At 35.1% G+C, this 144,179-nt stretch overlaps 2 protein-coding genes and 1 long non-coding RNA gene across 4 annotated transcripts in view; 2 read left to right on the top strand and 1 right to left on the bottom strand.

Annotated features, from left to right (window-relative positions):
• Positions 1 to 24,672: 24,672 nt before the first annotated feature.
• LOC126814875 (uncharacterized) lies at positions 24,673 to 30,340 on the bottom strand. 2 transcript variants are annotated; one of them, XR_007677784.2, is made up of 3 exons: positions 28,024 to 30,340; positions 27,463 to 27,705; positions 24,673 to 26,720 (listed from the first exon to the last, which is right to left on the bottom strand). It is a non-coding gene; the product is annotated as an uncharacterized LOC126814875 (long non-coding RNA). The 2 variants fall into 2 exon arrangements; XR_008787551.1 differs by having other exon boundaries at positions 27,463 to 30,340.
• A 21,610-nt stretch (positions 30,341 to 51,950) lies between these two features.
• On the top strand, positions 51,951 to 122,987 carry LOC126814851 (inositol 1,4,5-trisphosphate receptor type 1). Its single transcript, XM_050540256.1, has 35 exons — positions 51,951 to 52,079; positions 66,190 to 66,299; positions 102,026 to 102,099; positions 103,258 to 103,382; positions 105,236 to 105,322; positions 105,441 to 105,518; positions 108,254 to 108,334; positions 108,508 to 108,605; positions 109,926 to 110,013; positions 110,141 to 110,228; positions 110,416 to 110,523; positions 110,880 to 111,025; positions 111,149 to 111,227; positions 111,450 to 111,538; positions 111,672 to 111,797; positions 112,069 to 112,119; positions 112,295 to 112,375; positions 112,894 to 113,079; positions 114,141 to 114,263; positions 114,810 to 114,914; positions 115,242 to 115,352; positions 115,659 to 115,736; positions 115,945 to 116,077; positions 116,236 to 116,345; positions 117,795 to 117,827; positions 118,391 to 118,507; positions 118,830 to 118,965; positions 119,439 to 119,538; positions 120,380 to 120,434; positions 120,640 to 120,749; positions 121,007 to 121,106; positions 121,433 to 121,540; positions 121,651 to 121,787; positions 121,954 to 122,021; positions 122,851 to 122,987. Exons 1-35 carry the CDS (start codon positions 52,062 to 52,064, stop codon positions 122,859 to 122,861), a joined length of 3,348 nt encoding a protein of 1,115 aa, XP_050396213.1. The 5' UTR covers positions 51,951 to 52,061; the 3' UTR covers positions 122,862 to 122,987.
• Positions 122,988 to 141,733: 18,746 nt separating this feature from the next.
• LOC126814869 (inositol 1,4,5-trisphosphate receptor type 2) overlaps positions 141,734 to 144,179 on the top strand; it is a 5,783-nt gene continuing 3,337 nt past the window's right edge. The window contains exons 1-5 of the mRNA XM_050540299.2: positions 141,734 to 141,744; positions 142,370 to 142,493; positions 142,834 to 143,009; positions 143,306 to 143,458; positions 144,150 to 144,179. The exon at positions 144,150 to 144,179 is cut by the window's right edge and continues 48 nt beyond it. Of these exons, the coding sequence (XP_050396256.1) occupies positions 142,382 to 142,493; positions 142,834 to 143,009; positions 143,306 to 143,458; positions 144,150 to 144,179 (471 nt within the window). The 5' untranslated portion in view covers positions 141,734 to 141,744; positions 142,370 to 142,381. The remainder of the gene's footprint in view (positions 141,745 to 142,369; positions 142,494 to 142,833; positions 143,010 to 143,305; positions 143,459 to 144,149) is intronic.

Below are 144,179 nucleotides of genomic sequence, written 5' to 3'. Positions count from 1 at the left end.
TAATTTTCAAGAGTTCGCCAGGCGCAGCATTGTTTTGGGTTATAATTGGAATTAACTGATCATTTTCCTGTTTCCATCCCTATTCAGTTGGTTTCATTTCATTTGCCATCCCCGTCCATACCACAATTTGAAAGTACACACGTTGGCTATGAAATCTTGTTGCAGGTGATGTTGGGGGAAGCCGTTAAGGAATGGCAGATGCTTCAGCAGTTGCCACTTTCTTGGTGAAAATGATATGGCACGGTGATGATAGCGTATCATTCGAGTTGCCACCAAAGAGATCAACCATCAGGTCTGTGCAAAGATCTGAAATGTCCTCTTGAGATTTGTTTTGAATGGTGAATGCACTAGCACAGGACTTCATGACAGGATCAGATTTCACTAATTTCCGGAAGGCGAACTCTTTTCCGATGCCTAAAATCCTTAAAGTTGAATCACAGTCTGAGTAAACATGTTCAATTTCGTAATGATTGAACAGCTCAGTGACATCCAAAATTCTCTTAATGTGTTCCTTGTCCCAAAAAACCTGGGGATAGACATCAAGATCATCAAATTTGAGTCAATATATAGTTATGGACTTGTGGTCATTTGGAGTTGTTGGCGGCCATTTTTGATCTTAAGGTGTTCTTTGCCCCCTCCCCACCAACCTAGGGAAAGACACCAAGATCATCAAATTTGAGTTGATAGTTACATAGTTATGATCATTAAGACGTTTCGGTGGGCCATCTTTGACGCCATCTTTTAAAAAAAAAAAACACTTTTTCGGGGGTCCTACTTTGGAAAACATTTAGTATGTTATAAAGTACACTAAACCCTACCAGCATCAGTTGAGAAACCTTTTGTGGCAATTTGTGGGGGGTTGAGGGGGTATTTTCCATATATTGACCTGACTAATATAAAATCTATACGATGATTTTATGTAGCTATTGATCTTAATGTTACTCGAATTGACACTATCATTCGAATATGAAATTCAAATCGACGCTTGAATTTTGTTTTGCAAGGATGGGGGGGGGGGGGCTTGATGTGGCGGGGGTATGGGCCCATCTACATCCGCCCTTGTTTATTGGTGAAGTTTCTTGTTAAATGTTCCGCCAGCCATTAAAATCCCTGAATTTAACTTTCAAATTTATATCTTTCAACAGGACTCGCATAATCAATTTTATATCCCAACTCACCTAGATTATTTTAGTAATATATACTACAAGTAATTACGAAGCTATTTTAAGCCCGGATCACCATAAGAACTCAATTCTATCCTAATAACTATATATTGAAAGTGAACGGTTTATCAATGTGAAGATAACTACTCCCATGTGAAAACAATTTACAGTCCAGTTTTATAGTTATACATTTTATCTGGTAATACACAACACAAAGTAGATGAATCTTTGGGTACACAGAAGTCATCCATGCTACATGAACAGCATAAATACAAGATTTTCTTCACATAAACATTAAAATTCACCACCATGCAATGTTCTTGCGGCGGCATTATACAGAAGTGCGTCAATTTTGTTTAACAGTTTTTATCAGGTGTTTGTAGTTAAATGGAACAATAGTTTTGATTTAGATTTTAGAAGCCAACACTACTGAGTTGAAGACAAATTCCAACTCTACTGAGTTGAAGCTAGGTGTCCATTATATTATCTCCGTCTTGATATTGAATAAAATGACGACTGTTTAAAAATACAATGCTTGAATCAAAGCATATAGAGATGCAAAGTGCATTTTTTAAATCTCTATTTAACAAATAGAACAATTATAAAAGGTGGGATGCCCTTTATAAACCATGTCCTGCTAAACACAGACAGCAACACACCGGTGCGGTTTTTCTTTTGTCAATGGCGTAGAGATTATTCCAAAAGGTGGCCAACAATGAAATATGCATACTCCACATAAAAATGATAACATTATGGAAAACTGAAATTTTGAAAAAGCAATGTTGCTTATTATACTGCATAAACAATTTATAAAACCCAGAGACGAGCATAAATCTATGACAGATATTATGTCATCTAACTCATATAAAACAATTCAGTTCAATTGAATGTGATTTAGGAAAGATGTATGGGGTGTCTCAATAAAGCATACAATCACAAACTGCCACAGGGACTAAGACACGAAATTAAGAGACATTTATAGACACATGATTGTATAATGCTTCTTATCATATCCATGTTATAGTGTACACGGTATATCAAAAATCTTATAGTTCCATGTACGACATGAAACTAACACTGAAATCCATCAAGAACAATGTAGTGGCCTAAACCTTTTTGATAAGCCGAGTTATCTCCCATTTTCCATTTGCGCTTGTTTGTAGCTGAATACATGTATATATTTTATTCTATAACTGATAACTACCAATCTTTGATATGAAATCAAAAAGTACAAACAAAAACCCCTGTAAATCTACAACTGTGAATATACACAGCACCTGACCGTTGACTATAATTACCACAAACATGATAACACTATACACGAATCATAACGGTTCCAAAGTGACCCCTTTGTATTGACAAAGACAACTGCTGTATTTCGGGAAATTGTTATGCTAATGTCACTGGGTCGGAAAGCTATTATTAAAACTTGTATCTAGCTATTCATTAGCTATGCATATTGCAAAAGCTAAATCTGCCTATATGGGGCCTTTTTCTGGCTCCCAATGTTATATAAATTAATATTAAACCCTACTAGACTATCGGATGGCTGCGGTATTAATTGGATCAGAACACTTACGTCATTCAATAGGTTAACGCTAAAGTGGAAAATTGAGACTTCGTTTGTTTTCGTAGCAAAAACAATCGAGACTATTTTTGTCAAAACATTAAACCTCAATAACTTCGCTTAGAATAAAGTAATTTGATTGAAATTTTCAACATATGCATTTTTCGCTACCTATTTTAATTTTAAACTGTTATAGCGAAAACGGCCAGCTCTGTATCTAAATCTTATACAATGCATCTTTAACCAGTCATCACACGGAACAAAAAATTATATTGAGTTTTAATATTTATATAGTTTGGTCTTCTACACCACCCACTGCACTTGTTGACAATTAAATTTATCTACTTTCGTTTTGCAGCGGCAAAGGCAGCAGCTAACAGCAAACCACCCCAAGATGACCTAATGCGCCAACTTTCTCAAGCGGCGACCACAGCTAAACCCGAGGTAAGACAGTGTATAATTTATATAATGAATAGACATATACTAAACAGAGAGGCACTTTAATCAAATCATTCTAGAAAACGACTTACTAAATGGATCAAAACCATTTTTGTGAACAGTATGTTGACACATTAGTGATTAATTCATCACAAGGTTTAGAGTCTGTACACAGTCTATACATCAGTATCTGGTGTGTCCACGACGAGTGTCAATAACAGCAGCGCAGCGTCTGTACATGGAGTGTACCAGACGATTGATGAACGCCATTGGCACATGGAACCACACTCTCAGAAAAGCCTAGCGCAATCCATCGGCTGTGTTTGGTCTCGATACGACGTTATTAAGTCTCCTCTGAATTCCATCCCAAAGATGTTCAATCGGGTTAAATCCAGTGTATAACGTTGACACCGTTCTGCTGTAGAAAGTCCCGGGTAACTCTAGCGGTGTGGGCACGGGCATTGTCATGCTGGAAAACATTGTTTCGATGACGTGCGAAATGTGGTATGACGTGGGGTCTGAGAGTTCCGAAGATTTGGGAACACCACAGGACCCACTCTCTGGTTCATGCCGATTCCACCCCATACCATTATGCTTGGACCTCCACATGAGTCTCGTTCCATGACACTTTGGTCAGAATAACGCTGGCCACGTCGACGCCATCTGCAGTTGATACTCAATACCGACTCTTATCTGTGAACGGAACAGTTTTCCATTGCCTGTGTCGCCAGTACTGGTGTTGTTGGGCAAACTGTAGACGTTCACGTCGATGGCGAGGGGTGAGGGTCGGTCCGCGGTAAGGTCTAGGGCAATGGATGTTCTCTCTGGTGAGACATCGGCGCACTGTATCGGTACAGATGGGTCTTCCGTGTGTTCCCACTGTCTGACGTTCTGTCTCATATGCCTGTGTGAAGGGATTCTGCACGTGCTGTCGCACAACAGGGCGGTCTTGTCGCCTTGTGCTAAACCTTGGTTTACCAGTTCGGGGGCGATCATCCGTGGTGTTGGTGGCCCGAAAGCGTTGCTGAAGTCTGTAGATGGTCCGAACATTGACCTGGAAGTGATTACCATCTCAGAACATTTCCTGGGTTCAATTCTGTGTTTGGGAAGGAGCCTTATTGCTCAGGTAAAGTTGGAGATGTGGTCACAAATATACAATAAAAGCATTTGGTAAGTTGTATGCAATGCGTCTATTCAGAGTAACATACCAACCTGACGTTTCTATTGCGGCGTAGTATATATATCGAGATATCCACCCCAATATTCGCTTATCAATGTATTAGAGCACATTACTGTACGGGTTTTAATAATACCATCAGCCCCAGGATACTTATCGTTTAAAACACTTATTATCCCTGGTAATCTTTGTAATAACATGGTAAAACAGAGGTGATGCTAAGATATTCCCGCGGCCAAATACGCCATTTGCACAAATGTCCTTTAAAACATATTTCATATTTCCCTTAATCAGTCAGAGGCTACAGACCTGTCAATTATTGGACCATTCGAAAAATCAAACTAACGAGAGAGAGAGAGAGAGAGAGAGAGCACGAGCACGCACGCACGCACTAACCATTCGCCCCCCCCCCCCCCCCAACAAACAAACAGGTGAAATGTAGATATGAGTGGTTCAACAAAGAAATTGAAGAAATTGGATTTTCTGGGACTATTTGTCAAGCAAGGGATTTTTTTTCTATTTTAATTCAAGAGGGTAACGTAAAAAAAAATCCGACGGCCATGCAATTTTCCGACAGGCTGTGCTACCGGGTCTATTCTTTATTTTGTCTAATTTTAGAAATCGATTGATCTAATATCAATATCCGAGTACATTTTCGACTATCTGTGAACTCCATTAACGATTCTGAATAACGTGCGATTTAGTTCTGACTGAATTAATATACGCGTTAAAAAAGGTATTCAACAGTGCAGTAAACTTATCCATTATACAACAGTCATTTGTAATAGCTATTAATGATTTGTCATAAAGTACCACATGGGAATATTATACATTTGTTCAAACAATAGTGTTCAGTACTATATATAATGCAATCAACTATAATAGTATAGTCATTAGAAGTGGGTACCATATTATTAAGTGGATTAAAATAAAGGAATTACAAAGAAAAATATTTATAAGTATCATTTATAAACCAATAAACACTAGTACACATATTTTTTTTTTAGTCAAATGCACATAAACAAATAACCAGATTTAGCAACAATAATAATAAATCAACAACGATTTACCATAAATACCTGGAAAAATCAATATGTTAACAGTGTCAACATATGCATGTATCGGTTTTTGATTTTTCAGTAAGCATTGATCGCGATGCACACAGGTAAACCATCCAATAGCAATCACAGTCTAACACTCTAAATCAAAGTTCATGGCAGTAAGAACAGGCGCCTGTAACGTGGAAAATCTCTTTCAAAAATAACATTAAGCTGTGACTAAGGGTTATGTCTCAAGTCTATTTAAATCATTTCATAAAAAGTCGACAAAATTAATGGACCCCATTATACGTGGTTTAAACACCATTCCTTAAAATTAGTAGTCCTTGAAACCAAATAAACCTGGATGCCAGCTTCCAAATACAACATTTAAAACATTGCTTGACGTTTCGTTCAACCACCACACTAAATTAGCTATTGTGTTATCACTTGAGCGAGGCAACTTGAATTTTTCTAAAAGTTGATCCGAGTACCTGTTATCAATATTTATCAAAAAGGGATTTTTAAAAAGTTTAGCTATAAAATAAAGTGATATAACGGTACCCAAAACCCTACCCCAACGTCGACCAAAACTATGGAGAAAAGACGCCCAAATTGGGAGGTATATTTTAAAACAAACCGCTACTTACTTTTGATGGGCTATCTGAAAAAAACTGTGACCAAACTGCCTCAGCAGATCATCTTCATGTTGTTATGAGATTAAGTACCAAAACATTCTGCACTCTGAATCTCTTGTGCTTTATATTTCAGTGAATGACATACTATATTTTATTACGAACAGTAACTTTGTAAACATTACTTGTCTTTGATCAGATTATAAATAGTACTAAATTTAATGTAGATTTTTTTAGTTTCAAAAATCCAATCAATCCATCCATAGACAGAACTAATGGAACACATCGTATCGTTCATGGTTTCACGAGTTATTACTTTTAATAAAGTCGTTAAACCGCTCTATTAGTGTTTTAAACTATATCATATCCTTTGATTCATTGTCTGTACTGATAATAGAATGATTGATAATTTTCGCTTCAATTACCAACTGAAGATATTTATATAGTGAGCCCGTCATCATTTATAAATTATACCTAACCCGATGTTCACGAGGTTTTATACATATAAAAATATAGGCGGAACCCAGGCCTCTTTGTGTGTCTTCATTTAAAATTGTCGGAGACTTGTAGAAAATTGAGTGTTATGGGTGGTTTGGACTTTTCGCTATAAAGTCATTTTGAGCCTAGTTTTATGTGATCTTGTTTGATTGATATATTAGTAACCTTACGCATAATGCTTCTTCTCCGTTAGAATTAGTAAACCGCTTCTTCATTTGGATTGCGGAGCAAAACAGTAGGACGTTAAACCCCATTTCATTTGGATTGGTGCAGAAGAAGATCATTTTAAGCTACACCTAGAATTCATTGACATGACTAATATAAAAAGAAAAACATTTAAAGAAGTATCGTTCTTTTTGTAATATATACTAGAGGTTATTTTCATGTGCTTGTTTCATTATCTTCAGTTGATTTCATAAGCTATTACACCACAAGTCTGTATATTACCTTTGACATATAATTAAAGACGGTATTTATGTTGTGGTACTAATGGAGAGTAAACATGGTTTATTACGAGAATGAAAACCAACTGTAAGTTCATTAGATCACCCCACGTTAAACCCTTGCTTACATTCTTCCAATTTTCATAAAATAAAGGAATTTTTTGCCAGAATCATTAAACGCTGTGACTGGTATCTTTGAGGTTTGTTTATAATCAAACTATGCCGTGAGTTCCTTTCGTCTCGATCATTAGGCACGTGTAAGAATATTAAATCATTAACACAGATAATTCCCGAAAACCGAAAAGTTTTTATGTTAAACCAATTTTCAGTAAAAAGAAATCACTTATTAATTAGGCTCATACTCCCCGATTTTTCCAAGTTATCTACAATTGAATACCCCAGCTATTATAGACTTTTCAAATGCACGAGGCATGGTAATAGATTTTGTAAAATATTGAGCATAATATCCTTCCTCCCATGCCCAATGCCAATCAAAAATTTCCCGCAATAATGCAAAATGGGTGCAGTGGTCACCAGGAAGTCACAGCACAAGAAACACTACTTTCAATCTATTGCCGGCAGATGGATAGTGATTAATTATCAGTTGATTGATAAACCTCAATAAGTTTTCAAAACATTGCCGTGAATCATAAATCAAGTGTTCATTAGCTCCAAGTCGAATGCGTGTTTGCAACCATTATTACTTTCTTTTAATCTACGTGGAACCAAACGTATCGTCGAAACAGGCTTTAACCCTCTGATTGAGTAACTAATACTCAAACGACCGACTGAATACTTTGGACATAATTAGTTGTAAAATTATAATCTGTTTATGTCATATTTTTTAAAAACATTTAAACAAGATATTAATTAACTAACTTGTGTTATTAATTTTGGAATCTTACGACAGATTGTGTTCAACTACAGTATTTCCCGTTGTCGCTCTGATTAAGCATCGCTCTTACGTTAAAACGTTAAAGGTGGGGTGGGGTGGGGGGTGTAGGACAATTTTGTTATACGCCCACATTTTCATGTGGATATATCTTGTCGTCTCCCCTGTCCGTCCGTCCACAATTGTTTGTGAACACTCTACAGGTCACAATTTTTATCCGATTTGGTTTAAACTTGAAATGTATGTTTATAACCCACAGATCTCAGTTCCTTTCGATATTCGCGCATATCGGACCATTTTTATTCGATTTAAAAAACCGTTTGAATATATCACCGTTACACCCTAAGGATGGTTGAGTTCGAATTTCGTAAAAATCGGACTGAAACTGACGGACAAAATGGCCGCCCCTCGTTAGCAAACAGTGTCTAAATATTGTTTATCAGAGTTGTTGACCCTCTGGAGGTCAAAATCTTCATCTGATTTTGATGAAACTTGAAATGCATGTTTATAACCCAAATATCTTGGTTTCTGTCGATTTTCGTACATACCGAATCGTAACTTCCTGAATTATGGCCCCTGATTGTACGAAAATTAAAAAAACGTTCGAATATGTCACCGTTACACCGTAATTTTGTCTGAGGTTAAATTTTATGAAAATCAGACCAAAACTGCCGGACAAACTGGCCGCCCTTCGTACGCAAATAGTGTAAACATCTGGCATATCAAAGTTGTGGACCTCTAGAGGCCACAATTTTGATCCGATGTTGATGAAACTTGAAATGCATATCGCGCATATCGGATCATAACTTCCTAAATTATGGCCTCTGATTGTACGACCAAATCGCGTTTTTAGCTTGTGGTCCCTCTAGAGGTCACAATTATTATCCGATTTAAAAACAAAACGTTCGAATATATCACCGTAACACCGTAATTGTTGTTGAGTTCGAATTTCGTAAAAATCGGGCCAAAACTGTCGGACAAAATGACCGCCCCTCGTACGCAAATAGTGTAAACATCTGGTAAATCAATGTTGAGGACCCTCTAGGTTGATCCGATTTCGATGAAACTTGAAATACATGTTTATAACCCAAAGATATTGGTTCCTTTGATATTCGCGCATATCGGATCGTAACTTCCTGAATTATGGCCCTTGATTGAACAAAAGATCAAGTCTTTAGCTTGTGGTACCTGTAGAGGTCTCAATTTTTATCCGATTTTAAAAAAAGGTGTTAATATATCACCATTACACACACAGATCTTGTTTCCTTTTGATAATTGCAGATACATGAACTTAACTTCCTGGATTATGGCCCCTAATTGTTCGAAAAATCGCATTTTTAGCTTGCGGATTCTCTAGAGGTCACAATTTTTTCCGATTTTAAAAACCGTTTAAATACATCATCATTCCACCATAATGAAGGTTGAATTCGAATTTCGGGATTGTCCGATAAAATGGCCGCTCTTTGTACGCAAATTGTGTAAAATGTGGGCATATCCTGCCTGGCAGCTGCTGGTTAGAAACTGGTGTAACACATAAGGCTTCAATCTGAATAATTTCAATTATAATTTGGCATTTATTTACATATTTTTTAATTTCGGACTTGTTCATATATATGTGAAATTATCTCCCCCCCCCCTCCCAACCACAAGTTATGCAAAGGAGAATCAGTGACTATAATATTTAACTACCTAAACACGTAGCAACTATACAAATAAGTTCTAAGAATATATTACTGGCGTACAACTCAGGTTTCTAACATGTGCTAGATAAACATTACATAACAAATACATTATAAAAATGGCGGTAATCTGTCTTTAGAAATTCAAGTACACGAACGTTTCTTATGCGAACACCATTACACCGTATCCGGCAATTTATAAAGTAAAAGTGCTACTTTGTGAAGTCCAATGAATGGATTGATTAGATATATTTCTCATTAGGTATTCATAATGATTATTTCATTGATAAATCAGAGTGATAGAAAGTGAAATAATTGGTTAGTCAGCACGGCTCGCTATTGGTTCAAAGCTGGCCCGTACGTCAAATGTGTTCCAAGTCACCTCGTCATTCAATTATTATATGCCCATGGAACCCTATTCACGCATCAACCAATTATAATAGTTGTAGCATTTGCTAATTCTCAGATATATATTTTTTGAGTTTTTGCTTTGCAATTATCATTCCGGAGAATGTCAGCATTTTGACAACACTTGGATAATGTAATTGTAAAGAAAAAGTATGGTACATTGTAATTGCACTCCATTTATATTCACATTACGAGGTAACATATTATATGGGATGTCTTATACTATTTGCTATACATCTTAATATCACAGAAATTGTCTCCCTGTACCTTCTAAACATGTACAAGGGCGAGGCATTGTTAGCTTGTCACCTTTGTACAACACTCGACTTCCACCCTTGTATAACACTTGACTTGGGTATTTATCATTAACCATTGTATAACACTTTACTTTTGTATCTATCTTTCGCCATTGTATAACACGGATATTTATCCTTCACCATTGTATAACACGGATATTTATCCTTCACCGTTGTATAACACTTTACGTTGGTATTTATTTTCATCATTATATAACCCCTGCATTTATCCTCCATCATTGTATAACAATGACACTCGACTTGATTATTTATCTTTCAACTTAACTTGGGTATTTATCTTTCACTATTGCATAACACTTGACTTGGGTATTCATATTTTTCCAGGTCCATTGTATTTTTCTTTATTCCATCACAGCAAATTTGGGTAGTTAGGCTAGTTACTTTATCATTATTTCTTCACTGTTTATTTATTTTACAAATGAGGTGCTCGACATTCTATAGCAAGTGTTTACTAGTATAACAGTTTCATAGTTTATATAAAATTGTTAGAAAATAACCCCAACATTTGGAACCTGCTGGGATACCAAATAACTTAGCTTATTATAAAGTACAGTCACGCCTATATCCGTATTTACTATTTAGTATATTATTATTATTAAAATACTGTATACCGAAATACCGAATGATTAATGAATATGAAAGTGTTGAAGAAAACGGAAGAGGCCGTCAAAATTGTTGATCAAATTTGATTGTCTCCATATTGCTGGCAGGAACAAGCTAAAAATAGGTTGATAAGTTTTAAAACTTAATATAATACTAAGAGACTATCACTACTAATGTACATCTGCTTATGATACGACTATGAGACAATGAAAGTTAAATTCTAAGTAAGGATTTAATAAATCTTCAGTGAACTATTTGGATATTAACCATTATTTGTGTGAATGATCTGAAAAAATAAAATTAACCAGCCAAACACATTTTCCAGGTAATATTTAGTTTATTTAGAAAATAAATTGTTTGAGCTGTAACTTAGGAACGAGATATAAGTAAATTTTAACGTTCTTCTTAGGTTATCAAATTTATATGGTGTTCTCGGCTTACTAATTCATGACGCGACAAATGTTTTATTACCAGTAGATAAGTTGTCGTTCTTGAATTGTTAAATTTTTTTCATGATTTTTCATAAATACAAAAGTGCAACTGTATATTTCTCGCTATCAAATATTGACAAGCACAGTTTTATTTACACGGTCAACAGAAATACCTGTACAGTTGATGACAATTCTTTGATCACAGAAAGGAGCCTGAAAGAAATCTCACATATAAAATATGTCGATATAATTGAAAACCTTTCATGAAGAAACATTCGTGGTACTAGCGCAAGAACAAAAGCAAAGCTAGAAAGAGATTTAAAACCCCTTTGCGTATTTGGTTCTAACTATTGACTACATATTCGTTTGTGGCTATATAAGGCAGTTTCCATACACAAAACATATAGGTTCTAGTCGTATAGACATCTATATATTATAGAATATATTGGTCTTTTATTGAGATTATAACAGAATATTTAGCCTGTGGGTCGACACAATCATAGACAAACGTTTTCCCTTTGGATATATTGGTACCCTTTAAAGTTTCTATTTAGCCGAGTATTCACTAGAATGGAATAATTAATCACCATCCTATTGCGTGACTTAAGTGTTTCTTCTTATATCGATATATAAGAATGCATACATCAGCTAGCATCTCCGTTGATTACGACAAAAGCCACATTCCTGAAATCATGATGACGAGTATTATCAGCTCTTTGATTTAAGACGAGACACAAGGAATGGTGGTGCGAGTAATTGTGATCTTTTATACTATGGGTGTAGTCACAAACTTCATTAATGAAACTATATTTCGTAAAGTTTACTTCTTTACCGGTGTCAAGAAGGAGTAAGATATTTCCATATTGGTCTAATCGTATTATGTGTGTTACGATAAACGGCTATTCACGAACAGTGGCGGATGAGGCAATGTTTACTTCTTGGACACCTAGTACCACTTTCCATTGAAATATGGATTTTACTCGTTTGACTTAATATGTGGGTCATATTGACGATGTAGGAATGTTACACTATTTTAATAATATGAATGCATAGACTTATTCAATACGTCAACTACATGTATACTGCTTTGGGTGTAGGAGGTTACATTGTTTCCACGCCGTTCTTATCACTAGTTATAGTGTAAAACTATTGCACTATTTCGCCAATGTTCATAATTATGAAAGCTGTATATTATATTACATTCACCATGCTCATAATACTATATCGGTGGTGGTGTAGAAAGTTGCATTATTTCATGATATCCTTAACACTATAATCCCGGTGTTCTCAACACCATTGGTGGTGTAGAAAGTTGCATTATTTCGAAGATGACTTTAAGACGGTGTTCTTGATTCTCTGAACACTGTTGATGGTGAAACGTTTTATTGTTTCCACCATGTCATTAACACCAATATGACTGATGCCGTGCAGTTTATAGTATTTATATCTAGAATATTTCAGATAGTATTTTAATGATTTAGAAAGTCAAAGTCTTTAAATTCTGCATTAATTTAAAAATCAATGCAGAATTTAAAGAGTTTAAAAACTCTTAGGGTAGAGCCATGCGATACCGGAAATAGTAGAACTCCGAAAGGGGAAGTGGTAGTACAACGCCACCAAGCCTATGTCAACAAGCTGCCCTCATACCTCACATTTCAGCCTCGGGGTGACCTCCAGCCCAGAACATACAAACGACAGTCTATCTGTAACTATATGTGTTTAAGTAATTGTGAATACATGTATAAATTTCCAGTATTAAAGACTTGAAAAATCATTTCAGATTCTCGTAATATCTGAATGACGCCCACGGTCACATCAGGATGTTGCAACTGTGGTTTTCCGCGTTAATGGGGCGATATTTTGTTTTTTGTTAGAGCCGCATCTATTACAGGTCGTTCCTTTTTTTTTTGGGGGGGGGGGGGCTGTATTTGGAGAGATTGATAAAGTTTTAAACGCTGACCCATTTTGACACTTCGAAGTGTGTGAAGTGTTGAATTGTTAGTATAGTGTTATGTTCAGCCGTTGGACGGCACTAAATGTTGAAAAGAACAGAGTTATACTTCAACACCAGGGCCCTGTTTCTCGAAATATTGATTAAAGATAAAATCCAAATTTTAGTGGATACTTCAATTTTAATTGGCTAAATCACTCTTATATTCATATTCCTGAAGCAATGGCCCGAGAAATCCCTCCCTGGCCATTGCTGGATTGACTTATGATACTTGACCTTTGAGGGAGTGTGTCTATTCTTCCCGTTAAACCAAATCTATCCCAAGTTCAAAAACATGACAGCCCTTCGTTTAATTTAAGGTATTAAAAACGGTGAAAGTACATTGTTCGTCTCTAAACAGTATTGTTAACATTGTAACCGTTGATAGCCTCGTTTGTCACGCAATTAGTCTTTCTGCAATATTCTGCTATGCACTGGTTAATCGTGCGTAAATATTTCGTGAGTCATGACGTAACGTTATGTAACGTTATGTGGCACTCTGTTTAAAGTTACAATTTCATATTTTCTAAGAAAGTCAAAACATAAATATTTCTATCTTTTGCTCAATAGGTTGTCAACTCATTATTTTACGATCATAGGTGTCATTCTCACACTTAAAACTCGTTTACGCCGGGAATAATAACACAATTACCTCCCAATTACCTCCCTTGTTTTCTATTCTCCACCATGGAGTAGCGATATTCAAACGTTTGAATTTGAAGGGGAAAATGATATTTTTGCCAATTTCTCAACTGGCAATAGTGAAATATAGGATTAATATGATTATTCTTTAACAAGGTAGGACTGTTTATAGATACCATCTATTTTAAGGCTTTATTTTAATAAATTTTAAAAATATAACTTAAAAATATGAAATTGCAACTTTAAACCGAATGACATCGTTACGCAGTTAGGCATTGGTTGTTAATTGGACTAGTGATCATAATTTGGAGTATGTCTAATATTATCCAATCAAATTACTGAAATTTGGATTTTATCTTAGGTAAAATTTCGTGAAAAAGGCCCCAGTTTTGTAAATTGCAACACCAGTAGAATATTTAAGCATCGCATGTCGTAACTTAACAGCAGTCTATATGAACACGGAATATAATACTTATATCACGGCTCATTAACCATGTAAGAAATGCCTTAGTAGGCACGTGCTATTAATTGGGCTATTATAAATTTATAAATGCCACTTAGGGAATTCATCTCAAATATGATATAATTTGCGTTGTATATTCAGGAGTGCTAATATATACCCAATTGAATTAAGAGAAGTTATTTACTTCTTGGTATTCAATCACGTGACTTAATTCAAATAAACTGAATGTAGCCTAGTAAGAAAATTGAGAAGAAATAAGACATGACTGACAGAACGTGCTGGCATACTACCAGACGTAATAATGTCTGTTAATATAGCCTATATAATCATGATTACACGTTTAATAATTTGACTTTTTATTATAAAAATGTGACTTTATTAAGAACATCCAAAACATGTAATGACCATCTGTCTAGAACGTTTTAGATTGTTTTCTTCATTTTATATCCAGATGTTTAAATGGTCGACTATATATTTCAGTGCTATTGATAACGACTATGTGATTTGCTCCTTATCACAATCATCATCTTTGATGGTTTGAGAATCACTTTTTTCGTTTTTTTAAACAAAAAGTGTGTTCTAGTACAGACTAATTTAGTGATGTCAACGTTTCAAATTACATGCAAATGTTGGTGGTTGAACTACAGGACAAATGATGGACATTCCAAGTGAGTAAATCAATGAAGAAATTGTGATGATTTTATTATTTTTAAGTCGAAGACAACATCCGGTATAAGACTTCATTGCTAATGTTGAGCTACCTCCCTGGATAAAAGTGACTACTGTACCTGACCTTCCTAGCTTAAATGGCCGATTTTAATAAATTCAGGACAACTGTGTTCTTTTATTACACGTTTGATGTAATAACGTTTTTTGTTTGATGTATAAGATGCAGAGGAATAGAATAAAAAACACTTCAAGACCCGGATCTTGTCATTTTATGATAATTTTAGATCTATTATAGCTCTTTACATCTTGTGTACATGCTAAATTGAATATCACCTGGATTAGACTGGAAGAAATTCGGGAAAACTTGGTCAGTTAATGGATTCGCTTCAATTTATATCTTCCATTTAAAATAAAACTCAATTTATGTTGTTCCACTTTCATTATACAAACATGTGCATTTGTTATTAGTCATGGACGTCTCTAGGCGGCGTGAATTCTTCTATACTCGACCAGATCTGTTTAATTTCAATTTCTTATGAATTAGAAAGAAAACAAAATATTTAGGCGAATTTTCAAATTATCTTCAATCTTAATCATTTCTGCCCGGAACCAAGTGCAATCTTACTGATCAAAATTAATTATATAATCACATATCTCTGGTTTTGATTTGTTTGTTGGTTGTTAAGCCATGACTAACCCACATATTGGATGATGATCTGTTCTCTTCACAGGAAACTTCAACCCGTGGCTTGGTAAAATGGATCACAGACCCGGTCATAATCTAAAAACAAACAACATAAATAGATAACGGCTGGACATAGAAACAAATGAACTCGAATCCGGATATTTTCTTCCTGAAAGACAACGTGAATTTATTGAGGTGTAGACTAAGATTCGACATCAGGTGGCAGTGATTGGTTTTGTCAATACTCCACCTTGTTACTATAAATACCTTATTCCAAATTGGCGCCAAATCACCAGGGACGATGCATATATTTTAAAGTTATGATTATATATCAATGTTGGATAATCTTGTTTTCTTTGATGTGGTACATGAAGTTTTTATTCCTTTGTGCTAATGCTTTTGCAGTCAGATCTTGGGAATTATTTAGCATGGTGGCTACTGTTTGTGCTTTGATCGTCTGGTCTCGTTTGGTGGGATGGAGAAGGATTAGGTGCACCTTGTGGGGGTTGTAATAAAAACATATTCATAACATATGTCTATTTTATTATATTTACACCTACCATCATATGTTCTATAAGCTTTGATTAACACGCATCTTACTGTTCTTGATTAGGCAATTTAGGACTAGAGTTTATAGTTTCCGGACTGATTTATGGGACCAATGAATTACCGTAAACCAAAGAATTCCTCAGCAGTTTGTTGAACTAATGGAAAAGTATGTAATATATATGTTGTTTATCTGACAATGACTCTTTATATTCTACATAATATCTGTGAGGAGTTAGAAATCGACGAATTCTCAACAATTAAATGGTGGTTGTGGAAAAGTGTAAGTAAAATATATTAAGATCTGTTTTCATAGAAATCCTTCAGAACATGTATAACATTGTAATGATGTACCAGAAAGTTTTTAATTGTATCTTTCTATTATTTTTTTGTGTGAATTCCCTCAATGAGGCATTTTGACCCATATTCCAATTTGAGAGCTTTATGAGCATGTAAAAGACCGGGGCTCTTGCAATCAAGGTAAAACATCCACTATGTAATTAATGATTATTAAATGTGTCACATTATCACTGTTGAATCACTAAAATGATCTCATTTGTATTGATTCACACACCTATATATATCACTTTTAGACAAATATAGTAATAATAATTGTGCCATCTTTTTTGGAAAGGCCCTCCAATTCTCCTTAAAGTGTTTCGCATACTCAGATGTGCTTAAAGGATGTATAGCTCTAAATAAAGATGATCCATATTATTTTGCATTAATAACGAAAGAATCAATGCTCCAGTTGTCCATTTTGAATATTACAAAGTCACGCTACATAGGTGTGTGCAATCTTATTGTTTGTTTTTTTCTCTCGTTCAAGTAAACCAAGAAACAATTCAATATATTAGAAAACGTGTAAACGAAACTAGCGACTCCTTGTTGAACATAACCCTTTTTCGTTAAATTTGGCTTGTTTTTATTAAAATACCCTCGTTTGAAAAACAAGTGTTTTTATATTTGAGTTCAGTGGCATTTTCTGGGGTTGCAATAATTATCGATTGAACTGACAGAGACTTATTCAGTCTGCGAAGTAGTAAAAGAATCTGCGTCTAAACTTTTGCAATAACCCGTGCATGTATTGGATGATTATTCCTTGGCTGTTGAATATCAAATGAAAGTAGAAAACAACGCCCTTCTTCGGACGACACGCCAAATCATAGAAACTTCACAACATGTTAGTCTAAATTAGTGTCGGTATAGACTTAGTGTCGATGCGTTTAACCCTTGTTCTTTAATCGATTAGTTAGGCACAACAAATAGTCATATTTGGTTTATGTTTTTGAATCGCAAGATTCCACTTGAAAATAGTGTTATTATTATTAACGCGTGTCAGGTGTGGCGGGAAATGTTTCGATGTGGCGATCAATAAAGAAATATGGTGACAAATATAAGACAAGGACTCCAAAATGGGTGTAGAACAGTGGTGGGGGTAGAGAGTTATTTTCGTTAATATAATATTGCTTGTTAATAGTAACTTCATTGGCCGAGAAAGTTCATCCAGATTTTCCGACGCGGTTTCACCTTGTCAGTGGTGCAGAACGGAGGGCCTGACAAGGACAGCTGTCTAGTCCTTCGGATGAGACGAAAAACCGAGGTCTCGTGTATATATTGGAATGCACGTAAAAGATCCCCTGGCAGTTGGAATTCGATATAAGAGTAGGCGATAGTGCCGCTGCCCGGTCAAAATTTCCCTCATAGCACACTGTATGGCGTATGCCCGTCTTGATTAGCCCAGCATAGGAGCAGGACAATAAGACGTTAAACCCCATTTCATTTCATTTCATTCTGTTAATAGTAACGGACAGGAACGTCCAGACGACTTCTCCCGTTCAGGCCATTCCGAAAGAAACTAGATAAAATGTAGTGCTAAATCTCAAAAGTTTTTTGGGGTTTTGCATTACTGCATATTATAACGCTTAAAGGTCAGGGGGTTTGGGTAGTCTAGTGGTTTAACGTGTGCGCGTGAAATCATAAGGTCTATCATTTAGGTTGGGGTGGCCAAATGGTTAGCGCCTGCGCGTTGCATCATAAGGTCTGTCATTGAGTCAACTGACGTGGTTTCGATTCCCCGGTTGTACGTGACAAGGAGTAGGGTCACCGTCCAGCCATGCGTTACTCTCTCTCTCTCTTTTCTCTCTCTCTCTCTCATTTAATTTCCCGCTTAAAGGTCAAGCCATTAGAACACAGGTGTTTATTTGCAGGAACTATAATTCCATTCTGCATCTATTCTAATGCTTAATTAAAGACCCTGTCATTAGAACAAGCTTTTTATTTTTATAAAATGCTAAACCTTGTCGAATGTTTCTTCTCCGTGTGTGTTCATTGTGTTTAATCATATAATATTTCTATAATTTATTGTTAAGGAACATTAGAGCCTGCTTTTATGCATAATTCATATCTGTGTGTATTTTAAATGGACCATGCTTACATGTGAAGTAAACGAAATCGCCGTAATATTGAATATTTAGAGCAATGTGTGCAATATATCGCTGGATTAATTTAATAATATTCATGTAATACAGAACAGAGATTTCAGATGGTAAGCAATTGTTTTAGTCCATGTTTTCATTATTACCAATCATTTATAAATATCAATCTGCATCTTGTCGATACTATAGGCGCCAACTTGATTAACTGTGGCATCCAGTATATAAATCTTATTGTCTGATTTTTTTTAAAGACAAAATAAATGCCGAAGATACTGGGCGTTTCAGTTGTATAGGTTACTTTTGTAGTCAATATGGAGTGAAAACCATCTAAAATATAAGCCTTTATTTGAGGTCAAAATAGAAAGGGAAACTAATCGGAATTTATTTGATACCACATAATTCCAATAGTCATTCGGGCATGCCTATTATACAATCACATTTTGATCACAAATGATATCGGCATTTCTTTACTCGTTTTGGGGGTAGTATGTACAAGTTTTCTAAGATGTGTAATGAATGTTATTGGTTCAACCATTGCTGATCTTCACACGTAAAGGTCTTGATCTCTCTGATAATCAGAATCTAGTGCCGGTCATTATTAATATCAGAGGAGATTGTTAGATCTGATTCCTGGAAAATGTTATTTACCATGGTAGAATGTGTTCAACTGTAGAAACTGGTATTACAACTCTCTGAATAACGTACTGGAGTTGATGGTTCTCTGGCCACCGGTTATGTTTTTCACTTTTCTCGCTGCATTTATTATTAAAACCAGCTCAGTGTTTCTTCAGCCAACTACATAAAACATAAGACACTGTTGATAGTTGTGTAAATTTGAAGACATATTAATTAAAAGCCTTTTAACAGGACCCTTATGTTTGCTGTAAACGGGTGTATTTTTGTACAAGGTGAGACAGGCTGATTGTTCTTGGGTACACGTTATGACTTCTTTTTAATTGGTGAAATTCACACGACTTATGATGTGTATTGACGTTGTAGATGTCAGTTAGAGCTGATGTTACTTGCTATCTACTATTCCATAATTTGATTATGTATATCTATATATTTAAGTATTACCTTGGCATGTTCGGGTTTTAAGAAAATAAGTTATCCTATTTGGACTAGTTCGATGTAAATAACTTATGTTTTATGCATATATTCCCTTGTTTTTGAACAAAAATACCCAATAAATTAATTAAAATATCTAATTCCATGATCAAATGTACTGCTATCAGTTCTGGTACAAAAAATATTACAATCGTTTAATATTATTTGAAGTTATAGTATAGTAATAGGGTAATAGACAACCCATTCTTCGTGAATTTTTTTTTTTAGTTTTTGATACCCAGGTTTGCTCAATTAAATAACAATCGTTACATTAAAGCAACATACATCCCACATAACAATATGATGTTAATTTTACGTTACATTTACGTAAAAATGGTCAGTCAGTTTACCATCATTTTGCTCATCTTTTTAACGATAATTTTACGTCAGGAAATGACGTTAATCTAACGTAAACTTTACGTCATTTTTACGTTATATTTACGTCATTTTCTGACGTAAATCTAACGTAAACTTTACGTCATTTTCTGACGTAAATCTAACGTAAAATTTGCGTAAAGTTTACGTCATTTTCGTTAGATTTACGTCAGAAAATGACGTAAACTTTACGTTAGATTTACGTCAGAAAATGATGTAAATATAACGTAAAAATGACGTAAACTTTACGCTAGATTAACGTCATTTCCTGACGTTAAATTGTCGTTAAAAGGATGAGCAAAATGATGGATATCTAACCGATCATTATACCGTAAATCTAACATTAAATTAACATCATTTACGGATGCAATTCTAAAGTCAAATTTTGATGAGCATTAAAACCTTCAAAATTATTCATTATTTGCGGCAGTAAATGGGAAGTACATTCAACCAATAATCAAATTTTCCTGACCCGTGGGTGAGGCTAAAAGTTGAGTGGTCCAACGTGTGCGCTTTAGATCATAAGGTCTGTCATTGAGTCAAGTGGTTTGTTTCCACACCCAACTTGAACATGGGTTTTCTCTGGGTCCTCCTACTACTAAAGATTTCTGGTGCGGATGAATTATTCAACTTGAATTGAATCACTTAGTCCCAAAGGACAGTTTATGTCTATTGGATGTTTTACCCCATTGCTCTCTATCTACCCATAACCAGTCAGAATTCTAAATGTATTGCACAGAAAAGTTAAAAATCTAGCAGAATTATATGACAAAATATACTACAAGTATGTATACATATACTTTATTTAAAAGACAAAAATATAATGTTATAAAATACAAAATACACATTTAAATATTAACAGTTTTTATCCACAGCTGTTTGAGAAATGAAGACGGGCATATGCCACACAGTGTGCAGAGCTATGGCGTACTCTTATATAAAATTCCAACTGCCAAGGGATCTTTCACACACACACACACTTGAGTTTACACTGTACCTTGGTTTTTTTGTCCCTTCCGTATGACTAGTCAGCCATCCATGTCAGGTCCTCTGTCCGGCATCACTGACACGGGAAAATGTTCAAGAAAAAGGTCTACATTAGCGCTATGAAAGTGTTGATATGCATATAAGAAAGAAAAAACTGGGATATTGACCAAATTGGGCCAAAACCTATAGCCTCTATCTTATTTGCTCAAGGTATTGATGGAATAGAAGTTAACTTTGGAATGAGTGAAATGAAATGGGTTTAATGTCCTATTCCGACAGGGCTAATGACATGGAAATATGCTATACAGTGTCCTATTATGGAATTTTATCCAGACAGCGGCGCTAAAGCCTACTCTTATATCGAATTCAAACTGCCAAGGGATCTTTCACGTGCACACCAATGTGTGCACAGGACCTCGATCATTCGTACCATCCAAACGACTAGACTAGGGAGAATTAACCAAGGAAAGCAAAGTCCTGAAAAGCTGTATATTGATAATGCTTGTCCTCTCACAATCGGAATGATTCACATTTCACACCCAGTGTACGGACAAACAGGGCCAAAATTGATATGTGGGTGTATAAACAAAGATATATACTACACCAATATTACATGTGTTGCAGAATTGGTTTAACACATTTCAAATATAATTGTAACACGGATATTTGCAATGGTTGATCCATGACAAAAGATTTGAAATATTTTGAAGAGACGCAAAAGGTTACGCCATACAGTGTGCTATGAGATAATTTTGCCCGGGCAGCAGCGCTATGGCCTACTCTTGTATCGAATTCCAACTGCCAGGGGATCTTTTATGTGCACGCCAATGTGTACACTGGACCTTGTTTTTTTTTTTGTCCCATCCAAACGACTAGACAGCTGTCTTCGTCAGGCCCTCCGTCCTGCATCACTGACAATGGGAAACCACACCGGAAAATCAGGATGAACTTTCTCGGCCAATACAGGGATCGAACACCCGACCTCAAGGCTAGCGAGTCAGCGTCTTACCCACTTAGCCACATGATCCCCCCTTGGCCTCTGTACATGTAGAGATGAATTTTGAGCTACCTTTATATATATATTTCTATTTTTAAAACCCGCGACAAGTATATTTATATCAAGGATGTAACCCTCTATCAGTTAACCCGTCACGGATTGGTTGCATTGGTGAACCGGTTCAAAATATTCGTTTCATATCATACCTGACCTTCAAATCCAGGAATTGTAGCCACAACGGGGATCACGTTGGTTGAGTCGGTAAGACACTGGCTATCTAGTCTGGAGGTCGGGTGTTCGATCCCTGCATTGGCCGAGAAAGTTACTCCAGATTTTCGGGCGTGGTTCTCCCTTGTCAGTGATGCAGGACAGAGGGCTAGACAAGACAGCTGTCTAGTCATTAAAATGGGACAAAAAAATGAGGTCCCATGTACACATTGGCGTGCACGTACAAGAGCCCTTGAAGTTAGAATTCGATATAAGAGAAGGCCGTAGTGCCACTGTCCGGGCAAAATTTCCCACATAGCACACTGTATGGCGTATGCCCATCTTCATTAGCCCAGTTCAGAGCAAAACAGTAGGACGTTAAACTTTCATTTCACTAGCCACAGCTCTGTTTTCTTTCAACAAAGGGGGGGGGGGGTGGGTGGATGGCTGAATGGTTAGCGTGCGCACGCTGTATCATAAAGTCTGTCATTGAGTCGAATGGCGTGGTTTCGAAACCCCGGTTGTACGTGGCAAGGAGTAGGGTCGCCTGTCCAACCTCGTGGGTTTTCTCCGGGTCCTTCGGTTTCCTCCCACTGCTAAAGACCCCTACGCGCAAGCGAATTATGTAAATAAAAAATTAAACCATATGTTAGTCCCGAAATGACCTAGTTTGTGTCGAGTGGACGGTAAACCCCATTTCTCTCTCTCTCTCTCTTTCACCAAAGGGGGGGATCAAGTGGCTAAGTGGGTAAGACGCTGGCTCGCTAGCCTGGAGATCGGGTGTTCGATCCCTGTATTGGCCGAGAAAGTTCATCCTGATTTTCCGGCGTGGTTTCCCTTGTCAGTGATGCAGGACGGAGGAACTGACAGACGGACAGCTGTCTAGTCGTTATGGGACGAAAAACCGAGGTCCCGTGTAGACATTGGCATGCACGTAAAAGATCCCTTGGCAGTTGGAATTCGATATAAGAGTAGGCCGTAGCCCCGCTGCCCAGGCAAAATTTCCCTCATAGTACACTGTATGGCATATGCTCGTCTTCATTAGCCCAGATTTAGATAAAGAGCTGACCATTCTTGCTATGATTGTTCAAAAATAAATAATATACATGTAAAATGAAAATTTCATTCAAATTACTTCATTCTGAGCCAAGTTATCACAGTTTCTAGTTTCGACATGATGTGTGCATTGTGGTAATGAGGGCACAGGTATATTCGAGACTTGGCCTCACTTTCCCATTTTTTAATTAAATTTTTAAATTGCAGGCCAGTTAAAATCTTGAGTATCCAATGCCTTCATATTGCATACTTTTACACATTTTGTCAGGCAGTTTCATTTTGATTTTCCCTTAATTCGAATTCAACCTTGATTATGCGATTTTTCGAACAATCAGGAGCCATAATCGAGGAAGTTACGTTCGGATATGCGCGATTATGAAAAGGAACCAAGATCTTAGTGTGTAATGGTTATATATTCCCATTGTTTTTTTTTTATAAATCGAATAAAAATTGTGACCTCTACAGGGACCACAAGCTAAAAACGGATGGACGTCTGGACGGACAGGGGCTACGACAATATACGTCCACATGAAAATGTGGGCGTATAAAAATTGTGACCTCTATAGGGACCACAAGCTAAAAACGGATGGACGTCCAGACGGACAAGGGCTACGACAATATACGTCCACATGAAAATGTGGGCGTATAAAAATTGTGACCTCTATAGGGTCCACAAGCTAAAAACTTGATTTTTCGTACAATCAGGGACCATAATCCAAGAAGTTACGGTCAGATACATGCCAATATCGAAAGCAACCAAGATCTTTTGGAGATAAACCTATATTTCAAGTTTCGTCAAAATCGGATAAGAATTGTGACCTGTAGAGTGTCCACAAACAATTGTGTACAGACATCCGGACGGACCGGGGCTACCACAATATACGTCCACATGAAAATGTGGGCATATAAAAATTTTGACCTCTATAGGGTCCACAAGCTAAAAACATGACTTTCAGTACAATCAGGGGCCATAATCCATGAAGTTACGGTCCCACAAACAATTGTGGACGGACCGATGGACGTTCGGACGGACAGGGGCTACAAAAATATACGTCTACATGAAAATGTTAGCGTATAAAAAACTGTCACCTTCACAATCACAAACTAATTTGGACAAACAAACAGTCAGGGCAACGATATAATACCCCAGTATTGAAATAAGGTATATACTAAATTACACCAATATTACATGTGTGATAGAATTTGTTAAACACATTACAAATATAATTTTAACACAGATTTTTGCTATTATTGATCTATCACAAAAATTTGAAGAATTTGTAAGGGTTTAAAAAGTTTCCCCGTATACTATGGCGGTATATTAGATTCAAAATTCTAACATGCTATCGTCTAATTTCTTACTTCTACTCTTGTAATTTCTAACTTCCATTCATGTAATTTCTAAATTAAGACAATGTATAATTCAACTTCTTTTTTTGTTCAGTGTAAATTTTAATTGTTTCATCTTATTTCTATTATTAAGGCGAAAAATGTCTAGTCACTTTACATGTTAAGCATGAATGGTAAACAAATTTAGAATTTTGATTTCTACCTAGCAACCATCATTATGACGTCGTTTGGTGTCGCCACCGTTCGCTCAATTTGGCGATTGAGCACCTGATCGGGACCATTCTGTTGATACAAATGACTCGCTCTTAGTCCAGTTGAATGGTTTGGTGGAGTGCTAAAATTGAAAACAACTTCGAGAGAGAGAGCGAGAGAGAGAGAGTCTGATGGGGTTAAACGTCCACTCAACACAAACTACATGTAGGTTCGGTATTAACATGGTTCAATTTTATTTCAATAATTCGCTTGCGCGTAGGGGTGTTTAGCAATGGGAGGAAACCGGAGGACCCGGAGAAAACCCACTAGGTTGGAAAGGCGACCCTATTCCTTGTCACGTACAACCGGGGAATCGAAACCACACCAGTTGACTCAATGACATACCTTATGGTACAGCGCGCACGTGCTAACCTTTCGGCCGTCCAACCCCACAAACAACATTGAACGTGATATCTATGTATGGTTTGCAAATACGATTTCAAATATGGTCGGTAAGACGCTGGCTCACTAGCCTAGCGGTAGGGTGTTCGATCCCTGCATTGGTCAAGAAAGTTCATCCAGATTTTCCGGCATGGTTCCTCCTTGTCAGTGATGCAGGATGGAGGGCCTAACAAGTACAGCTGTCTAATCGTTCCGTAGTGCCGCTGTCCGGGCAAAGTTTCCTTCGTAGCACACTGTATGGCGTATTAGCCAAGTTCGGAGTAGAATAGTAGGATGTTAAACCCCATTATATTTCATTTTCTATTTCAAATACAAGCTAAACAGCATTTGTTCATTTTTTTTAAGACAAGTTGAGCCAATTAATATTTATATACTGTTGGTCTACATTAACACAGGGTACAATTTTATAGATAACTCTTACTGAGTTTAATATAAAGCAACGTTTCGACGAGGACACTCTCGTCTTTATCAAGAATGTGTCGTTTATATCAACACAATGGTCCCGACCAGGTGCGCAATCACCAAAAATGAGCACGCAGTGGCGACACCAAATGACTTCATAATGATGGTTGCTAGGCAGAAGTGTAAAAATTAAGAAGACGTTTTTCGTCTAAATAATAGAAATAAGATGGAATAGAATTAAAATTTACACTGAACAAATAAAGAAGTTGGATTATACATTGTCTTAATTTAACAAAATACATGAATAGAAGTTAGAAATTACATGAATAGAAGTTAAAAAATACATGAACAGAAGTTAGAAGTTAGACGAAAGCTCGTTAGAATTTTGAATCTAATATACATGTACTGGCTGCAGTAGATTTTCAACTCACTGATACAACTCAGTTCAAGCCAAAGAGCGGTTATATGATACTGTGACACAGTGACAGGATATCTGCTTGAGGCAAACTATTCATAAACAATTGACTCTTACAAGATCAGACGGAAAATATTTTAAGCCTACTGCTTGTAAAGTAAAGCTTTGGCCTACATTCTGGTGAATTTTGTGCTACCATAGATACATATATGAGTTCGGTACATAATTAAAAAGTCTTTATTTCTTTGCCATCTGGGTGGTTTCATAGACGAGTGTTATTGAGGAATGTTATTGAGTTCAGTCGCTTGGTTTCAATCCCAAGTCGGTATGTGACAAATAGTTGTGTATGATAAGTAGTAATGTCATCTAGCTTCCATATACAAAGCCCTTATCAGCCTTTTTATAACTTCCTCGACATGACTGCCATGAATGGTGCTCAAATATAGGGTCTGTAAAAAAAAAAACAAAAAAAAATTCAATTAAAGCAACTTTTATACTCCAAAATCAAAATGAAATTAGGTTTAAATTATCATTCAATGTGTGCAATATACCTTGGTTTTTTGTCCCATTCGAAAGACTGTACATTGGCCCCAGCCTGCAGAGACTGGCGTTGGCCCTCTCCAGACTCTCTGTCGTGCGCTCAAAAGTCAACTTTAGTTATGCACAGCAGGTAGATTTTTGATGAAAAGCAATAGCAGCCGGGGTCCAAGGGGGAGACGTCAAGTTTGGAATTACGTTCTGGTTGATTACAGTGTTACAGAAGAATTTGCTATATTTCTGCTATTTAGAATCAGAGAAGATTGAGATTAAAGTGTTGCCAATGCTATGAAAGTAAAAATGTCATGTGCCAAAGCCTGCAGCGTTGAGTAGTGAGGACATATTTTTTTTTAGTCCAAAAGGTCTAAGTAATTATTAATTAAGTAAAAATGAAAATGTGTACAGTAATAACCTGATAGTAATTTTTTTTTTTTCACAAAAGCAAACTGTTTCGTAACCTGGCGTCTTACAGAAGTAAGAATTACGGTGAAAAATTAGAAAAATAAGGACAGAAATAATTTTACATCTGTGTGAATAGTATTTATTAGTATTTTTACTACTATTACATTGTATTGTAAGTTCTTTTCATATCGCTGAATTTGTAGTCTCAGTATACGTGTATATCAGCAGTCGGGGATATAAGAAAAAACTTACTTTCAAATAAAACCTCTCAATTTAACTGGTATAATCTATCTTTCTCTGTTTGTGTAATCCAAGTAGCTGTATATTGAACATTTCTCATGCACTCCACGAATAAATTCCAAAACGCCCGCCATCTTTAAAATAACCTTCCCAGAATACCTCGCTTCCGGGTTCAGAGTTGTAAAAAAGTACGTACAAATATAGAAGAATCAAAATGATTTTAATAATGATAGTTTAATCAATGTGGACAATATACTGAAAAAGACAACAAACATAGACCACCTAACATTGAAATCAGTTAATAGAAATTACATTTAATAATCTATCGATGTAGTTATTCATTTGTATTGACTGTAATTTATCTTGACCTTGACCCAAAATGGCGGCATATATCATATACGTAGATAACGGAGTCTATGCGACTATCAACTGTAGGCCTACGCACTTCAATATTTTATATATAGTCTATAACTACGTAATATTTTAGGCTTATGAATAGTAAAATTGAAGAAATTATTATATGATTCAGAGGCCTTTTTTTAAGCATGCACATGATATAATATACATACGTACAGCTTTATTCGGATCACGACGGATGCAGTACTGCACTGGCAGTTGCCCAACTCGTATATTTGGTTGATGTTTTTTTAAATAGATCGACTAGAGCCATTTTATTCAGTTGTATCAAATTAAATAATCCCGATTTTTAAAATAATATTTCCATTGCGAATATAGGTATCTACTTTTAAGATGTCGGAATTTTTTTTATATTTATTTTCCCAGTCTTATATTTATCTAGGTCAAACTACAACATATTTATTCGACCGTTGGACAACTTTCAAACGTGTGATAGAATCTACTATAAGGACTAAATTAAATATATTTTTTGTGGTAACAGAGCTTAGACACATAACAAATTGTACACACATGCAATAAAATAATATCTAAATTTCTACAAATTTTGACCGAATTTAAATTGGTTTGAAAGGCCACTAACTTGTCTGAGTTGGGGTATTAAGATAATTTATATTTACTTATTGTGCAAAAGTTAGTCAATTTAATAAATTCAATTACCACCCATGCAGTTAAACGCTGCCCCAAAATTAACATTCAGGCTGTAAAGGTGTTTTGGGCAATGAAATAAAAAAAAGTATTGTAATATTTTGGAGCAGATTTTATTTTGTTTAACTTCTAATTGGTTAATTCTTGTATGCATGGAAAACAGGCCACATGAAGCCAAGTCTAGAAAATATGCCAGAGTGTCCTAAATCTAATTAGCCATCAAATTTCCAAACATTCAACCAAAATGAGACGGAGGAGTCCACTAGGCCTACTATATTATTATTATGGTTCAATTATAGCACTTCATTACACATGAGTATTTCTAAGCGCATTCACAAAAACACCCATTTCAACACCATTTTTGGGGGGTTGGATGGCCGAATGGTGACGACCTGTCATTTAGTCAACTGGCGTGGTTTCGAATCCCCGGTTATACGTGACAAGGAGTAGGGTCGCCTGTCCAACCTCATGGGTTTTCTCCGGGTCCTCCCACTGCCAAAGACCCCTACGCGCAAGCAAATTATTGAAATAAAATTAAACTATATGTTAGTCCCGAATGACCTAGTTTGTGTCAAGTGGACGTTAAACCCCATTTCTCTCTCTCTCTCTGTCTCTCTCTCTCTTGTTAAACCCCATTTCTCTCTCTCTCTCTCAACACCATTTTTGAAATAATTTTTTTTTAAGTTTTGGATGGAAGAGGACTCACAAAGAGTTTTTGGAAGACAATTTCACCTTTTAGCTGCTCTGACAGAGAAAGAATATTGACAAGCATATTCAATATGTTCCTTTTCTTACGATGGTTTAACAAAATAAAATTTACAGTTCGCACTACTTTCGAGTAGTTGTTGTAGTCACAGAGACTCGAATAGTAAGGAGAATGTGTTTGTGAACTGCACAGGTTTTTTTGTGGAATTATATTTATGACCCCTTTGCCACAGTGGCTAAGTGAATAAGACACTGGCTGGCTTGCTTGGAGGTCACAGGTTCGCTCACAGTGTTGCCTGAGAAAGCTCATCAGAATTTTCCGATGTGGTTTCCGCTTGTCAGTGGTGCAGGACGGAGGGCTTGACAAGGACAGCTGTCTAGTCGTTTGGATGGGACGAAAAACTGAGGTCTTATGTACACATTGGCATGTACATAAAAGATCCCCTGGCAGTTGGAATTCAATATAAGAGTAGGCCTGAGCACTGCTGTCCAAACAAAACTCCCTTGTAGCACACTGGCGCGAGGTTGGATGGCCAAATGGTTAGCGTGTGCGCGTTGTATCATAAGGTATGATTGAGTCAACTGGCGTGGTTTCGATTTCCTGGTTGTACATGACAAGGAGTAAGGTCGCCTGTCAAACTTCATGGGTTTCTCTGGGTCCTCCAGTTTCCTCCCACTGCTAAAGACCCCTACGGGCACGCGAATTATTGAAATAAAATTAAACTATATATGTTAGTCCAGAAATGACCTAGTTTGTGTCGAGTTGATGATAAATGCCATTTCATTCTCTCTGAGGTCCCATGTACACATTGGCATGCACTTAAAGATCCCCTTGCAGTTGGAATTCAATATAAGAGTAGGCCTTAGCACTCCTGTCCAGACAAAACTCCCTGGTAACGCACTGGCGGAGGGTCGGATGGACAAATGGTTAGGCGGTGGACACACTAGCCGAATGATTCGGTGTCCACTGTCATTCGGCCGAATAATTCGCCCGAATCAATTATATTCGCCTGGTGTGTTCGCTTCGCCGAAGCATTCGGCCGAATATAGAATTCATTAGCCAATCACCACTCATATCGAGAAGTCACATGATAGATTAAAGACACAGACGCCGCCATGTTTAATCATGTGATGTGAAAGGTGATGCAACCGACAGGTTGAATCGGGCGAAGCATTCAGCTAGTGTGTCCACCCATTCAGCCGAACGATTCGGCTAGTGTGTCCATCGATTTAGCGCATGCGTGTTGTATCATAAGGTATGTCATTGATTCAACTGGCATGGGTTCCATTCCCGGGTTGAATATGACAAGGAGTAGGGACGTCTGTCCAACCCCGTGGATTTTCTCTGGGTGCTCCGGTTTCCTCCCACTGCTAAAGACCCCTACGGTTAGTCCTGAAATAACCTAGTTTGTGTCGAGTGAATGTTAAACCCCATTTCATTCTCACTCTCCCTTTGGATGGTGCCACACTTTTTCATGTATTATCATTATTTGTTTTCCCTCTCAGGTTTGATTTCGATTGCAAAACCACATAAAAAAGGCTATTAATTGGACTACTTTCAAGTTGCTGTCGTCACAGACTCAAATAGTAAGGAGAATGTGTTTGTGAACTGCAAATTTTTTTTTTGTGGCACTACATTTATGACCCCGGAGCCACTGACTGGCTAGTGTTCATCAGGATTTTCCGATGTGGTTTCTGCTTGGCAGTGTTGCAGGACAGAGGGCCTGACAAGGACAGCTGTCTAGTCGTTCGGATGGGACGAAAATCTGAGGTCCCATGTACACAAAATGAAATGAAATGGGGTTTAACATCCTACTGTTCTGCTCCTAATCCGGGCTAATGAAGATGGGCCTACACCATACAGTGTGCTATGAGGGAAATTTTGCCCGGGCAGCGGCACAACAGAATACTCTTATATCGAATTCCAACTACCAAGGGATCGTTTACGTGCACTCCAATGTGTACAATATCAAGTTACTGTAGTCACAGACAGGAATAATAAGGAGAATGTGTTTGTGCACTGCACAGGTTTCTAGTCTTTCGGATGGGACGAAAAACTGAGGTCCCATGTACACATCGGCATGCACGTTAAAGATCCCCTGACAGTTGGAACTCAATATATGAGTAGGCCTAAGCACAGCTGTCCGGATAAAACTCCCTTGTAGCACACTGGCGTGGTTGAATGGCTAATGGTTAACTTTCAAGTTAACACACTGGCTAACTAACGAGGGGTCCGATCCTGGTATAGAATTTTCCCCTTGTTTGTAATGTAGGACAGTGTCTAGTCCTTCAAATAGGACAAAAAATCAAGATCTTGTGCTCATGTTGCATGTGCATGTAAACGAAACCTTGACAGCTGGAATTCGAAATGAGAGTAGGTCATTCATTCATTCCTTTTTCTCTTTATGTGTCGCTTACAGGCTGAAATTCTTAAAGGAGTTAAAAGGTTCGATCCCTGCATTGGCCGAGAAAGTGATGCGTGACGTAGGGCCTGATAAGGACACCTGTCTAGTTGTTCGGATCCGATGAAAAACTGAGGTCCTGTTGACACATTAGTGTGCACGTAAAAGATCCCTTGACAGTTGGAATTCGATATAAGAGTAGGTCGTAGTGCCGCTGTACGGGCAAAATGTCCCTCATAGGACACTGTATGGCACATGCCCGTCTTCATTAGCCCAGTTCGGAGCAGAACAGTAGGACGTTAAACCCCATTTCATTTCTATTGTTGGGCACCTGGAAATGGACAAAAATGGGTAGCAAGGCATATAATAATATAACATGAATGTATATTATTCAAAAAAAGTAGGGGATATTTGATTTTGGGGGCATAATACTAAAATATGCAAATGACTACGAAAAAAGTCACTATAGAACCTAACAGAAGAAACATTTCCAGTTACATGTGACGCCCAAACGCACCAATAGCTACCGCATGGAATGCAGGTGATGCTTGGGATCATCATGGGGGTCCAACCCAAGATTTGCACGACTCTGACTTTGAATGTTACAGTCATTGTGGCAATGAATTCCAGGGTGGAAACATCAGTTTAATTGTTTTAGTGACCAGAAAACAAATTTTGATATGCGTCGGCTTACCCAAAATGAAAGGTTACGTGCCCTTGGCATGCTACAGATCGGCACAACACAGGCGGTTGTGGCGCGGACGATGAATGTTTCTCAGTCTGTCATAAGCAGGCTATGGTCCAGATACCGTGATACACAATCTGTACAGGACAGACCACGCTCAGGTCGACCAAGGGCGACAACTCAAGCCCAGGATCGATTTATCCGTACCTTGGCCTTGAGAAATCGTGTCATCACAGCAAATCAGATCAGCGCTCGTCTTCAAACAGACACTGGTGTGAGAGTGAGTGGCCAGACGATTCGGAATCGACTGCATAGGGGTCACCTTCGCGCCCGACGTCCTCGCGTGATCCCTTGTTTGAGAGATCATCACATTCAGGCAAGACGTCGTTGGTGTAGGGATCGTCAACACTGGGATAATCGACGCTGGAGCAATGTGATGTTTTCAGATGAGTCAAGGTTCACTGTTGTTTTTTTGGACAGACGTAGGAGGGTGTGGCGTCGTCGAAACGAGCGCTTCCAAGACGTTAACGTCATCAGACATGATCGATTTGGGGGTGGTTCTGTTATGGTGTGTGGAGGCATCACTGTTGCTGGAAGAACGGCTTTACATGTTGTTGCAGGGCGTGTTACAGGCCAGTACTACCGGGACAACATCTTGACAGTCCATGTTGTGCCGTTCGCACGACGTCATGGCCGCCGTTTCATCTTCCAGGATGACAACGCAAGATGTCACAGGGCCAGGATCGTTACAGGTTACCTCCAACAACAGAACATCACCACATTACCTTGGCCAGCACTGAGTCCCGACCTCTCCCCCATCGAGCATGTCTGGGACATGCTTGGACAGAGGTTACGTCAACGTCAACAACGTCCTGCCAATGTCCAAGAACTTGCTGCTTATTGTAGTCCACACCAGTATTCTCCTGTGGGATATGGTTAGCCTTCTTCATCGAGTCGCTTCATTACAAATGGTGCTCATGTTTTTAAACTGACATTTGTTTACGTAAGAAAACTAAGGATAAAAAATGACAGTAATTTAATTGTTAGTATCATGAAATTAAACTGACATTTGTTTTACTTTATACAACTAATATCAGGTTTATGTTAGAAAACTAACATTAGATTTATGTTATAAAATTAACGTTAGATTTACGTTAGAAAACTAACGTTAGATTTACGTTAGAAAACTAACGTTAAATTAACGGTTAAAATTATGACATAAAAGTAACGTTATATTAACGTTAGAAAACTAACGTTAGATTAACGTTAGAAAACTAACGTTAGATTTACGTCAGAAAACTAACCATAAACTAACGGTTAGAAACCTGATGTAAAATTTACGTTAGAATAACGTTAGAATTATAACCAATAATACATATATAATTATTATGTCTGAATTCCAACTATTTATCAATTGTTAGAATGTGCACACACTTGTAATTTTATTTAATCAAGAAGTATTTAAAGCGAAAAAAATTGGTTAGTAATCCGTCATAAAGTTTACGTTACATTTACGTCATTTTCTGACGTAAAAGTAACCATAACCATTATGACGTAAAAGTAACGTAAATTTAACCAAAGAATTTTACCATTATTGGACGCTAACCAAAATCTAACCATAATGACGTAAACTTTACGTAAATCTAACCATCAATGTTAACTGGGATTTTTGACACTGGAGATATACATGTATGTGAATGATATGTCTTCCTGTGCATTTAACGAAACCCTCACGTATATTATAGGCTAAAGATGATTTACTTTATTTTTCAATTGATTTAGAATATGATACCACAAGGGTGCAAATTTGATTGCTGAAACAATATGTCAAATTACGCCCTTAGTATTTACATCCTGCATTGTCTACAGACCATACTTAACGTTCTGCTGTTATTATGGCGATCATGATGTAACTCGAACGGATAAATTGACTTAAACACAACCAATCTCTAGTACGATAGGCGGTGAGAGTTTTCTTTGGTTTCGTGAGTATTATTGTAATGACAGCATAACTCTCGTTTTAAACATACCTTTGACCCGTTTAAAATATCATATTTATTTTATGTGGCATATATTGCCAAGAAATACTACTGCTACGGTAAGGACATGATAGGCTGACTGGCATTGAATTTGATGTTATATAGTTTTTATTTCTTCTACCAGAACTACAATTCGTGGGAGTAAATGTTATATAGTTTTTATTTCTTTTACCAGAACTACAATTCGTGGGAGTAAATGTTATATAGTTTTTATTTCTTCTACCAGAAATGCAATTCGGGGGAGTAAATTGACGTGTAACAGTACACATGACTGTAGGCTACCCACGGGACTAACAATTACCTGTTGAAATATTCGGTCAAAATCCCACGCTGATGTTATGTATCAAGTACTCAAACATTCTTACTATATCTCTATCAGTGCAGTTCTTTCTAACATAGGAATGGGTCTGAAAAATATCGTAATATACAATTAATATCTATCAATATCTAAAATTAAGCGTAGGAGAACTGCGCCGCTCGCTTTGGAATTCGATAAAAGTAATGTAGATCTGCAATGATTCCGCCATTTGGGGTACTTAAACATAGAAAAGACAAATCTACCATGAGATAAAATATCTTTTTGGTCAAAAGTTGTACATGTATATGCTCAATATATAATTTCTTCAATAAGACAATCATAAAAATTGTTGTGCACAATAAAAGCAAAAGATGAGGACTAGATTTATGTTAAAGCTTTAGACATTCTTTGAAAATAAAGTATATTTTCTATTTATTGGCTTACCTACTTCAAGGTTAATTTATTTCGCACAAGTTCTATTGCATGCTTCTACTTGGTCCACAGCAATCTTAAACAAACATAGTCTCCAGGTATGTAAATGGATATTTTCCAACATGTCGTTCATTTTATCTAATGGATTATGGATTATGTTTGACATCCGTTATACTATGGTCCTATGGTTGATTCGTTTGGCTGCTAGCTCATCGCACAACTCCAGAAAGGAACCTATTTCCCCCAAAATATATAAAGTCTTAGGAAAGAGATTATTCTAAAATTCAAAAATTGTGAGATATCATCACACGTGTGTGGAAAACTGTTTTAGAATACAAACTGTCATTGGCCAGAATATTAGAATACTGTATATTACAAGGCAAAAGGTAGAAATTTATTTGCACTTCAGGTTTTTATAACAGGCTCCATTCCTCGGAAAAGATTGTCTTTAATGCTGGCAGTAGATCACGCCAATAAAACATCGCAATAGATGAAAAGGAAAGAAAACTAAGAAGTTACGGAATTAGAACTACAATGGGAAACAGATGATCGTAGAGCTTCGTCTTAATGCCGTCGTTTTGTTTGTAGAGTGCTGCATCCCGCCAGTATTTTTCATAATAAGAATACAACCTCCTGCACATAAATATGCCGTGTTACCATGCATCTCAGGTTTATTGCTCATCAAATAGCCAAGGGGTTATTTGAAGTAATTGAAATCTGGGAGTTGATATGTCTAGGTAGAGTAAGTTGATGTCTTACAGATAAATGATTCAAAGGTGTTCTGTGTCTGGAAAAGTTTTCCGGTTGGCTTTTTATGTGCTATTACATACCCGATTCGTTAGCAAAGGTGAACCACCAGGCAAGGGTGAATTCATACGTCATGAACTGTAAATTTTAAAACTAAATAAAATAACACCGCTGTATGAAAATTTTACATTATTTGACATACGTTGAAATTTGACTCATTTATTGTTGCAGGTTGTTAAACATACACTATACAAGAGCTAAATCTGCCTATTGTAGGTCTTTGTTTAGGCCTGAAATGTTATCTGAATTATTAAGTAGACATTGATTAACTTATCCAGACCGCTAGCCTGCGATATTTATTGGATTAGAATCCGATCTGCTGCTCAACGCTCATTGATGATTAAATAAAAAAATTGAAAAATCGAGACTATGTTTTTATTGTACCGACTTTAGTAATGATGATCGAGGCTAGGTCTTAAATTCAATCGCTAAATTCTCGTTTCAGAATGGATCAATTTGTCTGAAATTTTAAGCAAATTCCCTTTACATTATCTAGTTTTTAACTATTATAGTGAAAACTGCCAGTTCTTTATCAGTCCCCCATAAAGTATCTTTAATGGTACATAATTTTTGTTAGATCTCCAACTTGGCCAATGATTGTGATGGTGCATAGGTTTATCTTCTACAAAGTCGTTCCAATCCTAGTTAACTCTGCCATCCCATTTAGCTCTACGTAATGACGACCGCCGTGCACGAAGCAGTGTATTTTTTCAAAACGATATACGTGATTCCACTTTTCATTTTCAAATAGGTAAGAATTAGCGTTGTATTTATATATCGCATATGTAGTCCACCTCTCCTTAACTATAACGGGGTGTTGTATTAATTCCGTGTACCATGGTACACTTTAAATGTAGAAGAACCATTGGTAAATATCAAACATATCAATAATAATAGACATGGCATGAATACCATCATTTATTCAATATTTATATATATGGTGGGTGTAAGATAAGTAAGATGTCTATGATTTAGACAGTATGCTACTTAACATACCATACCGTTAGTATTCCAGAGATGTCTTCCAAGTTTTATAACACTTTACTCGAATAACGTGAAATATGTCCAGTTATTTAGAATTTTGACGCATAATAATGGTTGAATAACATACAAATATTCGACCAATGCTTACGATAGTTTGTAGATATAAAGATATTTAGTAATTTGACTTGTAAATCAGAGGCATGTTGGACGAGTAGGCAGTGTATGAAACCTCAGAAAAACTCTATAAGCATGTGCTTGACGAATTGTGTATGGTTTATCATTAAAGCAACTGGCCCTGGACCAAAAAGTGTCGGAGTTTGGTACAAATTGTTGGAGAAAACGACGTGGGCTAATATTTTGAGAGGTTATTTTATTTCATTTTGAGATCCAACATCCTATCCATTCCGCCAAGCCCGGATTAAACGGGGTGCTGACTGGGCTGCGGCCAGAGGCCCCAATGTTAAAGGGGACCCAAATTATAGTTCTAATATGCCAAATAAATCTAACTATCAACCATACTGACATATAAATTGCATTTGTGTGTGTGACAGACAATGACCAAAATAGGCCCGTTTTTCACTGTGGATGTAAGGACCCCATGTAAGCCCAATCCGGGCGACGGGAATGTTTTCAGCTGTTAGCATACTCAAGGCCATAACGCTAACTTCACCAGTAACGTCCAGTGTCTAAATCGTGATCGTCTTCTCATTCTTGCCGATCCTGTAGTTGTGTCAGTTTACTCTTAAGTGCTACCTCTCCTTTATTAGCGAACAGAACCGAATGCAACTTGGAAGGTACCCTTTGTAAGGAATACCAGTCACTTTTACATGCTTGTTTTTCTTTGCTCGTTTTTTGATTCTTAGCTATAATCCCTCAACCAAGTCTCAATGTATGGTATGTCATGGTTCAGATAAACGACAAATCCAATCTAACATCTGCTACAGAACCAAATATTTCCCGGCGCTGCAACCCCCCTCCCATATAAAGTGCCCCAAGTTTGGTCTGCCTACCGTCCCGCGGAGGCCCCAGCACGCCTCTGTAAAATACTTGCAAAGAGCGGGGATGCGCTACGCGTATTAAACTATAACCTGGGTGCATTTGCACTGATCACCAGATCTGACCCCATATACCATTTGAAGCCTATATTGTTGGTAATTCATATTGACAGATATTTTTGTGCGACTAACTTGTAGCGATTTAAATGTTTACTGGAAAGCTACAGGTAATTTTGACAGCAGCTTCAATGCTTGATTATAAAATATATTTCAAGCAAAGCGTTTGTTAGTCCAGAATATGTAATCGAATCGAATATTGGATTTCTTTAAAGATTTAGTCAGGCATGAAACCGTGAAAATGTCTTAATTTTCCAAAGAATGAACCTGATAATGAGTTCTATGGTACAAATTAATCCCTAAACACGGTTTATCAGGTAATAAACTGGTATAACCGAGCATTTGGTTCATTCAATATCTCTCAGTTATTTGAACGTACGTAGATAACTTCGCCGATACAACTAGAAACACGTTTATATAATATTTGCTTTTACAGCAAAAACATAGTTCTGCAATTATGTTTAATTAAATGAACAATATATACTTGATGTAATAGAGTTGTTCTTTCATTATTTCTACATCAATTATAAACCTAGTTACTTATTTCTTAATTGTATAAAGAATTGTTCAATCGCGGTTTATGTTTTTACCGAATCTGAATCAGGGATGATTATTGTAATGGTCTCATTTTATAACAAATAATGCAAGAAGATCTATTATAGACTTTTATCATCAATAACCAGAATATTAGTTATCGCAATAAAACCTTTTACTCCCGGGGCAGGTACCTCCCCGGCTGTTTTCCGCGACAAAACGTCAGGAACGCATCGTGAAAAATTTTCAATGAAAGAATTGAAATTTTTTCTCATTCCTACCGAGGTCTCCCGATGATTCCACATGGCTAGTGACGCCCCGAAGCTTCCCTTGGACGCCCTGGAACTGTTCCTGAAACCCCCGTCCCCCATCCCGAGGCTCATCATTTTCCATCGGTAGTACATCTCGAGGCAAAAACTGCCCAGTGGGACTTAGCATTAGGCATATGTGGACATTTTGGAAATTTTCACTGCAAGACATTTCTTCAAAACTCGAAGTTGTAAATAACCACTATTTTGAATAAATGTAATTTGTGGAGTTGAGCAAAGGAGATGCCTGACTCTGAATTTGGAGAAAAACTATTTAGCATCCAGTGCTGAAAAAGTCATTTGAATTTGCAAATGGAATTCCTTTCAACGCACCACATATTTCGTTATTAAGTCATCAATGATAAATTAATGAGTTTCTGACAAATTTACAAGGAATGAAAGTGGGCGTGTTTGATTGAATATAATGCATTCATCATTTATATTATTGCTGTTGGGTCGATACTGTGAAAGTCATGCCTGTTTCAAAAATAGGTCATTTTAAAATATATTAAACGACTAATCTGGTATTATTTTCCTCGAGAAATCTTTGAATCATTTCTGTCATATCCACATACTTATTTCATCGGCTAAACTTTTTGAAAATCTTTAGATTTGAAAGTATCCACCACAATGCAGTATACATGCAGGACAGCAAATGGAGGAGTGAGCAACCTGTGAGTAATGCAGATACTAGGATATCAATAAGTGTATTCTGTACTTTAACGAAGTGACATTGGTATTGTGGAGCAATGGAAATTGCAAATTGTAAAACTTAAATACACATTTTGAACTGCTGACATATGCAGTTTGTACAGTGAAATTTGAAATAATATTGGCAACGTTATCCTTCCATAAAGTTACGCCAGCCAACAGACTTGAATCGTAAGCTCAGGAGATGTGACTAAAACGCAGTCCCACAAATCACATAATTTGTCCTGTGGATGCAATATTCTGTGTTTATCAATGAGGTGTAAATGAAATATCTAAACGTCATTTCCGTTTCTCCTTACCGTCCTACTTCTGTATCAACCCAACCTTCTTTACGGCTTTTATTCATGACGTTTTGTTGTTACCCCGACCCTTGGTGTTTGATTCGTAACAATACCGGAAGTTGAAACAGAAAAAGGCATGGCAAAACGGAAACGAAATACACCCCATTGACTTCTTGTATGTATATTTCAACCTCGATTACCCAATGTTTTCATTAACGATAATTGACAAAAAAAGGTAATAGGTTCATTTCTGAAAATGATCTCTAATACCAGCTAATCAAAATATTTAGAAAATTGTGCTGTTCATCTGATGAGGCTAGAGTCTTATTAAATAAAGATCTCATTTTGATGAACCAACCATGATCAGGATTGTTTGTATCATTTATTGGTTGATATTTGGCCCTAATGATTGAAAACACTTGTTAGTTGCTTCTTTAGAGACTATATGTTTAATTTTACAACTTTGGCGCCAGAGTTAGTGCACCTCTGGACATTGTTCTGGAACATGATCTGGCGTATGGGTAGCTGTAACGTATATCTTTATTAACGGAATTAAATGAGAATATACAAGAGATGATTGTGTTTACATTTGTTTGACTTGTGGAGACATTTGTGGAAACATATAGTTCAAGTGCTTAAGTGCTTTTACTTAAGTTGTAGTAATTAAGTCGCAGCTGTGGTAGATAATTCCTAAAACACAAAAACAAACAAGTAGCTGTTTTCACTTAATTGTTCTAATAAAAGATGGGGATGATAATGGAGGAACACCCTAGGTGGGTATTGTAACTATTTTTATGTGTTAAAAAGAAATTTTCCTTTGTTAGAGAAACAAATCAATATTTGATATATTGTAAAAAAATAATCGTAAATCCATTGTTTTGTTTTTATGGTCACAATGTGTTATTAACAGGTCATCCATTGAAAGGTGAAACGAAACTTTAATGGCACTGTGTAAGGTGGTTATACTATACGGTCAGTTGGTAAAAATACTAATGAAGCATATGTAAGATCCAAATTTATTCTAGTTTAAGCAAATATAATAACCATTCTAAAATATCCCAAGGAGCGAATGCAATATACCAAGCATTGAATGCAAAAATTAAATAACAATTTTGTTAGCTATATGAGTTTTTCTGAAAATAGTTCACCTTTTGAAATATATAAATTTATAACTATATATGTATATTAAAACTAACAATCTCCTTGAAAGAAAAATTAAAAGAAAAACGGTTACATAGACCGAACCTAAATCGCGAAAGAAAAAGAGCCCGGACGTCCCGTTCTTCATAGTTATTCACATTATTCACAGAATACCCAGGATTTATTAAATATTTAGTGTTTATATTTTATCTAAAATAACGTTTTTGTTTATAGTATAATCTAAACATCGTTATTAATAGTAAATGGGTATGCAAATATTTAAACAAGGGATTGGGTTACAATTTTTTATCCCCGCATTCAAATGAGCGCTATTAGAACAAGCAGTATGGTCGACTGGTCAGTTACCATTGCTATCGAGGTTTCGAGGGAACGCCGTGACCAGATATAGGATTTCCTAACGGCCATAAGAGAGAGAGAGAGAGAGAGAGAGAAAGAGAGAGAGAGACTAACACATGGTACAGTTTTATTTCAATAATTCGCTTGCGCATAGGGGGGGGGGGGGGTCTTTAGCAGTGGGAGGAAACCGGAGAAAATTCACGAGGTTGGACAGGCGACCCTACTCCTTGTCACGTATAAGCGAGGATTCGAAACCACGTCACTCGACTCAATGACAGACCTAAAGATCCAACGCACACGCGTTAACCAATCGGCCTCCAAATCCCCCTCAGCGTTCATAAGCTTAATATTAAACGATTTAACAGCAACGTACTCCAGGTTTAACAGGCTAAATATTACACGAATTAAGAGCTACGTGTAACAAGTTTAAACATACATTATGCAAGAGCTAAATCTGTCTATTGGTGGTCTTTATTTAGGCCCGAAATGTTATCTAAATTATTAATTAGACATTAATTAACTTATCCAGACCATAATCAACTCTCGGTGTCATCGCTAGACTGTGATATTTACTGCACTGGAATCTGATCTGCTGCTCAACGCGCATTGATGATTAAATTTAAAACAATGAAAAATCGAGACTATGTTTTTTATCGTTACCGACTTTAGTATTGATAATCGAGGCTAGGCCCAAAATTCAATTGCTAAATTCTTGGTTCAGAATGGATCAATTTGACTGAAATTGTCAGCAAATTCCCTTTACATTACATATTATGGTGAGAACTGCCAGCTATTCATCTAATCTCCCATAAAGTATATTTAATATTACACAAATTCAGAGCTATGGGGACATGCTTAATATTACACGAATTCAGAGCCACGTGCACAAGCTAAATATAACACGAATTAAGAACAAAGTGTACATTTCTTGTCCCAGATATATTATATTATCAGCCAATTTGGATCCACACAGTTCATGTTACAGGTAATAGTGAAGACCTCAGGTTAGGTCTTTACCGATCGTGTCGACTACACATATATCTGACTAGGTTCTGTGGTGATTAGTATTAAATTTTAATTATTCAAGTGGTAAATAAAATAGAACAAACACGTCAACGGGGGTTGTAATAAAATGGGTTATCGTTCCTAATCCAATTTGATTCAAGTACCTTTAAAAGTTACAATCTTACACCATCACGCAATAATAAATTTGTTGTAAATAAAGCAATAGATTATTCAAACAAGGCTTCTTTCTGTCGGATGTGCAGGTTTCTTCATCGTCAGTGTTGAAAAGGATACGAACATTAGAACACTGGGTTTAAATTTTAGGAACGAACTTTTATGTAAGTAGATTTGTTAAATTTATAATTGACTTGCTATTTGTTTTAGGCTTTATTTCGTTTTGTTGGTTGTTGAAATATAAACTAGATATATGTTGATAAAAGATTCAGTTGTTTTTGTTATCGCCCCAAAAAATTGTTTCACTCACTAACAGAATCCAGATATATAGCACAAATTAACACTGTGAAAATGAATCAGTTTCTTAAACAAGTAAGAAACAGATACTGAGATTTTAACTTTGAATTTTTATTGTAGGGTCTATTGTAGCTAACAGGTTGTTTCGCATTGATATTTTGGGTTTTAGTGCCGATTGTATTGTCAATGGCTTCGGATGCTTGGCTGTGATATATCTTACAAGGTATATTTGATGTTTCCTAAAGGTAGAGAATATATGCTAGACTCGTGTATATTCTAGACATTCTAGCCTATACATCTTCATATTTGTTTATACTGATACCTGATAGTCTGTATATATGACAATATACTTAATAACTGACCATTGTGTAGACTTGACCTCATGACCTGGTATTTATAAGTCGGCTTTAACTCGGGCACTAGATGACGACTTACTTACTTTTTACGCATATCGTTTAACCCAGCATTCTAAAAATCCACCGAACTTAAAAAATGTGTCCAGCCTTTTGATTATTAGAGAGGAATTATGCTAGATGCAAAATGTTTTTTTTTTTTACAAAGATTCAATAGTTTGTTCATTTAGTGGTATGGTGGCTGATTGGTATCACGTCCAGGCGTCGTGATATCGCCTTTCATATAATGCGACAACCCGACACCACGACATTTTAACCCGAGGTGTATTTACATGTATATATATATACATATACATTTTGTTACTGAACTGTCTTTGAGAGAATTAGTATGTTCAAACGACGGCTGAATTGTATTGTACGTGGAACAAATTGCAACAAAAGTTTTTTTTTTGATTTCGATTGACTCATTATGATGTCCTAAGTAAGGAAAAGAAAGTTTACCAAAATCGGAGTCCAAACAAGGATAGGGGGCGGGGCCAAATCCAAGATGGCGGCTGTTGATAAGAAATCGCAAATATCTCGTCATGACGATTCTGTGGCGTCACAGTGGCATACCAGACGTCGCATTTCTTCCAAAATTGGTCCATTTACTCATGCTAATAGTAGAAACGAATGCTGATGCAGCGAAGAAAGTATGAAAATTATGTTGGATTGATAAAGAAGAAGAATGAGGCTAAAAGTATAACTACTGCTGCATTGTTGATAGGTGATACTATTATAGTAGCCGCAGGAACACGGATTCATTTCAATTGTTGAAGAAATTAAATAAAATTTGGGTTATGCATCCTATTGTTCTTCTCTCTCAGTGTGCTATGAGGGATTCATTTTAATTGTTGACAAAAATAGTTGACATCAATAAAAAAAAATTCCGACTGGGTTCCATCAGTGTGCTGTGTGGGGCGGGAATTTGTCCTGCAGTGACACAACGGGCTACTCTTATATTAAATTCCAACTGCCAAGGGTTCTTTTACCGGAGAAGTATGTTAACGGTTGAATGGACGACCAATTTTAACATTTGGCTCAAAAATCATCAGAAAGGTTTATATTTTGACACAGGTTTCGTAGATGTAGGCCGAGATGTGTTACAAAACCAATTTTGGCGGTATTGCGAACAGCACCCCCTGGTGATGTCCCCAAATGCATTACTTAAATATTGTGTTTTGGGGGTCCAGATCATATGTGGACATATGGGAATTCAACACCAGAGAGTCCAAAAAGGCGAAAATTGGTCGCCCTGTCCATGTAACATTTAATGCACTTTTCCGGTACAAGCACAAAATGGATGTCAAACATGGACTCCTTAATGTCGCTTGTTTTTATCTTTTTGGCTACTGCATCATCGCTCTCATTCGACTTCATCCTCAAAATTAATTTATACTTTATACTAGTTATTTTCGGCCACACTTTTAAGCAGTTCTAATATTTGTCCTCATACATTTTCTGGTTATACAAGTCCCTTATATAGGTTTTCGTAGTCCCCTATCAGGTATTAATATAAAATATGTTCTGCCGAAAGGTATTCCATTATGACCACTATATTCACATCATACCATCATATCGCTAACATCGAAATTTTCCGCCAAATGTGGCCTATTTTGAATAAAACCGTCATATTGGAATACTAATTTGTATTGGCATCATCCGGATTCTGAATCTACACATATTAAAGATATATAATCCATCAAAAAACATAAGATGGGACAAGCAACTCAGCAGAACGTTTAAAAAGATACATAGTCTCTAGCGTGACTTGACGTCTATCTGGGGTAACTAGAGATCACCTTTCTAAAGCACATTGGTCGGTAAAGTTCCACAATTGGCAAAACTATCGAAACACATTGAGATTTTTTTTAGCGTTCTTTAGGCCACTGGGTACCTACATTCAGAACAGTTACCGATTTTCTTCTACTTTACGATCAAGTAACAATGTATTTTTTATTACTTTATACCAACAAATGTTTTTTAAAACTTTACTCGGCATACCTCCTGGAATCTGGACAAGTGTTCCAGCTGCCCCCCCCCCTCCATGTGCCCTGCTTTATTTCCATTGCAAGGCTTAACCCGGTGTTTGACTACCGGTACCATTACCCTTGCTCAACAGCTAGAGCCAGTGGCAAAATGTAAAAGAAGGGTAGACAAATTTTCACCTTTTTGAACTCTCCGGTAGGGTCCACATGATCGAGACCCCAGAACATAGCCTTTAGGGGCACTACCATGAGGGGGCGCTCTTCACATCTCGAGTAGACCTGTGTCAAAATATAACTCTTTCTGATGATTTTTGGAATTAACCTTCTTCTGAGTGGGCCAAAATGTCAAAATTGGTCGGTCCCGTCCATTCAACCTTTAATGGACTTCTCCAGTAAAAGAACCCTTGGCAGTTGGAATTCGATATAAGAGTAGACCGTTGCGTCACTGCGGGGCAACATTCCCGTCATAGCACACTACGGCTACTGTAATAGTATCACCTATCGACAATGCATCAGTATTTATATACTTTTAGTCCCCTTCTCCGTAATTGTCACACATTGTTCTTCTTTATCAACCCATAATGGACATACACTCTTCTCTGCATCAGCATTCATTTCTGCTGTTAACATGCGTAAATGGACCAATTTTGGGAGAAATTCCACGTCTGATATGCCGTTGTGACGGCACAGAAACACAATGACGTCATAGAGACATACCGTCGTCAATTTTGGACTCGCTCTACCGATCTCCTATCTGTCCGCTATACATTTATGATGTCTAAATCCAACGGTTTTAGAGATATTCACGATTTTTGATCGACAGCCGCCATATTGTATTTGGCCCCGCCCCCTGTCCTTATTTGGACTCCGATTTTAGTAAACTTTCTTTTCCTTACTTAGGGCATCATAATGAGTCAATAGAAATAAAAAAAAAACAACTTTTGTTGCAATTATTTCTACGTCAAATGTTAGTTTGACCAGTCTAAACACTGTTCGAAACGTCGCCTAATTAAATTACAATGTATAGTAATTATTCTTCCATAAATATTTGCTATAGAGCATTACTCAATTACTAAATGCTTCTAAAATAATATTGTTTACATTGTTCTTAATCTTTGCGCCAGTTTAAGCGATATCAGAATATCTCTCCTAAAGAAATCAGACTTTAGTTCACATTAGGTAGAATTCATTAGTTACAATTGTTGATGTCTTCCAGATTTCTTTTTTTTATAGGTTATCGCCCTTATAGCATTCAAGAGTCGGACGCTGACAAGAGAATTGGCCGCCGTTGAATCTATGGGCACAAATCTGTTCTCAAACCACCAAACCGACGTTTACTCGAAGTGTAGTAGAGGACAGTCTAGTATACTGCTAATAAAGAAGAAATATTTATTTAAATATCCACATTTGATCCGAATATCACCATATCGTAAATCGGTTAATTTCATTCTTGTTTTATTTAATTGTACTTCTTATTTACACTGAAGCTTACCTAATCATGTATACGGCTATTCAACTATCTGTTGACTGTGAGTGTGCATATACTGGTATTCAGACTATATCCACAACATCCAATCTTCGCAGATGTACGTCAAAAGTGAAGGCATTTTGTAGAGTTGCTATGCACCATTTATTTTTAAACGAGTTTATAATTATTTGTATTTCATTAGTATCTACATTCCTTCTGTTTCAAATTAGGACTGTATTCTAGAAATGTGGGTCTAAATAAAACTATATAATTGTATACAGTAAGTGCACATGATCAGTAACTAACAAAATGGTGCACTAAAAAGGGATCATGGCACCTGTCATTTATTTTCGAAACATACAGAGTGTTTTTGTTGGAAGCAGCTAGAGCAGATTGTTCTAGACGTATGTAAACATACTCAAATTATCCCTGTACTTTTGTATTTAAAAGATAACCAGGTGGTCAGAGTACCTCGAATTCTTATTGCAACTTTCGAGCTTCTTTGTGTTACCTATGTTTACAATGTTCCTAAATATATATAATCGCATGCATGTAACATGTACAATATATATTTACTAAGACTGCTAGTAAATACAACGTATTAGTTGAAAATAAACACGGGCGTGTTAAGTCATTAAAATCTTCAAGTTTAGCGAAAATAAGATTTTAATTAGTAAATTTTGAATCGATATGGAGTAACAACTATTTGTACTTGGAATTCAGAAACCACAATAACCAGATCAAAGGTGACAGCATTGACAATTAATGTTTGAAAGATGTGTTTCTTTCATAAATTCAATAGCTGAAATATAGAAAGTATTTCAATTTCGAGCTCACTGTTTTAAACCCCATCCGTAATTTGTATTTTTCAAATAGTGTGCAGACACTACATCACAAATTATAACATATTCTTTGATGTTAACCATGCTACTATATGTTTAATGTAGCATATTAGGTCTGTTGACATCATATCTAACATGTTTAAAGCTGTTTCGTGAAAGTCAGCTCGGTGTATTTTTAGGGTTTAATTTATCATATATATATATATATATATTGTTTTGGTATTATCATAGACGAGGCTCAAAGACCTTTTTAATTATAAACCAAGTGGAATACCAGTTCATCCGGAAAAGCGAATCAGTACCAATAAAAGTAATAAAAACCAAACTCTTTATTTCCAGTATCTCTACCAATTGTTTATATTATAGTTAGTTCTTGGTATTATAATTGCATTCAGGTGTAGTATTTTTTATTGGAATAGGTAGTTTATTATATGCTTGGTAAAAGTCAATATAAAAAAGTTTGTTATGTTCAAACAGTAAACACTCTGTACACAGCAATTCAATTATAGATGTCTCTGTTATAGTTAATTAACGTCCACGTCAGTTATTGGTTAGTAAGCATATATTTTATAATCAGTCGCTCATGTGTTAATACATTAGAAATAACGTGCATGGGTCATTGGTTATCTAAAACATATTCAGCAAAGATAAACGTGTATAATATTGGTTCCTGGAATACAAAACGCGCTTTGTTCCAATGGTGGCACCACTATTTATTTCGCTCGATTGGTTTCGCTAATAGATGGCTTTGATGAATGGTCTGTAGACTGGAGTGTTATCGCAATGTTTAGATATATATGAAGTGTTTTGGCATTGGTTCTAACTATACTTATGTGTCGGTATATCTACTTAAGTCGATTGCTTAATAATTGGTAAATTAGGGTATTCCATCAATGTTTGTAAAACACGCCCAGACAATTGTTGTCCGATTGCATTGATGATACAATATATCGCGAAATCCTAATATAGCAACTTAATAATCTAATGTAACTTAGTCACCGTTATCAAACCTTGCATCTCTTTGGACTATGACAATACAAGTCTTTTTGTGTGTAGTACAATCAGAAGGAAGTAACTGTAATAAGGACTGATCACGACAAGATAAAAATATTCATTGAATTAAGCAATCGATTAAATACAAGGTATAGCTTGAATTTATGAACGAAACAAATGTCATTTTGTATCGTTAAAATACTTAAAAGTTCGGTTATATTTAGACGAAATGATGAAAAGGCGAACAATGTTTTAGTTATAGTAGTTTTAGATTAAGAATCAGTGTATTTACACTCATCGGCAATGTTATTAACCGATTGTCTTTCTGTTGGTGCATCGAAACTGCTTGTAACTGTGACACGATCCCAAAAGCTTACCACTTTGAGTATTTTTTGTCATTTGAGTAAATTGTTTCATTAGTTCATTGAATAGGTAGACATGATCTTTCAGTTATATTATATCATATTCCTTTTCAAACGTTTATTAATTATTCTTTCTTGAGCTATGAAATATATTTGGCATGTGGCAAGGAGAAGTCATCCCCTATCTGCGATTTTGGTGAACTCCGAAAATGATTTGAAAGAAAATAAATTAACTTTGAAGTGGTATTTTTGTTTACATGAAAAATAATATATAGAAAGTTTTACTAATAGAATATTCTAAAACACCCCCTCGATTCGAAAATTTCTTAAATTCTTCTTGGGTGTCAAAATCAAAATAGCTTTTAATTTTGTTTACAAAACCAAAAATCCAGATATAAGTAAAAAATATAATTCGGTTAAAGATAATTGCCTAAAGCAGAAACTGAAATCAACCAGCAAAGATCGTGATATATTAAATTCTGACTATAAAGTTAGAGGAAAATTCGACCAATAACATTGTATGATGAGTGATTTCTGGAGCGCATGATACTATTTACAATTGATGGTCAGCCACATAAAGAAGCTCGTAAAAGTCCCTGTGTATCACAACAAATTAAGTTAGTATAATGATCTGAACTTGGCTTTTAAGTACGCTAGCCCTACAGTTAAAGAGGTACTCCAAGATTTAAATATGTCTATTGCAGATCTTTTTACGGGCTTCAAATGTTATACAAATTATTATATAAACATTTATTCACATGCCAAACCCATGATCAAAACTCTGGAACTTCGAATGGCAAAGATATTGTGTGGATTAGACCCCCGCTAAATGTACGTTTAACAATAAGGTGGTACTCACGGTGACGACCGAGTGTAAATTGGGAATTCGTTTATTATCGTGACTATGGTCCTTGGTAATCGTCGGACACAATCGTCGTCAAAACTTGAAACATTCATAACTTCTCTAAGAATAAAGTAATTTGACTGAAATTTTCAATACATTCATTTTTCATTAAATGGCATGAACGGTCAGGTCTTTATTTGAGTCCTACATAATGCATCTTTAACAGTTTTCCAGGTATACTACTAAAAGTGTTTCGGGATTTAATGATTTTGTGCAAATAAACGTCAATCCTGATAAACAATCTTGGTAAACTGTTATATGGTACCGGTACTTTAAACTTCGACAGAGAGAGGTTTCTGAAATAACATTTAACGTCTGAAGTTTGAAAGCGACAGTAAGAAGTGGAGTATCTTTAAATACTTATGATATTATATTTTTATGCTTGAAAGATTTTAATTTGTTAGAAGTTGAAGAATAAAGGTATTATAGGAGTCATATCAAAGGAGCCTGCTGATTTTCTTCAGACGAAGGAAAACAAACAGCAAGTAATAATATCATCAGGCGCCTTAATAATAACCAATGGTTAGACGTGTTACTAATGCTCAAGGCTTCTGTGTGTTTAATGCTTAATTTGTTAAGCCGTATCCAATACCGATTAGTTACCGCCCTTTATACATACCTATTGAAAGAAACATTACCCACCTTACAATTCATTTCAATTCTTAATACAGTAACATATACTAACGTCTATAATGTAAAAGGATAATAAATTATGATGAAGAATACGATAAACTATTTAAAATCTTGTAAATTGTCTCAGTTTATAAGATAACAACAGAAATTATGTTATTGGCGTAAAATCATCGATTTGTTTTGTTATAAGAATAGAAAAAAAGGATTCAATTTTTTCAATTATGATCTTCAGAAAGGTAAGCTTATTTCTTTTTAAAATTTAAATAGTTTTCCTCTTAAAACTTTTATCATAATTGGCCAACTTCATCGGCTCGTGACGTAAAGTACATATATTAACTATATTATTTTAAAAAGCGTTAGGTATATTTAAAACGTAGCCGATTTTTCAATAGAAAAGAACACTATAGCTTTTAGAATATAGAATTGCATAATCCCCCTGAGTACCTAACAATGGTATGTTCAATTTATACACGTGTCTGATTTGTATTTTCCTAGATATATGGGGTAAGCAAATATAAACACAAAATCATATTGCACGAAATACATTGCACAGTACACATTGCATAAAGAGAAAATAGCGTGGTTGTTACAAATAACATTAAGATAGATGAATAGACAATGATGAAAATTCTAATACGTCAACTGAACTTAATGTACTTAGCCATTCCAGAACATCTACATAATTTAGCCAAACATTTGACGAATTGGATTACTATTACGTCTATAAAATATAATTCATGATCTACGGTAACCTTATATTATTATATAACCGCGGGTTTTGACTGGACAGACAGATCGAGCAAAAATTCAATTTTCAGAGGAATTTTTTATGCTGCACGTTTGCAATTTTGCACAAAAAAAACCCGAGAAAATTAGTATGAACGAAAACTAAGTGGATATTTTCAGTAGCTTTCGACCACAATCGATGGAAATCTACTACGAAGGCGCCACAGTCCGATTGACGTTCGCGTGCAAAAGTAGTATTGGGCCCCACACCTGATACATTCTCATACCATAATAACAAATATTCTATTTTTATTTTAAAAGATTTGAACTTATCAAATTTATAAAAACGATCCTGTGTATAGATAAAACATGATAACAAGTTAAACATGTATTTATAGTCAAGTATTCTGAACGCGAATTCAATAAATGAGCTTTAGTCCCAATAGAATATCGGTATTTCTCTATTAATATTGAATTCATTGAGTATTGGAAACAAAGTTTAAGTAATGTCTAGTAGAAATGGTAAACGGGGAGGTTTTCAATCAAATCACTTTCATTGAGATTTGTTCTTTGTTCTCTCGCAACAATCGTCGATTGTACAAAAAAGTAAACAGAAATTAATCATTTTGTTTTTATAAATGATCAATATTAATAACGTCATAGTTAATGTTCTAACTTTGTTATTCCATTGGCGCACTCCTTCAGTATTGCGTATCGTACCAGTATCGATGGATTCCAGTATTGATGGGAATTGTTTGATTGCTTTAATAGAAGTTAATCACAGTTTCAATAGGCATAGCTGGAAACCTGTTTACACAGAAAACATTATAGAACGTACACTTGCTTTCTAATGTATCAAATTTCATATCCTGCATCCTATGTTCACTAGAGGAAACAAAAGATTTTTCTTTTGGTGTAAGTGTAAAAAGGGGATTATAATATGTGAAACTATTCTGAGAAAAAGTTTATAATGAGTTCATCTTTTGCGGTAAGTGATGTCCTTTAATAAAACGATTCAATTAACTATTTGATTCAGGTAAATTTATTAAGAAACAAACGATTTATGAATTTTATATCAGAAAATTTAAGTAATAATGCATGCAAACAGTAAGCTGATTCTTCTTATATTGCGGCAAACACACTCCTGGGATTATTCTTCACCGATAGACACGGTGGTACAAGATCCTGCACGTTTCTCATCTCCGACGTCTCGCTAATATTGACATTGGTTGTGTAAAAGTTTGTCTTATTATGATTTTGATCTTTTTCAATTATAAACCGTGTTGCCTCTCGAAAACGTTAGCCATATTAAAACGTGCAATGTGAAATAGTTTCACCAACTTCGATAGTTGTTTGGCGATAATCTGTCGACAAGAGTGTTGAAGATACATCGCCAATGGCCATAAACCTGTAAGGTTAAATACTTATATTTTAGCTCACGATGGATAAAATCGCCGGCAAATCGTCGAAAAAACATCTTTGGACGTGCGTTGGAATTTACATATTCATGTATGAAGATGTTTTTCTCACATCCGAAGATGTGAAATCTATGATAGCTGTACAGAAATATACAGGTAACCGTTGAACACTTACCTCACCATACGACAAATAGATATCATTGTTAGTCGATGAGAGATTTACTATGGTACCGCAAAACAATTTTGAAGCCAGGTTCCAATTAAGCAGTTTTTCTTGATACCGCTTCTCACTTGTGTTGGAAATAAAAATAGGTTACAATCTTTTATTACTAATTTAGGTTACTTCAGCTATTATGAAATTGAATGAAATGAAATGAAATAAAATAGGGCTTAACGTCTTACTGTTTTGCTACTTCCACTATTATACAGCTCAGCTAAATTTCCTCTAAACCAAATATCGAGACTAGACATTTATGTTGGGTTTAGTGGATGCAAGCAAAATATACAATTCGAAGTGGGATTTCGTGACATACTGATTTTTAATCAAACATAGAGTCGATAAAATGAAGTTGATAGGCAACCCATATTATTGATGAGTCGAAACAAATAAAATCTGGGCTATTTCAAGTTGTCTGATATATAACACCTAATATAAATTATGAGTGGAAACTCGTTATTTTATATACTATTTATTTCAATGATAATGAACAATTACTTGAGTCGTGTATGGGAATGCTATCATCCTTAAAGTTAATTAGTATTCCAGATACTTTGAAGTAAAACATTTACTAATCATCGTAGATATGTTAATAAAATTGTTTCTAGACGACTTCCTGGGTAGAGATCAGTTAACCCATACATTTTAAATATGTAGATTTAGTGTTCATTCGGTACATATTTCAGTTTGATTGACATGGAATCTTTTGTTACGTAACGATTGATACTTTGATAGCATGACACACCTTTCCATAATTGTGCTAGTTGAAGAAGACAATTTGATAAACATTCGGGGCATAACTATCTCTTACGAAAGAATTTCTATATATTTCCAGTGTGCGCTTGTCTGGTTATGCGTGGCGTAGTTCTCATACACTATTTAAACTTCAAATTTTCTTTGATTAGAGTACTATAGGTGATGGTTATTCAAGAGATATCTTTTTATTTTTTTATATTTTTAGCCAAGTTAGCGCCTGGTTTGGCTTGGTAATGTCCCCCAAACAAGTCATTTTCTTATCCTAATGGAACACAAATCCTAAAGATAGGATTGCCTACATTATGGTAACTTACAATAATATGTAGACAACCAAATATCTCCAGCGTTTATCTGGATCGAAGAGATTACTTTGACGATTTATTATCGGTTGTTTTTCATGTCAAATTTCAAGGGTATACACGTCCCCGCTGCTTCCAAAGAAGGAAAGATATCTCCAGCGTTTATCTGGATCGAAGACCTAAACTCTTTGACGATTTATTATCGGTTGTTTTTCATGTCAAATTTCAAGGGTATACACGTCCCCGCTGCTTCCAAAGAAGGAAAGATGTCACAAGGAATGAACCGGATTGGTAATGTCTATAATAAATCCATTGTTAGTTCGAATTCAAAGAAAGAATAGATCAAAACGTGGCTGTATGGACGATATTTGTATTATATGATAATTCGTCTCCTTTCATCGTTCGCCCTCCTTAAAGGATTTGGTAAGTTGGTTGACCAAGTGGGTTCGATCATAGATTTATAGGTGCCAAAGAGTAAGGTCGTATGCCTAACCCCTAGGGGTTTCTCCGTGTACCCCGGTTCCCCAATTATTGAAATAAAATTACACCATGTCTTAACCACGAAACGAACTTGTAAAAGTCGAGTGGACGTCAAACCCTATTTCTCTATCACTTCTTAAAGAATTCAATTGTATCTTTTAAGTTTCATCGATTTCAGTTCAGTTACGGTATATCTGAATATGTCGTTAAATATTTAGCTCCATTAAGTGATTAAATAGTTCTTTTCAACAGCGATATTGACTTTTCTTCTATAATCTATAGATTTAGATTTGTTATTGTATCATCTAATGCATGTCATTCTTATCTTAACGGCTCCTTATCTAAGTGGTTCCTAGAGTTAATTAATGTCTTTAAGAGACCAAATGATTTAACAATATATATCATTTACTCAAGTAGCGATCAACAATTAACGTCGATTTGTCGGAATAAAAGGGGTAAAGAAATGCGATATTGATACATTCCCCTATGAATAATTAGCTTGTGGATTTTGTAGTGGAAGCTGATAGTGTTTATTGTATTGGTCTTTAAATACAGGGCTAAAATGCTTATTACCATTCTACAGGGCACTGAACATGACAGTAATTATCAACAATCGGTAACAGACGCCTGATAATTTCTATCACCTGCAGCAACCATGCCAAACACCAATAGCAAATACTAGCACGTGCCACAAAAATCACGTGATCATATACATAGCCGTGAGGTACCAGTAATTAAAACAAATTAAGAGACTATTTATTTACCGATAGCCCTATCCATCTAAACGTATTACTCTATTTTTGTGGATGGTTGAATCAAGTGCGTTTGATTAAAGGTGCGCAACATTACATTACAAATCTCAGCTCTGTATATTAGTTTTAGACTGTGTAAATATGTAGCCACCTGTACGTATTTGATATTGAATTCTAAAGATTCGTACTAAAGTGTGCCCTCCTGTTGATAGCCTCATCGTTAATATTTCTTATTTCATCGTTTCAAACATTGCCATTGATGTATACAAATTACGTTGAAGATGGATTCATGTCGAGAGAAGATTGTACTGCACCTAGAACATATTGTTGACATGCTTAATGCGTAAAATATTATTAATAATTTCGACAGGAAAAGTGGCATTTCATTACGAAAACAATTGGCAAAATTACCAACACATGATGATAATCGGCATAAAGTGCACCGATTTAAGTGGGTTACTCTTAATTCATCCTGTTGTATTATGTCCAATCTTACACAGACTCGACAATCGTTAAGCTGAAAGATAGGGAAGGGGAGGGGCGCAAAATAAACGAGTTAAAATTTCTAAACCCGACTGTCTTTGAACAGGTTTTTTTTCTAATCTGACTAATCTTCGATCTTCGCCGTCGGTACAGGTCGTCTGAAAATTGTCAGCTTCAGCCATATACAGATTCCATTACAGTTTATGGAAATGTACAGCGTATTTAGCTATAACCCCAAATAGTCCAACCGTGACTGCAAGTAAGGTGGTTTCGTATATAGTCTGTCTGAACGCTGCACCCACCTGCGTGTGTAAACTACCATATAGGATCATTACGTATGACGTACCCAAGGGCTAAGTGAGAGGGGCGCAGTGGCGAGCTTTGCGTCATGGTTTTGAGTTTTTGCACCGCCTTGAGTTTTTGCACCCCCTCGCAAATGACAAAAAATCACGCGGTTTCCATGCGGTTTTTAACATTATAATGATAATCATAATATTCAACCAGTGTCAAAAATATACCGTGGGTCAGATATGCTACAAATCGACTCTAGCATCTTCCACACAGCCCAATATTACCCAGTGGCACAGGGAGGGACTATCACCCCACCTCCTCCCCGCAAACACATATACATATTGTTTTTTTGGGGGGTGGGGTGGGGGCCTCGGACGGGATCTTGTTCCTCATGCAAAGTCATGGGTCACCATGCCCCTGGACGTACTTCCGGTGTCTATTTAGCTCGGGGAGACCGGCGTTTTACTTCACGTTGTCGCATTATGTTCATGCTAGGGAAACTACCGTTTGAGCTCTAATTCCTCTCTATAGAAAACGTATTGTTAAATCAACTCTAATTGTAAATTGCACGTGGAGTTTATAATATATTACGAATTTCAAATCTTTCTAAAATAATATTTTAATTGTTTTAATTACGACATATCAACCACAGCCATTATTCCTAGGTGACTTTTAACCATTTTTTATATATGCAGATTTTGTTATATATATAATATGTTTAATAATTTAATAAGTAATATAAGTAAGTATCATCAGTTATTGCAATCATTAGAAGTGTCGTTCACATTGCATCATTTGTCTAATCACTGTGGCACGATCATTAATATTTTATTACGAAATAAACATAAATGGCTACATTGCTTCATTTTGGGTTAAAGACAGATGGTATATTATATTTACGTACGGAATAGTAGAAGTCAAGTTCGACTTTTTTACCTGAAATATTATACTAGAATATTACTGTGGCAGTTTCGATCATTCCGATAAGGTGCACGCATTCAATTTAACAGTACATAAATTTTATGTCAAATTTACAAGTAGCGATAAGCATAAATTATCAAACCATTTTATCCTGTCAATATCTTTATAATAGCTGATTTCTACCAGAACTAATGTTCGTAGGCTATATACTTCATCCCCCTGGAATTTATGCGAATCTTCGTGTATACAATGCGTTTCAATAATAACTGAGTTTTTGTTTTGTGCTGTCAACGTTATTAATTTATGTATTGTTTTACAATACTTGGTCTAAGGTATTGATCTGAAAGCCCATTATGAGCAATCATTATCTGAGGATATTGTAGTCGGTATTGTACAAACCATTGAAACATTTCTTTATATAAATTGTTATAAGAAAGGCTGGTCTAGTTATGGAATCTGATAATATGGAAGAGATGGATCCCAAAAGTCCACAGAAAGTAAGTTACGCACAAGATTTATCATTTTACCAGAAAAAGAATTTTGTCTAGACTTTGAGACATGGTCAGTTTAACTTGTAATGGTCCTTGTATTTGGTCATGTTTCCTGGTATTTCAATAATGTCAATACTAATAGTTCAAACTGGATTTTAATATCCGGATGGTCGTAATATCCTTTGTGTGTCTAGTTATGTGATAATGAGTCCAGCATACATGATGGTCAAGGCATGTTGGTAAATAACCAACACTGAGAACAGAACAATATTCAGACACCGTGAGACAATATTGCAATCCACATAATGTCGATGATTAGCGGGATGAATTCGAGTAGGAAGGTTTTGAATATATTATAAAAAAAATTTGGGCTAGGAAGAGGTTAATCGAAGGAATAACCTTCCTTATTGAAGAAATTGGGTACTTAAACAGACATTATGAAATGAAATGAAATGGGATTTAACGTCCTACCGTTCTGCTCCGACTGGGTTAATGAAGACGGGCATACGTCATAAATTGTGCTGTAGGAGAAAATGTTGTCTCGATAGCAGCGCTATACCAATGTGTACACGGGACCTCGGGTTTTCGTACCATCCGAACGACTAGACAGCTGTCCTTGTCAGGTCCTCCGCCCTGCACCACTGACAAGGGGAAACTACACCGGAAAATCCCGATGTAATTTCTCGGCCAACATCGGGCTCAAACCCGCGACCTCCAGGCTAGCGAGCTAGTGTCTTACTCACTTAGCTACCGTGGCTCCCTAAACAGGCATTATGCAAAAGTTAAATTTTCCCATAGCAGGTCTTTATTTAGGCCTTAAATGTTATATAAGCTATTGACAAGATTATATAATCAACACTCGATGCCATCTGATGGGTTCGATTTTAAACAGATTTGAATCCAATTTTCGGTTCAACGACGTAAAAATGGATAACCGAGACATTGCTTATTATCGCAACAATGGTAACAATGACAATCGAGACTATAGTGTTATTGAAATGAGAATTTCTCGGCTCAGTGTGAAGTAATTTGAATGAACTTTTCAGCATATTCCCTTTACATTATCTATTTTTTTTAACTATTATAGCGAGAACTGTCAGCTCTTTATCAAATCTTCCATAATGTCACTTACACCTGCAATTACACCATAAAATTCATTGATAAATGAAAATCGAAATAAAAGTAAGCCATAACGCCACTGTCCAGGCAAAATTTCCTGGATAGAAGACTGCATGGCGTATATTCGTCTTCTTTAGCTCAGATGGCCCACATTATGGCGCCAATTGGGAATTAGTAGATTAGGCGTGAAAATAACCTTATGATGATGGACTAACTCTTTTAAGAAAGATACGATAATTAGCGGGTGAAGTAATTGACTGAATCTTTTTGTTTTGCATAAGTAAACCTATTTTAGTATTGTCAGATGTGTACTACTAACTGAATAAATAACTGTGTCGGTATAATAAATAAGCTGAGGTAGATGTGTAGTGTTTTCAACACTGTAATCAAACCATCAGTTCAATTAACTACAAATACTCAAAACAAACATGAGAATCAAATATTGGGAATAATGTCACTAGATATCTTTGTTGAAATAGGGCTAACATCTACATGCGTTTTCCCTTTCTGACAGATGTCCGGCCTTTATGTAAACGCCGCATTGAAAATGCCGCGAGGTTTCCTCTTGGCTCTTTCGTTTTGTTTCGTTTAGTAGTATATCTGTAGTGAAATATTTATTACCGGTTCAGTTGTAAGAGGGTTCCAATGATGACAGCTAGAACTCTCAACAGTACAATAACCTTCAAGCTTTGTAAAATATATTTGTTCGTTGTATCGAAGTAACGGCATTTACAGAATCCAGATGAAATAAGTTTATTGTGTACCGAGGATTTACAAATCCAATACAAGATACACCATTAATACGTGCTCTGAATAATTTTCTTGTTCAAAATACTTTTGTTAGATTTGAGTAGACTTTAAAACACTATATATCTGGTTCCTATCTATATTTTACTCGACACCGTCTCTTTAAGGGCATGGTGATTTGTAGTGTTTTTCTGGCTGTTTAGCTAAAATTATGAACATTTTATGAAGAAAATACAATTATTCACATATTAAAAATGGAAGGTATTTGTTTGCCAGTTCCCGTCCAGGTAAGAATCAATTTGATTTTTAGAGATTTTTTTAAATTGTTAACTAAAAATAACAGATTTTGGAAATTTTGCCAAATAATTAACTATTTGTTATCTATAAAAATCAAGTGGTGCCAATATTAAGTTAGTAAGTTCATCATTAAATACCCAAAATTTCATATAAAAAAAAGTAATGTTGCTTGGATCCAAAATGAACATAGTGTGAGACAATTCATTAAATCCTGAGTTCTGAAAGGTTAAGACGATAGTATCTCTACAGTTTTCTAAGCTTAGCTGCATTCGCCAAACAAAAAGGGGCTAAAAAATTGAATATCATCCAACTGAATTGTGAAAGTGTTTTGGGATCACTTCTGTATATTACTTATAATGTAACTCGATTAAAAGAGACCCTGGAGGATTTACGTTAAAATAGCTTAGTAATATTAGTATAAGATGTAAGCTAAGATTTTATATTGTGATACATATGTATTGATGCAGCAAGTCATTATATAAATATTTTTCTTCAGCAAAAAAAACAATAGCATTATTGTTAATTTGGTGTGTTTTAGCTAAATGCCCTTAGCTTTAAAACAATTTCCCTTTTGTGTATATTTCTCGTTCACATTGATGTCTATAGCAGACCAAATATTTATTAAAATGCCTGGTTATATCCGAACAGTTGTGCTGAATCTTGCCGGAAATCGACAAAGTTTTTAAATTTTAATATAAAAATATCTCGATTTAGAAGGATATTCATAAAGGCATTACACCATGATTCAAACCTCTAAAGCCCGTCTTTGGACAACATATCTGTATTCCAATAAGGAATTTCCAAAAATGCAAGACATGCAGATACAACAGAATATTATGTAATCCCGTTTCTTTAAATCACAGAACATTTCTTTTATTAGAAGAGGTGGGAATTGTTGTAGGGTTTCATTGTGCAAAAGTAACAATAGCCTTTACCAATTGGGTGATCATTTAGACACGATATTATGTAGTCTGTCGTTTCATTGGTCATGGCATATGGTGACTTATCTTCTTTCTGCTTAGAATAGACGTTGTTTGCATGCTGGTCTGTATATACCTGATTTATATACACCTGAGTTGTAGAGGACAAAACTCCCAATATTTTAGACCAGAACAGTGATGATCTGTGTCACAGTGTGCTTGCGATAAGGAAGTGGATAGAAATGTATCTAATTGTACGTAATCGACTTCAGTTGTTGATTATTACATAAAACGGAATAATTAGTCAGATGCTGGTATATGAAAAAGAAAAATGTTTGAAATAGATTTAATTTAAATTTAAACTCTGTCGGGTTCTGATCATTACTTCAGAGCAAATAGATTTGATAATTTACGTCGCCATAGGGTGCCAAGCATCCCAGGCTACTGCTGGATTATGATGTATCAAATCCCATAAACAAGGAAATACCTGAAATGCTGAACTACTGCCGTGGGTTTTGTTACCTTTTTAACCTCGGATCAATTTTCTCGATTAATACCCTTGTGCTAGGAATTGATATCATCTTTTTACCAGTACTTTGTGAATGGATCTAGTACTGCCGTGATTCCTTCAACGGGATGGGGCATTAATGTTGTCTCTGAACAGTGTTTAAACTTTCTACATCTTCCAAAAATATCTTATTTCATTAATTGGAATTAAGAATAATTGACTTGAAATGATTAATGAAGACGATGTTTCAGTTTTATGAACTGAAGCCTTTAAGGCTCGTTACTACTAAAGAGTTTTTCATTTTGGAAGAAAACTAGAGTAGCCATGATGGTAAGTATAATGTTTTGTTTTTGATAGGCGTAAGTTCGGGATTGTTTGAATTAAGGAAAATCCGTTTTAAATGGACTTTAATAAACAGGATCTTTTATGTTTTATAACTTGCAAAGAATTCATAAAGAAAGAGAATGCTGTCGTAACCAAATATGCCATCCACCCACTTTTCTTATGTGCTTAAAGTCTTGTTAGTAATATTCAATTGTTCCTCCAGTTCAGTATGAATTTTGATTTTATTAATTTTAACTTTAAAACTTTTAAATCATTAAATACTGAATTACAATGGCATTGCAAATTGTTGAGTCAAAAAGGAAGAATTTTTTCTGCGATTTCCCAGTTTTCCTAATGGATTGACACCATATGCCCCTAAATTTCGTCTTTGATGACTAAAACAACAGGTTGCGACACACAACGGCCCGCAGCATGTCTCTGAAACTGAGGGAAATGTGTGTCAAACATATGGACTCGATGTTAGTCGGGCTGCGAATACCATGACATGAAATGGAATTTATTAGAAAGGAGACCTTCATGTGTTTATAAAGCCATACAGTATGATTACGAAAAACTCGAAAGTCAGTTTGAACAGTTTATGTCGATCTCAAGAACAAGTTGTGTTTTGTGGTGGTATGAGTTTTAGTTCAGGATTAAAATGGTATGTGTTGTCTCTTAGTAAGTTTCTAAAGTTGATTAGTTGATCTAGAAGCTTCTAGACCAGAATTTAGTTCAAGTTCAGGAGCACTTGTAGAACAAATCTACACAGTATTGTAAGTATTATATCTTAATAATGGGCTATTAAGTATTTTTGGACATTTTTTATTACTATATGAGACGCCAATCTTCCCATATTTTATTGTTTGGCATAATGGTGAAGTTTTTGTAACGGTAATTGTCAAGTTGACCGTTGCTTCTTGCTATAACCTACTTTTTTTCATGACACTTGATTGAAGGCATGAGAATGCCATTGGCTTTGATATTTTGCCCTAAAGTTCTTTGGCATTTTGCAAACATGTGTACTTCCTCTAGTTTCTTGGTTCCCCACTCTGCACCATTAATGATTCATGTGACCCATTCTTCAAATGCATGAGCAATTAAGTCCATGTTAAAATCCTCGACCACTTCGTGTCGTTCACACCGTCTGGATTTAGTCTTAAAGAGATGAGGATAAAGCCTTTTGGACCAGTATGTTTATGGTAAGTTGTATTGTACTGTGTTGTATGTAGAACTGGTACAACCCACAGAAGTTTTCCACTATCTTTAAGTATGTTTTCTAAAAGTTTTCTTTGCAACTGGTAGGAACTTCAGCCAATTCATCAGTCGCGACTATGTACATTGACCACCTTCTTAGCTAGGAATAGATGTGCTCTTTAATATTAAACTTATAGATTTTTTGTTTACCCTAGATCAAAGTCATTGGGTTCAATGAAGGACCCGACGCGGGCGGTATATGATACCCATTTAATTCAGGATTTAGAACAGTCAATACTTTTTCATACCCATTGATAAAATTTACAAGATCCAGTTCATCCTTCTCTAATAATGATATAACCCTTTTGACCTAACGTCAAAGAAATAGAAAAAATATGCCAACTTTAGATCTTGTTACACTCCATGAAGGACAGCGGGGAGTGTGGGCGGTATTTTACCTACTACTGTTTCTTCTTTGGCGCTCGACATTGCCACCGATCCCTGAAAAATCACGAGTTCATTTTGTAGGTAAATAAATACATCTGTTTTGAAGAATAATGCTTCCAACAGCCAGGCTACAGTAGTTAAACACTGCAAAAAAGCTGTAACAAATCATGCCAGAAATTCCACTACCTGTTAATTAAGAGTAAACGGTGATAAGAAAGGAAGTGGCTGTTGGTGTTAAAATAAACTCAAATATCTTAGGCAATGATTAAACAGCCGTCATTGATTTACCATTAATATAAATTCTTCGATGTGCTATGGGCGTGGATCATTATGTTATTGGTCATTGTTTTATTATAATATTTATGTAAATATGCCAGTATCTGATTTAAAAGGGGTTTGGGGGTGGGTGCATGTGTGGTAGTCAAATGGTGGTCAGGACACTGGACTAGCGGCTCAACTATCCCGGGTTGGAATTCCAGCGTTGGAAAGAGCCTTCGATATTTTTACAAGCTCAGTCTTCACTAGTTAGAGGTGGCGATTGTGAGTAGATGACATGAAAAACAGAGGCCAATCCATTTTCGCATTGATGTACATGTAAAGGAAGTCCAGACAATGGAAAATCGAAGAAGATGAGGCGGAAACTGTCCGGCAAAATTCTCGCATTTAAAATTAACCATAATTATTATATTTTTACGACATAAAAAAAACAAAACAATTTCATTCCATTCCATCCAATTATTTAAAAATGAAAATATGAATGTAGATATGTTTAAAGAACGATTTTACAATCTATCCACCATATTTTGAACGGATATAGCTAAACGCAACCTTTGTTCGCTGTATGACTACCAGTGGCCATGTCAGTTGCGGATAGGTCAGTTTATAAAGCCACGTTTTGTCTTGATTGTTATTAGGTAACTACACAATTATATTATCAGTTTGCATCCAATTGTCAAAGATAATTTAATTACTAGCGATATATTTGATTTAGTTTAAGGCTTCTGGCTCATATGACACACCCAGTGTATAACATATCAAAATAAACTGTGAATTCATGTTGTGGTTAAGGAAATGATCAACCACTAGCTGGAGATGTAAATTGTCATGTAAAATAATATTATGGCTTTGACATTTGATCTTATTGATAACTCAAATTAAAACTACCATTAAGTTTGTTTTTAATTTAATTTGAAAGAATATGGGTGGGGCTGATGTATATTAAATTGCCATCATCATATTTCCACGCCCCCGCCAAAACTTTAAATCAAAATTGTTCACAGACATTTTAGAAATTTGAATATTTTCCCGATCTCCAACATGGCTATTATTTGTTATAGATATTAAGGAAATACTTTTCGTTTTATACATTTTCCATTAGAGGTGTAAAATAGTCTTTGTCTGTGATGTCTATTTCAAGTAAAATATATTATTGTGTTCATATGCACTATGAGATATCAATCACATTTTGCTACATATCATTCCTGATTCTGTCATTTAGTCATAGACTGAAGCATCCGAACCCTAATTATGAATCCTCAATGCTAATTTCTACCTTGTTTCGTGAAGAGGAAGAAAAACACACGAAATGGCCATACGGGATATTTTGTTTGTGATAATCAAGGCGACATAAATATAACTCTCCGGTTCTTTTAATACCCAAAAGGTTCTCAGCAATACAAAATGTATTAGATTTTTATTTAGTGTCAATTTATATAAATGACCGTTTTATAGAAACGTGGACGTAAAGATATCTCATTTATTTCTGGTGCTAAAGAATAAGGTCAAAATTGAGTTCTCTATGATTCCATACAGCTGAAATAATGGTTGTAGGTATGGGTTGATTCAGTGTCGATACAGGGGTGTATAATAGACAGGCTAGAATATCAGACGTTCGATAAAATCTGGTGTTAGTAAACAGGACTGGATACCTGACATTTCTTGTCTCGGCTTTGAATTAACGTCTAATTTAACTGTGGGTAAACCTCACTAACATACATTCTCGTCCAGTGAAATACACCCTTGCTTGTTTAATCTCGCACTCCAATTTGGGAACATCCAGTGGTGTAGAATCGTTGCATGGTAAACCGATATACCCTAAACCGTCCACTCACGGACGACATTCCACTCAAGTAAACGGCTTTGTATATTAACTTAAAACACGAACAATGACTTTGGTTTTTATAAATTAAAGATAAGAATGATAATCTGAATATAAGTAAATGTAAGTTTGACAGTTGACAAATAACAATTTAAATCTCCACCTATTTATTAATCAAACATATTTAGCAGATATCGCCGTCCTCTCGCTTTTGTTAATATCGGGAAAGCATTGTAAAAATGATATCCAAATTTTATTGACCTGAAGCGACACATAGTCAATGGATATCCTATTAAAATCTGTCTTCATGTAATTATAAGCCCCTTTAAGTTCAAGTTTAACCCAGTGAATTGTTCACTGTCTCGACAGCCTGGGTTATACCTCAGGTCAAACATATATATTCAACCAACTACATGTAGCCTACTAGCTTTTAAAGGTGTGTCTCCGCATCAGTACAGTATACAGTGTCAATCGCGGTGTTCGACAAGGAGAAACTCTTGAACACGCTTCGTTCAGAGATTCTGTTGACGTTAATGAATGTTAAACTAATCGCTGTGATTAAGGATATATTATTGTGTTTTTATTTGTAACTATCATCATGCTTTTCAAATGAATTAAAGGTAAAATTGAGTTACCAATGTTTTGCTTTTATTTGTACATTTAGATATATATGTATGTTGACTTGAATTTGGCGGGAGATATATAGAAGTATATTCTTTGTGCTTATTGGAGCGTAAACTGTTTTGTGGCCGTTACATAGGAAAACCTATTAACATCCCATTGTAAATCTTTCTCGGCTATATAACTGATGATGATCAAAGAGGATACCGGCGAAGGAATATGGATATTGTTATTAAATAGAGTGAAGCATACGTAATTGTTATTTTTGACAATTTCCTACGAATTAAATTAGACAACACGATACTGTTCTGCTCGAAGTGACAAAACACTGGATAACATTGTACAGGAAAAAATGTGATATAATGAATCACTCGTAAATATTTCGTTATTTAATGGTTAGTTTCAAAACATCATCTAATGTGTGTAATGTTCTAAATTGTGGTACAACCATAAGTGAAAGAAATAATCAGTGATTGTTTTTCCATGGATTATATTTTCAGGTGTCTATGAACTTTATGGATGCCAATATGACCGGTTTACCGAATCGTTTGTAGTCAATGAATTAGCATTGGATAATATCTGTAGTATATGATGTTACGAGAAATGTGTGTCTAAATATGCATTATTTATGGTGCTGTTTCCGTTTTTCTCAGTGTCTGAAAATCTGAAACAGAAAATTCAAAGAATAATTTAAATATCTAATTATTTTTTTCAGTTGAATGGCTACAACCGCGGTTCGGGGATGGGGGAATACTTATGTATTGGAGATTATATATGTTTGTATTGTGAGGAGACAGAAGGATATGTGTATAGCTATCAATCCAGGTAAGCCACATTTATTATACGTAACCATCATGCCGAACAAGAAAATCAAAAACAAATGTAACAATTTCTCTGCACACTAATCCGCTGTCGTATCGCATATAGTTGCTTCCAAACTGACTATGGTGGTCTTCTTCAAGGATAACATTTTTCACTGTATATACTATGTATTTTAACGAACAATCTGGTCTAAGGTTTTATATAATATCTCCACTTAACAGATGAAAAACTGCACATAAATTCATGCATTTCTATTCACGATATGTCATGCAGTGTTATACAAATTTTATAATGCATTTTAATATAGATTGACTGTAGCGAAACGCTATTGTGAATTAAATTTTCATAACAAAACAGATAAGAGACACGTTCTGTGAGCGAGCTTAGTTTTTGGTTTGACATCATCTAACAGTAACATGCACCTGCAGAAATGTTGCTCATCTATGGGTATTCTTGATCATACATATCTAGTTATCCCAAATATGTTTATATATATGTACATGATCTACGTTCAGATTAAGTATTGCTGACTTATGACCGGAAATGTTTTTGCAACAGCTCGCAAACATGTACCAACTATATTATGACGATCTTCAAGCATTTTATTCGATATTACATTCTCATTTTTTTTTTTTTTTTTTTTTACAAAATGTTGATCTATTTGTTAGTGAATGGAACATCAGCACATTACTAAATGATTGTTGTGTACCATTGCTCATCATAATCTTTTGGTGTCTTTTTTTTTGTCGGTCTTCTTTACTTGAATTCGCGTGATAAAATCTATGAACTATGGGTACGTTTTTGAAACATTTGCCTTAACTGTTGATGATCATAATTCAGTGGGTTAATCCCGACAGTGTATATTATTTTATACTCACAGATCCGGGTTGCTGGTTCACGGCCACTGTTATTGGTATGCACCAGAAACAGTATAACTTTCCTCATTTAAGATATATCTTTAAGGTGGTCAATATATTACCCAGACAATGACGTTATTTGTTGTAAAATAACTTCTTTCCCAATGTCTATTATGTTTAATTTAGTGATATAAGTAAATAAATAAATATCGCATTTCCTCCCATAAAATTAAGCAAAAATAATTTGGTGGAAAAGGCACAAAAGTTTGTTTGTGTGCGTGTTAGTTAAAATAGCATTACATCAATATACTGGTGTAATGCATTTTGAAGCTATCTGTTAAACACTTGTATTTGTTTTTAGAACTGTAGTATGGCAAGATAAATCTTTAGGCAGGGGATCGGTTAACACAATAATTAACTTAATGATCTGACTGCTTCTTAATCATCTTGTTAAGATTAATTGGAAACAGTTGATGGGTTTAGAAGAAATGTGTTTTAATGCGTTAATGTTGTCCATGTTATTATGGTAACGTTAATTAATGTGAACAGTATAATTGTAAATTTATCATCTCAAAGATTAAAAATATAAATTACAAACTTAGTTTGAATACACCTACAATTTTGTATCAGATTTGTTTGTACTTGGTCAGATTGTTATACATGTACATTGTCACACCGTGAATTAGGGGATGGGTCTAAAGTCTACTGAACACGAACTAAGTCATTTCTTCAATAATTCGCCAGTGCAGCCGGTGGCCTGAGAAAGGCCACGGGGTTATATAAACAGAGGACACTACTCATGCCACGTAATAGTGTCGGATTGACCCCCCCCCCCCACACACACACACTTGACTCTAAAGCGCACACATTAGACTACCCCTCTCCCACCCCATACATACTGTTAAAATCCTGTTCAATACTTTAACCTTGCTTAATAATAGATTTTTTGTATCTCAAAGTCTTCAAATAAAGAATAATCTATCCACTATTCCAGTGGTTAAAAAACTAAATCAAAATATTATGAATAGTTTTATTATGTGTAAGAATGTAGAAAGAAAAAAAAAGTTGAATCTTATACTTCTGAAGTAGATAATATTTTTTCGTTAAAGTTCAAGTTGAGTGCTGGTATTGAATAAAGGATCTAGAGTAGACCGGAAATAGCATTCTATTTTATGGATTAAGTAAAGGATTATATAGATATAGTGTTTCAAGTGATCTAAGAATATTATCAATCATACACTTTAGTCATGTTGACACTCTTTAGTATTTGTTATATGTGAAAATAATAAATTGTGTTGAAAAGAACAATACAATCCAACATATGACATTTTACTGGAATTTACGACATTATGACAGGATGAAACGGTTATATTCAATAATATTCATCAGTTTTGATGACAGTCTCTATTATTTGGCTCTGTCTGTCTATCTCTTTATGTCATATGTGACAGACTTTTATACAAATGGAAGTGGTAGAACCGATTCCACAATTTTAAACAGATTGATAAACGATTTGATTGTTGGATTTATAAACAAGATACATATTCAATTAAACTATGTAACCAGTCATCGCAATTTCTGTGCAGGGTCATGCATCTGATTAACATCACTATGATTCATTTAAACGTCGTTAAACACAAGAAGTTCCATGTGTTCATATAACATAACAGGAAGTATAAAACAACCAAGAATCGTTAAAGGCCCGCATCCAGTTTCGCGTGTTGCTCGTATACCTCCGAATGCGCACTATAATTTCAGCAAATATATCTATGTGTTAAATTTCTAATCTATCAGAAACACACACAGATTTTGATTTTAAATTTATCTGGTAAGCACGTTATGAACACGTACATATTCTGAGATTATCTAGAAAGAATGTGTAGGTTTTAGTTCCTCTAGTACGGGGTACCAATTCAGCCAAAAAGTGCACCATTCCTATGCGACATTATGATATTTTGTCGAGTGCACTATACTGTGATTTTGATACTATTCATTTCTATCTGGTAATCACGTTATAACTACGAGTGTATTCCGAGATTATCTAGAAAGAAGGTATAGGTTTTAGTTCCTCTAGTACGGAGTGCCATTTCAGCCAAACTGTGCACCATTCCTATGCGACATTATGATATTTTGTCGAGTGGACTAGGCTGTAATATTTTATACTATTCATTCTCTTAGGGTTTTGTTTGAATAGCCGGTTAGTTACAGTGCTCCAATGCGTAATTATTCGGGTGTTCGAATTCCAATAATTGATCGATACTAAATATTATTTGCTGTTCAGTTTACCCGTCCTGGAATATTGAATAATAAAACACCATATATTGAATAATATAACGACCCTTATCTGGATTATTCACAAATAAATAAAAAAATCGATTTCATAATGTTTAAGTCAATACAGGTGTTATTCCACGCATGTTCAAAAAGATAATGTCCTGTGAAACAGAAACTGTACCAATGAAAACATATACTAGCAATATATCTTAATTTACAATAATGATATCAGTGTGCTTGGTCAAAACATATAAAAAATCTAGTACATTCTTTTGAGGTGGCTATGACATTTTATCACCACGAAGATCGAGGAAACAATATTAGTATATTCTTTTAACCAAACGCTTGTTCTTTCTTACCAGACTTAGGCTATATTATATGGCGCATACTGCTTTGGTTGTTAAAGCCAATAGCCATTTTCAAATAGATAGTAAAGTAGACGATAAAAAAATCTGATTCGATGTTCATAAATAGAAAAAGGTATTCTTTACGTTTGGAGACAAAAAAAGACGACGTCATGAAAAAAAAAATAGAATTAAATAATAGGAACTTGGCCATGGCTTACTTTCCGATTGACCGAATTTGATCATTTTGGGACCAATATGCTTGTTGATAAAACTAATTGATATTGTGTACGACGTAATTTTTATATTTGCTTTTCCATTTGTAATGATGCCTTTAATAATATAATTTATAATTACCTTATATATGCCCATTAATTGGATGTACTCATACAAATTACTGATTTCTTGATTAATCTCTGCATATTGCCCACTGATCGATTTCTAATTAAAACTTTACAATGATTACTAAAATCGCTGTTCATACCAGCAACTTTGCTAATTTAAATCAGTATGGTGTCTTTTGGATGTACTAGTCTACAATTTCTTGATATGACGGCCCATTAATAGTTTGGAGTTCTTCGAAGAATATAAGTTACAGCGGTTTTAGACAATTTTCAGTTAAATAATATTGCACTTTCATCGATCAACCACCTCCCCACCCCACGGCCTGTGAAACTTTTCGATCATCATAATCAAGAGATGTATCTATATCTTTCTGATATAATATACTATATGATGTTATAGCTACGTCAGGTTTTGGCTTATAAATAAAGTGTAGGGTTCACATATTATTCGGCAACGTTTTAAGAACTTGAAACAAATAAAATGCTGCAGATCACCTATTAAATACTTATCTACTACCATTTACTTATCTAGTTACATTTATTTATATATACTTAATGTTTATTTTCAAGTCTACATGATTGTTAACTCTTATATCAAATGTTCCACTGGAATTTTCTGATGACAAATTAGACAAATAACATAAGAGTATTTTTACAGTTGTTTAATGGTATTGTCACTTCTAGCTAAATATTGTTTCTTTAACCATTGATGTTTTCAGTTATAGTCTTTATTTGCATGTAATCTCGGCTGAAAACGAATGAAATAATATTTACATTATGTCTGCACTTCGAGCACTTGGACCCTTCAGGATTTTCTCTCTTATTTTTTAGATCATATCCCTCTATTTTACACATATTTAAAACAAGTATGATTAGAAAATTAAAAATTCCAAATGCGTAAATTCGGTTAAATTTGTGAATAATAGCTTATATTATCTACTAGCAGGATACCCGGCTTCGCTCGGGGGTCATAACTCCGAAACCGGAAGTGGTAGACTAACGCCACCTGGCCTATGTTACTCCCCGGTCCGAGCTACCCCTATACCCCAAATTTCAGACTCGGGGCAGACCTAGTGTAGCCGCCAACCCCGAACAGACAGACAGACAAACGACAGTCACAAATATATATATAGTTGATATAGAAACTTTTCACTGAACCCCCCCCCCCCCACATTTCCCCAAAATGAAGTATTGAGTTTGATAATCAATTTACTATAAATGCAGCTTCACATTTGTTTTTTAAAGTGAAAATTCCCACAAGACTAATACGTAGGATGGGAAAAGAATTGTAAAAAAGAATCAGCTTTGTTAATAAATTGGTGCGTTGACTTTTATATGTTCATCGTTTAAAAGTCATTGTCGTGTGATAATGTATTTTATTATTCAGAAAATATCAAATGACGGAAACTCATTGTTTGTTTACATGTGGGTTGCGGCAATTCATAATACAACAATAATGACTGTAATTCAAAATGTGACACTGCACAATCATTGCGTTTCTTTCAGATGAATCATCTTAATCGTGTTCAACCTATATTTTTAGATTTTCCTGTCCCAGATAAATCGTCGCATTCTACAGTATGCATGGAAATGTGTAAACTATTGTCACTATCGTTGCATTGTAAAAGTGCTCAGAAATAACAGATACTAAACCCCATTTCAATCATTCATTTATTCAATAAAAGTGCTGTCCGTGGAGGATCTAGGTCGATCAAAATTGTAGCATGCATGAAACCATCTTCAAATGTGTCCAGTACTTACAGAAATAGGTCCATGGCAACGTGTCGAAATTTATACCGGAAATTCGCGGTTATCATCTCACAGAAGTACAGAATGGCGGCCAATTTCCCATGCGAGTAATATGTTTAGGAATTCATGCTATCTTTCCAGAACGGTTCTCTATTTTAAACTGGTCTTTTCATGCCCCCCCACACAATGTCATTTATAAATCTGTTATACGAGACTACTCCCTTAAAGTTAGAATTTGACTCACTCAGGCTTACGAGACATGTATTTTATGTATTCATGGTGCATGGATATGTTCTGTATTATAAGGTATTAAATAGAAAAAAAAACCGAGAAGAATTAAGTTCAAAGGAATTACCACATTATTTGTAATGTATCGACAAACAATGAAATAATATTCGACCTGCAGTTCATTTGCAATAGTGTTTCCTCCCACGGCAAGTACAAGCCAATGGACTGGTCTGAATTAGAATTTTCGTATCATACCCATGGGTGAATGACTACATAAACAAACGATTCGACATGGTAATAATATACAGTGGTTACAAGCTATTGAAAAAGAAACATGACAAATTTTTCGGAGCGAATGCAATAGCCCACACATGAAATAAATTTGTAATATAGTGATTTAATTTTGTGGTTGTTTTGATTTTTCGGGAAACTGTTAGATTTTACAGATTACTAATAGACACAGACAGGTTGTTGTTGTTGCCTCTAACATGTAGAATAATGCAAACACTATGACGTATTTTTTGGCGGGGGGGGGGGGAGTATCAAATTACATATTGAATATAATTTGTATACGCGCCAATATTCATATCCACGTATACCAGATACATTATGTTTAATATTAATGATATTGAGGACCGTGGGCGGTGTTTACAACAATAAAACGCATATTATGATATCATCACAGTAATTAATCAAATATGACTTCTATAATCTTTGTCGTTTGATTAACTACGTTTATTGTATGATCTATACCCTAGCCTCTAGCCATTGTATTCATAGTTCTATTCCTATTAATAAGGTGTAGTTTTGCTTGAGGCAAGTAACGAAAAAAATATTTTTCGATTCGGAATTTTGAAAAAAAATACAAACTCATTGGTTCATATGTTTGCTGGGAATAGTTTAAGAGAACATTATGAATCGATTTGCCTTGCCAGGTAAAAGAACAATGTTATCTAATAAATTGTAACACCTGGTCTATCTAGACAATGTTCACCCCCTTGTAAAAAAAGAAGATATGATAATACTTTTATCTTTAACAGACCCCTCTTATCATTTTAATTACTTTCTCATTTTCAAGTGTTTGTACTATAATAGGAGTTCAAGGTTTGAAAATTCACCTTAACTCAGAGTTGTTTATGTCAGGAAATATTGGACACCTGCACAGAGACTTTTCATCAAATGGATTAAATAGCTAAAATTGTGCATGAAAATTTACAAGTCGGTTATTTGGAGGATTAACTGCAGTATTTGACCACTCCAGTCTGCATCTTATAGTGATAACATGTTATATCTCTCCCCAAACGACCCCCGTAAGGAGGAGTTAGAGGGGGGGGGGTATATACTGGTATCGAGCATTTCAAACACTAATTCGGGCGGAGGAGGGGTGAATTTTCTGACATGAGACCAATGCTCATGAGGGGGTTTCAGAAAAAAAGTGAGTCTTGATTTATTGAAAAGGGTTTAGGATCTAAAATGTGAGCAACACGACTAATAGTATAACTAAGTGGATCGGTATACTTTTTATTACACCTCTCTGACCGAAAATTGTGATCTCTTTCGGACGATAGAAAATATATATCCAATAAATAATCAATTTAATGCCCAGCGACCTAACTAAAGATTGGAATTAGGCAAGGTTAATCCATTAAACACATCGTTTCCACTTGACATGATTATAACGTTATGATAGTAAATACAGATATTGTCCATAAAGTTCCACATCATTTCAATACTCAATCTATGTAAGCACAAAAAGTCGTCACTCGGAGTTACTCAGTCGAAGTACTGATAAACCATACAACAACTAGCCAACTTTTTGGAACACACGGGGTCAGTGATGAAAAATACTGCGAAAGATTTGAAATTGACTGAAACTAAAGTTTTGTGTACAGGAAGCGACTAAACCCAGAAAATATTATTAGTGTAAATCTTACCGAAAGGTGTAATATTTTTGATGAACATAATATATTGGTTTATACCTGTTATTATTTGTATCATTGAAAATCCAGAAATCGGAAGTGAAATAGTGAAGTCACCATATTCAGCAAGGTATTAATTGTTATTTGGAATAATTTATCATTAAAAGTCGAGATCATGTCTTTAGATTGTACATCATTTGATACACATTTAGAAATCTTATATTGTTATTAAGCATGAAAACACGAGCATCGCCATTAGCTATCTAATCTACCTTTATAAGCCACATATCCATGTATAATACGTCTTTGGTTTAAATCATACCTTCTCGATACCTGATTGCTTTTTAACGGTCCTGTGGGAGATTTTTCATGCGAAACAATAAAGTAGTCTGAGAAATTGCGTGACAAGGTTATAAATTCTATTTTTTATTAGATTAAAGAGAAAGATAATTATTTTGATGAATTTAAGTCACCGTAACATATGACCTTAAAAAATGGCTACAATGAAACTTGAAACCGATGATTACGGGTTAACATGTTTCAGTTTTTACATATTAGACAATGGTTGGCTGGTTCTATTGTTATAACCTATTGTTATTCGGTGATATATTTTTATGTATATTTCAACCACGTACTTTAAGTATCTCTGTATTTATTGTCTGTAACATATTGTTTACTTGAAAAAAAAACACCCCAAAACCCGAAAACAACGAAATCTATTTAACAGTTCCTCCTAATTAATAAATATGGAATATGGATACATTGGTTCGGACAACCCTCTTGTTGAATAATCACTGATTCAATGACTGGTAGTGACGTTTGGTCCACAGGTAATTTTAAATTCAAGTAAAATCCGGGTTCAAACCAACACTTCCAATAAGTAGTTGTTTGTTGATTGCTGATTTTAAAAGTAAGTTACTAAAGACTAGGCAAACGCGGGGGCAATGAGCGTCAATGCATTTCCAGCAGCATATACACATAACAGGCGATTTCTGGACGTATAAACGGATACATCCAAAACAGTTGTCTGCATAATATTTCATTCATCCAAAAATCTCTCATACTGTTGATATGATTATATTGCTGATTATGTTGCTGATTATGATTGACTGAAATATATAAATATTCCAGACATGAATACAAGAATTGACATATAACACTAAAATAATAGAGTAACAATTATGACAAGAATATTCCGTCACAAAACAGAAATTCGCGTGCAGACCTCTTATGCGTACATGTCGAATTTAGATAAGGCTTAAAGCGAGAATTTCATATTTTCTAAAAAAGTCAAAACATAATTATTTCTATGTCTTTTGCTCAATAGGTTGTCAACTCACTATTATACGATCATAGGTATCATTCTCTCACTTAAAAATCATTCACCCCGGAAATAACACAATTACCTCCCTTGTTTTTCTACACCCCCCCCCCCATTGAATAAGCTATCTTCAAACGTTTGAATTTGAAGTTGAAAATGATATTTTTGCCAATTTCTCAACTGGCAATAGTGAATTATAGGATTAATAGGGTTATTCTTTTACAAGGTAGGACTGTTTATAGATACCATCTATTTTAAGGTTTTATTTTAATACATTTTAAAAATATAACTTAAAAATATGAAATTCTCGCTTTAACAAACAATAGTGAACTAATATTGGATAACAATTACTTAATGATAGTTTACATTCATTATAATACTTAATATTATTAAACTAATAATATGTCTAAGAGAAAAACATCATAACTTTGACAAGAACAAGACAATTTGACTGCAATGGCGGGGAATCAAAGAAAAACACATGGTCCATATACCATAAAGGTTACACACAAATTTACCGCTAAAACACAAAGACAGTATCATTAATGCTCATAATTTAAGTCTATAGCAAGTATGCCTCAAATCTTACCGTATATTATGTCATGCCAGAAAGATGGCAAATGATGAGACGAGAATTAAACAGTAAACATTTACGACATTCTTGTCTCTTGCACAAGACTAGATCATACAGGGCTTGTCTAAGAGAACACGTTGAATAGGGTTACTTGGCATTCAAGACTACCATATCCTCAACCAAATTTAGGAATACTTATACATAAAACGAAAAGAAATCAAACATACAATATTATACACTTTGTACTAAGTCAACAGTTAAAGGAAAGGTGCAATTTGAACATTACATTTACTTTTCTAATATGGATTTGAAAATAATCTATGTAATGTGCATGGTTTATATTATTTTTAAGCTAGTAAAACGTTTCATAATTTAAATTGAAAACACAAATAGTGGCATCGGTGTTAGCGGATACAAATCAAATAATACAGAAACTTAAAATGGCGGCTTGAAATCACTAAAATTTATTTGACCACATGTCACGTAATGGCCGATACTTGACTAATCTTGGGACCTATATGTTTTGTTTACTTATGCGTACTTATGATTGTGTGTATTTGACATTTAGTCTGGTTTATTGTTCCGATAAAGGACCTTAGATGATTCAATTTTCAATTGACATTCATTTATAGTACTTCCAAGGGTACACAACTAACATTTCTGATGATCACAACAGCACACTTTATGGGGAACTATGATTACACACTGGCAACTATTTGTATGTCTACAGCACGACTTGAACCACCAGGAACCAGGTTACTAAATGCGAATGACATAATGTCAAATAGTCTCAATAGGGCCTCATATTACGATAAAGGTGATACTAGACATATTGGCCACCATCTTCAAACGTGACTATTATTCCAGTCAGCTCCTGTCAATGTTTACATATCACGCCATATTGTCCTGTTAAATACCTACCTACATAGATTCAATATCTACTCATATACACATAGAAATGTATTTCACAACCGCATCAACCATCAGCCACAGTTTTCATCCTTCTACAAGCATATCAAGTTTGTTAAAATCCACTAAAAGTGGACTTGGCCTATATTTATTTATTACAACCGCAGTTGCATTATATCACAATTAAAGAGCAACAGTAACGACATTCGAGTGCTGGACAGCGACGCCCCTTATACACATTATACATTTTTATATCTATCATTTGAACACTGAGTTCATATTTTACCATATTATATAAGATGGATTACAAGAGTTGATCATCCACAGAATATATCTATTCAGTATACCAAATTAGATTCTTGGTATACCTCAAAAGACACAATATTATGTTGTTTTTTCCATATTTATCACAAATCACTAGAACTTTTGAAGTCTTCGAACCTTTTAAAACGAATTCATAGTTTTACCATAAACTAGATGGATTGATAGAACTAACCACTCACAGCAATACGTCAAGTCGCTACGAAATTAGATTCTTGGTCATAGTTTACAGGATTATTGTTTCTTTTCTAGACGTATTGGATTTTCTTTTTCTAGTTGAACCTTTTCTTCGTTTCGTTTCTAGATTCTGGCTATTATTGTTTCCCAGGCTGTATCCTTGTTGTTAATCATAAGACGACCGTGTTAAAGGTTGTCTGTATTTATCTGTTTAATCAAAGCGAGAATTCTATTAGAAGACGAATTAATTCATTAACATTTGGTGAACTTTTCGCGGGGTTAAATAAGGACACCCAAAGCTTGGACTCAATTTAGATGTATGCCAAAAGTAGACGTTCGGGAGCATACAAACAGAATGGGCCTTAAACCACATACATATATACCTTAATTGGCCAAGTGTCTCTTTTCTTCGAAACAGTTATATTACTTTCAATACACCAATCGCGTATCTTAAGAGTATAACGTTTTGAAACTTGGATCATCTGTCATAATTATGTACATCTGATTAACCTTTAATTTAAATTTCCCGTCTTCATTAGCCCAGTTTAGGAGCAGAACAGTAGGACGTTAAACCCCATTTCATTTCATGTAATTTAAATTTCGCCTACTGAAAAACATCGTACTTCAACGTATAATGCCTGTTTTCATTTTTCATGACATTATGATAATTCATATTTTACTTCATTGTGAAATGTTGGAAACCGCTAGTTTGTCTCCCCTTTGTCTTCATTAGCCACTACTTTCTTTATTAACCAGAAACAATTAATATGCTTTGTTTATCTTGGCATCAGAATTTATTTTGAAAATAAACATTTTTGGGTTCACATTGCTTCACCCGCTATTGTATTGTGGCATGTCATATAGAAATTTAATGGTCTGGTTTTAGTGGCCACACATGACGCCACGTTGCATAAATAAACACTATTTTTTTTATATCTTTCGTCATTTTTAAAAAAATTGTGGAAGTAGAAAAGCGTGTTACAGACTTAAAGGGAAGCGATGGGTCATGTCCTTTTTCTCTTCACGGATAGACTATTTAAAGTCTTTGAAGGTCAATTTAGGTACATGTATTTTTAATTATTTGCAAACTATACAATACAGGCCCAATTCCATATAATTAATTAAAAATTGTTAACATTCGGCATCCTCTGTAGACATTCTAAACGGAATATAGGCAAACAAGCCAGCGCCACATATAACCTTCACTAGCATCTTTTGATGGGTCTCTTGTTAATTCGGATGAGTCCATGCTAGCAGAAGATCTACCATTGATATTTTGATTTTGTTTTCTTAATTAAATGTTAAATAATCAATATAGGTACATTAAGCACTGAAATATTAGATATTAGCGAAAATGCAAATGACGACCACCGGCATTAATTTGAACAACACTTCGCTACACACAGTCTACCGAGTGAGTAACATGTACCTAGGATTTCCAATCAGGAAATATTTGTTAATGTGTTATTCTGTAATAATATAAATATTAAAACCTAGTGCATAACCTGTACCAACTAGGCTGACCTGAACAAAGCAATGCTATTATGCGGAAAGTTTGTATCAAGGGACGATAAAAATCCTAATTTATTCAATATTATATTCTATTAAATGCAGCGCAATAATTATACATCTAATGTACATCTAATGAAAATATATCCCCACCGATTAATAGTAATTACTGTTAATTTATACGTGACCTCCAATTTGTTTAATGGTTTGGGTATGTAATCAAGTTAAATTCATTGTCCACTTACAGATCAATCTGTACATCCGGCTTGGTGTTAAAGGGTGCCATCCTCAACAGGTTATTATAAGGCCAACATACATTAATTCCATTAATTTAACTATTAATTATAAATTGCGCATATACCGAACAAAAAACAGCAAAAGATCCGAAGTATCCAAAAAGAAAACACCCAATGGCCAGTCATTTCATAGATTTTCAAAAACAGCAAATCATTACGAACAGAGTCAAATGCTATTGAAAACTATCCAAAAGATTGAATTCCAGCCTATTTGTAGATATTTTAACTTGTAATATAATATTTATCGAGTTAACGATAACTAATTACTGCAACTCTACTATTAATGACTTACTTACAGACTCCGTCGGATTAAACACACGGTATCATTGATCGTAATTTAAACTGAATATCCATAAATAACCAAGTCGCTAAGTAGTGTAAATCTACATTCAGTTTGCCAGAGAAAGGTGCCAATTTCCAAAGTAACTGGTATACCAATGTCAGAGTAGTATCAGGTGTTTCGAAAAGAGCATCAAATGTTATGGCATGTTTATAGACAATTGTAAATAGAATCTAAAATAAAACATCACTTTAATACGTTATACTAAGTTATCTAGCTTACTTCATAATATGAAACAAGTTATATTGTAGCCAACTTTTAAACATGCATTATCCTTACTCTGCCAAGAAGATCATATTCAACTCTCTATGTCATAATTTGGATTAGAACACCCACGCCATTTGATAATTTAACGTTAAAATGGATAATCGAAACTTTGTTTATTATCGTAGCCATGGTACGTTACAATCTACAGTATCTGGTCAAAACTTCAAACATTCGTTACTTTGTTCGGGATAAAGAAATTACAATCATTTTTCATTATATATTAATGAACTATTATAGCAAGAACGTTCAGCTATTTATCTAAATCATGCATAATGCATCTTTAATTGTTATATTGTTATTACGCATGTGGTTTCAGAACCATCCAGACCTCCACAAGTATATATTATGGACGGTTAGTTTGTATTATGGAATGTATCAGTGTAGAACATGACACATATCTAGTAAACAATTTTAAAGAACGTATATATTAATAATATATTAGTATAATATGTGATAAAGAAGGTTTATAAACAGGAACAACGTTATCAGTTTACTTTAACATGGTTCACGTAACTTGATCAATCTTCAAAAGTAATGCATATAATCTTTTTATTTATATAATGATACATAGAAGATGCAGGCATTTGGTCGGCAATTCACCAGAACAGCTATTTTTATTGTGTTATTAGCGCGACCACTTTATTGCATGATATTCTGCCTCGATCCAATTTTCAGAGTTTCTTGTTCTGTCTTGTGCACGAAACCCGCGACAATCACGAGAAAATATATTACAACATTATGAAAAGGAAGCTTAGTTTAAATATATAGATATCCATTGATGGTAACCACACTAATCAACGATGCTCTGATGCGACATTTAAAATACCTATTTCGGTTAAGTTGGTGGATAGGCTATCCCTCTCTGAGCTCATTGGTTGCCAACGGTCTTCTTCTGACTAGAAAGTCCTCATACAAATATGATACCTAGCAGAACGGATTATATTAAGATATAAACACCACGAGTTGTTGATTGAGATGTGTTATTTCACATTAATGCTCGCATATCTGGGGTATCTTTGTAATGTCATGAAATGAAATAAAATCGAGGTTAACGTAATACTGTTCTGCACCAGGGGATTCATGAACACGGACAAAGCCATGATGTATGCTTTGAGGGAAGTTTTGTCAGGAGAGTGGCACTATGGCTTTCGTTTGTTTCGAATTCCAACTGGCAAGGGTTCTTTTACGTACACGCCATTGTGGACCTCTGTTTTCCTTCCCATCCGTCCAGCACTACTCACAAGGGGGAACCACGTCGGAAAATCACAAGAAACTTTGTCTTCCAACACCGGGAGCTAACCTCCTGGTTAGCGAGCCACCGCTTACTCAGAAAGGGTCGATGCCTTACTTTCAATTTCTTAAGAAAAACTGGAAAATAATGCCTTGATTAAACTCAGCCTTGAAGGTTAGTAGGTCTACGTGGTTCTTTGTGTCAATATTTTCCTTGGTATACCCTCTCCTTTTTTATTGGGTTCAGTCAATATTTTCAGTGAAATCTTAAACATATTAGAAGCGTTTAATTACCAACAGACAAACACTCATGTTGTTAATCTAAATATGAACTAGATTTTTTTTTAAAGCGGTAGACGTTAAACCAGCTACATATTTTACATTCCATGCTAGGTAAAGTTAAGTTTAAGTATTCTACCTACTCTATTGGTTTCAAAATCGTGCCATTTTGTTAAAATTTCATACACCTGATAGCTATAATGATCAAATACAGATCAGCTGTATTACAATGCGATTTTGAAAAGATCAACAAGTAATACAAGAAAGATTTTACAGTTTACATTAAAGGGGCTAACTCTCTTTGATTTAGGACGAAATAAAGCGTTGAACTGATAAGTAATAGCCAGTAGTGATGGTAAAAACACTCTATACCTAGTCATTTGGGATATTAAAGTTTTAATGCGTTATTTTAGCGCAACGGAAATCTCTTGACAAAGTTATGTTAAATTGAAATTTCATCGATCTATGCTGCTCGCTATGTAATTTTGTTTTCTTTATCAATCTGAGCGCATATTAGCGTGGATTAAGCCGAGAGAAATGTGATATTTTAGCGAAAAATACAAATGACCCGTCGTTATTTTAAATACAAAAGTGCCGACTCTTCAAATATATGGCATCTAGTGTTCTTGAAAGAGTAAGCATGTCTATATAGCAATAATTCATATGTTACGTAGGTGGTAAAATGTCTGCCACCATTACAATACTGAAGATATTTTGTAAAGTCAAATTTATGTAGATTGTAAAGTCAATAATTCGATCACAAAAACGTCCTTAATATCATATATTTATACGAATACATTTACAGTAATAAAGGCAATTTGGTGGTCATTTCTTGTATTATTTATGAAGAGACATTCTAGAAATAGTATTGTCTATATGTAATAAAAATTATAGTTGATAAATTAGAGTGGAATTTATGATATAAGTGTGTTTAATATTGACCATGTCATATACATATTAGATTAAGTATTTACATACAATATTATATATAGTCATTGCGGCGTGTCTAGAAATAGAACTCAATGAACCTTCTGGAATTCTTACTTTACAACAGGCTTCGGAAAGTAGTGATATCAAATTAATTGTAATTTAACGGAGCTAAATCGCTAATATTTGGGACCTAGAAATTGACACAAATGGGTCGCAATGATAATGTGAATGTAAAGAAACTGATTTACATTCAACCGTTTCTGTTTTACTGTAATTTCAAATCAGTTATGTTCGGCGAAATACGCCAGAAGTCTCAATTGAATGGTAATCTTTAACGTCTGGTTATTCCAGTCTATACCGATGATATTTATTGCGCATGCTCCCCAGATAAGAATATAGCGTCACCATTTGACATGACTTGTGGAATATGTCTAGCCGCGTTCTTTGAGTCCCTTGTTCCAAATGGCACTGAAAGGCATTATGGTACACGATTCGTGTACCAATGGTAAAATGTTTATTTTGTCTTGAATATTGGATATCAGAAGCCCATCTTTTCCCTGTAAGATCACAAGACCAATGTTGATTTGAATTGACAAATAATTCGTGTTTTCAATGTCGAAGATTTTTGATGATATTGAGTTAGAGGCATAGCAACTTTAATATGAACGAGTTACATAGACTGTCCAAAGTGAAGGTAATCTGTCGCTTCTCCGGATTTTCCAGTGGTACAGGACAGAGGGCGTGACACGGAAAAGGTGTCTAGTCGTTCGGACTAAGCCGACATAAACCGAGGTCAATCTGTATACTCGTTGGCGTCCACATAAAATAAATCTTTAGTCTAGGCAAATACGCTGCTGTATGGTCTGAACAATCTTTTCTCATAACACATGGCGTATCCACGTCATCATTGGTGCAGGAGAGCAGGACTTTAAACTCCCGTTTCATTTCAAATGAAAATGATGTATTGTCATCAATTTCCGTAATCTATAATATGGCTTTAGTAACTATTGTTCCCTTTTGCCATTCAAAACGCTCACTTTTCCATTTTTAAACGAATTTCACCCATTAGCCACTATTTAAAAATAGAATACCTATGATACATTCATTGTCTAATGTAATTGACTATGGCTATGATGTTTTACCACATGAATATCACTTGTATATCACCAATTAAGCTAAGAGCAATCTTTTTGTAGATATCTCTTAACATATCATTTTACGATTTTCAGTCTATTTTAAAGTGTTCCCTTGTTAGTTATTTGAACCTGGAAACATTGGGGAATACATTTTAGCACATAAATTGTCTATAGTTTAATGTTTCTCATAAGCAAACAACTTATAAAATACTTTAAGGGTTTTATAAAAGTTTTTTGACTTAAAATAATAATTGTAAAACAAAAGTTAGCATGAACTACTTGTGCATTACACCTAAATCTCCAATTCGGCTAATCATTCAAAAACTCAAAGTTATTGGTCGTAGAGGGTTGCCTTTGAAACAAACCCTATTCAGAAATACTGTCCTTATTACATTTCCGTAAATACCCGATATTCAAACCAATTATTAGCATAATATCTGTTTTTTTGTATTAAATATTTGCAACCTTGTATGTGCATGTAGAAAAGATAATAGAGTTGGATCTGTCTGTACTTTATGCATTGAATCAGATAATATTCAAAGAGATCATCACTTTAAAGGTAAAGTCAGTGATCCTAATGAAAGAAACAGAAATGGGTTTAAAATCTTTTATTTACTTATATAGTGATCTATTAACACAAGAACCATAATCATATATACCTACACGTGACAAGTAGCTTACCAGATACCAATATTATAATTACATACCAATAAAACTAAACCTATCTTTCATCCCTGGAGCCGTTAAACGCTATTTGCCAATTGGATGATGATTTAAGGCCAGTAGTTATCGCCAGTTGTGGTAGAGCAATCCGATTATGTTGACAGAATAAAGATCTTTCTCGAATTCAACTTCAGTGACTTTTCTCATCTGGTGGGTAGGACCGAGTATTCCGTTGAGGGTAGTTGCAAATAAAAAACAAAACACTTTCTATAATGAATGTCTACTATCATTACTACCTGGTTGTAGTATTGAGCGTAAAATTGACGTCGAAGAACTTGACGCCCCGAGATGGTTAAAGCAGTAGTATTGTAGTTGCAATGTATAAAATAAATAATAGGACTTTATTTATACCTGAATAAACTATAATTATCATTTAATATTTAAGCCCAAAATTAATCAAAACTGAGATACACCGGTTGTTTTTTTTTAAAAAAAAATTTCGCCTTCACAATAGCCGGTTTCGACCTGACATCCTCTCAGATTCTCATAGAACACTTTTAAGTTAAATCATTAACCGCAAATCGTATTTAAATCTGTTGAAAATCTAGAGTATCCGATGGCATCGAGGTTGAGTATGGTCCTGGTATGGTCAATGTCTAATTGATAATTTATATAAAGAAGGACCTGCAATAGGCAGATTTAGCTCTTGGATAATGCCTGTTTAACATTATTTATATTTGGAACTGCCTATCTTTAATATTGACGTTTAACAGTTGTCAATCGACTGTTCGCCTCTTCATAAACCATGGGTGTATTCGAATCGTTGGTTTCTCCAGTAGCCGGGCAGCTGATATTGTTGTCTAAATTGTGGTTTACCAATTATGCGCTTGACTTGTAGCTAAAAACCGTGATGACGACAAAGAAGCAACTGTTTCAAGTTTCACCATGTTCTGTTTTCTTTAAAAGTAAGTCTCAATTAACGACGAAACATTTAAACCATTCAACAAAATTAAAACTCTTTACTTGAACAATGGGTAGATTTGGGAACCCTGTTTATAATAAATTATGGATAAGACTTCGTTTAATAGATCGATTTTTATTTGCCCATTTATTAGTTATAGCTATCAATTTCATTTACATTACCATTCAATACCATATTACCAGAAATTCTAACATCTTAGTATTTGTAATTATGAATAGACCCACATGACAAATTTTAAAATAAAACCCCAACAACTTGAGAAGAGTCTGATACACACACTTGGTAATCTACTAAGTAATTACATGTTTCGCTGTTGGGGTACATTTAGGTTGTTATAAAAATAATTCAACCAAAACATCGTGACTACGGTATGTTTTCGAATATTCTTTATGAACACATGATAAATTTCAGTAAATATTGTTGAACTATCTACTATTACATGTTCTACTATTCGTGTATCATAACAGCTATATTTATCCACTTGCAGATTTTTTTCTTGTATGCCATAATTATTATTTGCTATAACACCACCCACCTCTAGTCCTAGGCGATTCTTGTCTTTTTTTAGACATTTGTAAAACAATACAACAGTCTCATTTTGTACGTTTGAGAGACGGAAATATTCTGTATGATGTTTAGTTAACTTTAAGTCAACTGATATAGGGAAATAAGGTATAATAGGTGAATGCTGACTGCATGATGCCGTGTTTTCATATCTAGTGTATATAGGTACCAGTTAGATCTAGATGGTTTTAAAGGTTACGAGTCTTCCAGAGTAGTTATTCTGAATGTATATAGTATACTACCCTCGGGGACTCTAAGTACATATCATATATTTGTATGTATTCAAAGCACATCTGGTCATCACAAGTTGATTCACAAGTGAATAGAACTAAAATAAAATTGAAGGTCGTCTGTGATCCCAGCTAATATATACCCAAGTTTAATATGTGCCCAGATTCTTGCACAGAATAGAACAGAATTGTATTGTATCGAAACGTCCTGTGATGACAGCATATACAAAATAACGCTTCATTTTATATATCGCTTTCCACATGGCGATTCCTACAACATTACGTGGATTGTCTTTAATTGAAATTATATTACGTCTAAATATTTTCTTGCTGTCGAAGACAAAGAAAGTATGCAAGCAATCAAGCCACCCACTTCGACTTATAAAAATCGTTATTTATTGAGACAAAGTTTATGCATGCAAGGGTGTAAAATTTATTACAATATTGACAATGTCTAGTCATAGAACGACAACACCCTGTGTAAATTACAAGCCCATTCGATGTATGTCTACATTGGGTTTTGAAATATTTAATAAGTTACACATGGCTTGTACTTCATTGTGATGATTGAAATGAACATTATTGGTATACATCCTATTAGTTAGCACGTGCACGCTTCATCTTAAGGTCTGTCATTGAGTCAACTGGTGTGGTTTCGATTTCCCGGTTGTACTTGAGAAGGGGTGGGATCGCCTGTCCAACCTCGTGGGTTATCTCCGGTTCCTCCGGTTTCCTCCCACTGCTAAAGACCCCTACGCGCGAGCGAATTATTGACATAAAATTGACATAAAATTGAACCATATGTTATATGGTTGTGTGTATATAACCTCGTTTGTGTCGAGTGGACGTTAAATCTCATTTTTCTCTAACTCTGAATATGTGAAAACACATTTCACGAACGGTTTTGTAACTAATATATATGTTAGCCAACATTAAAATAAACCCAATGAGCCGATCCCCTACGATATATGCCGACTAATTCAAGGTATGCCGTTTTAATCCAGAGTTATTCTGGGCTCGATATCAGTTAAAATGCACTTCGTAGTTGTTTAATCCTCTGTAAAGTTTTTAGCTGCAACGGTTAATCTCTAATTATGCTGAACATTTCATGTTAAAATTATCGGAATATTTTCTGATTATATGTCTAAGAATTACATCTGATTACGTTTAACTTTATAAAAGTTAATTGAACATTAGCAAACATAACACCTGTTTTGACCGCTTTCATATCAAACCTCAATATATTTTATTTTGCATATTATTTCATGAGTTTTATATACATGCTTATTTATGAAATGAAGAATAATGAGATTTATAACATTGGGAGTTGGGGTGACTTTACACTTTAGATTGTCTATCTTCGATCTTTAGCTGGCCAGTCCCCTATGGCTTGTGGTAGTCAATCCCTAGTTAACAAAAGCAACAACAACTTCAGTGCTCTACATATAGGTAATCTGTCAATATTTCAGATAAAAAGCGTGAAGACAATCAGACTAGGTTATTTGAATTACTAGGTTATAGGTAATTCAATGAAAACTAATTAAAACTACTGCTGACTGTTTTTGTCACAAGTTTGTATAAACTCATAACATCATGGCGTCATACTTTCCCGTGTTATGAAAAATACAACCCTTCTGATATAATATATGAAACCTTACTGCCGAGGCTAATATCATTTATTCAATTGTACATATTATGATCGTAATTTCACCCAATCATTTGTCAGATAGCAAGAGTTCAATAAATGTTAATACGTAACTTTTGATTTTGGAGCGGAATGACCCAGTGCAATATCGAAAATGCAGTTGTCATGTTGTAATTCAAGATGGCTATATTTTGGTGACATACGAGTTTTGTTATGTAAAGAATGCCGTGTAACTGTGTTTTGAGGTTTAAGTTTACCAGCTGGTGATGGCAATTGAAGACATTTGTATAACGGTTTCCACCCACGAACTGGCTAACCTACAATTTGCCCTTTTATTGTGTATCTTTAGAAGATCGTGTTCAAGGTTGCGCAATGTGTCGTCTCAATGAAACATCGTGTCTAAACTGTCCGCTAAGACACAGGAAGACTTTCACCCTTGTGACCTTTACTTTTATGAGACCTAGTCCAAGATTTTTGATTAGAATGTGTATTTTTCCCGCGAATCTTACGAGACGTTGTGCTGATCTAATTGTTTCACACATATTGCTCTTTACTGAAATTGTGTACTGTATGATATGTTTGTTTTAAAAATTGATATGTTGTCGCTTACTGGAATAGGGGTGGGTGGATATTTGGCACTAGGTATGTGTATGTAGTATGCCCAATTTGATGCATATTTAAAGTCAGCTTTTAAAAGTCAAGTAAGGCTGCGGCTGAAGTTCATCTTCAGTACTTTGAGTAGAAAGTTGTTGTTATGGCAGATACCATTTATATATACTATTCAAAAAAAGTAGGGGATATTTGATTTTGGGGGCATAATACTAAAATATGCAAATGACTACGAAAAAAGTCACTATAGAACCTAACAGAAGAAACATTTCCAGTTACATGTGACGCCCAAACGCACCAATAGCTACCGCATGGAATGCATGTGATGCTTGGGATCATCATGGGGGTCCAACCCAAGATTTGCACGACTCTGACTTTGAATGTTACAGTCATTGTGGCATTGAATTCCAGGGTGGAAACATCAGTTTAATTGTTTTAGTGACCAGAAAACAAATTTTGATATGCGTCGGCTTACCCAAAATGAAAGGTTACGTGCCCTTGGCATGCTACAGATCGGCACAACACAGGCGGTTGTGGCGCGGACGATGAATGTTTCTCAGTCTGTCATAAGCAGGCTATGGTCCAGATACCGTGATACACAATCTGTACAGGACAGACCACGCTCAGGTCGACCAAGGGCGACAACTCAAGCCCAGGATCGATTTATCCGTACCTTGGCCTTGAGAAATCGTGTCATCACAGCAAATCAGATCAGCGCTCGTCTTCAAACAGACACTGGTGTGAGAGTGAGTGGCCAGACGATTCGGAATCGACTGCATAGGGGTCACCTTCGCGCCCGACGTCCTCGCGTGATCCCTTGTTTGAGAGATCATCACATTCAGGCAAGACGTCGTTGGTGTAGGGATCGTCAACACTGGGATAATCGACGCTGGAGCAATGTGATGTTTTCAGATGAGTCAAGGTTCACTGTTGATTTTTTAGACAGACGCAGGAGGGTGTGGCGTCGTCGAAACGAGCGCTTCCAAGACGTTAACGTCATCAGACATGATCGATTTGGGGGTGGTTCTGTTATGGTGTGGGGAGGCATCACTGTTGCTGGAAGAACGGCTTTACATGTTGTTGCAGGGCGTGTTACAGGCCAGTACTCCTGGGACAACATCTTGGCAGTCCATGTTGTGCCGTTCGCACGACGTCATGGCAGCCGTTTCATCTTCCAGGATGACAACGCAAGATGTCACAGGGCCAGGATCGTTATAGGTTACCTCCAACAACAGAACATCACCACATTACCTTGGCCAGCACTGAGTCCCGACCTCTCCCCCATCGAGCATGTCTGGGACATGCTTGGACAGAGGTTACGTCAACGTCAACAACGTCCTGCCAATGTCCAAGACCTTGCTGCTGCGTTGCAACAGGAATGGGACAATCTGGACCAAAATGACCTTAGACGTCTCATTAGGAGTATGCCACGTCGGATCAATGCTTGTTTGGCAAACAGAGGAGGATTTACCCGTTACTGACTTGGTTGTGATGCTGTGGTAACTTTGCTGTTTGACCCCGGGTATCATTTTACCCTTATAATGGTCAGTCTGTGCCTTACTTAGTCTAACGATCATTTGGAATAAATCGATAAATGTGAACTTCATTTCATTTTGTCATTTGTTTCTTCGTCAGTTTCATTAGGTGACTTTAATAACACTTAAAAATCAAATATCCCCTACTTTTTTTGAATAGTATATGTTACACTTTTATAAGTCACAAAACGGGGTGGGGTTGGATGGCCGAATGGTTAGCGCTGTATCAAAAGGTCTGTCATTGAGTCAACTGGCGGGGTGTCGATTCCCCGGTTGTACGTGACAAGGAGTAGGGTCGCCTGTCCAACCTCGTGGGTTTTTTCCGGGTCCTCCAGTTTCCTCCCACTGCTAAAGACCCCTACGCGCAAGCGAATCATTGAAATAAAATTGAGTGGACGTTAGACCCCATTTCTCTCTCTCTCTCTCTCTCTCTCTCTCTCTCACACACACACACAAAACGGTGCTAAAGAAAAATAACTTGTAGAATTCAGATTGTGATAAATTGGCGATAATGCTGAAACAGCTAGAAAAGAACCTTGAGATGATGCTATAGTATACAGATCTACATACGGATCTACCGTATTACCTACATCCCTCTCTCTGACCTAAAGTCAACAATTTATAAACAGTGACTTTAACAATGTCTTCAGTAACAACATAAATGTATTAGAAACACTTGTTTTTGATTTGTATAGGTGTTATTTATAAGGTAGATATAAATATTTGGAAGAAAAAGAACAATGCTTGTATCTAGCTTCATTATTGCCCATTTTTTTCTCCATTTTCTTTATTCACCTTGTGCTCTTTTAACAGTGTTTGTAGTATAGAGAATATCCTTTTGGGAGACGAACGTCATACTGATTTACTTTTAACTGGTCTTGGATGGTTTTGAGAAAGTTAAATGCATATCCGTGGCCTCCCTCAATTTGTTTTCTATTCTTTTGAAAGGTCGTGTTCAAAATGTTAATGCACCACAGTACATCCAAGAACAATTTAAACATGCTATATAGATAAAGCAGATTTTAAATGTCAAGCTAAAACTGTAGGTAGATAGACTGATAATAAAAACCTTTTGCCTATATTTTCATACATAATATAAAGCAATGTGAAATTTTCTCGTACATGTTCGTATCAGTTATGAAATATGATATTATATAAAAGAGTTATTGATACTCTTTTCAGTAAATACACTTGCAAGATAGTTCAAAAGACACGTTTTGACAGTTTCAATATGACTATCAAATGCTTTTAAACACGTTCACACGTTCTTTAAAATAGTTACATGTATATGGATCATCACAGAAATGAAATTGGGTTTAATGCCCTACTTTCCTGCAGCGACGGGGCTACTCAAGGCGGGCATACACTATTCAATGTGGTATAATGAAAAGTTTGCCTGCTCAGCAAGCTTTCCATGGGTTGTTTACGATATAAGACAATAATAATATAACGGTAACGTGAGTATCAAATGGTCATAACTTAAGACTGTAATGATCGATCATAAAAAAATGTGAACCGATATATTATTTGGTAAATAACATTTTATTGTGTATTGTCGAAAAATCTATATTGGTCCGAAATATTGTACCCTTTAAGTTTATTAGAAATTTTAAACATTCTAACTATACTATTCAAAAAAGTAGGGGATATTTGATTTTGGGGGCATAATACTAAAATATGCAAATGACTACGAAAAAAGTCACTATAGAACCTAACAGAAGAAACATTTCCAGTTACATGTGACGCCCAAACGCACCAATAGCTACCGTATGGAATGCAGGTGATGCTTGGGATCATCATGGGGGTCCAACCCAAGATTTGCACGACTCTGACTTTGAATGTTACAGTCATTGTGGCATTGAATTCCAGGGTGGAAACATCAGTTTAATTGTTTTAGTGACCAGAAAACAAATTTTGATATGCGTCGGCTTACCCAAAATGAAAGGTTACGTGCCCTTGGCATGCTACAGATCGGCACAACACAGGCGGTTGTGGCGCGGACGATGAATGTTTCTCAGTCTGTCATAAGCAGGCTATGGTCCAGATACCGTGATACACAATCTGTACAGGACAGACCACGCTCAGGTCGACCAAGGGCGACAACTCAAGCCCAGGATCGATTTATCCGTACCTTGGCCTTGAGAAATCGTGTCATCACAGCAAATCAGACACTGGTGTGAGAGTGAGTGGCCAGACGATTCGGAATCGACTGCATAGGGGTCACCTTCGCACCCGACGTCCTCGCGTGATCCCTTGTTTGAGAGATCATCACATTCAGGCAAGACGTCGTTGGTGTAGGGATCGTCAACACTGGGATAATCGACGCTGGAGCAATGTGATGTTTTCAGATGAGTCAAGGTTCACTGTTGATTTTTTGGACAGACGTAGGAGGGTGTGGCGTCGTCGAAACGAGCCCTTCCAAGACGTTAACGTCATCAGACATGATCGATTTGGGGGTGGTTCTGTTATGGTGTGGGGAGGCATCACTGTTGCTGGAAGAACGGCTTTACATGTTGTTGCAGGGCGTGTTACAGGCCAGTACTACCGGGACAACATCTTGGCAGTCCATGTTGTGCCGTTCGCACGACGTCATGGCCGCCGTTTCATCTTCCAGGATGACAACGCAAGATGTCACAGGTTACCTCCAACAACAGAACATCACCACATTACCTTGGCCAGCACTGAGTCCCGACCTCTCCCCCATCGAGCATGTCTGGGACATGCTTGGACAGAGGTTACGTCAACGTCAACAACGTCCTGCCAATGTCCAAGAACTTGCTGCTGCGTTGCAACAGGAATGGGACAATCTGGACCAAAATGACCTTAGACGTCTCATTAGGAGTATGCCACGTCGGATCAATGCTTGTTTGGCAAACAGAGGAGGATTTACCCGTTACTGACTTGGTTGTGATGCTGTGGTAACTTTGCTGTTTGACCCCGGGTATCATTTTACCCTTATAATGGTCAGTCTGTGCCTTACTTAGTCTAACGATCATTTGGAATAAATCGATGAATGTGAACTTCATTTCATTTTGTCATTTGTTTCTTCGTCAGTTTCATTAGGTGACTTTATATCCCCTACTTTTTTTGAATAGTATATATGAAATATGGAAAATACAGTGACTTTTCCGATTTGTATAAATGATTCTGGATGCAAATTGACGTCATGACTTTCTTTATTTGTCGCCATTTTAGTTTTGTTGCCAAATTCATTTTTCTATTAACAGAGATTGTGTGTAACATCATTATATTGTAATTGCCCCATTTCTACCAATTTGGAGATTATAAACCAATTCATAGTTTTATCTTTGTCGTTGTTAATTCTAGTCTCTGTGTAACACTAGACCTCTCGGAATTCCCTTTCGAATATATTATTTGCATTGCCGGAGTCAAACAGAATCCATAGCACCGGAACCGTGTTGGTGGAGGTGGTTATGTAAAACCATTTTGAAGATTCTGGAGTGCAGAAAAGAGTTATACAAGTTGAAAAGACAACGTGCTAGGTTTAAGTAATTGCTACTAAATATACCAATCTTGGACCCCCCGCCCCCCAACCAAATTGTTATCTCGGTGGATGAATAGAAACATTTCATTTCAGTAATTACTGGATTAAAGAGGAAATAAGAAATTATCTATAAATGTGGTGTATAAGACTAGTTATGTTAATACGTATGCTAATATTGAACGTATGTCTTATTCCTTAATGCAAAAAATGGGTACAACAACCCCTGAAGAAAGAAAAAAGGTCATGGGCGTCCAGGATTTGACGTTTGGGGCATTATCTACATCCTCGTAACTACGGCCCTAAGTCAATCTCGCGACAAATATTTAGCTAAAAAATAAAGCAGTTTGCACTTAAAAACAATTTATCACTTAATCAACGTTAATAATCCTGTCAATCTGACAATGACGAATAATGTAATTTATCTTGATCAGTCATAATACATTATCTACATACTATGGATAAAAGGGCAGAGAAATACAAATAATATATATCAATATTGTTTTAGTTTTAATTAATAACTACATATCTACATATCTACATATTAAATATTAATATATTAATGAATATATATAACATAATATTGTTTGATTTTCAGAGATTTATAATGACATATAATTCCTACGTCCATGGAATCAAAAACGGTGAAGTGACATCGGGGGGGGGGGGGGGTTCAGAGGGGGCGAAGGTCCCGCGCATTCAACCAGAGAGATAACTTGAAATGAAATTTTTGGAATTTGAAATTATCGAAGTAGAAGCTCCATTAGTTAAAGCTGCATTGAGTATGAGCTAATTCTGCCTATTGCAGATCTTTATTTCGGCTTCAAGTGTTATTTAGATGACGAGACCATAATGAACTCTCTAGAGCGTCGGATGCTCGCGATTTTCAATGGATTGGAACAAGATGGTCTTTTAATAATTTAATTGGAAAATGGATAACCGAGGCTTGGTTTACTATCGTAACAACGGTAGCAATGACAATCGAGACTCCGCTATTCTCCAAACAGCCATAACTTCGCTCAGAATGAAGTAATTTGACTAAAAATTTTCAATATATTAATTTTTCATTATCTATTTTAGTCCCCCGTCCGTCCGTCTGTCTGTCTGTCTGTCTGTCTGTCCATCACACTTTTTGTGGCACAATAACTCTCCTTCTAATTGAGCTAAAATGTTTAAACTTGGTGTAGGTGTTTATTATGTCGATGTATTGACTGAGTTCTGATTAAGTGAGAGTGATCAAACTTAGTGTATAGTTTCATTACATCAATACCTTGACTAAGATCGAAAATGAACATTTCCTACTCATATCAGGTTAAGCAGAGCGATAAACAATTTGATTGGTCGAGACTTTGGGATACAATAAAATAAAACCAAGTACGAACAATCCAAACCATTAGACAAAATTCAAAGTCCTAAAAAAAACGGTATAGGCAAAATAGTGTAATAAGGCAAAATAGTGTAATCAGCATATGGACTGTTCACCGTGTACAAAATACACGACAAACAGTGGTAACAGGTGTCCGGAAGAGTAAGCTTACTCTCTTTCTAATTGTATGTTCAAACTTGGTGTAGGTGTTATTAGGTCGATGCCTTGATGAGCATTTTCTGCTTAGGGTAAGCAGAGATAAGCAATTTGATTAGTTGGTGCGTTGGGCACGATAACTTTGGTTTTAATTAAGTGAGAGCTATGAAACTCCGAGTATAGATTCATTATATGATTACCAAGCCTAAGTTTGGTGAGAATTATCTCAAGATTGCAGAACATAACAGCTATGCTTTTAATTGAGGTAGTATGTTTAAATTTGATGTTGATGTCCATTAGGTGAATGTCTTGACTGATTTCAATGATTAACATTTTCCACTGAAGCTAAGCAGAGTCAAGCAATTTCTTAAACTTTGATTCTATCTGATAGAGAGTGATGAAACTTAGTGTATAGTTGATAATCAGTCTGATTGTTCGATACTTTTGAAGAAGATAAACGTGCAATTAATTTATATGTGTCATCTATTTATTTCGGGATTTCCGCTGGGGACATCAGCCTCACTGTTAAACTATTATAGCGAGTTCCCCCTGGTCAGAATTTCCCTCATAGCACACTGTATGGCGTATGCCCGTCTTCATTAGCCCAGTTGGGGCAGAACAGTAGGACGTTAAACCCCATTTCATTTAACAAAAATGACATCTTTAGGTTAAGTTCTTAACGCCTCGCCTCAGATTTCCATTAACCCTTTGATCAGCTTTAACACTAGCGTTAGTAATTAGACTATACAGGTTTTATGATCCAACTTTCAACACATATCCGATATTGTTTCCTTTGCAAATTGAAATTGCATGTTTTCTGTCATCTGAGACATACAAGTTTAGTTCAGCTGTCGTAATCCTGACGCGTTCTTAATTAAACCATGCTAGAACAAATAGCAATTAACTCTTTTATGGGTGAATTGATGGTCTAGGAATTCATGCCTATTGAATATAAACCAAAATTCATTACTAGTCATAATATATGCGAAAAAAACCAAACCCTCCTAAATTATTGGTTTTCCTTTTTTATTACGTTTTTCACTGTGATTATGCATTATATAAAGCGGAATAAAATTAAAAGAATAAATTTTAGGTCTGTTCAATAAAATCGTTACTAAAATTTGATCCGCATTACACATACACATCACGCATCAACGATACGCATCACACATCACGGATCAGGGCACCGACAACGGTATACTGGTGCTAGTACCACAAAGAGTGGCGTTTAACCTAAGAATTAATTGTGTTTGTAGGAACGTGGTTTAAACCTCAAATATACAACATTACGAGGTGCTGCAGGGCGGAGTTCGGTGAAATAGCCATAGTGAGGAGATAAACGTCTAAACCAAGCTATTTTATAAAGCGTAAATAAACTTTGGTTATAGAAGTCAGGCAGAATTCGGAATATTTATAGTTGTACAGACAAGAAAATGGTATGCGTTTCCTGTATTGTGTACTATTAGCATTTCCATATTGATATTTGTGTAAATGTGTTTTATTGCCTTGCATAATATTGACATAAGACAAGGCGACGATACCAGATAAAATGACATTAATCGATTAGTTTATTTGATTATCTTTTGATTTGTTAATACATTGGCAGTGTTTTATTATTATTATTAAACATCAATGATGTAAAACCTTCTTTGATCGATTATACAGGACATCAATGAAATAATAATGGCTATATGAAGTTCCCAAATGAAAAATAAGTCTAACTCTAATGGAAGTGGTGTCACGATGTGTTGAAAGAGTAAATCAAAACACCCAACAGCCGCGACCTCTTTTGACCAGTAACCGAATGATAATTAAGATTGAGCCTCCCACACCTATCCCCAACATCGTTTTATATGCAGAAATTTGGACAGATTTATAGAATGTTGATATCTTATTTGGTTCCACATCACTGGATCAATAACATTTAATCACATTGAGTGCCACCTCCAAATAGTGGCGGCCTTCACCTGTTTGGTTTTCTGATTGGATACCTCGCTCCTACAAATTATTATTAATTTTCAAGTACACATCGTGATTAGGTTTATACATAATTGTATATAGGTGTACATACCATTCATAGGTGTGTATTCGAAGATGTTCATTCTACTGAGCAAAGGACTAGTATACATGTAACAATCACAGATGGCGGGTGCAGTCGCCAGTAAAGGTCACAACACATACTGTAGATTAATAGGGGATGCACAAAAAATAAAACAAAGTGGAATAGTAAGGTTTAAAGTAGCTAAGTCTCTAATTCAATATCATCCAAAATCTTCGACATTGAAAACACGATTTATTTGTCGGTTTAAATCAACATTGATGTTATGATCTTACCGGGAAAAGATGGCCTTCTGATATCCAATATTTAAGACAAAATAAACATTTTACAATTGGTACACGAATCGTGTACCATAATGCGTTTCAGAGCTATTTGTAATAAGGGACTCGAAAAACGAGGCTAGGCATATTCCATAAGTCATGTCAAACGGGGACGCTATATTCTTATCTGGAGAGCATGCCCAATAAATAGTATCGGCGTAGACTGGAATAACCAGACGCTAGAGATTGAAATTCGATTGAGAATACTGGCGTATTTCGCCGAACCTAACTGATTAGCAATTACAGTAAATACAGAAACGATTGAATCTAAATCAATTTATATGCATTCATATTACATTATTGTATGCGTTGCGACCCATTTGTGTCAATTTCTAGGTCCCAATATTATTAGCGACTTAGCTCCTTTAATGTTGTGTTCTATTTCTATATCAGTCGACGTACCATTCTAAAATATTACTGCTCATCAAAAGTTGAAGTTTAGATTAGTTTGTATTCACACTTCTATCCGTTTATATTTTCCATACAAATGAAATGGGGTTTAACGTCCTCGTAAAAAAGCTGTGACACTGTATCTGGTTTATAGTGGTGGTATACAAGGTGTTATTCCACCCGGTTTTGATATCTCGAAAATGGGGGAGCCGTGGTGACTCGGCGAGTAAGACACTTGCTCGCTAACTATGAGGTCTCTCATTCCCTCCCTGTATTGACCGAGAAGCTCTTGTCAGTGGTGCAGGATGGCAGGACAATGTCTAGTCGTTCGGTTAGGACAAAAAACCGAGGTCTCTTGGTACATATTGCCGTGCACGTAAAAGAACCCTTGACAGTTGGAATTCGAAATAAGAGTAGGCCATAGCGCAAAATTTACCCCACGAATGTACAAATATGTCTACATTATAGTGATGAATTCATTCTATGATCTATGTTCAGCTTGTATCATCAATGTTAATTAACGCGGTTAATTGTCTAGATAATGAACGGTGTGTAGGTAAAGCTATACGCATGGAGTGTTGAAGATTTGTGAGTCTTGTTTTAATAATTTAATTAAGGTGGAATCACCGTTGTACCTATTTACCTGTAGTAACACAACCTTAATGAAAGCCAAACTGATATTTCCTGACGTGTAATCCCTGGAAGTTACCTCTATTAGCATCAAACGTTATCCTTCAGGGATTCTACATAGAAAACAAACTACTCAGCTTGCGTACACTATATGTGAGTAGAATATATAAATTCTACCATATGGTATCATTTCTTACTATCAATATCAAAACCAGCTGCATACCAATTTTTCCGATTTCGCTAGAATTGGCCACAACATAGGCGACCCTAAACATTGAGCACACATAAACTTGGCGTCACATACTAAACGGAACCAAACGTATGTCATAACGTTCGCGTTATGTTTTCCGCTACAATTACATATCTATAACTGTAAAGGCTAAGATTACAAAACTTATACTCAATATGAAATGTCAAAAATGGCGATTCCGTATAGAATACAGATGGAGTGTGTTTTGAACGGTTGGCACACAAATGGTTTCGTCTCTTGCATTGATCACCAATTGGTAACTAACCACCATTTTCCAGCTGACAACGATTAAACCTAGATTTCATATTTCATAACATATACACAATAAGTGGTGCTTCAACTTATGAATGAAATAAAGAAAGTAAGGTTCATCTGTTTCCAGTAATCTTGGCAGCCATAGTGTGTAACACCCACTTAAGTGTTAAGCAGTTGAGATTAGTAGCTTTGGGTTTGGGTGTGATTTCATCCTGCACTGTTTCATGTCGTTTTGTTTAAGTTGTTTGCCTTCTACTTGTCTTTTGAGACGAGTTGTTTATTGATAGCAGACTCTTTAAACAACTATCAAAATATGTTAAGATGGCTTCTATCAGTTTCATTTTCTACCACTTGACTCTAAAAGGAGATTGGGCATGCCTGTGCATTTTACAGGTAGCCTTCTAATCACAGCCAACCAGCAAATATCTGCCGAATCTTTTAAAGCTGTTCAGTTCAACCATAATACGTTTTTGCAAAATTATTGAAGTCTCCACCAGACAAGAAACTAGACTAACCTCTAGCAATTTTTTCAACCCAAAATAAAAGAATTGTACTGATTCCTCCAGTAGAGTAAATCGGTTCGACTAACCTACATGTACATGCATATCAGTAAAGCAATGTCTGCTGTTTGAGGTTGTTATCATTAAGACTTTATATTCCAGTCCTGTATTTACATACAAGTTTCTAAACGATAGCATCTAACTTTAACATATACTGCACCCGTTTATATTAAAATCTGAAATAACATAGCCAAGGGTTTTAACATAATCTATAACATAATAAAACTAAGATCAAATACAAAATAAACAAAACCGATTTTTTGGTCGACGTTAGGATAATTTATAAATATGGGTATTTGTTATCTGAACATATGACCATATATTACAACAACGAACCTGTGCACTAAATATTATTTGACTACATATTTTGAAATTTTATTTGAATAATTAATAAATTGACATTATTTATTATTTGTTTATTCTAAAATTTGACAGTTATAATTAAAATGTCTACTTTGCGATGTTGTGAAAGTTCAAGAGTGGTTCAATTCTGTTGAGAATTCACAAAGATATGAAGAATTGAATATTTGTCAATATTCGGAATATAAATGTGATGTGATCAAAACAATCGAACGCTACCTTAATCTTTTCTAAAAAATCTTTTGATGGGCCTTTTTCTATCTGTCTGAATCCAGGCCACTAATTAAATGTAAATAATCAATATGAGCACATATTATTAGCGTGGATTAAGCCGGGAAAAAGAAATATTATCCGTTTAGTCCTAGATTAGAACTCTGTATTTCCTGGTAGCTGTTATTCAGTGGATTTCAGTATTGAAATAAAGTGATGTATTTTATACCTCGGATATTTGCTTCAATAGCGGCCAACATTTTGTTATCGTACATACCCGTCATGGATATTCCAAAGCTGACAAAGGCATGGATTATTGACTGTAACATTAAGTGAAACGAACCTAACAATCGGGAAGTTTACAAGACATGAGTGTACTGACATAATGTGCATACAATCTCTAATTATTAGCTTTAAATTCAGATGTATATATACAAAATACCAAACTCTGTCTTAATTGGTTCATTTTCAGTGCATTCAGCAATAAAGCAAAACTTACGTTTTCTCTTTGACATGATGTTTATTTTCTTAGAATGTCACACCTAAGCCGGTTGCGATAAATACCTGTCCAGTATTTGCATTTATAAATGTTTACAATTATAAACAAGTAGATATGCGGTGTGATTTTAAGAGTTATCATGGCTGTCCCCGATACTGCTTTTTTAGAGACATATTATCTACTTATCTACAACCCCTTTCTTTACTAGCATAGATTAATATATACAATTCATTGGCTTGATAAATTATGCAACCTAGATGTCCATAATCAATTCCGCTTTTTTTACTGCCTTATCTTAGGAGTACATAAATGGGAACATTTAATTGTATATGACGTGTTTTCGTTGCTCAGTTTTATTTGCTGCACCACTAAATTAAGATACTAGCGACATGTTATTGAATGTGTTTGAATATATATTGCTTTTTGTTGATTTATAGTTTATATATTATACTTTTATAATCAGAGTAATATTTTACTGCTCATAGTCATAGCTTACAAATTTGCTGTTGTATATCTTTAAAATGGGAAGCAATCTCACGATGGTGATCATGGCAGCACCGTAACACTACGGCTTCAAAATTAGTTATTTCATGGTTGGGCTGGCATTTTTAGCTGTTTTCAAGGCGTATCATATTACCGTATGATGAGGGTGTTTTGGGGGTTTTCTTTGGTGGGGGGGTGCAGCCGAGAGGTCTATCGCGTGCGCCTTGTAGATCTAAGGGTTGTACATCACAAGGAGTAGGGTAGCACACCTAACCTCGTTGGGTTTACCTCCGTGTACTTTTGTTATCTGCAATTGTTTGACCATATTATGTCAGTCTCAAAATGACCTCAATTTCAGAGTTATAGTAACCTGTAGTAATCTTAAAATATACAGTCTTAAATGAAACATAAACAAACGTAACATACATCCTACAATTGCATGATGATTTTATACTAGTAGCATACATTTTCGATCTTTAATCATTTTACACTTTGTACAGTCTTAATGGTTTTATATTTAGAAATCACAAACTATGTGTGGCTAAAACTAATTCTAATACCTGACTTCAATCGGGAGTGGGGGGTTGGATGGCTGAATGGTTAGCGTGCGCGCGCTGTATCATAAAGTCTGTCATTGAGTCGACTGGCGTGGTTTCGAATCCCCGGTTGTACGTGACAAGGAGTAGGGTCGCCTGTCCAACCTCGTTTGTTTTCTCCGGGTCCTCCGGTTTCCTCCCACTGCTAAAGATCCCGAAATGACCTAGTTTGTGTAGAGTGGACGTTAAACCTCATTTCTCTCTCTCTCAATCGGGAGTAGACTGTTTTATTAGGAGTATCATTTGGTTAAACCCTGAGTTCTATTAGGAATTTGATGTTTTCTGGGATCGTGTAATGCACTACAATATCTTAGTGTTAGCAGTTGTCTTGTGGGTCAAGATTACACATTTAGTTGTTTTTTTATGGTTGAGAGTCATATCAGAATGCTATGGTAGAAATTTTGTTAGTATGCCAGACTTAATGCCCGTAAATGTATCTTTAATTGGTGCACCAATTCATTTGCAAACAATTGATTGATCATAATAATCAACAAATAGAAACGCAAATGATGCTTGGAATTAAATTGGAATTTGTTTTAAAATTACATAAATTGAAATGGGAATGCGAGGAACGTAGCACCCACATCATCCAAGCAAAACATTTTTGTGGAGTTTAACCGGGTGTGTCTTGTAAAATCTAATTGCCGATCGCAAAGATGGGAATCCCCACGGCTCAATACACCCCCTCCCAGTAAATACTCCACTGGAATATCCCGAGTTGCAACCTGTTATACACTAGCGATGACACTTGCTATCGAGTAACATAACATTGTTAAAGAGATTTACAAGATAATTCTCTTTCAGCAACAATTTGGTTTTGATTACATAACGTTACGTTAAGTATACGTCTTCTATTTTCAGTTCTGCCAATAATGGATTATGTATATACACCAACCAGGACCGTAACAGGCCATTAAACATTCCTAACGCCCATGGTGAGTAAACTAAAACAATATGTATGATATCATTAACCCTTGTTTTCCAACAGCAGTATAACATGATTAATCACTGGAAATGTGCAATAGTCAAAAAACAGCACTGATACTGATGCCATAAAGGAAAACATGTTTAGTAGATGACGTATTAATAACGTGTATATGATATATTATTAACAGCGAATCAATATATCATAATTATGAATTTTATTTTGATAAACTGTCAGAAAGTAGAGTTTTCTTCCGGAAAATGAAATCCCATTATGAACAACTGAACAGTTCTATTTGCGTAATAATTATCATAATAATATTATTGGCTCACAAGAGCACGAAGGCCTCGCTAGAGCTGTGTAGCACAGATGTGATATGGTCATTTTTTTTTAGCATGGTTATAGTCAAATACACACATAACAATATAATCTTATGTAGAGATCTGTTTTAATTGTCTTGAAAATGAATTTATCAACAGAAATTATATTTGTTCAAAGTCATAGAACGAAAATTTTAAACAATACAATTTAAGTTGAGTTTAAAAACTTGGTGTACCTGACAAATCTTAGTCTATATATTTCTAACTTCTATACAGACAAGATCATCAACAACACCGTATTATTGTTTACAGCTTTTTTTAAAGATACATTAGTTAAGAGCTAAATATGCCTACTACAAGTCTTTCTATAGGCTTCAAATGTTATTGAAATTATTAATTGGGTCTTTATTTACATAACAAACCCAAAATCAACTCTGTAGACCCTCGGATGGCTTGAATACAGCTTGGATTTAAACAGTCGTGCATTTAATGATTAAATCATTTACTGTTAATCGCAGTCGTCACTCCAGGAGACTGCCGATGAAAGGACTAAAAATCGAGGGTACCGTGGCATTGAGAATGTTACTTGATAATCGAGAATATGTGGGTGGAGTTATCGTCTGTCAGTGAAACGATCGGCAATTCTCTGAGACGGTGCGGAGACAGATGGTGCCCATTTCTAGTCAAAACTCCAACAGTGATAACTTCGTTTAGAATAAAGTAATTTGACTGAAATTTTCAATATTTTCTTTTTTTATTATCTATTTTTGAACTGTTATATCAAGAATAGCCAAATCTTTATTAAAATCATAACTAATGTGTCTTTAAGTACATCTTATTTATTTCAGCTGTCGTTTTCCAAGTTTGCATACAAAACAGATATAAGTTGAATAAAAAATATAGAAAATGGCAGGCACTTTCTGCAGCAGAAGGTTCGGAGTCCGGTATCAAGGTCATGCTCAATCAGGCCAAGGTCAGTTGACATTGAAACTTCTCCATTTTTCATATAAAGCACCTCGTACATTGAGTATGAAAAACATTTTTAAACAACAATTTGACTTCAGTTAAGGGAAAACGTCTTGTTAATATCTGGGCATCATCAACTATTTTAAATTTCATATGCTAAGAAACGCATTTATCTTCAGATTCTAATTAAAATGTGCAATTTAGCCCAATCATATTAACTTAAAAAAAGTAATCGACAGTAATGGTAATATTAATTTATATTTGACAGGGTGTGAAACTCGTTAATTCTGTCGACTATTCAGGAACAGTGTAAAGAATTATCATATCATATAAAGTCGTTGGCCGTCATTTGCATTTATCGGACGATTTCACGACTTAATTTACGCTAAAATGGACACAAATTGATTTCTTAACATTTATATAACAAATTAAAATATGCCCGGTAAATCATCTACCGGTTTGGATTAAATCGGATTAAAAAAATCCACCCATTAAATAAAATGAAATGAAATGGGCGTTAATGTCCTACTCTGCTAATGAAGACGGGCATACTTCGTATAGTGTGCAGGGTAGTTTTGCCAGGTAGCGGCGCTACAGCCTACTCTTATGTCGAATTCGAACTGTTAAGGGTTTGTTTATGTGCACGCAAATGTGTACACGGGACCCCGGATTTTCGCCCCATCCTAACAACTATACATTGTTCTTTGGCAAGCCCTTTGTGCTGCATGTTGGAGTTAGCAAGGGATTCAAAATCCTTCAAACGACGATCAGTAACATTAACTATTTTTGGTCCCAACATAATTATTTCATGGACGCTTACACAAGCAGAAATTATAAATTTTAATCTTATACAATTCTTGATTAAATTATCCAGTAACCTGTTTATATTATGATAATTGAAAGTGCATTTTGTAAAAGATAATGTCCTCCATTTTAAAATGCCAGACACTAGTTCGCAATTTGTAAAATCAGCTCAGTTTAGATTTCCACGTTTTATTATATACGTCATGTTTGTGTTTATGTTAATATACACGTCATATGTTGTCTTCGCCCCTGCCCGTCCCTCGACCCCCCTATTTGTACACATAGTCTAAAGAACAGATTAGATAAGTTTTGGAGATAGAAAGTCCCTATCGATAAAATGGTTCGTAACGTACATTATCGTGTTCAGCATCATTCTACAGAGTTCAAAATTCTTCACCCATTTTCATCAAATTTTCAGGAATAGTTAGTATCGTAGTACAATAGCCTGTATTTAATTTTAGCATTTTCGCAATTGCAGTACTCAGTAGTTACCGCTTTATAACTGCCTGGCAAGCTATTTTCTGTATACTTCTGTTATATTGTCTTTAAAATTCCTTTGGGACGAATTCAAAGCATACATGCAAATAATGTACGTGCTTTCAAAATGTCATCGCCTTTGTCTTTTATATATGTTTGTAGTTTTTGATTTACCTGGTCATCAAAGTAAATACGAACATTTATTTAGAAAATAGGTTTTAAGGGCTTAACCGTTGCAGTATTTGCGTTTTTATTTGATATGTCTCAGCTTAGTCTTATTTGAAATAATAATAATAATAAAAAAATATGAAAAATGACAGACAGATAGAATTTAACTGTTTTTTACGATTAGTTGAATTAAAGGTACATTTTAATCCTGGAGGGATTCAACATCACTAATCCAGTAAAATAGATAATTCGTTTTGAAAAACTAATCAAAATCCATTATATCACAAAGAAGAACACAACCATCACCTCTTCCCTCCCCTAAATACCCTAGCCTAGCAGACCCCTCCCCACCACAAAGAGATAAACGACAAAGCCAACCGTCTCTATTTTTTTATATTTATTCTTCTATAGCTGGCGGCAGAGGCAGAAAACAAAGACAACATGGCAGAACAGAAACGACAGCATGGAAAACGGGTTCGATATGGAGAAATTGTACAGGTAAATGTATAATATTTGATAAACAGTACCCGCCATATAAATTTGACCCTTTTAAGATGGATTATTATTTAGACCATCGCCATGCTATGAAAATAATTTTTATTCATCATTATTTCAGTTAAAACATTTATTTACTCGAAAGTTTGTTCATATGAGTACCACCCACACCAGCAAAAAAGACAAAAACAACATGAGAGTAAGTATATAATAATGATACTTATCAGACAGAAAACCCATTTACTTATTTATTTCGGGGGGTTGGATGGCTGAATGGTTAGCATGCGTGCGCTGTATCATAAAGTCTGTCATTGAGTCGATTGGCGTGGTTTCGAATCCCCAGTTGTACGTGACAAGGAGTAGGGTCGCCTGTCCAACCTCGTGGGTTTTCTCCGGGTCCTCCGGTTTCCTCCCACTGCTAAAGACCCCTACGCGCAAGCGAATTATTGAAATAAAATTAAAACCATATGTTAGTCCCGAAATGACCTAGTTTGTGTCGAGTGGACGTTAAACCCCATTTCTCTCTCTCTCTCTCTCTCTCTCTCTCTCTCTCTCTCTCTCTTATTTATTTCTTAATTCATTTACTTCTGTCGACCATACTGTGATATAGCTTTCAATTTTACCTTTCAGTTGCGTGTTTTTTATTTGGCTAATGTGCAGTAGAAATTGTCGCAGCCCCCACAATCTTTGCGTCACTGTGATGTCTGTTTTTTAATTGGCTCATGTGAAGTAGAAAATTGGCCTTCAATATTTATTGCCTTAGTATTTTAAAGAAAGTTTAGCCCCAAACACACGGATAAGTACATATTTCGAAGACTAAACCCCAAATACTTTGAGTTCTACTCAAGTCTGAGAAAAGAACGTATGTCATTAACGTGCTGTATAATCTTGGTGTACGAACAAATTTTCAGGTCAGCGTCTTTGAAGAAATATCTATGTTTTTACAGTTTTTTAAATTAAGCACCACTATAACATGTGTTTTGTATTAAAGAACCATAAACTTGATTCATGTACACGTAGTTAATTTGGTTTCTACTTACAAAGGAACCATTAAAACACTTATAAAACAGTGTTTGGGTATGACCTCTCAATATCTGTGCCAGTCTATAAAACCAGTTTCAAATCATCCTAGGTAGAAACATACCCCCGTATTTTGTTATTTCAAAGAAAAGAGATGAAAAATAAAAAAATAAACAAAAACAAATCCTCTACGGATTAAACTTCATGAACGAAACTGGCTCTAATTAGAACACGTTCTGACGACAATTTCACAAATATAGTGTTAGAAACAGTTTTTAGTCGTTATATTCGAATATTAAATATTTGGAAAATAATACCCAAGATGTATAATATGTTTTATAAACAATAATCATATGTACAATTTGATACGCTTATACTAGATTCAATATACATATCATATATACAAGTTACAGTTTGCCATCTGCCCTGTGCGCATGTTTTTTCACAAGATAGATAATTGCGGTAACAAATTGAATGCACCTGCATTTAGATGTGCATTATGGTGCAGGTGGTTTCTGCACATAGCTTTGCGAAAGCAAACATGAATATAATCAGAGATATTTAGAAACAATATATAATTGTGTAAATTGTGTCTGACACCTTTAAGTGGGCGCACTCCCCAATTGCCCTATATTGGATACATCTTTCACTGTTCTTATTGTTAATCTAAAGCTTCTACGTTACCCAAGTGTATGCCAGTTCAACAACTACAAATCTAGAAATTATGTGGTGACATATAAAGATATTCATGAAATTATCAGGCCTCTCTTTCTGGTAAACAAACAAATTTGAAACCAAACCAAAGAAGACAGTTGATTGAAAGTGTACCTACGTATTTTTATCTTGAAATTTGGTCGGGACTGTAAACTGATAAGATACATAAATGCCTTTGTTATTCTGCTTGTATAAGAAGATATCAAATTAATCAATGCTATTGCCAAAACACCCTTAACACTGAATCTCATATATACTATCATACCTTACCTGTCTCTGACATAACACCTATAAGCAACGTGTGTGGTAGAACCTGAAACCTAAGACATAAAGGCAGTAGCGTAGCAATAAATCGACACTGTCTGCACCATTCTATTTCTACCGAAACTTTTATATACACAACTTACACCAGCTTAAAATCATGAGAGACAAGAGAAGAACACACTATAACATATATAGGTATAGATTGTTTATTGTCTCATCTGGTGGGGGTGTTATTATATAACCTTATGTTTTGGTCTGTAGGCAATTGTCTTAGATCGTGTACGAAGACAGATTACGAGCACAATGGTGCAGAAAAGCTAGAAATATCAATCATCTTAAATTAGTGGAATGATGGAAACCATGCAGACCCCGCTTTACGCCATACGTTAGATTAAATTCATTCAACACATAGCTACTTTTGATATCGGAAAAGAAATGTTCTTTTGTTTAAGACCTTTCTAACTGACGAATTATTAAATGTATCTTTTGTAATATTGGTGGGCATGTTGAAATTTTGGATTAATTTGTGATGAAGACTGTATAAAGAGATTACTAATTCACAATTCTTGTAAACTTGAAGCAATAATAACCAAATGTGTTAGTAATGATAAGATTATGACCCCCCCCCCCCCTCCGCTCCCCCTCCGCAGACAACGCACACAATATACACATACATTTCACATAATAAAATAAACAACATACGTCGGTATCAAATTAAGTGAATGATTGCGGCGGGGGGGGGGGGGGCGGCTGTAAGCCTCCAATGCGTTGTAAAGTCCCGGGTCTGTATATCAAATATTTGACCGGCAAAATGTGTCGAATGGTATAGAGTGGTTCTGTTGTTATGTCTGTCGCAACAGGCTTGACGGCGTTTCATTATTTACAAATTTAAGTACACTTTGTTATAAATGACTTTAATATCATTCTTTTTTCCAGGTGTCATTACATGAATTCAATGCAAAGAATGCTCAATTCCGGATATTACCGAGATATAAAGTTAAATCTGAAGGTGAAGTGGTAAGTATTATGTTCAGAAACAACTGTTCTGACTGAGTTGCAGATATTTTTGACATACGTGTAAATGGGTGCCAACAAGTCACTCGAAAATGGCGAAAGTATATGACTTGTTTTGTGCATTTTATACATTGGCGTTTCCCCATTCTTCCACGATCCCCATTTTTGTGTTTCAGGTTCAACTATATGATCAAATAGTGTTTGAAAGTGTTAAATCCCCAGGTCATTATTTTCACTCTAGTGAGCCATATCAGATAGATCGTTTCTCTGTTGGGTAAGTTATTCTTAATACCAATTTAATGACCAGTAAGTAATAAGCACACGGTGCCTCTACATTGTAGACAAGGCGCTGAATTACATTCTTGAGTATGGAATTACTAGTCTATACAAAACAAAACTACTCTCTCCCCCATTGATTTAATATATAATACACTGATTACATTTTTATGAACTTTTGTGAATGAAAGCAGTCTTTTATTTAATATTAAAAGCCTTTCATCACCTGAAAATCAGGTCAACATCTAAACAAAAGATAATTTGGTATTGTTTAAATACTGTTTACATAGTGAGAAACTCCGCGAATATATATCTACAGGCATCTTCGTCATATATCTAAATATTTATACAGTATCTATAAACCTCAATAGCAATCCATAAACTATGGTGTACTTTAGATACCGAGCATCTTTACCAATCATCTGGCCTATTGTATTCGTATGTGTGTTTGTAGTGTTGACCAGTAAGTCATAGGGCACTTGTTCGATTCTTATACAAAGAATCTGTCACTCACCTAATGCGGTAAAGTGCTCTATAACTGGGTCGATTCGTTCCTATTATTTGTAGCCATCAAGGTATGTTAGGTTATCTTAAGCACATCAAATATAAATGAAAGGGTTAATACAATATTGAAAAAAAAAGATCATGTAACCATTATGAATGAAACGAGCGTACATGACGGCAACTAAATCATTCAGATAACCGATCAATATATTAATTTATAGTTATAAGGTTAAAATGTCAACCGCCATTGCTGTACATATAACATCAATTAATAGATATTTCAGGATGGTTAAAGGGGCATAATGCCTTCGGATGCCTTCGCGTACCTTCGGGGTCCTACTTTATTTCAGTCCTACTTCTGTTCACGTATAAGGGCGTCCTCGAAACCATGATAATCTATTGTTTACTCGGCCGCCATCCCCATCGTTATATTAAATTCTAATTGAACTTTGAAGTTTGTTCGCGCTAAAACGGTTCGGTATTTACTGGGAAGATGCATTTTAAGAATATAAGTCCAATAGTTATGCACAGATCTCATCTACGAACTTTGTCTCATAGAAAGGAGATGGTTTATGCAAATATTATTTATTTTATAGTAACACGTTACAATTTGTGCAGTTACTTAGAAACTGGGATTTTTGCAATGATACTACTTTTGATGTATCTTGGACAGGAAAAAGAAAACAACGTTATAAATTTATAATTTAGCTTCCCTCAATGTCTCTATAAATCTTAAGACATATAATGTTTACAAATTGACTGCCATGTGATATTAACGATACGTTCATCTAAATATTTGATTATTTATTAACAGAGCTGAAGTTAACCTTGGAGTTGAACGATCAAGCTTTACCCTCATCGGCAGCTTCCGAGATACCCCGGAACAAGAAAAATTTGTTCGAGTAAGACTCTTCGTTTGTTTATAATTATGCTCTATATCGTTTCATTAAAATCTATTAAGAAGTATTGTAATCTAAGCTGATATTTTCATGTATAATAACCGAATAAATTATTATTTGTTGTTTTTAGGGTGGCTCATTTATACGATTATTTCATAAAGAACTGGAGGCATATCTTGTTGGTGAAGGATTGTTTGATGAAGTTGTGACAGAGGATGGTAAGTGATCAATTTTAATATCATTTATATATATTATTTAGGGAGAGGGGTTTTACATAAGCCTGTTTCCCATTCTCACTCAGATATCCTGTGTTGTTGATTCGGTATACTGTACGATGTGTGTTGGTTATAAGTTTAATACATAATTACTTTCTTTGATTAAGATGTTTTTCCTTTTTTTTTCTAGTTCATTTCCGTCTTAGAGCGATTGACCAACACCGGCCTAAGTCTCTTTCTCCGTCCACGTCTGGTCTGACATATTGGCAGATTGAGGCCGAACACAGTATTCTTGACGGTTAGTTAATATCATTCATTGTTATACATACTTAATTATAAAATATTGTTATTTATACTTAATATTACCAAAATGGAATATAATTTATTGATATACATACTTAATAATATGTACCATGGACCAGCAACCGAGTATGATGTCATCACAGTCATTTTAGAAATTTTTTTATTGTGACGACATATAAAAAATTAAAGCCCGTCGATCGATACACACTAGTTGTCCAAGGAACACGCTTGTCAAGTTTCAAGTCGATTGTCCTTGAATTGGCTCCCCGAAGAGCTTCGCCCCAATAAGAAAAACAACAACAAATATCTCGTTTCATGAATACATTTACGTTCTTTATGATTTAATTTTAGGTGACGTGTTGCGCTGGGAGCAACAAATACGTTTACGTCATGGACTTACTCGCCAGTATTTGTGTATTGATTCCAAGATGGAGGTATCGTTGTTACCTGATTCTACAGATCCAAGAACAGTGTTCAGATTACATTCTGTTCTAAAGGTACGAGTAATGATTAAGGTGTAGTTATCTCCCTTATTATTTTTTTCCGATCAGGATTTATTCGATACTTCATACACCTTTGTATCATAATTACAGTGTTTTCATATAATAATACTTTTTCAGGAAAGAGATGAGATTCAGTATGAGAGCTATGCTAGAATTGAACACATGCTGACTGGCTGTTGGTTACACGCTCTTAAAGGTAATGTTACTTTTATTTTATAGTATTCATTAGTGTGTGCTGATTGATATGAGCCAGTTTTTAAATAAAGATTAACACACAGACAAAATAAAAAAAACACAGGGTACACAACAAGGACACCTCATATGACAATATCTCTTTCTAGTATACGTGCATATACCTTGTATGATACGGGAAACTGTATATTCTGTGCACAGTTTTATTATTATTGGATTATTTCAGACGAAGATTATAAGAAACATCAGTATGAAGATGGCGATAATGAAAAATCAATGCAAGGACTCCGCTGGGACGGGGCTGAGGTCAGAAAAGTGAGTTAGACTTTTTTATTTTTGACGTACATTTTAATAAAACGGTACTGCACCGAATACTAAAAAGTTTGAATTTTTTTTTAGTTTGCTTCAATGTTTGTACCATTTATTGTACATTTTAAAACTGTTGCAGGTATCTGCCTCCAGTGAAAGTATCTATGATGATGCTTATACAATTCAACGTGTGGAACCCAGAGATATTGATAATTTTAACTATGTGGCTGGGATGGTGCCCTTTCTCTTTAATCTAATACAAGATGTAAGTATATCTATTGGTGAGCTAAGGCAGAGAAAAATGAAAATGCAAACTGGACCTTAGTAGGGAATAAAATACAGAAAATCAAACGATTTAGTAGGCAGCGTTTGGATATATAGTTACCACATACCCAAACAAAGTACAGAATTTGCAATTTTGTCTCATTGATTGCATACTTTATTATACAAATTGTTTTCGTCTGATATTTGATTCGAACAAGCCACCGTTTCTGCTCTTGAGCTACAGTTTGTTTAGTATTTTATTATTATTACAGAGGAAATCTGCATCCCAACTGAATGCTCGAAAAACGCACAGTATCATAACGGTAAGCAATATTAGATATTACTAAATACTCATGTGGATATTTGCTATATTTAAAAACAAATTGTTCTTGCAAAAACGTCATTATCTGGAATAAAGACTTAAAAAATAAAGTTTTGTACAAGTTTTACTTTATTTACAAAACAAGTTCTTTATTGAAAGTGCTAATCATATTTCAGTCATTAAAAGAGGTCAAAGATTTTATGTTGCCTGAAGGTTTGCCTGATAAAGATCGACAGAAATTGATGAGAAATTTAAGGGTAAGAAATTTGCTGAAATAGTTACTACCCATGACGACTGTGAATAGGCATACATAAAAAACAGTTACTACTAATCACAGATAAGAACGGATAAGAACGAAGAAGAGCTTTTTTGTAAAAAGAGACGACAAAAGATATGTTATAGATATGAATATTCTACACATTATATCCATGCTTTCATAAAAGATTGACAAATTTATGGATAAATGAAATTTTGACAAAGCGACCTAAACTTAACTGATCCAAGATGCCCGATACAGGCCATAATGCAAGCAGTTTATATTTTGACTTCAGATTGAGGGATGCATACTACTTAGAGGTATTTTTGGTAATTCCATAACCAGCCTAACAATATTTATTCAGATACATACAAGCCATAGCATATATAATTCCATCTCTTGGAATAATTTACTATTCTCAAGTAATTATGATAGATCCAAAAAAACAACATTTTATTGTCGCTTAGAACAAAGTACATTAATGTATATAACCGAAACGGTAATGATATTGTTTTTCAGGTGATAGATTTGCTGGTCAAATTATTACAATGTCCCTTGACATCCGGAGAAGAAGAATCACATCTTATTAGAGTTTTTAAAGAGGCTTATGATGTTTTACACGCCTATATGATTGGCAAAAGTAGGAAAAATGCGCTGTATTTCGCCAAATATATAGATTTCTTTCAAACACAATTTACTCAAAAGGTGGGTATTTTATTTCTCCATATATATATTTGAAGGAAATTGCCAGAACGGGTAGTGTTGTTGTAAATCTTTGTTTATCAGATAAAAGCTAAGATTTACCTTACACTAAAAGTTCAGTGCTGCTCATTCCTTAGCATACATGTATTTTTTTTCTACGCCCTTGTCCGACCGTTCACATTTTGTTTGTATACACTTTACGGGTCACAATTTTTATCCGATTTTGACGAAACTTGAAGTATAGGTTTATATCCAAAAGATCTCGTTTTGAGCTTGTGGGACCCTTTAGAGGTTACAATTTGTATCTGATTTTAATAAAACTGAGGAAGTATATTGGTATCCCACAGATCTCGGTTCCTTTCGATATTGACGCATGTCGGACAGTTCCATCCCGTATTATGGCCTCTAATTGTACGAAAAAATGCTTTTTTAGCCTGTTCCCTGCCGATCTCTTGCAAAATGTAGACGTATGTTGCATGGCAGCCGCTTGTTTGTAGATATGATAATATTTAACATTGATATTTTACATTTACATTAAGTCAACAAAATTATTCGAATATTACACAGTATTCATTAAGTACCGTTTAGTACGTGTAATGAGACTATAAATAGTTCTGGTAAGGTTTTGTATTTGAAACTGATTAGTATTGAAGTCCCTTACCTTTTCTGATAAGAATGCTGCTGACAAATAACTTATTCAGATTAAACCTCAAGCACACTACTACCGTTGTCTCTTTTCTGACTCTTAGGGCGTACTCGATTGAACGTTCCGGAATTGAATTCTCCCAATCCCAAAAATAGTGACAATCGAGTGAAAAGGTGGATTTCGGGCTACAACAAATGCGTCGACTGAATAAGTAAATATCTCAACCAACCATGCAGCCGAAACCTTTTAATTACGTCACGATTCTACTCACACCACCTCCGTTATCGGGACTGACAGAACTGTGACAGAACTGAATTCCGCGTTACTCGATTGCAATTCTGTCAATTCGGGACGTTCTGGACTGTGAATCGAGCATCCCCTTTGACAGGCATTACTATTTGTTTGATTGTATTTTTAGGGTGGTATTGGCCTGAATGTTGCTCAGATGATAGTAGAATTAATACGTGATAAGAGAAAGATAGTAGATAGAATAACGAAATCACATATTGATATATTTATACAGTTACTCCGACAAAATCAGGTAAGCCTCAGATATTGTTCAAATACCATAAATTTAAAACCATATATATATTTGTAATGAATTTACTCATATTTTATCAGTGCTGTGTACAAAAATAGAGGAGCACAATGGATCTTATACAGGTGTCAAACGAAAAAAAAAAACAATGAACATATCTGCAGATAATAAAAAAAAGCTGTCTAATATATGATAATTCGTATTCTTGAATAGTGTTGTCAACATGCCAGGCGCAACACATCCAATGCTGCTATTAAAAATAGAAAATGAAACAGAACTTGGCCAATAATATTGGTTAATCGTGTTGACCATCATAAAATATTTAAAAGTCAGACCATAGTTTATTTGGTTAATGTCCCAGCCTAAGTAATGTAGATGTTAATTAATAATTTAGTCATGATTAAATGAGCATAATCTAGCATATTGAGTTCTAATGTGTAAGCTGGCGGCTTAATGTCTTCATAGCCAATTCAAAGTTTTAAACTGTGATATAAAAATGTAATCGTGAATGGTTGCTATATTTATATTTATTTGATTTTTTTTTTATAGAATTTCCGGTTTCTGGATTTGCTACAAGTTTTGTGTGTATGCGATGGGGTTGCTATCCCGAATAACCAGACATATATTGTACAGCAGTGGTTGCGGTCATATAAGGTATAGCAAGTTATTAAAATTATTGGAATACTAGTACATAATAACCTTCATTTAATAGGTAGGTGGTCGAGACAGAAGTTAGTTTCCGGATATTGAATACTAGTAATATGCTGTGGATGTTAAGGTATAAGATGTAGATTTAATGTCTTGATGTGGTAGGATGTATTGTTGATGTTTAATGCTAGAGGAGTGAAGAAATAATGTTTATTTGATGTTGCAGAATAAAGTATATTTGATATTTTGATGTGTATAATTTATATTGATGTCCCAGAATAGTATTGATGTTTTTATGTTCAGGGAAGAGTACTTTCAATATTTGTGTTACAGGATAGCGTATATTTGATGGATAGGGGGCAGAATATCAACAAACGCCCTAATATAGTATATACATCTACAGACGGTGGTACGTCGTGGACAGCTCTTCATTTATTTGTAGATGTAAGTAAAATGTTTGTAGTAATGGACTAATTGATATTTACATAAGCCTTACATTTACAGATTTTCCGAAATTGTCAAAACTATCTTTGAGCTTTGAAAATTTCTGCCCTGTGCCGTGATTAAACAAGGGATCGGTATCCCCATAGTGATCTATATACGACTACATTGGATTTCAACTTTTAAATGTAAACATAAAAGACCAATATATTTTTAATGAAATAATTGTCGATCTTGTAACTAAGGCGGACAAATTTTGAGATGCAAAATGTGACCTAATTCATATGTAATATGAATTAATTTCTTTAGCCACTTTGTCCTGAATATGATGAAGATAAATACCATTTCTTATTACATCAACTTGAATTACTGAAAGCCTTTTGTTATGTAAGTATATTTTTTCTTGTTAAAAAAATTATTCATTTCTGGGTACCCACGATCTGGAAAGTAGATTTGAAATTGATCAGAAATAATGTCTCTTGTAGGCGCCTTATACTTCACCGAATCTTAACAAGTTTGTATTAAATTTTCAAAACATATCTTGAGGAACTTCTTATATTTTTATAACAATGTCTTTGTAAATTGTTTACTAAAGGGTAGAAATGATTTTGCCATACATGTGATAACAAGAGAATTTGGATATGTAACGTGGGAAGATGCTTTCTTGTGTATCCAAGCAGATTTACTACCAGATGCTATTAGAGCCAGATTTACAGAACTAATTATAGGTAGGTTATTTGATTTGTCATACTTATATATGAAATTATATTAAACAATTGCAAGAAGGGCAATCAAGGGGATGGAGGCGTCGCCTAACATTAACTAAAAATGAATTTGGGACATATATCCAGACTTTTAAGAGTATCTGATTCTGGTTTTTTTTTAGGGTTATTTGTGGATGTTGGTAATAATTATTCAGTGCTGGACAATCCTAATATATGCTTTGTCTATGATTATGTTGGCTCCAAAGACTCGGATAGAGAACAAAGTCAATATGTAAGTATGCAAAAATATAAGCACAACGCCAGTTAAAAATACATTTATACATATATTGAATAGATATCAGGATAATAGACATCCTTGCTATACACCTTTTCTTCTGCGATCTTCTTCATTCATACACTTTTCTTTCTAATCAGTAACACTTTCAGTGTTGGCTTGTTGAATAATACTGTCTAATAGGTTAAATTCTCTTTCACTGAATTTCTTTTCTATTTTATATTCAAATCACTAAAATATCGATTACCGTCTAAGCTAACATTCATCTAAGATTTGCATGAGCACCTCTTCTTTATTGACAATATTCCTGAAGTTGAACTCTATGAAATTGACATTTTTAAAATCAAATACTACACAGGCAACTTATGAATGGGACTGTGGCAAACCCCATATAAAAAAACAAAATAAATTCTTCCTGGTGTTTCGAACTGAAATACGATTGAGGATACGTGATTGTTGCATGGCACTGCATGTTTTCGATCTTTTCATTTTAACCTAACATTTAATTCTTCTACCTTTAATCGAACGAATATATTGAAATGCACGGAACTTGTAATTTAGCATGACCAAAAAAAAAAGTTATTTGTATGTCTGCATTTACTATATAATCTTTATACATTTCGCATGTTCTGTGTTTTTTAAAGAGCTGTGTAAAACAGTTTTTACTAACTTTTAACTTTTGTATATTTTGATATTTGTCTTATATTATGGTTGTATGAATTAGCGAATAAGTATTTTAAAGAATACGGTGTAGAATTTTTGTTTTATTTGAAGTTGAATTTTTTTTTGTATTCATTTATTTGGAAATATTATTAATCAAAATGTAGAAAGGATTTTATTTGAGTGTGGGTCAATTTAAATGAAAGTCGCTTTTAAAAATATAATCGGTATCGAATGGGGTGGCGGATTTTAATTTTTAAAAGGTTTTGTTCTGCAGTGTGCTCAACTAATTCTTTACTTCTGTCTTTAAATTTCTCAAATTTTTCAAGTATCTTTAATTTGTTTAGCCAATTTTGCCAATTTCAAAGTCATTACCAATTATTGCCAAAAAGTTCAGTTCCGGGTATCTTCACAAAACACTTTTGCGCTTGCAATGCTGTTATCTACAGCAGTCCAAGTTTTATTCAAAGTTATAACAATTAACTCATATACGTTTCGGCTAAAACTCATCACATGAAATAATGGGATGACACTGCTTTTCAAGCTATTGAAAAGCTGCCGTCAAGTATAAAATACATTAGCCCCAATGAGCACAACAATAATTGATTACAATACCATGGCCTGCTTGAATATAAGTTTAATATTAGCGGGACCCATTATCTTGAGAGTCGTATTCTTTAAATTGACCCACTGTAAATTTTGTTACTATGTAATAATGTGATTAAACCCAGCTTTTAGCTGCACGCTAACGTCACCTTGTTTTGCTTTCACGTCTCCAAAATCCAGGAAAAACCCGGGACTGCAACTGTAGATGGAGAGGTATGATTATATTTCTGTATTTTTCTAACCTCAGACATACGAAACACGATGACAATAATTCTGTTAATCACGTTTGCATTGATCTATTGATGACCTTAGCACAGGTGTATTATTAATTTCATTTAAATTAATATAAAAAAAAACAATTAAAAAACAACGCAAACACAATAACATAGTAAAATATTCATGTTAAAAAATACAAGAACCAAGGTGGATTCGTGCTCTATAACAATATTTAACAACTAACGTCTAATAATACAAGAATGCAAAATACAATTGGTCCTACCGTAAACAACAAAATCATCAATCATATTCTCTTTTTCTCCAATTGACCTCTCATTAAATACTAGTTAGGACCGGTCGTACTTTTTCTTGAGTTCTGTGTTGCATGACTTTCATTTTGTGTTATGGTGATTTTGAAAACGGCGAATTTGAAAGCCTTGAAAGGAGGAAAAAGTTATTTTTGTGCATTTGACAAATATTGATGTTGGGAAATTTATGCATACAGTTATTTGAATTGTTTATATTTCCGTATTAAATCGATTTGATTTTGTTTAAAACAGGTAGTAAAAGACTTGGTAACTATTTTCCCGGTGTTAAGAGATTGGATGGCCGATTTTCTCAGTTCAAACTGTACAATGACAGCGACCTTAATAGGACACAATTTACTCATAGAACAGGTGGGTTCGACGTTCTGAACTCTGCTTTTTTTAAATATTTAGATTTAAACGATCCCCAATGGTATACTCACCAGATATTTTATGGAATTGACTCCATTTTGATTGTAATCTTCGATCTTTTGATTACCAAAGCGGATTTCTATTGATCTTATTGGTTGTTTGTTATTATATGTAAGCGTAGTGTTTATTCAGATTTGTTCAATTGGAGTTGCTCAACCCCCTATGGATAGGGCGATCTCGCCTTAAAGGGGGAACTATAGCTATTGTCACACAGTAAAGCTTGGACTTTTCCTTTAACGAATCACTAACTTTGATTTTAAAGGTTCTTCGATTGCTGCACCATCTGGTTAAATTTGGTTATTATATGGATCTTGATGACGTCCGATTGCTGTTACCACCATTACTCAGCCTACTGGATGGCCGTCATGATGTTCCGTTCCCGAAAGACAAAGGAAAGGGTATGCATCCTATTAAATTTTACTCATATTAACCTTCCTTTTTATAAGTCACATGACAACTTGAAATTATCTAAAATGAAATGAAATGGGGTTTAGTGCCCTCATGCTCAGCCCCAACTTGGCAAATAGAGACGGGCATTTAGCCTGGCACTCTTTATCGAATTCCAAAAGCCAAGGATTCTTTTACGTGCACATCAATGTGTACACAAGACCTCACCCCCCCCCACATTTGCACGACTATACGCTGTTTTCTTGCAAGCCCCCCCCACCCCGTCTGGCACCACTTACATGGGAGAACCCTAAAATGATCTAAGGGACATGCCTGGCTACACAGAAGTACGTGTCCACTTATGCATTAGAGCAATATAATATTTATTGTTTCGAGTTATTTTCTTTGCTGCGTGTCAGATATTTATCTTTTCTGCGTGTCGATATTATTAATACTTTGTATAAATTGATTTGCTTTCATTTAGGGTATTCGAAAGAAGGAAACAAAGCAGTACAGCATTATAAAACAACAGGTAGATTTGAAAAAAGTTTAGAAACAGAAGCCATTGTTAATGCGAAATTTCAGTAAGTATTTGATCAATAAAACTGCGAGAATGGTGGGATTCCTTAGAGACAATATCACTGGGTGATTTGGAGTATGTAATATCCAATTGGTATTCTGCCAGTAGGACTTCATCTAAAACGAAATTGCGTGTAAAACTATACGATAAACGGGATATTTGATATCTAAACTGAAATCTGCATTCAAATCATGTCATGGCATCAAGGAATCGCAGATCTATTTCACTTTCACAGAGATTTCTGATTTATATGTTATTATAATGGTGTATGTTGCCCGGGACAGAGTATGTTTATTAATTTTGAAACATTTAATACAACTTTATCATTGGAACTCGAGATATTTTGGTATGTACCCCTGAAAGTCCGCCTACTATATAACGGTGTTTTAATGGAGTTTTATAACCCTTCGGGATTAGAGACAAAATAAAATGTAATGGTGCTTAATGTCCCACTTTTCTTCTCCGATTGGGCTAAAGAAGACGGACATCCGCAATACAGTGTGCTATGAGGGAAATATTGCCCGGAAACGGCACTTTGGACTACGCTTTCATCGAATTCCAACTGCCAAGGGATCTTTTACATACACGCCAATGTGTACATCGGACCTCCGAACGACTGCATTTTCCTGTACCACTAACAAGGGGGGGGGGGACACGCTTGAAAATCCCGATGAACTTTCTCGGCCAAAAAGTCTTACTCACTGAGCCACCGCGGCTCCCATACTTATGGATCAGTGGTACTACATGTTTGTTATTTTTAATTACCCCAAATCCAAGTTAATTTTTCCGAATATGCATATATTTAGTTAAAATGTTGATCAATATTTTGTCATTTTTCTTTTTAGAGCAATGGAGGTTCTGGACTTACTGCTGACGTTTCAAAGAAATTTAAGACTAAAAGTAAGTAAACTAACATATTTTTTTAGATATATCTTGTTTTGAGATATAAAGTTCTAACGTGTTGGGGTCAGTTATGTAAATAGGGTTTATCATGTTTCCATACACTGCTAAAGAGGCCTGTACGGAACGAATCTTCTGAAATGACATAATATTTATGTTCAGCACTTGTTAACCCCCCTTTTTTTTCTCTTCTTTTGCTCCGAAGGTGTTTGTAGCGAGATTTAAAGTAACAGAACAGATAGCTATAAAGAAGAAATCACAGACTGTATTAGAACCACTTCTATATGAAACATTTGATCCAAGTGAACAGACCAAGTAAGTTCATTTGTCAGACCATAAGTTAACTTAATGTTATGCGTATAGTATTTTTATACGGACGCATTTCAGTGTCTATCTTTTTAACTGCACTGCGTGGCAATTTTTCACTGTTGTGTTAAGATTTCCAGAAAACACTTGGTTTTGTTACAATAAAACCAAGCATAATAGATCTTAACCAGTGGTCAAAACAAAATCCACTCGAGTAATGTTTTCCTTAGATGATCCAATATCAAAACCATTTTAATATATTTCAGAAAATCTCTTAAGAAGCAGAAGGTTGTATTGAGAGAACTAAGGGAAATGTTTCATGGGTCTGCTATATTTATTATAGAATCGACTACAGCCATCTTAATGGTGAGGAGATAATTAAGCAATCCTAATATAATAAAATCTGAGAACCATTATTTTATTATTTTATAAATCCCCAATTTACGTATTTTGTATATTTAGTGTTCAGTGATTGTTTTGTAATCTGTGTATTGAGGACTTAGATTCTATAATTGATAAAAAGAAACTAAAATATGTTGAGAAAGAAGCTATTTCATTGGCTAAGTGCTAAAATTTGTTCATGACTTTTCTTAGGTGGCAGGATTGGAGAATGAAGGTGGCATAGGTGCACAGTTACGTTACCCCGACAGAATCTCAGCATATTCATATAATAAATTTCTATAACTTTTCAGGACCTGTCAAATTATAAATATGATAAAATGGTAGTAAAGTCATTGGATATTTTGAATAAAATGTATTCGTCTGAGAATGACATGTTCCGATTAGCTCAACAAGCACTGGTAAGAGATTTTGAATAATAATAAGAAGAATAATATATGGATCTGGATTTATTCGGTACCTCCGTAAAGCGAAAGAGATGTGTTTAAACCATTTTATATTTTATAACCAGGTTCTACAAACACACGATTCTGCTAGAGTACATCGGGAGGTACAGAGAAGTTTACCTACATTAAGACGATTAGCTAGACAAAAACTAAATGACCAACAAGTTCAACTTATGAGTGAAGTGTTAGATGAACTGGCCGAGTAAGTTTATACTTTTATACATTCTATTTGTTTGTCGTGTGATTCACTACTTGTAACGTCAACGGGGTAATGGTAAACATTGTTCATTGGATATTGAACTTGGATTGTTGTTTGGATTTCGGGTGCTTAGAATTGTAGTTGTACTGAATAATTATCTATCTTCCAGATTTTGTCATCTACCTAAAACCCCAGAAGAGCCCCATCATATGAACCAAAACATTATGATTAGTCATGGTAAGTTTACCAGGTTTATATCACAATACTGCATAACTACAACAGGTGTTAGCTATGTCAACTTGTTTTTGTACACGGTACCGGTCACTACTATTTGGAGCAGTAATATGGATCTGAAGTCCAGAATTTGAAGGCTACTGGGTAGCAGATAACCTCTGGACAACACTGCACCAGCAAACAGTTACTTTCCGCGCAATGTAATGGGACTTACCGGACTGAAGTGCAGTTTCAAACTTCTAATACAAGAAGAATTACAAAATAAAGTTGGCCAACAATCATCGATATCTGTCTTTTTGGTAATATCGTATTTATCTATTTTTCTAGGTTTACTCACCATCGTATTGGATATTTTGTCTCAGGAAATAGACGCACGATTAATTGTAAGTTTTAAAAGATACTTTAATATAAATAGTCAAGTCGGCTTTATTAATAATATATTTTGTATTACTTAACTGATGGGGTTGGGTGGTTGAATGGTTTCAGGAGTACGTGTCAAACCGTAAGGTCTGTTATTGAGTCAAGCGGCGTAGTTTCGAATCCCCGCTTATACTTTACAAGGAGTGGGTTCGCCTGTCCAACCTCATGGGTTTTCTCCCGGCTCCCCAGCACACCCCCACCCACTGCTAAAGACACCTACGTGCAATCGAATTATTGAAACAAAATTGAACTATATGCTTGTCCCAAACTGAACTAATTTATGCCGAGTGTTCGTTAAAGCGCATTTCCCTGTCTGTGTCACTCATGTGTTCCAAAATTTCAGACAACAAATACACGATTCGACGACGTTAGAGATGTTGAACATACACCTTTAAAAATATTATATTAACAGGAACAGTATAAGGGAATGGAAACTGTGTTTAAGAAAACTCTCTACCTTTTAAAACTACTTATTAGAGAAAATCACAAAGTTCAGGAGAAGATATTTGAAAACTTGGACCAATTGTTAGATGTTCAAATAGTACGATCAGATCTAGCATTAGCCTTGCAAGAGGTGGGTATATTTCATTTTGAATTCATATTGTTCATTTATCACACCCGGTTTAGTATTTTATAGTGACACTGCTTAGCTTAGGTGGACCCCTTAAGCCTGTTAAGACCACTCATAACTTTTGTTCATCCTTTCCCTATTGGTCATAGATATAACCAAGTGTATTCACTTATTTCCATTTTATGTTTTGATAATTAGGTATTTATTGGGAATCAAGGAACATGTTTAAAGGTACACTCCCGTCAAATGCAGAGGATAGTGTATCTGGCAGCAGAGTGTCAACATAATGCTCCTGAATTCTTGGACTTGTTAAAAGCCCTGGTAAAAGTCGAAGGTCTTGATCTTACAATCAAAAGAAATCAAGCGCTTGTGATGAAATATATTATGCAGACTTTTAAGAAGGCAGCATATGTACTTGATCAGTCAAGAGAATCAAAGTAAGTAATTTCATTTGCGACATTTTTGAAATAACTTATTTGTAAGATATGCGTAAGTTAATTTGCTGTACAATTGATTTGGATATATTCCAATAAATAAAAAAATGATTTGTCAATGTATTAAAAGCCGGCCGTTTACATACTCATAATACTGTATACGATTTTAATGTAAAGACAGATGTTACTTTTATTAAGCACGTTCGAGTATAAAAACACATTCAGGAAGAATTGACTGTTTGTATTAAACTATATCCATCTAATACACATACAGATGTCCGTGTGAATCAGTAGAAACCAATGTAAACTTTAAAAAGTCATAACTAAAGATATGACTGATATGACTAATGTTTGGACCAAAATGTTTTACTAATAAAAATATACCGTAAACACTATATGAACTTCAAAAAATAAAATGGCATTAGGTATTTAGAACAAGCACTCTGTGTGCCAGACATAATAGTTTAATTGTGTACTCTATTTATTTTCAGAGAAAAAATATTGACGAATAAAACTGAAAAGGGTGATTTGACATATTTCATTAGTTTGGTAGATTTATTGGCTACATGTGCTGAGGTACTTGAAATAATCTTTTTATTTTTTAAAACAAGATTCCACAACTCTGTAAATGAAATGAAATTGGGTTTAACGTCCCACTGTTCTGCATCAGTTGGGCTAATGAAGGCGGTCATCCTATAAAACCAGCCCAATATACACGTATAAAGTAATAAGTGTGTAATTGATACAGATTAATAGAACAGGTCCAAAACAAACCAAAAACAAACCAACATGCCAAATGGATAAGCAAATTACCAAGTCTTTTGGGGAGCTTTTATGGCTGAATGCTAATTTAGGTTCAGGTTCATTTCTGCAATAGTGTTCGCCACAGGGAGAGAATGAGTTTAGAAATTGAACTTTATTATGTTCAAGTTCATTTTTTAATACATCCTTAATAACTGCGTGTCATCTTTTACAGGGAGAGAATAAATTTATAGAATCATTATGTCAGACTATTTTACCTGTAGAAGAAATACTCTGGGTTATCAATCACCAACAGATAGATAATAATCTAAAGAAACCTTTTATAAAGTTTATGTTATGGGTTTATATGAAGACTTCTGGTAATTTGATAGAAAGCGGTGCTGCTGATTTACAACATGATAAGTAAGCAATATTTTACTTGTAAATTAAACATTGCCAGATTAATCAAAACACATTTAACATTACCACTTTGATGTTTCAGTTAAAAATATATAGGCAACACATTTACGAAGCATATAATTTTATCAATATAATACTTGTGATTCATATATTTTGTGAATTGTCAATATTATTATTTTTCTCTCGTAAAGGTTGATGTGGGATTTTATAAATTCTGTAGCAGGTGAAATAAATCAACTTACCGATTATCTATCCCGATACCCAGAACGATCGTCTTATCTTTTTAAATCTTCACCGCCGAAAAAGTAAGGATTTTTCTGTATACAAAGTACATATTCAAATATATAAAAATAAAATTGTTACACACTACTGTATATATATAGCTTTTACTGAATAATTTATCATTCCTATATATCCAATATTTTTGATATTATTATTTAAATGATTTAAATGAATTATTAGCCATTCCAATTATTGTTTGTATTTCAGTGAAGTTTCAGAGAACCATGATACTAGATCTGTGATTCATGGAAGTTTATTCTATGTATTAGAAGCTGTTATGCCTTTCTTACATGTAAGTGTATTCATAAAGTTTACAAATTTATTACTACTGAATGCATATCTCAAAAGGCTCACATTGAATTCAGTGTATAGCAGTGGCAGTAGGTCAATTCTTTTGGTAGTTAACATTGTGCTCAGTTACATATTAATTTCCATCATCTCCTAAATAATATAAAACATAAGAGTTCATGTTTGTTTTGATCATTAATAAATTTAGACCATGTTACCGTTCACATAATTGACATTGGGCAATTATTGTCCAATGAATCTCTTCTGTAATGTAATTGTATCCACTGTAGATTTTAATTGTCATTTTCTTCAGATATTTTATACAGTATTTTATCAGCCAGATAAGGATGTTAATCCCAATGAAGTTAATACTACAGATAGTATAGCTAATGGCTTAGTTGTAAGTAGTAAATTAGAGTAGTATACGGTAGTATTTTATATCAGTTCATCTTTTTTAAACGGCACTTTGGGTCTTTTGTTCCAGTTACATAGTTATATACATATCTAAGTAGAGATTCAAAGGGATTTTTATTCTAATTAGAAAAAAATATTTTCCTCATGATTGTTCATTTTTGTTCATGGATCAGGGACCCTTTTCAAATCTTGATTTAAACAATAAATCTTGCCAATTATTTAATACTTTTTGGATTCGGTCACACTTACGACTTTTGTGTGTATCTCACTGGGTGAGTCTGTGAAAAGTACAACCACCCTAACAATCGGAGTGAACGTGTAAAACACTAATCTTTTGAAATCTGTTTACACTATTTTCATTTTATTCGTTTTTTATTTCTATTATTTCCTTATTCTATCTCTAGGCACTTTGTGATATTCTTGGACCTAAAATTATTAGTCCAGCTCATATGAAGAACATGGTAATGTGTTTAACGACTATTGTGACTGTCGGAAACGCTTCCAAAACGGTAAGGCTTGTTACAAGGTTACCTCATTACACCATGCCTCTTATATGATTTCAAATAGATGACCTTTAAATGAAATGAGGAGGGGTTTAACGTCCTACTGTTCTGCTCCGACTGGGCTAATGAAAATGGGCTTACGCCATACAGTGTGCTATGAGGCAAATTTTGCCAGGACAGCGGCGCTACTACCTACTCTTATATCGAATTACGACTGCCAAGGGATCTTTTACGTGCACGCCAATGTGTACATTGGATCTCGGTTTTTGGTCCCACCCGAACGACTAGACAGCTGTCCTTGTCAGGCTCTGTGTCCTGCACCACGGACTAGGGGAAACCACGCTGGAAAATCCCGACGAACTTTCTTGGCCAACACTGGGATCGAACCCGCGACCTCCAGACTAGCAAGCTTAAAATTGAGTAATGCAGATAGATATTCCTTCTGCTGAATAACTTAATGGATATTATAAACTTTCATTTTCCATATTTCTTTTTTTAAAAAGCTTTTAATGAGTGTTCTGGAGAAATTTACGACAGACATGAAGTTTTCTGATAACATAAGCGCTGTTCGTAAGGTAAGGCATTATTTTTAGAGACAAATGTTTAAAAGAATCATTAAATAATAGACACAGTTGTTTTTTTGATGTCAACGATTGTCCTGTATTTAAAGTACATGTATGCATTTCAGGGAAATATGGAATACTATGCATCAGAACTTGAACTAAATGCTAAATTTCACACCTTTACAATTAACTGTAGTCGAGTTCACAGTGGTCATAATACAGTTACTGCTCAACTTAAGATGAAATCGAAACGAGGTTTGTAATTTTATTTAGAAATTCTAAAAATGAGCACTACCCAACGATGAAGGCCACACAACTATCAGCCATTCAATTATGGCGAGCTGGATTTTCTTTGTATTTCCATTATTTAACATAATTTTATAAGGAGTTCTGAACAACATAACGTAGGGACATATATTATTTTCCAGAATATACTGCTATAGGGAGTAACGAGGAACTACCTTTAGGTGATGAGTTTCAAAGTTTGGTCAAATGCTTCCTATCACAACAGGAGAAGAAACCAATAAAGAAATTTGCCCTAGCAGTTAAATTAGTCGAACAGTTAGAGTAAGTTTCTGCCTTATTTCACAACTAACTTTTTAAAGTTCCCATAATAGTTAACATTAAAATATTCAGTCCTACAGGTACTTTGGATCCAATGACATATTCTCTGCCTCGTACCTTCCCCATTTTACATTTTCGGTCAATATTTTAGTGGAGGATAGTTTTGGACGTTTTTTAAAGATGGGTAGGCCCTAATAATAAACGCATTCTTTCTATATATAACAGGATTTCTGCAAAGCAAGTAAAACAAGTTCATCCGTCCTTTTCTTGCCATGAGGATCTGGATATAAGATGTTTACAGCTATTACGGGCCTTGATTCACAATGAAGAACGAAAACTTCCAGAAGATTGGTGTTCAAGAAGTTCTGAATCTAAGATAAAAAAGTAAGACTTATTGTTTTATACTATATTTATTGAGTATCGTACTTTCTTTCACATAGAAATTAAAAACAAACTAAAAATTGACAATATTAAAGGTACAATATGCTAGACTAAATGACAAATATTGGCATTATCAGAATGTGTCCGATATTATCATATTCTATCTGTCCTGGCATATGTTGTGTCTATCTAAATATTCTGTTACTTTCTATTAATTTCACGACATCATCTTATGTCTTTGATTGTTGGTAAGCCCATGAAGAATAAGTCGTTTCTGTTCTTTAGGTCAATAATAAATCTAATAAGTTTTTTTTTATTTATTCGTCTTGGTTACTATCTGCATTGGACGAATTGGCTGGTTGTTTCGGGTTATGTTTCGTTGCCTGGTAGCCCAATCTGCTTAAAATACAGATCTATATTGCGTTTCGTTTTTTTTTATACTTTCGATGGTCAAAACTACATGAAGATCTGACCAGTTGACCCTATGACGCCAGACTTTGATAAATCAATCAGCATTGACGTTTCTATGGATTTACCCACAGTTCCGTACAGAGCACATCAAGAACTCGCCGTAACAAACCGTTTCATTGGCTAATTCCTCATTAACTAGAACGCCTGTTATATAACAACTCTTCCAGATCTTAGCGTTGGGAAGACAAGTAAAATGAAATTTTCAACTATGAAAAACGAAACGAAATAGGATCTGTGTTTTAATCTGATTGCTGGTAACCTGTCTTTATGATATCACCATAATTAAATCGAGTATATGCAAAGTCATTTTCAATACTTTGCGTTAGTATAGAGCTTGTTGAACATTACACTATTAAGAAAGGCCGTCCAAATGTTGCTGACCGCCTCCTAATGTTCTAATATAGCCAACACAGTTCAACTGTTAAAACTGGGAAAAATAATTTATACAACCAAGTTTCTCTTTTCAGACAAATGAAGCATATTAAAGAAGTACAGATAGCTATCAATAGCCACAATGTTATAAATCGTGTATTACCACACTTAGCTAGAAGAAATGATGAAATAGCTAGAGAAGTCTTAGCGTTTATTTGTATCATGTTATTTAATGCCAACAGAGATGTACAGGTATGTCACCACCATTTGATATTTTTACTTATGATAAATTAAACCCAAAAAGTACTCTAAGACAGAGGTTGCTCAATTCAACCCCATTGTGGCTATTCCGTTCAATACTACAAATTCAATCTGTACACAGATGTATCTTTTTGGTTGTAGGTCTCGATACTTTCATCGCAGATTTCCTGAGAGATAAACTGAAGGATAAAGAATCCCGAGGTTTCAATGAGGCTATTATGCGAAATTGAAAAATGAATGTTCATATGCCATGTCCATTAGACCACAGTTTATTATCTCCTCTGGTATATTTTTTTATATCTGTATGTTTTTTTTTGTAATAGAAATCTATGATCGACTATTTCTTGTCTACAAGAGAAGAAGTGTTCTTCATGGCTGTAAGAGACAGAATGCAGATTTCAACGAACGCCATTAAAGAAAAGTATGTATAGATTTTGAGTTATTGCCCCAACACTTTTATTGTATGATGTGTACCATTTTAACACAACATAGCAGTAACATAGAAGATATGACACTCTCCAAAATAATGTCTAATATCTTGAGTGGATATAACTACAGAGTAACAAAGAATTATCGATGTAGAAATATTTGTATCAAAGTAACTGTAAATAATGATATGAAATAATTTGTTGAAACATAATGTTAGAAATAACATATTTCTTTTAAGATGCATAAAGAAAAACATGTTATTATCAATAATTAACGGAACTTGTTTAATCATCAAGTTAATCAATGAATATTTTATTGTATTAACTACCGTATTTTAACTTGTTTCAATGCCATTTCGAAATTGAACTTAGATTACACAGGACATAATTTTGTGGAATATAATGACTCTTTATTACTCAGCGACGTTTCTACTATAGCCTTTATAAATATTAGAGATTGTCAGTCGAAACGTCACTCAGTAATAAATATTGTATTTCTGTAGAATTGTCTCCAGTGTGATTTAAATTCTTACTTTTCTTCATTCCCTCCCTTTGTTAACCTACAAAGCTCTACAAAGTCTCTTTATCCCCCTTTTATAACCCACAAAACTTTACCCTACCCTACCCTACTTTATCCTACATTCTACAGTTCTGTATTCTTTGTATTAATACTCCTGAAACTATAGATAACAGGTCTAATGAAGGCGGACAGTGTGCTATGCGGAAATGTGTGCTCGGACAGTGGCCTACTCTTATATAGTCGAATTCCAATTGTCATTGTTCTTTTACCTGCATGCCAACGTGTACAAGCCAACGGTTTTTCCAAAAACTAGAAACTGTTCATTGCCAGGTTCTTCGTCCTGCACCACGTCAGAGGAAACCACGCTGAATAATCCTGGGGTACGTCTTCACGGACAACGCCGCTTTCGAACGCGAGAGGCAGCGTCTTACTCACTGAGCCACCTAGCTCCCAGTATAGATAAAACACGTACGTAGGGACACGTACGGAACACAGTGACGGATCATGGCGAGCGCAAAAGTTTTTTTGATATTTTGTAGAAAACAATAATGAAGACCCATTTCCCAAAGTGGCCTATTTCAATGAGTTTTTAAATTGTTAGGTGGGGGGGGGGGGGCACAAGGGCCATGAATTCCCGCAGGGAATATATTTCACAAACCACCATTTCAGGTCGAAATTTCAAAAAAACAAATTCTCGGGGTAGGTCCCCCGGACCTCCCAACCCCCGGGAGAGAAACCCCACCCAGACCTCTCTAGGGCATCATCTTGTCACTGGGGCCCGGCGACCTCATGATTCGTCACTGACGAAATATGTTATTTTATAGAAGTAAATAGTTAAGCCATTAGTATCTGCTTAAACTTAAATGACTTCACTGGGATCATAATCGGAATCGGACTCCGCAAAGATGTGTAAAGAATTTATTTTTTCCTGTAGATATTTGTTGCTGAAAAAGACTCGTCGTAAGACCGGGTAAATAAAGCATGGTGAATCTACAAAGGGCATCACTTTGTGTGTTATCTTATTATTTTTGTACATTTATGGTGTGTCATTGGAGCTTTTATATCTCGAACATCAAATTCCCCTCCTTTATTATATATATGGTCACCAATCAAAGTAGCTGTTCTTAAGTACACGACGCACGCTCAATTTGCATGAATTTAGCATATTTTCTTTTACAGCACTGTTTATAAGTCTGTATGTAACCAATGGTGATCACTACAATTACAGAGATCTATTCTTTTCTAATAAGAAACACTGAAGTTTATGTACAATTTTCAGAGGTTTTCTTTTGAAGAGGGAATAACCAGTTTGTTGTAATGGTACTCCATTGGATTTTCTTTGATAATTTTATAAATTAGTTTAATTTAGAATAAAGATATTGTTGAATTGTTAATATGCGCTTGTAGGATAAGCGCTCATATTGAAATAAAATTTAGCCGATACTGTTATTTGTGAATATTATTTGCTTGTTTGTTTTTTGTTATATAAGAAAGTTATTTAGTAGTATCATATTGTGTTTTGTTTTCATTGGAAACTAGATGTCTAGATTAGCTTAGATATTTTCAAAACAGAAATCGCTGGTTATATTACAAATGATAAACAATTAATTGGAGATGAATCATGCGGGAGAACACCCTTTAATTGTTTATTTTTGTATATTCACTTTCAACTGTTAGTGTTCTACAATTAAAATCTTTTATTTCTATACTCGTTTATAAATACTCACTCAATTTTCATATTGTGCTTTCCAAGTATTTCAGATTATCTCTTAAAGCACCGATTCTTACTGTTCATTATTTTCTATGCGAGCACACATTCTTATCCTTAGATAATTTTATACATTAGACTCAAGAAAAATATTAATTTAATATATTTATATTGTATATTTAAGATATTTACATATTATTTTACGTTTTCCAATTTCCAGACGTTCTCTTCTTGCTCAGCATGAAGCAAGAATCAAAGAAGCTCTGGCTAATATGACCAACTACAATACAACTTTAACAATTGGTCGTAAAGCATTGCAGGTTAGCTTTATATTTGTTTTATAAAATAAAACCATTTTTCCCAAATAGAATATTCACATCTAATATACAAATTAATTTTGCTGGCACAAAGAAGCAATTATGTATAGTTATGGCGCTTACTTTATAGAAATAAGAAATAATAAAAACAATTATGAGGCATTCAAATTTTACCCATTTGTCAGAGTTATGTTAGTATATTACGTTAGATTAACGTAGAATGTTGCTCTTTTTATTTCAGCAAATTCAAATGTATGAGCAGAAAATGAGAATGGATCGACTAGGAGGCTGGGTAGGTGTTTTTGTCATTATGAAATGAAAGGGGTTATGATACATATTCGAGCTGCTTTTTGGTAGCCTGTAGAACGGGCATTTGGTTTGTAGACTGGCGTACACTTACATTATTTCACGGGGTTAATAGGCACAATTTTGTCTTTTATACTAGTATAATATACACAAGTAGATTCATGTAGATAAAATGTGTTAATATTTTATTATCAGTATAATTTGTTTCCCGATAAAAAATAATTTGCATTATATGCACCGATGACACTCTTCATAGTATATATCATTTGCTTCAATTTGATTTCAAACTTACATTTGCTTTTTGACTTATTTATTATTAAAGAAGATAGACTGGAATTGTATTGTAAATATGCTATATTTGATTATAATTATTATTTGTTCCGATTTTAAATCTATATATATATACAAACACATACATATATATATATATATACTTGTAGTTCCAACTATTCCTATATAAAGCCAATTCTTTATGATGACATAATATCCGACCCTTTTCATTCCACATCTTGTCTATATCCCTAGATTCCCATCTTTATCCCATGCTCTACACTTTGCTATTAATATATCCAACTGTATACACTTAGTTCTTTCTTAGTTTCTATGACCATATCCAGTGTGATGTACCAATACTCGTCAGAGAAACAAATCCCGACTTCTCTTTAAGTAAATGTAAACCTCATTTGGATAATTCCAACGCGTTTCTTAGCCTTTTCAAACACATAAATGTTCCCGTCCAAGTACACGTAGAGGTTTTTTCAACACATCCTGTTAGAAAATAAAATTTGGGAAATGAATAAATATCTTATAAATAAAATTGTTCCATTTCTAAAGCGAGCCTTATGTAGAGCCATAGAACCAAAGGATGAAAGGGGATTAAAACGCAAACTCACATGGAAGCGTAAAAGCAGTCGAGATCGCAAGACAAAGAAACTAAGTAATGGGTGCCCTAAAGATAGCGAAGCACTCATGAGCGACCAAGCCGAGGTCGAATTGGCTGATGTCAAGGTTGAGGTAAAAAATTAACAAGGTTCTTTCATCTGCAGCGCATGCGCCAATTCCTCTCATAGAAAAAAACACTATTCGTTGCCATCAACAAAGTAACTATGTGTAGATCTATGTCTATATTCTGAACCTTAATCACCACTCTTGTATATTAATGTCAGCGATGCCTTCTAATAAAATAATAACCAAGATACAAAATAATCTTCTAAAATATAGTCTGTAGTTTTTTGGTAAATATATTCGGAATCTGTTATGGCAGCGGAAAAATTAAGCTGATGTTGCAAGTAATAGACGTGTTAGTATGCTTCTAAGCTTTGGGTTGTCGGATTTCTTCAATTATTTTATCGTTTGATTTGAAATTTTATTTTTGCTTTCCTTTGTGTGCATTTTGTTAAAGTTTAGCCTGTTTTGAGTAGAAGTGTGAAAGGGTAAAGTCCCATGCAATTTTTGTTTTTTATGTAAAGTATTTATTATTTTTCATATACAAGGATGTATGAATATAGATACGCGTATATAATGGAACGTGTGAAATTATTAGATAAATCATAGACTGTAGAACATAGTGACGTAATATTGTAATGTTATTGTATTAGTGCATTTTTCAACAAAGAAATTGATGAATTAACCCGCAATAGATTCACATTTTCAGAACAAAATGTGACAAACCAGAACTAATGACTTGTGATACTAATTCATTTTTAGATTAGAAATCTTTAAAATGTGTACGAATTTACGAATCTTTATAATTAAACATTCTAATATTTTCTTTAGCATCAACGAATTCAGTATAAATCACACATTTTTATGTTTTCTTTAGAATCAACAATTCTGTATGCACCCTTTTATCTGGTAGTGGTATATAAAATATCTTTCCACATAGGAACAAAAGATGAAATAAAAAAGTTTTGTAGACAGTAGTCAATTCTGCAAATGAATACTTATAGAATAATAGACTTTCTGTCATGTGATGTCATGTTTTCAATGCTTGGCCATTATTGGTTCATCTTTAAGAAATATATGATACAAAAAAGTATCGGTCACAGAATTTCCATTATTGTGGTTGCAGTGTTGTGTTGCATTACACTTGGGTTTATTATATTATAAAATTTGTCTAGCGTACATGGAACAACATCAAGATCTTTTCTTTGCATGCATTTCAGTATTAGTTCCTTTTCAGCATGTTCTGTCTACTGACTTATATTGAAATCCATTTTATATAGTATATAAAGCTATATCATGACTGTAAACTTAAATTAAGCTTTTCTAACCGCTAATTCGCAGATTCTTTAACAGCAAGCTCTAAGCTAATTTATTTTAATTAAAAATGTTATGAACGAAATTTTAACATCTTAAAGTATAATTCCTATATTATTCCCGTATAACCATTTTTCCTGGATCTATATATTTATCATCACCCAAGTAAATAGTATAAATATGAAGTTATTTTAATCCTTTGTGTACTGTATATGGTTGAAAGGCGTTATAATTGAACTTTGTATGTTGAAAAATATATTAATTACATTATCAGGAAATGCGACCAGAAGATGAACTTGTAGCATCTATGGATGAAGGTGTGAAAGATATGTTAGAATACAAAGATGATGGGTATATTGAACTTGTATTAAAACTGATGGCTAGAATATGTGATGGGCAAAACACAGATCTACAGGTGAGTTTTCCGGAATCAGCACTAGATCAAGAATTTCTTTTTCCCACCCAAACTAAATAGAATTTCTTCTTTATTTTTTTGAAGAATTGTGATTGGCTACAACCATTATTGCCAGAGGAAAGGTGTATTGTCATTGGCTTATAAGAGTTCAAGTCGGTTCAGCTGAATACAAACTTCTTAAAGATGTTGTTAGACCTTACCGTTGTGTGAATATAAACTATATAAACAATAAAAAAGAAACAAATGTGTGGTCTATTTAAAATTATAATGATTCTCATTCACTTGATCAGAACATTGTATGCATGCTATTTCTCGGTTTGTCCAGTCTGTAAATACAAATTATTTGTGAGTAAAATAATGGATTCCATAATTGGAAGAAGACCACATAATATATACCTTTATGTATGAACATATATATAGACATGTATAACAGCACAATAGCTGAAGAATTAAAAATGTTCGTTATTTAATACTTTCAGGATTATTTAAGAGAGCAACCTGATAATGTTAAGTCATTTAATATAGTTGGTGATACTTCCCAATTTCTAAACGTCGTGTACACAACAATAAATAATAAAACAATAGATTTAGTTATACAGACGTTTAGTACGCTCAACGAATTCTGCTCGGTAAGTATTTACCCACAATTAGCAAAACTAGTGCCCGATTACTTTAGGCTTGGCAGGCTAAAGTCTGAGGCCTCAAAATCTCGGGGGACTCGGGTCAAAGTTGTAACACTTATGACACTGACATAAGCCCATATTTGCATGCAATGTAAACTTAAACACCCGTTATCATCCTCGGCCTTTTTGCACAGCTGTGTTTAAAACACACTTATATCTTCCTCTAGTGTTGTAGGTAGGGGATTGGGTGGGGCTTCATAACTGAAATAGCCTAGACGTCTCTTCATCTAAATCCGGCATTGATCAAGACACTGTATATTTTTTGTGACTGTATATTATTGTTTGTCTGTCTGTTCGTGGAACTGGAACTGTTCAGAGGCTAAAATTGGGCGTACGGCAGCTGGAATCCAGGAAAGACGTAGTTATGGTGACGTTGCACTACTACTTCCGGTTCCGACGTTATACTACATCCGGGTAAACTGCTAAATGATATGAGCTCACAAATAATTTGAAATACATTGCGTGGAAATGAATATATTTATTTTACCCCCCCCCCCCCCACACACACACAATTACTATTAGAGAGGTCCTTATATCTATCTATGTCTGAAACAGCTGCTCCGGGGTCCATATAATCCCTTGTCAAAACCTCAATTCATGGCCTTTTTTTAGGGAAATCAAGAAAATCGTGCTGTAGTGTATGATAAGAAGGTGATAGATTATATCAACTTTATATTACGAGCTGGCGAAATCGCTGATTGTCCGGTCGATAAGGTAATTATTTTCAAAATATTCATGGTTATTCATTAGTTATGCTAGGTTCCTACTATCACGATTCGCGCTACGATTGAAATCGTGGTTTTAATCGTGGAGTAATCGTGGCGATCCTATCAGGTCTTATCATATATTGAGGTCAGTCGTAGTAATCGTGTTGATTGTATCAAAACGTATCCGAACGTATCTGCACGTACCAGATTGTGGACTCAATAGGGACAAACCTATCGTAACGTATTTCACGACAGTGGGAACTAGCATTAGTAAATACCCTATCATACCATAACGATTTTTATCTACGAATGTCCGGATGATCTACGATATAGTACGACAAATAATAGAAAACAGTTTAAAACCTTTGTAGGGCGTTGTAAGCACACACGCCGACCAATCTACGCACAAGAACGATCACAAAGCATTACGAATAACAGTACGAATATCCACGATTGTCCCAAATGTTCACATTGTAGTGAATCGAGGCTTAATGTAAAGAATCTAAAGACACATTAATGGTATAACGAATTAGTAAATATAAAAATAGCTATTTTTACATATCAGTTTATTTTCCAGTGAATTTTAGAGGTATATATTGTGTCCTGTCCGTAGGTTTGTCTTGTGTAATTGTGTAATTAAATAAAGCTAACTTAAAAGGTAATCTTCTATATGCATTATGTTTAATAATACTATAAAATTTATTTTATTATTTTTGAAATTAGGTTATAGAACTGCAGCAGATAATCTCCTCCTTAATAACATCCTTGATAGAAGAGAATGGACCCGGTGCCTCCCAGGTAGCCAAAGCTGTAAAAGATGCATTAGATAAAGAAGCTGTGTTCAGATGTATGACAGCTTGCTATGAAATGCACCAAGCCGAAAAACCGAAACTAGACGGCTTAATGAAAAGTGCAGAAAATGGTAGTTATCTTCAATCAGCGAAATCTCTGGCAGCATTTGGAGGAAGTCTTATACAAGGAGCTGTGGTTAGTTTGGTTTTCATTGTTATATTTGCGAAATATTAATAAATTAAATATTAATATAGAATTTAATTTAACACCGTCAAATACCAAGTAAAGTAATGCTAATGCTTCCATAACGTCTGATCCGGAAGTATCGTACTAATCGAGATATAACATCATGAATATATATTTTTTGTAATATTTCCAAATATTATTTCTTGAGAGCTTTTACAATACCCCGTGTAAACAGGGCATTTTGTAATAAAGTATCGACAAGTTTACTTTGTCGATCAGAAAAATACCTTTGGAATATTACTTTATGAGAAACTTAGATAAAACTTTGCCTGGCAATTATTGCTTATTTTCAGAAAGGTAAAAAGAGAAGTGCCTTGAAAGAAACTGTGATGGAAGTGGGGTTTGGATTTTATATGATTTTAGCTAGAATGATTGATATAGATCCAAATCTTAATTCACGTAAGTTGATACTAGTATATCTAGTATGGTCCAGCCCCATATTTCAAAGGGCCCCGTAAAGGACGTAAATATAACCATGTAGCCTATGTACCATGTCTGGAAATGTCAAATCAAAATATTCAGCTGTTCGAAAATAATCGCCAGGGTCTATAAGTCACAGAAAGATATCTTGATTTAAAAATGATTTTTTTCTATAGTAATTACTCATTGAGTCGACTTTCAGATTTTATTTTGATCCTGCTTGATTTTCAGAACTGAAACTTTCCCCCGAAAACCTGAAGGCTTTTGATTACTACAAGAAAAATTCCTGTTCTATAGAAATAGTAAAGGATGATGTTTTACAAAAGGTTAATTTCCGGGTAAAAAATAAAGTAAGTGTCCCACAACCATAATCTTCACAAGAGTAAAGTGCAGAGGCTTGTTGATGCCCGGGGCTAGCCCACTGATGGCATGCGCCCGAGACTCGAGTATAGGAGCCCAGTGCACAGAAATATTAGAAAGGATGTAACACATAATGCAACACATAAGGATGTAAAGCGATAATTTCAAATTTCAAAAATTAATGCCCGGTCGTGTTGCCCCGACCACCCCCTCTCTGCAAGACACTGTTACACAAAGGATACTTATATTCTTAATTTAAATTTCCTTTTTATAAACTGTATTTCTATGATCAAATCTGATTAAGCACTGAACTAGATTGTTTCAATACCTTGTCCATCATTGTAAATTTTCTTACAGAGCGTTGTTAGAGATGAAGTGAAGGAAAGATTAAAATGGAACGTTGATAGAACGTCGCCTAGCAACAAAATTCGTGATCTCATGCAGTGGACGCGTGATATCATGAAAGATATTACATATCAAAAGAAAATCCTCAACAACCCTATCGCCAAGATGTTCACAAAAGGATGGTAGGTCAATTACTTTAATGAGCTATATTTATGGGATTAAGTTTTGGAATGGGTTAGGCCTATAGGCAAAACACAAATAACATGGGCTAGTTCCCCAATAAAGCGATGCATAAGATTAAACATGCATTATGCAAGAGGTAAATCTTCCTATCCAGTTCTTTCTTTAGGCCTGAAATGTTATATCACTATTAATTAGACATACTTAACATAAAAATACCATAATCAACTCTCGATGCCATCTTTTGTGTCCGATTTTCATTGGATTTGAATCCGATCTGCTGTTCAACGTCCATTGATGATTAAACGCAAAAGTAGATAATCGAGACTTTGTTAATTATCGTGACAGCGGTAATAATGATAATCGAGGCTACAGAGATGTTAAAATAAGGTTTTCTCGGCATAGAGTGAAGCAATTTGACTCAAATTTTCAGCATAATTCATTTACATCATCTTGTTTTTAATTATTATAGTGGGGTGGGGGGGGCTGCCAGCTCTTTATCTAATCTTCCATAGTGTATCTTTGAAGAAGGATGTCGGGACACAATAAATAGTACCCGAAAACATAACTCTGTCACAGCAACATTGTACAGCTAAACATGACAACACTTTTTCACCCCGCTTTCAAAGGAACCTGGAATCTCGATCGGTTACTAAATGAAAGGAAATGAAATGAAGTTTAACGTCCTACTGCTCTGCGCCGACCGGGCTAATGAACACGGGCATACGCCATGCCGGGGATCACGGTGGCTAAGTGGGTAAGACGCTGAATGTAGATGATAGCCAAGGAGACAAATTTAAAGACTTTTCATTTTTAACAGGTTGGTGTGGAACTATGGTGCCATTTTTCTTAGTTTAGCTATCAATATCATTATGCTGTTGACGTGGAATGCTAAGGCATCAATGGAGGATTGCGCCAAAGTTTTCACTGTTAATCCAGAAAATGCATCAATTGAGTGTCCTGGTCTTTATGAGTAAGTTATGCAAGTTTATTTAAAATTCTCCGAACATTAGTTTATGCCTTGTCTTTTAAAAGAAGCATATGCCTTTATCTCATTTTAATGTTTCGAGTTATGAAAGGGACCTTTAAATGGCGAAAAGATGATACGGATATCGAATTCACTTATGCTATAATTAAACTTGTTTGCACACAGGGGCTTGTGTCTCTTTCAGAAATAACATTGAGAAAAAGCTGGTCACTATGCCTAAAATCTGCCTTGTTCAAACTCATATAAGCGAAATAATGAAATTCGGGGACAAATAACTCGCCTGGAACCGCTAGGCGAGTAACGAAATATACCCATGTCCCATTCTTCTTAATTTCATCAAATATCAATTATCATCTCCGTTCGGCTGACAAATTTTAACGGCTATATAGATCAATTTAATTTCTAACAATACCGTTTCCACCACCAAAGTACGTCGTGTTGATACAATATTTCTTTTTTTTAATTTCAGCCCAGTACCGTTAATTGTTGGTATACCAGACAATCAGTATGTGATAGCATTATGGGCCCTAGGTGGCGTTCATAATCTGTGTTCATTATTTGTACTTATTAGCTATTTTTTGTCGAATCATCCACGTATGCCAAACTTAACGGATATAAAAGCTGGTTTCAGGTATGAATTCTTTTTAATATTTTAAAAGTGTCATTCGTGTGTTAAAAAGCAGAATTCATTGTGTAGTTTTAATAACCGAAAGATCAAAATTCTTATTTCTATCTGTTTTTTGTAACAAAATTATTCATCTTGTCTTAAAGAGCGGCGTAAAATTACTTATAATATTATCCATAATATTCAGAATTAAAAAATACGAAATAGAATTCAATATTGGTCCATTTCAACCGATATTAATGTAGATATCGTACCGTGAAAATGTGTGCTTGTGTATCCAATATGGTCTCGCGATCTATTTGTAATGAACAACGCAAAAAAATATCCCACAAATCAATGCTGAAGTAATTATAAATGACTGGTCCACAAACGATAAATGGGCTTCTGATATCCAATATGGTCTCAGACGCCATTTGTGATGGACAAAGCAATACGTATCCAAAAATGACTATAAGATAACGTGTAGACGGGACTAGCCAGGCGCAAACGAGTGCTATTCAGTTTGGACTGTTTACGTATATCATCGAACATAATTGATTAGAAATTAGAATATTTCTTTTAAAAAAATTAAATGTTAATCAATATTGATACACCCATATTTCATCGTCAAATATTTTAAGGTTTTAAAGAATAGAGCTATACACCCTTTAAGGAGATCATACATCTTAAAGGACAATGTTGCTGCACGCTTCGTCATCGAGAATCGTGTCAATCAAATGTGTTATTTTCTGTAGAAAAGAATAAAATATATAGTAAACTATGAAGAAAAGCAAACATTCTGTAGATAAGACTATAATCTACACATGTAACTTATTTTTTTCAGGAAAATTTGTGGTAGAACAGAAACAGATAATCAAGATTTCACAAAGAAAGTAGAAAAAATATCCAACCTCAATGTTAATTTATTCAGTTTCACTACATTCTATTATCTGGTAAGGATGTGCGTTTTTCTGATAACTGTTAAATTCAATGCGTGACACTATGGGGACAGATGATTGTCTAGGACCTGCTTGGACTTCACGTTGTTGGATGAATTATTTCAATCATCAATTAATTGACTCTGGAACACCGTTTATGTTGTTACTAAGTTTATCTAACGAATACAACAAACTACAAAAGTTACATACACGAAACTACAATATCGATGATAGTTACTTTTTGAGTTATTAAATTATACACGGTCTGAGTTTAATATCCTTTCTAACTCAGACCTAACGGCTTAAACGTGGCAAGAGCCACATACTTCTTGATAGTTCTACATAACGTTCGCGCTAGGATGATGTCTTCACCCTAGCCTCTAAGCCGAGGAGGCTATAGGTATGGTGATCCCCTGGGCTCCGAATGATTGTCTGAAGTAAATCGAACCCGCTCTATAATATATAGAAGTATAACGCAGCAGCTATTAGGGCGGGACAATTACCATTTTTGGGTAAGTGTTTCGTATAGGCACCGTTTAACGTCAACATTATTCTAGTCAATTGTACTAATCTGTGCCCGAGATGACTGGACGATAGTACCCTACTTTCCAGAAATGGATACTGACATAACTGGGGGTGAGTTAGTCTAAGTCTAGACTCTAAGTTAGTAGTAGGATAATGCAAGCTACTTCATTAGTCTAGTTTTCGTCACACATCATGTAGGTAAAGATTTCTATATTAAACAGAACACTTTTCTTAGACCTAAAATAACCCTATAGTGTTATAAATATTAATTTATTCAGTTTCGCTACATTCTATTATCTGGTAAGGATGTGTATTTTTCTGATAACTGTTAATCTTAAGGAAAGATGGTTCGAATTGAAATTTATTTTAAGAAACAGTGAATTACAAAAAAAAAAAAAAAAAAATCTCGACGTTTTACTTTCTCATAAGTATACAAGTACATTACCAGTGATAATATACAATCGCCCTTTTAGTATACTATAATTTGGAATTTGTAAGGTGAGGGGGGGGGGCGTACCGAAAATACAATCGTTTCCTTTATAAAGCTATCAGTTAATAAGCCAAAATTCATGTTATATCATATAACTTGAAATCTCAATGCGCCAGGTGGCAGTACTCCATATTTAGATTTAACCAAAATAAAGACGTAAAAGGGTTCTTTGGGTATTAATCTCATTTGAAAAAAAGCGTAGGTTAGATACCGCCTTGAGGTCAATGTTTCATGTTCGTATAAGGAATCAAATGGTGTAGAAATGAAATGATGACGGCATAAAATCAATAGAAAGTATAGGACACTTCTGTTCGATTGATTTTTTTTTAATAATATTTGAACTTAATGACCGTCAAGTCTGATCTGTAATATTATTGTATCATTTAAATTAAATGAATGGCAATTTTTGATATTTCTTCTGTATCTTTCTTCCAGCTCTTCTTGGGTATGTCTATAGCAGGAACCCTATTCCATGGTTACTTCTTTGCTTTCCATTTACTAAATATAGTCAACAATAATCAGTTACTGAGTGGTGTGATAAAAGCTGTAACTGTTAACGGTAAGTTATAAAACAAAATATGTTCTGCGCTATTACAGTCCAAGAGACGAATGAATGTAATGGGTCATTTAACGTCCTGCATTTTTGCACAAATCGGGCTAATGAAGACGAACATGCGTGCACGCCAGGACCTCGGTTTTTCTTCCCATCCGAACGACTAGACTTGTTTCTTGCCAGGCCCATCATCCTAAATCACTGACAAAAGGAAACCACGCTGGAAAATCCCGGAGAACTTTCTCGGTCAACACCGGGATCGAACCCTGGCACTTACAGAGTCATCGTGGCTCCCGGATTTATTAAACCATTCGTTGAGACGTCGTAATATTTTTCTATATTTTAGGTATGTCATTATTGTGGGTGGCTGTCCTGGGATTTATCGTCATATATATATATTCTTTGATTGGTTTTGCTCTGCTAAGAAGCTACTTTTCGGCGAGTGACTATCTGTATTGTTCAACGTTGTGGGAATGTACAGTCACGGTAATCAGATATGGTCTTATTGGAGACATGTTTGAGGTAAGTTTATACATTATTGTACTTTGTAAACAGAGTGCGTGGAGGGAGGTAAACAGGCTGGGATTGTGGGACCTGACATCATGAGGACCCTTATGGAATTCTGTGGCTAGGTCCGTAACTATGTTCCGGAAGTTACTGGTAGGCTTATAGGCTCTATTCGTTGTCTTACAATGTAATGTTTGATGTACTGTATGAATCAGATTGATTCACCTCACCTTGTATAGTGTCATTATAGGATCGTTGTCGTTTAACAGAATTTCTATGACAGAATATTAATAAAATGATTTTACTTATAGGAGATAAAACAGAATCCTGTCGGCAGCTCATTTGGTAGTTTTTGGCCATTGGTCATTTATCACGTGACCTTCTTCATCTTCATTACCACCATTGGTCTAAACATCATCTTTGGTATCATTGTCGATACTTTCTCTGAAATGAGGGATTTAAAGGTAAGTTCTGTCCACTATTCCCGTGTTTCTGTTACTAACAAATACAATATTAAATACACTTATAGTGTACCCTCAAGGTTATTACAACTTTTAGAAAAGACCAGTAGCATTAGTACAACCCGTTTGTCAAGCTGTGTCAGTAGAGAACATGTATCTAAAATTGGGGAACTATGGTAACTCAGTGTGTAGGGAAATGGCTTACTAATTAGGAAGTCCTGGGTTTGTTGTCGGCGTGGGCCGAGAAAGTACCTTGGCATTTTCCAGCGTGGTTTTCACAAGACAGTGAAGGGGAATGAGAGGTCTGGTAAGGAACAGGGGTCGAAAAAAAAGTCCCGGGTATACGTTGACATTTGGAATTCTGTGAAGAGTGTAGGCGAAAACATTGCTATTGACAGCCGGGCAACATTTACCCCCATAGCAAACGTCTATTATCACGGTTGGTGGAGAAAACAGTGAAAAAGATTTCTTTTAAAAGATTGCTTTTTAATGTATTTGTACTGGTTATTAAAGATAATACAGTTTAACCCAACTTGCTATAAGTAAAGCAAAAAAAAAAAAAATCATTGAACCATTCAGTCATAGTTTCTTATCAAATTCATTGCCGTTGAAATAAATGGAACCCAAATTTCCCGGGCCCAAGTGCCCGAAGCACCTTTGCAAATAATATTGTAATATCTTGCCTCATTTACAGTGGAGAGCTGAATCCGATATGAAAGACACG

The sequence above is a fragment of the Patella vulgata genome, chromosome 3 (assembly GCF_932274485.2).
Source record: "Patella vulgata chromosome 3, xgPatVulg1.2, whole genome shotgun sequence".
NCBI lineage: Eukaryota > Metazoa > Mollusca > Gastropoda > Patellidae > Patella > Patella vulgata.
Note: the sequence above shows the minus strand (reverse complement) of the source record. Positions and strands in the feature narration are given on the sequence as shown.

Coding starts and splice junctions, on each gene's coding strand:
- LOC126814851 (XM_050540256.1), top strand. Junction 110,229..110,415: donor TGAAGTTGTGACAGAGGATG/GTAAGTGATCAA, acceptor TTTTTTTTCTAG/TTCATTTCCGTCTTAGAGCG. Junction 115,353..115,658: donor CTCTTCATTTATTTGTAGAT/GTAAGTAAAATG, acceptor TAATTTCTTTAG/CCACTTTGTCCTGAATATGA.